The sequence below is a fragment of the Ranitomeya variabilis genome, chromosome 8 (assembly GCF_051348905.1).
Source record: "Ranitomeya variabilis isolate aRanVar5 chromosome 8, aRanVar5.hap1, whole genome shotgun sequence".
Lineage (NCBI taxonomy): Eukaryota > Metazoa > Chordata > Amphibia > Anura > Dendrobatidae > Ranitomeya > Ranitomeya variabilis.
Window position 1 is genome coordinate 165,207,876 of NC_135239.1, and position 144,179 is coordinate 165,352,054.

At 44.8% G+C, this 144,179-nt stretch overlaps 1 protein-coding gene across 1 annotated transcript; it reads left to right on the forward strand.

The window, feature by feature from the left end:
• The first annotated feature begins 2,702 nt into the window (after positions 1-2,702).
• On the forward strand, positions 2,703-91,252 carry ATRIP (ATR interacting protein). Its single transcript, XM_077276463.1, has 14 exons — positions 2,703-2,926; positions 13,405-13,816; positions 16,732-16,802; positions 19,133-19,303; positions 36,525-36,628; positions 40,039-40,190; positions 49,926-50,006; positions 53,996-54,122; positions 64,706-65,350; positions 66,069-66,211; positions 75,717-75,808; positions 84,411-84,497; positions 87,870-88,122; positions 90,956-91,252. The coding sequence occupies exons 2-14, from the start codon at positions 13,423-13,425 to the stop codon at positions 91,021-91,023; spliced, it is 2,388 nt and encodes a 795-aa protein (XP_077132578.1). The 5' UTR covers positions 2,703-2,926; positions 13,405-13,422; the 3' UTR covers positions 91,024-91,252.
• Positions 91,253-144,179: the final 52,927 nt, after the last annotated feature.

The window sequence follows — 144,179 nt, forward strand, 5'->3', positions numbered from 1 at the left end:
CATATTCTTTCCTGATTAGTCCCGAAGTTGAAAATCTATGTCCCATAAATATTGGATCCATACAAATCTCAATATCTCTATCTGGACTCCGTAGGTGGGCTGGCTACCAAAGATGCTTTGATGAAAGGCAGCTCATCCTGACAGGAACAATAGTTACTCCTAAAGGTGTTAAGATTTCCTGCTTCTCTTCCTCTCCAATCTATAAATCCCAGTCTTCCTCACAATAGACATCCTGCTTGGCACTGCAAATTCCAAACTTCCAAATTTTAATTAAGATTCCGCACTACACCATATGTTCACTGTGTAATTCTACACAAAAGATTTTTAGAATGTCAGCTCTTTTCACTGTTGGAGAAGAGAGAGGAGGAGGAAGGGGAGTGAATGCTTCTTCAGTAATGGCTTTAGGGATCTTAATATTTTCTATGACACTCCATTTGACACAAAGTCTGTGCTGGATCACACCCTATCCTTCAACTGGATTATATATTTTGCAGATGCTTGGGGGGCACATGACAAAGCTGCCTGGTATACAAAATGTAAAAATAACACTCCAGTATTATTATTCTTGGAAGTCCCATGTAATTAGCAAGAAGCAGAGAAGGCCTTGAATTTTTAAACAGTGGAAGAAGCCAAGTACCGGTAATTAAACTTTGGAGAGTTGAGTTGACCTGTATGAAATTCTCCAGGTTATCTGGACCAGTGATGCAGATTTGACCTAACTCCCGTGAGAAACTGGTTGAGATTCTGACAAGGGATATCTGTTTTATTAATGAGAAGCTAAACTCATGTCACAGTATACGACCTGAGCCTTACTCAATCATCATGTCTGAAGGCTGTATATCAATGTCATAATCAGGGATGCCATCAGGGCATATTTTCTCATAACTGTGATACCTGCTTATAAACCTCAAATCAATAGTTTTCAGATTGCTGCTACCGTCAGGGGCCCATCCAGAATAAGACTGGAGTGTAGGATCGAGGTTTCAACAAAAAGTGGTCAGTCTAGGTGTGGTTTGGACCTACTAACCCAAAATTGAAGATCTATGTGTGGTACCTGCAACAAAAAGTAGGTATTACAATGTTATTAAAATGATGTCAGCAATGTGTTTAGCCGATATACAAAATATGACATGTCTTGTGTTTGTCTAATAAATGAGTAATATACAGTATTTATTTAGTCTCGAGAAGAGACGTCTGAGGGGAGGGGGGACATGATTAACTTGTACAAGTGCATATATGGTCCATGCAAAAACTATGGTCACAATCTGTTTCATGTAAAAACCCCTCAATACCCAAGAGGGCACTCCCTCCATCAGGAGATAAAAAAAAGGTGTAATTTCCATAGGTTGCAAGCTGAAATCATAGATCATTGTGTCACGGAGTGGGATGCATGGACCAGCTTTGGGTGTCCTGACCCAAACGTAGCAGCCTCATATAGGCCTATAATGCTACTGAGGTCAAGTCAGGAGGTCTGCGGCCGTCCTGTGCATCACAGTCTGTGCTGTGACACAGGATCTATGATTCTAGCCCTAAAGTGAACCTAACAGCTCCCCCATTCACTCCAACTCACCAGCATTTGTGTATTTATTGTTGCCTAGCAGCCCTTTACGGTGATCATCACATAAATACATTTTTAAAGAAGTTTTTATAAAGTTTGCTTCTCCTGTGTTAATTAGGCTGGACTAGTCAATGAGGTGTTTGTTTACCGAGTCTACTTCCGGCCCCTGCCAGTGATAGCTGCTGATTGGTGGAGGTGCCGGGTGTTGGACACCGGCCCATCAGACATTGATGACCTATCCTAAGAATAAGCCATCAATGTAAAAGTAGTGGACAGCCTTAAGGCCACGGTCAGTATTTTACCTCAGTATGTGTAAGCCAAAACCAGGAGTGGGTGATAAATACAGAAATGGTGACGAGTTTCTATTATACTTTTCCTCTGTTCCACTCCTGGCTTTGGTTTACAAATACTGAGGTAAAATACTGACCAAATACTGAATGTGTGAACGTGGCTTATTGGTTTTCAACTTTCATAAAAAAAAACCTGCTGTCTCCTGGTTGCAGTTTTAAAGGAAAATAAACTGGGCTTTACTCACTAGCCCCGCATGGAGTGCAGAGTGCAGTGAGCTCAATCCCTCTTAGGCTACGTTCACATTTGCGGCCAGCGCCGCAGCGTCGGGCGCCGCAGCGGCGCCGCATGCGTCATGCGCCCCTATATTTAACATGGGGGCGCATGGACATGCGGCGCACTTGCGTTTTGCGCCGCATGCGTCGCTGCGGCGCCCGCGTCGGGGCGCAGAGGACGCAGCAAGTTGCATTTTTGCTGCGTCCAAATTCAATGAAAAAAACGACGCATGCGGCGCAAAACGCAGCGTTGTGCATGCGTTTTGCTGCGTTTTTGTTTGCGTTGTGCGCTGCGGCGCACAACGCAAATGTGAACGTAGCCTAAGAAAGTATTTCCATGAACTAAGGGGCTGTCAAGAATCAAATCACACAAAGCAAATGATCTATATCCTGTATTTTCCTGTTGCTTTCCTCTCTCAGCCTGTGACCCAGAGGGCGCGCACTGACACATACAGAGAAACCTTCTACACTGGCCCGGAGGGGGAGGGGCTGAGATGCCGCCTCATATTTGCGCTATTTTCGCCCCAGCTACGCAAACACCGCAATCAATACACTAAAAATGCAGAACAATACAGTGAGGCGGGCGCACTATTCTGAGCCTTAGCGGACACCGTACATCCACCAGCCAATCAGCTTCCTTTGCACATGAAGGACATACCTCTCTCTTTGTTACAGGAGCGCTGATTGGTTGCTCATTTCCTGTGTTTCCCCCGGATCAGTCACCATCGTGTAGCCGCCAAATTATGAGCGAGAGAGTCGTGGAGAGGGCAAGTGCAGGCCGTGAGCCCCCAGTCAGGACGCTGTGGTGGGTACAACAGGGCGGCTCTGGCCTGCAGCTACATTATGCGGGGTGCACGCGGTTTGCGTATTACAGGAAACGGTATTGTGTAAGGGGCGCATTATGCGGGTAATAGGGCATGGCTGTGCATAAAGCGAAGAGTATGAGGAGTGTGGGCATACATGGCAGCAGAGCATGAAATGGCCGGCATCTGTCTGTGGTGTGAACAGGCATGTAGAAGAAGAAAAGGCCGTGTGTGAATGCAGCACTACAGCAGGCCGGCGTTAGTAAGGCGAGAGAGCCGGTGGTGTGGACCCGGTGGTGCGCCCCCCCAGCCCCCGTGATGTGGCGGTGCGCCCCCCCAGCCCCCGTGATGTGGCGGTGTACCCCTCCAGCCCCCGTGATGTGGCAGTGTGTCCCCCCCCCCTTGTGGCGGTGCGCCCCCCAGCCCCCATAGTGTGGCCCCCTCTTATGGCGTGGCAGTGTGCCCCCAACTCCCGTGGTGTGGCGTGGAGGTGTGCCCCCCTGTGTTGTGTGTCCCCCCTTGTGGCGGTGCACCCCTTCAGCCCCCGTGATGTGGCATGGCGGTGTGCCCCCCAGCCCCCGTGGTGTGGCCCATTGTCTTGTACAGTATCACTGCTGATGACTGCCGCTATGCTTTGTTTCTCTGTTCCATTTTGGGTAAACTTCTTACCCAGAATAGATGAAATAGATCCAGTTGTAGATTGTAAGCTCTCACAAGCAGGGTCGTCTTATTTCACTTTAATTATTGTATTGTTAACGTTGTTACTTATGACTGTTGTTTGAAACTGTAAAGCGCTGCGGAATATGTTGGCGCTATATAAATAAAGATTATTATTATTAGTTGCTGATGACTGATACAGAGGGACCATAGTGATTATTTTTGGGTCCTTCTGGTTTTCATTAATGTAATTTTTAATTTTCTTTTTATTAAGAATAGAGGACGTTCTGCATGCTGCACTCTTTCTTCAGTTATGAAAACAGAAACCAGACAGATCTTTTAATAACCAGTGTTGTCCATCTTCCGTTTGCATTAGATGGATCCATTTTAGTTTGTTTGTTTGTTTCTGAATTGGAACAGACAGACATCATGTGAACAGAGCCAAGTTAGCAGATTTTGGGCCTGATTCATTATTACTTTTGCGCTTGTATTATTTTGCTTGCCCCTTATTCATTTTTCCATTTCCGTTCACCTTTTTTTCAAGTTTGTCTTATTAGTTCGCTGTTCTTTGTTGTGAGCGGAGTTTAGGGTGTCCAGAGGTTTTTTGCCTGATTCGTCAATTGTGACTTCTCATAGTCCCCAAATTTGTCACAAATGTACTCCGGTCACCTGATCCCATTTCATCAAAGTGGTTTTATGTCCGCCAGGCAATTCTTGCGATACATGCCACAAGATTTAAAGAAAAATAAATAAAAAGGGACTTTAAAAACACAGATGAAAATTCGGGCCATTAATGTGTGTTTTTTTCATTGGCTTCTGGGGGTAAATGGAGGCACAGGGTTATTCCTAAAATCACATTATTTTTCACAAGGTTTATACAATCCAAGCCCGACCCTACCCTGATTCAGTATTCTTGTATCGATCACTCCCATTACACTGTCACATTTAGCTCCAATCTCCAACTTACTATCCTTACGGTAATTTATCTCTACACCCCCAAGTCCAGTAAATGCACATCCAGATCTGCTCTTATGTGTGGGGACTACTCGCAAGAATCACCATCTACTCTTCATAGTTATGTAACTAAAATGGATTAATGTAGTTAGTGCTACAAACCACTGAGTGGGAAAACTCGCTCTTATCTGCCTTACTGAGTGGATTCTGTATGGTGTGCATTCCCACCGATCCGTTTGCTGTAGGAAAGATGTGGGATTTTTAAATAATTTCCTGTTTTTCCAATTTTTCTTTACACATTGTAGTCCCCAAAATGAACGTCCCAATATTTTACCATTATGTACTAACATAAAACACTCTGATAATGGGTGCCCCGTGAATTATCGATTGATGTTATAAATGTTTTTTTTTAATCTTGCTTGCTATTCACGCTTGGTTCTGCATGCCTATATAATATTTTGGGCATGGGCACCTTGTACAATATATAACTCCTTTTGTATGTGTTTTTATTCTCCTTGTTTTTCCTGGGGTTTCGAATGTATAAATAGGACTTTGCTTTCCTGTGGTTTTGCACATTATACAGTTGTTCAGGGAATTTTTTTTTTTTTTGCACTAAACTATTATTTTTCTAAATATGAAACTTGGTTGAGGTGGAATGGTTTTTTTTTTTTAAATAATTTTATACCCCTGTAACAATGGCCACTGTTTCCTTGCAATACATTTTAATAGCCTGCATTCCTGACTGTACAGAGTTATTATTAGTCCATGCAATGAGATGCTTGTTTTTACTACCTTCTGTGTTGTATTAGTGGTAGTCAATAAGGATTCTCTAGACATTTTCCCTGCCTCTTTTATTTATTTCCCTCGTTTTGGTCTGATTATCTCATTTTTAACAAAAATGTGTGAGTTTTTTATGAGTCATCATTATAATCTACCGTACTTGTTTGGTGCAATTTCTTCTAATACTTGTTAGGCTAGTTTCACATTTGTGTTTAAATCCGCAGCGTTTAATCCGCATCCGCAAGTGGTGTAATAAACGCGTACAAACGCGGCGTTTTTTAGACGCATGCGGTTAAAAAACGCCACGTTTATATGCGTTTTTTCCTACGTTTGCGTTTTTGGTGCGCATGATGAGAAATTTCACAAGAGAAAAATCAAGATAACCAGACACCGCCAATGGGACTACAGAGGGCGTGTATTATGGGATTTCTTTATATAGACCCCTGAACAGCTGTAATCTTCAGATTTTGCACCTGTATCCTGTGTCATGATGGATCTTTGCATGGAGAGCTTTTATTTCAACCTGTATTTATGCATCAAGCTGTTTCTTGCCTGTGCTTTTGCTTGGGAGCAAGACAGAAATCGCGAAAGATGGAGAAGGAGACAACGTAGGCGTTTTTGGAGACACCCCATTATCGAACTACGTGAGAGCCGTGGAGCCTTGGAGCCTATCACACGCTGTATGGCGAGCTTAATGCCAACCCGGAGAAATTCCATGAATATACAAGGATGTCGCAAGACTTGTTCCGGGATTTGCTTGCTCGTGTCCAAGGAGCCATACGTAGACAGGACACCCAGCTCCGTAGAGTGATTCCACCGGAGGAACGTCTGCTGGTTACATTAAGGTACGTTCCAAATCTAAACCAATGACAGTCCAAATTTTGTGTTTTCTGACATGTATGTTTTGGGTATTTTCCTTTCTTTCTTTTGCGTAACCACACCATAAATAGAATAGTTTTTAATTTTTGGGGGGTTTCTTTTTCTTACAGATTTCTGGCAACCGGAGAGAGTTTATCATCCCTCAACTTCCAATACCGGCTTGGAATATCCACCCTCTCCGGAATAGTTGCGGACACCTGTCGGGCTTTGTGGAATGTACTCCGGGATGAGTTTATACCCCTACCCACCGTCGACATGTGGCTTGAAATTTCAGAAAAATTCTGGAGTGTGTGTGATTTCCCCAACTGTTTAGGAGCGGTGGATGGAAAGCACATCCGCATTATCAAACCTGCCAGAACAGGATCGGAGCATTTCAACTATAAAAAATATTTTTCTGTTGTGCTCATGGCAATAGCTGATGCGAACTGTCGCTTCATCGCCATGGACATTGGAGCTTTTGGCCGTGGCAACGATTCCCAGACTTTCAAGAACTCGGATATGGGCCTCCGTGTGTGTGGCAAAAATTTCAATTCTCCCCCGCCACAACCTCTCCCCAACACTCAAGGTCCACCGATGTCATTTGTTATGGTTGGGGATGAGGCCTTTCAGATGTGTGAAAACCTACTGAAGCCCTATTCCAGTCGGGACTTGAACCACACTAGAAGGATCTTTAACTACAGACTGACCAGGGCCCGAAGAACAGTAGAGTGTACCTTTGGCATATTCTGGTCACTAAATGGCGCATTCTTGCATCAGCCATAAATCTAAAAGTGGAAACAGTCGACGAGGTGGTCAAAGCCTGTGTGGTTCTGCACAATTATATAATGGTTAAGGAGCAACCCAACATTGAACTGGATGAACCAGTTGCACACCCACTGCCCGATTTCCAGCATCACCAGCTGCGGTCAACTGCAGCAGTTGGTCACATGCGGGACTAATTTGCTGCGTTTTTTGATTCAGATATTGGACGTGTGTCATGGCAGGACAATGTTGTGTAAATGTCCTGTTGTAATTACATCTGTACCAGTAATTTTCTACAATAATAATATTTCTCATTAATAAACTTTATTTTTGGTTGTGTTGACCGTGTCTCCTATGTATTTCCTCTACAAACCAAGGCTGTCCTAAAACTGGCAGTATTTGATCTGTATTTAATATCAGTATTTGTAATCCAAAACCAGGAGTGGGTGATAAAGGCAGAGGTGCTAGTTAATATGTTAATATTATAATTTACCTCTAACTGTTCCACTCCTTGTTTTGGCTTACAAATACTGATATAAAACACTGGCCACATACTGCTAGTGTTATGGCAGCATGTTGCTTTATTGGTAAGCTTGTTGACGTCATTGCGTCCTGATTCTGTTCTGCTGTATCCATTGGACACAGACTGAAGTGACAATGACTGTCACACTAAAGAGATCTACTGTATACTCATCAAGTCAGGTGTCAGAAATAATGAATTCATGATGCGCATATAACAGCTTCATGAATTCACTATTTCTGACACCTGTGCAGGTGAGCATAGATATGCAGTGTGTGATCACCATCGTCCCTTCAATTTGTGTGTAATAGATTATGTACACAGAAGAGAAAATGGAGGTTATACAAGGCAGTTCTCTACTCACCAGGTCAGGTGTCCTAACTAATGAGTTTTTTGACACCTGACCTGTTCAGTAGAGGTCTGCACTGTATGTCTGCCATTTTCTCTTCTGACTGCAACACTAGTCACAGACAAAGCAGAAAGAAGAGATTATGGAGATAATACAAGTATACATTTTTTGACCCACCTCATATCTCTATACTAAAGAAACACAAAACTGCAGTCTATTTTTTTTTATTTTTATAACTACTGGAGATATGATGTGGCCAAAAAATAAAGTGTGTGGCGAAGTTTCTTATTTGGCGCACAGTGTGTGTTGCTGGCGGCAGAAGACACAATAAACCAAACATAATTGGGGCAAATCAATTTTTTTTTATTTTTTAACAACCAAAAAATTTATTTAACTGCGCCGGCTTGGGGTAGAGTGATGTAAACGGGGGGTGTGAAGCACTGAGGCCTGGCTAACTGTGGACGACGCAGAGGTGGCAGGAGAAGGGGCAATGAAACTAGTAGGAAGTTCGGGGATGGGGCTTGACACATGAGAGGCTTGAGACGCACTGGAAGGGTGAGACAAACCTGACATTACAGACACATTGGGAGGTGAAGGGGGGGAGAATATGAGTCCTCTGTTTTTTTTTGTTTTTGTTTTTTTTTTGTTTTGTTTTTGTTTTTTTGGGGGGTTTGCCGGGTACTGAGAAGCCTTGGTGGGCTCATGTGGCGTAGTGCTGGGTGACCTGTCAGGGTCCGGCTGCACCATGCCAGAGTCCATAGCGCTCGTAGAGCGTGCAGCCATGCCAGAGTCCATAGCACTCGTATAGTGTGCAGCCATGCCAGGGTCCATAGCACTCGTAGAGCGTGCAGCCATGCCAGGGTCCATAGCACTCGTAGAGCGTGCTGCCATGCCAGGGTCCATAGCACTCGTAGAGCGTGCTGCCATGCCAGGGTCCATAGCGCTCGTAGAGCGTGCTGCCATGCCAGGGTCCATAGCGCTCGTAGAGCGTGCTGCCATGCCAGGGTCCATAGCGCTCGTAGAGCGTGCTGCCATGCCAGGGTCCATAGCGCTCGTAGAGCGTGCAGCCAAGGCAAGGTCCATAGCGCTCGTAGAGCGTGCAGCCATGCCAGGGTCCATAGCGCTCGTAGAGCGTGCAGCCATGCCAGGGTCCATAGCGCTCGTAGAGCGTGCAGCCATGCCAGGGTCCATAGCGCTCGTAGAGCGTGCAGCCATGCCAGGGTCCTGGTGCATGGTGGCGGTACGCAAGGCCATGCCAGGGTCCTGCTGCATGGTGGCGGTACGCAAGGCCATACCAGGGTCCTGCATCGTGGTGTCAGTGGAGGAGGTCCAAGCAGGAGCAGCGGTTGTCATGGTGGTGGTGGTGGGATGTCCAACTGCACTCGGCATGGTGGTGGTGCTGTAGTGGTGCCCGGCAGTGCTAGGAATTGAGGTGGTCGTGCAGTGGAATGCAACAGAGGTCGGCATTGAGGTTAATCATGACAGTGAAGGCACAGCTGGATATGCCGACACTGTCTGCTGGAAATACCGACTCTGCTGCATAGCCTGCACGTAAGCAGCATTGCAGGTCTGCATGACACTCAGCTGGAGATCAGGAGTAAGGTGTTCCGACATGCCCTGCTCAATTTGGTTAAAAAAATGATGTGCTGGCCTCTGGAGGTCGGCTTTCACTTGGTCAAGGCTTTTGTTGACCACCTGGATATTTGCATGCAAGAGGTTATGTGAAATATCCATTCGGTCACTCAAAGCCTTGATTGCGTCGTGTAAAACCGAGCTCAGGTGCAAAAACTCGGGCATGAGTGACCTGTCTGATGCCCTCTGCCGCTGCCGGGAGGAGCCCCAAAAAAAGGGCAGTGGAAGAGGACTGCGAAAGGGGAAGACCTGATGGACCAGCTCCCTGGTCTCCAGTTAGTGTGGAAGGCCCAGTTGCTGCAGCGCTGCTGGATGGCTGGGACGGGTCCGTGGCTGTACGATGAAGGACCGCTCTAGAATCAGGGCCAACAGTTGTGCTCCATGTGCTGTGAAAAAAGGAAAAAGAAAATTAATACCAAAAATTAACCAGACGCAAAATCCTGTGGAATAGAAAAATACAGATTATGGCAATACAATACAACCTAATGCACGTGATAAATACTTACGTTCTCTGGGCAAGGACCTGTCTTAAAAATGCCAGAACTCGATAGTATTTAGATCTTCTGATCCTTGCTCCTGAACCACTGGGAACACGGCTCTCTTGATGCAGGTCCTTGTTGAAGCGGTCCTTCATCGAACGCCAACGTGTTTTGACTTTGACCACTGTTAATTTTTTTTTTATGGTCAGAAAAAGGACTTTTGGCCGTGCTCACACAACTGTGTGTGATGAGAGAAACTCCTGAGAGTTTCTTTCATCACACACAGTCGAGTGAGCACGGCCAAGGTCTCTGCTGCTTCACACTGCAGTGCAATACTTACCAAATGCATTTCGGACCCGAGTCGGGGCGTTGTCCCAGCCATCCCACATCTCTTTGGCCACCTCATTCCATAGGCGCCGGATTGTGACGTTGTTTGAGTGCAGTGGATCCCGGGTGTCCCACAACGGGACTCGCTCCTGGACCAGGGAGATGAGGAGGTCATTTTCAATTAGGTCATCCTCCCGTTGTGGAACCTAAAAATTAAATAAAGTCATTAAAGTTCAGTGAATTAACATAAGGGAAAAAAAAGATGATGAGAAATGGCATGAATAGGAAAGTCAACATACAAAAGGATTCCAGAAGAAAAAAGTTAAGAAATAGGAATGGAAAGAAAAGAAGATTCAAGAACATTACACTGAGGATACAGTAAACAGTCAGCCTTGTATACGTACCCGCTGCCGTCTTTCCACCCGACCTTGAGTCCGCTGCTCCTGCCCAGTCTGTGCCGCAGTTGAAGAAGAGCTCTAAAAAAATGAAAAATTCAAATTGTCACATGTGTAGATGTGACAGTGAACACTTACCAATCTGAGGAGGCAAGTACTCACCTCACTGACATGCTCGACTTCCGACTGCCCAGGACGAAACTCCTCATCAGAAGAAGCAGAAGACATTCTGATGCATGCAGAAAGAAAGAAATGGCAGAAATTAGGACATGTAGAGACAGAAAATAGAAAATAAAGGCATTGGCTAGGATATACTCACATTGTTCAGTGTCTTGTTTTCCTCCAAGATGTAGCCTGTGTCTCGTCTGCTTCAGTGTCTGCTGAATAGTGACCTGCAAATGTCCACTCCCTCCCTTTATCACCTTGTATGTGGGGGGGTGGCTTATCAGTGTCTAGACATGTTTTTCTCTTTTGAAACGCATGCGTTCACGAACGCAAGCAAACACATGTGCTTGTGAACGCATGCGTTCATATAGACAGCAATGCGTTTTTTTGCCGCAATCCTTGCGCAGTCGACCGCATGCGTTTCCAGGCGGCAAATTGACGCCTCTAAAAATTACTATGTGAAGGAGAAAATGTCTAATGAAATCAATTATTAAACCTTATATAAATCAGTTCAGATATGGTGTAGCAAGATGGCGATTGTGTCTTTGAAGCTGTCTTGGAGATCCTTGAAACTGACCTGGAAGGAATCTTTGGAATGCAGGAGTGAAGGCACTGGAATACCCCACATTTGGACATGAAGTTGGAATGAACCAATCAGAGTGACACTAACTATTCAAAAGTTGTGCGACCTCCCCCATTTCCTGTTTTTAGTATCATCCTTTGTTCAGAATAAAGCAGTTGGGCATCATCTTTGACAGAGAGGAGTTTGTAACAGTCTCTGTGAATCTGATGCATTCTGAGCCTCTAAGCTAGCACTCAGCTTATATTTGGTCAGGTACAAGCAATCATATTGATCTCACTTTAAGAGATCACCCTCACAACTACATGTTGCATTTCCGCGCCAAGCCGCAAATGACGAAACGACGCATGCGTCGTCAAACGCGGCAAAACGCGAAAAATAAAAAACGCATGCGTCCCTAATGTTAAATATAGGAATACACAACGCATGCGGAATACACAACGCATGCGGATATATGCGGTAGAAACGCTGCGGACACAACCGCAAATGTGAAACAAGCCTTAGTTGCCCATTCTGGATATTTTCAAGCCATACTGGCAAGTGACCGCTATCTATATGGATATAGCCGTTACTGTTGATGGTGGTTTGTGAGACATGGCACTAATGCACCAAGCTGGCAGAGACCGCGAGCCACAGGTTGGGAACCCCTGTTTTAATCCCTTAACGACCAGAGGTATTTTTGTTTTTTGCATTTTCATTTTTTGCTTCCCTTCTTCCCAGAGCCATAACTTTTAAAATTTTTTTTATTTTTTTGGTCAATATGGCCATGTGAGGGCTTGTTTTTTGCCCGACAAGTTCTACCTTTGAACAACACCATTGGATTTACTATATCGTGTACTGGAAAAAGGGAAAAAAATTGAAAGTGCTGTGAAATTGCAAAAAAAAGTGCAATTTTTTTTTCTCCTAGATTCACTAAATGCTAAAACTGACCTGCCATTATGATTTTCCAGGTTATTGCAAGTTCTTGGATAAAAAAAAAAAAAAAAGAACCTACACATGTGTGGTGTCTAAGTGGTAAAAAAAAAATTCCGAAATTTGTAAAAAAAAAAAAAAAAAAAAAAAAATTTGCACCATTTTCCAATACCTGTAGCGTCTCCAGTTTTTGTGATCTCGTGTTGGGCGATGGCTTATTTTTGGCGCGCCGAGCTGACGTTTTTAATCATACCATTTTGGTGCAGATAGGATCTTTTTTGATCGCCCGTTATTGCATTTTAATGTAATGTTGCGGCAAACAAAAAAATGTAATTCTGGTGTCTTGACTTTTTTTCTCGTTACTCCGTTTAGCGACCGGGTTAATCCTTTTTTTTTTTATTGACCGATCGGGTGATTCTGAACGCAGCGTTACCAAATATGTGCAGGGTTTTTTAATGTATGTATTTATTTATTTTCATTTTATTTTGAATACGGCAAAAGGGGGTGATTTGAACTTTATATTTTTATTTTAATATTTTTAAAAAACTTTTTTTTTTTTAAACTTTTGGCATGCTTCAATAATCTCCATGGAAGGCTGCCATAACCCGATCGCCTCTGCTACATATAGGCGATGATCAGATTGCCTGTACGTAGTAGAATTGCTGACTTGCTATGAGTGCCGACCACCGGACGGCGCTCATAGCAATCAGACAGTGATGATTGTAGAGGTCTGCTGGAGAGCTCTGGTTGTCATGCCGACCCATCGGCGACCCACGGTCATGTGACACTGGCACTGATGAGCGGTATTTCCTGCGCGCTTGCCGAAAGCGCGTGTGAAATGCCGCTCTCTGACGAGGCATTTAATGGGTTAACAGCTGCTGGTGGATCGTGATTCCGCCCAAGGCTGTTGGTGGCACATGTCACCTGTTCAAAACAGCTGACACATGCCAGAAAGATGTGGGCTCAAGGCTGGAGCCCACATAAAAGGGAGGGTGTCCAACATCGGCGTACTATCACCCCCGATGTCGGAAAGGGGTTAAACAAAATAATTTTTAGTAGCATTACAGATTGTAAACTTTCTGCTGTTTTTTTTTTTTTTTCTTCTTGCAGTGGTCCGGCTGGCAAAGTATGTCAATAAACCCCCTGTTTACAACAAAGAAAAGGAACCTCTCTGTGTTATACAGCGGAAATCAAGTTTATGCCAACTCCTCCTCTGCAACTCACCAAAGTATCCATTCTCCCCGCAATGATCAAGGAATATTTCTTCCTTCAAAGCGTTACTGTTCAAGCGCTTCTGAGTTTAATGCTATGGAGGATGTTTTTGGTGACGGTGAAGACTTCACTGCTGATGATTTGGAGGAAATTGACATTATTGCATCTCAGGCTTATACGCAGGATGTGGGTACTGCTAATAGTCATGGAAATCATGTGCAGGGCAATGCCATTTTAAATAATCGACAGACCTCTACCTTTCTTCAGCCACAAAGACCTGCACCACCAAAAAGGGGAAGAGTTGCTTTGAGTATGTGTATTTAATCACAAAATGTTTATGGATATATTGTCATTTCTAAAAACTGAATCCATAATCTGTTTTGTTTTTTGTTTGTTTTGTTTTTTTGCAGCGTTATTATAAATGGTGTGGTCAGGGGATCCGTCACTGGTCCGCCTTTTATTTTTGTTTGCTGTCATTGAGGTTTAAAAAAAATAAAATATAATATGTAATAAAAATACTCGGTGGGAGTACGACACAGCAATCAGCTGTTTCTGGTGCCGGCGGTGGCAAGATGTGATCACTTGCGGAGCTGCACAACACGGCTCTGTGAACTGTATAGGGGCCAGCGGTGGGATATAGCAGATAAACACCAATTCATCAGAATAGGGGAGGATGTGCAGCACCTGACGCCGCTACGATACAGATAAGCAAGCTGTGCTGTTCTGTGCAACTGAGCACATCCGGCCAAAACCGAAAAACGGCTGATTAATGGGGGTGCTTTGTGTCGCACCCTCACCCAGCTGATACTGAATATTTGTCACTGAGCTGGAGATGCTGGCTTGTCTTGAAGTGATATTTTAATAATCTCTCACCAATGTGTACAGACAATGATTGGCCTTTTGTCAAGGTTCTCTGTGTGAAAATCAGAATATACATACTATCGAACACGTTATGTACAATCTATATACAAGAATATGGTCAGAGGGAAATAGTAGCCAAAGATCACAAAAATACAAATGAGTTCACCATGTATCACAAAATGAAGTAAGCAAGGTGAGTCTACTTGATTAATATGTGTGTATATAGAAACTCTGTCTCAGCCTCTAACTCCTGCTGTCAGATTACATAGCAAAAACTTGCTGACAGATTCCCTTTAAAGACATTTTATGGCATACATGAGGCTGTTGAGTTCGGGTCAGGAGACCCACAGACGTGACTGTGAAACTCAATTAGCGTTTCTGTCTGTGACGTCAGCCACCAGCAATTGGTTGTAATCTATCGCCGTAGAAAATAAAATTTTGATTTTTAGCATGTAAACCTTCTTTCTGGCTTCAGTTCCTTTCCCATATCGTGTAACATAGTGTCCTGTTTTCATAAACATTGTTGAGAACAGGTTGTGATATTTAGATCTAAATGTCCCAAATATATAATTATAACTTGCTGCTAGCTTACCGTATTTTTCGGCATATAAGACGCACCCCAAATTTGGGGTGAAAAATGCAGAAAAAAAGATTTTTTTATAAGATGGGGTCCGTCTTATTGTCCGAATTTAAGATCTCTTACCTGAGGGCAGGTAGTGGCAGAGCAGGGTCACAGGAGGCATGGTGGTGGCAGAGGTGAGGTGATGCTGAGGTGCGGTGGGATGATCACACATAATGCCCCTATGGATCACACATAACGCCACTATCCATCACACAGAACGCCCCTATGGATCACACATAATGCCACTATGGATCAAACATAATGCCACTATTGATCACACATAACACCAATATCCATCACACATAATGTCACTATCGATCACACATATTGCCACTATGGATCACACATAACACCACTTGAGTGCAGCCAACGTCTTGATTTTATAGAGATGCACTGATCAGAAATTAAAGTTTAAAAAGCATTTAAAAAAAATCAGAAAACATTCGCCAGCTTTCCACGGCTCCAGAATGCCACGTCCAGTTCTGCAGTGATATGCCAATGTTGGGTACTCCACCGCTGACAACCCTTGTGCCTGGCGCGGTTGTCAGCCTGCTCCTTACTGTTGATGGTGGGGATGGTGTGGAGACAGCACATTCTCCCGCACCCACCAGGGGGCAGATGAAGCCCCCTCAGCACACAGACTGCAGATGGGCAATGACAGGGAATGAGCCCAAACAACACATCCTTGTGTCATTCCCACCGGGCATGGGTGGCTCTCATGAAAGAGGGTTTTGTCTGCCACCCAGCTGTAACTGGCAGCTATGCCCCCTAGTCCTGCATGGACCCTCGGCCTGTGCCCTATGGCAGTGCCACCATGTCACGCAGATGCCTCCGCATGCCGTACAATGCTGCAGCGTGGTGCTGGCCCGAGAATGCCACCTGCTCGGGGGCAGCCATGTGCAGCACACAGTGTACACAGGCCACGGAGGAGCAGAGCCGGCCTCAGCAATGCACATGCCTCCATTCTCAGGCACACCGTGCTGTGCCAGCTGCTGGGGCCCGGCGTCCTGCCACCTCCCCGGTCCCGGCCATGTCTGTGCGTCCTCCTACCCTACACAAAGGAGCCACGGGGGAACAATGGGACAATAACGGGCCACCTTCCCCCCGCCCGGCGTTCTGTACCTGCATCGGCCAGCAGCGCTGGTGAGTTACGGTATTTTCCGGTGGCGGCGGCGGCCAACTTGCTGAGGCCGCGCGTGCGCAGATTCACTACTCTGCGTCCCAGGGCTTCAGGAAAATGGCCGCCGCGATCTCCATCTGCGCACGCGCGGCCTCCCGCGGCCATTTTCCTGAAGCCCTGGGACGCAGAGTAGTGAATCTGCGCACGCGCGGCCTCAGCAAGATGGCCGCCGCCACCGGAAAATACCGTAACTCACCAGCGCTGCTGCTCCATCAATACCGGGCCGCGGATTCACCTCAAATATGGATGGGACCTGCTCACGCCATACAGCTCACCGTGCCACATCATGCCCGCACCTCTGTCGCCGCCACAATGCCGGTAAGCCTGCGTTCCGCATATAAGACGCACCCCCCATTTTCCTCACAATTTTTTTGGGGAAAAAGTGCATCTAATATGCCGAAAAATACGGTACATGTTTTTTGGGGGGACTTTTCACTTCTTTTGCTACTTAATTTTTTTTTTTATTAAGTTTACAAATCTTTACACCCATGTGCCCAAATAAGAAAATCATTGGACTTCTTAATAAAAGGAATTTAAATTAAAGCTTGTTTTATTTTCTCAGACTCTCTTACTGATAATGAGACCCCTGCATTTGGCATTCTGCAGTCTGAACATGAGGAGCTAAAGCAAAAGGTAAGAGTTGGTTCTCCTGCATCGCTCTTCTGGATTTTTGATGTGCATAACATTACTATTATATGGGATCGGATACCAGATTTGACAGTGATGGATTTACACCCTTGATACTGAACGGCTGGCCTCAAGACCTATATTTTAGAGATCATTGTGAGTCCCAGCAGTGGGCCGCCCAACAAATAAAGCTCCGGCAAAAATTAAGAGACCACTGCAAAATGTTCAGTTTGTCTGATTTTTCTCTTTGTAGGTATATTTTTGAGTAAAATGTAAATTGTTCTTTCATTCTATAAACTTCTGACAACATGTGTTCAAATTTCCAAGCAAATACATTTTGGGGTTTTTTTTATGACAAAGAAAAATGGTCAAAATTGAAAAAAAACCAGTCCTTTCAGACCTCAAATAATGCAAAAAAACAAACAAAACAAGTTTATAATCATTTAGAAACAACAATACTCATGCTACTCAGGAAGAGTTCAGAAATCAATATTTTGTGGAATAACCATAATTTTTAATCACAGCTTTCATGCGTCTTGGCATGCTTTCCACCAGTCTTTCACACAGCTTCTGGAGCAAAAATGTAAGCAGTTCTTCTTTGTTTGGCTTGTGACTATCCATCATCCTCTTGATTACATTCCAGAGGTTCTCAATGGGGTTCAGGTCTGGAGATTGGGCTGGGTTTTGATGTGGTGGTCTCTAAATTTTTGCCAGAGCTGTATTTATAATCTGTCAACTGGAAAGGTGCTAAAAGTAGCAGCTTACGTCAACGTGCCAGTCACTGCATTTCACCAAATATTTGTATTGCTGGCTATGGAATGTGGAAGACAACACTACAGATAAGAAGAATTGTGGTGTGTGTATATATTTTTTTTTTGTTTTAATGTCTGTGAATAGTGCCAGGATAGGTTGATCATTACGGTAATTGGGGGCCAAGACAGTGGGATGTCATTGGCGTATGGGGGCCCAAAAATATCGTCTTTATAGGATTTTGAACTCTGCATCTGACCATCCAGTATGTTTGTGGGTGGTGGGGTGCCATGGCCCAAATTTTGCCCTGGGATCCATAGGACTCCAGTTACGCCTCTACTCCAGAGTAAGTGCCACCCTTTGTAGATGCTCCCCTCTAGTATACCGTTATTGCTAATAGTCCATAAAGCTATGTCATATCGAAATTACATTCTGACTTGGCAAAATTTATAGATGCTTTGTTTATAAAGGCTTTATATCTTGGCTATTACACACCTGAGGTCCTATTCATCACTACTTTTTTCTTAGAAAAAAAAAAAATTAGAGAAAAATAGAATGCAGATGAATTGGCACTTTACACAGTGGATGCAGTGTAAAGAAAAGGCTTCCTCCTTAGGGTATGTTAGTATAGCGTTTCACCCTGTAGTCAGTGGCTCCCTCGGGGCTTACGTGTGAAGCTTTGGATAACTGAGTTTGGATGTATGCGAGGCCATTGACTGTATTGATGCAGACTGAGTCACGGCCTGCTCTGCTGGACGACATTTTTGGCCACGTCCTCCTGTTTGAGGCAGGCTCCAAAAGAATCACTGGTGGACCTGGGGAAGGTGAGTACAGCCCAGTATTTCTTTACTATAGCCTTGAATTAACCTTTAATGAAAGGGAACAATCCCTTTATGTGATCGCGTAAAGGAGCAGTTCAGGCAGCGACGGCTCCGAGCTTCTGCTTTGTTTAGCATGTTCTTGGCGGCTCTATGGCTGGTGTGTATATACACATAGCTTTACAGGGTGTTGTCTGGGCATATAATATTAATAGGTCATCAATATTAGATCATTGGGCTCAGAGAGCTGCGGCTCTTGGTAGTGACTACACAAAGTTGGACTGTTTAGCTCCATTCTGTGTTTACATCCGGACGCTGCTGTGGCTGATCGGCCTATGTGTCTCATGTCGGTGATCTGATATTGATAACCTATCCTGATTAGTGCTCATCAATATTATATTCCCTAAAAAAAACCTTTTAAAGGAAACCTGTCATGATTCATGCTGCCTGAACCACTACATTACAAACATTTATGTCTTTACTCTGAAATTCAACATGGCTGGGGCTGAGATGACTAGTCGCAGAGGTTTGTCCCTGCCAGCTTCTTCTCTCCATGGCTGGTCACGTCATCTCCAGCCCCGCAGCATTTCATAGTAAAACATACATGTCTGCATTAACATGGCCGGTCTCCAATTCATGATGCTCTTGGTCCGGGCGGCATAAATCATGTGATGAGTTCCCTTTGAAAGAAGATAAGGTTTTCAGCAGTTCCTGTCATGATCCTTTTTTAATTTTCTTACAAACCTGACTTAATTATATTTCTTGCAGCTAAAAGTGCTGCAAAATGATACTGTCATCAAGAATGGTGAAATTAAAGTTTTGCGAGATGCTTTGCGTCAAACAGAGTCTAACCTTGAACAGCAAAGAATTGCTCAGACTGCACTGGAGAAAGAGAAGACACAAATGTACTGTGAGAAAGAAAAAGAACTGTTGAAGAAAGTAAGTGTTTATTTCTGCCTTGGAAAGTAATGATGACTGTCCCATTGCTTGTGGGGCTTAAAGAAGAGATTTAAAAAGAGAAGAAATAATTATTTAATTGCCTTTTGTGCATCTGAAAAAGAAAACCCAGTCCTATATTTTTATAAAGTGTTCTGTCTTTGACTTGTTACATGACTGGTTCAGCTTAGGAGGATTATTGTGAAGGTTTGGCACACTGCCCTAGAACATACCTACTCGCCAATTCTCCTTTATGAGCAGAAGTGAGAAGTCATCCCATGGCTGCTGCCCTCAGTGCTGTCACTGTATACAGGCACCGCTTAGGACAATTGCATGGGATTGACCCCTGATGTAGCAGTCAGGGTGCCAGCCTAAACTGACATGGAGCCATCACGATGCTAGTGCAGACTGGCATGACGCAATGATGGAGCTGCCTCTTCCTGTGCTGCCAACTGCACACGTACAGAGAGGCCTGCAGATTGAGCCTCTTCGTTGTGGAGACGTGGTGTGTATTTTAATTAACGCTATTTCTGTTTATGGAGGACATTGTAACTGAAGAGGCACTAAGGTTGTGTCGTTACTGTGTCAGCCAAACTGAGGGCATTGTTACTGTGTGGGAGACACTAAGGGGGCATTGTAATTGAGAGGTGGCACTAAGGAGCATAATTTGTATTTGCTGGGGCAACTACAGTAAGTCATCACCTCTATTGTGTAGTGCTAATGTTGGTGTATGGGGAGGGTATTGTTACTTTTAGAGGAAACTAAGGAGAATTTACTGACGGGGATATGAAGAGGGCATCTTAACCGAGACCAGAGGCACCGAGAGAAGCGTTGCGCTTGTGTTTGCAACAGTCTATGTGAATCATGCGTGGTGTGGTCAGCGGGTGAGCAGACTTGGCCTGATAGGCAATACGTTACTTAGAAATTAGAACACAGCACCTCATGGGGAAAACAGGGTCACCATTACCCATACATGATGCGCATGTCTCAGCCAAGGAGTCCCTCTTAGCATAAAGTCCAATATCCAAAAATGAAAAAGACAGCGCCTCCCACGTTGGTGAAATAAATCACGCTTTATTCTGCCTTCTGTGGCGACGTTTCGATCCCAACAATCTTTATCAAGCATGATAAAGATCATTGGGATCGAAACGTCACCACAGAAGGCAGAATAAAGCGTGATTTATTTCACCAACGTGGGAGGCGCTGTCTTTCTCCTTCGCCTCATTGGGGGACACAGACAATGGTGTATGCTGCTGTCACTAGGAGGCTGACACTAAGGCTGTGTGCACACATTGCTGATTTCTCCTTCGCCTCATTGGGGGACACAGACCGTGGGTGTATGCTGCTTGCCACTAGGAGGACACTAAGTGATACAAAGAAAGTTAGCTCCCCCCCTGCAGTATACACCCTCCTGCTGGCCCTCAGCTAACCAGTTCTTGCTTAGTGTCTGTAGTAGGCACTTGGGTCTGTTTTCAGACCCCAACTTTCTTATTTTAATTTTTATTTTTCTGTAAATTTTTATTTTTTATTCAACGGAGTGAAGGGGGCGACGGATGCCTTTTATAGGGCCCGCTCTCCCCCGAACCAGCAACAGGCGAGCACGGCGAGTATACCTCCCCGTCCCTCTCCTGCGACGCTGGAGCACGCCAATTCTTACTGGGGCGACGGGTTTCCATCTTTGGTCCCGATCTCCCTTCCCCCTGCAAGACGGCGAGTACTTGGAGCCTGCTCTAATGTTCCTCTCCGTGGGCCCGACATACAAGGCCCACATCACATGGCGTTGCACAAGAGGAATGTACCAGTTCCTGAAGAGGATCCGAGAACGGAGGGAGCGCGCAGGGACAGGGGGACCTGCATCGACAGCCATGGAGGCTGAACCGTGAGTACACAGGAGTTTCTCCTGCGCTCCGGATCACTTACGGCCGCAGCGCATCGCCACCGCCGGACAGGCAGGAAGTTTAGTCCCCGGCTTTTCAGCCGGAGTAGGCCACAGTGGCCTCTATGGGGCAGGCGCCGGCGGTACTTGCGGCAGAGTCCCTGGGGAGCGCCGGCGGTCGGGGAACTGCGGCGGTTAGCGTCGCTCCGTTGCGGCCGCCGCGCATCGCCAGGCAGGACGGAAATTTAGTCCCCGGCTTTTCAGCCGGAGTAGGCCGCAGTGGGCAGATCCCTCCCACGGCCATAACCCCGCCCCCTATATCGGCGCTTCTCGTCTGGGACGAGAGGCGCCCTGCAGTTCTCGGGGGCCATTCTTCCTCACGCTGCCTGCGTGGAAGATGCGGTCCTGGGGGTGCCGCGGCAATCATTCGGCGCGCGGCCCGCCGACACGCTCCACCGGCAGGCTCCATAAATTTAGTCCCCGGCTTTTTCAGCCGGACTAGGCCGCAGTTGAAATCCCCTTCAGGGGCGAAGGTGCCTTCACGGTCCCGATGGGCTGAACTTCGTGGATGTACAGAAGCCCCTCTCCATAGTCCGGGCAGCCCCCACTGTCCCACCACTGTGAAAGCGGATGGAACAAGGAGGCGGACGGTTCCTCTCCACCTCCCTAACAAAAGGGATGATGGATTGAGGTTTATCCCTCTATCTCTGCACCTGAGGTAACGCCCATCCACGCTGCAATACCCGACATCCGCGGCGGCTCCATGCCGGGACGCGCACCGTTGGTGAGTGGATCCTGGCAGCGATGGGCTTCTGCAGCGGGATAGTCACAGGCAGTCTCAGGCTTCCCTGTGGCCCACCTCCTTGAGGTAACGCTCCAGCCGGCTACAAAAATTTAGCTCCCGGCTTCGGCCGATGTGTAGGCCGCACCCCAGAAGCGCACTGTGGCGCATTAAGGCGGCTCTGCCTTTTTTCCTGGCGCTTTTCGCCTGGCACGGAAGCACTCGATTTTCTCAAGCAACGGGCGTGACCACCCCTCACTTCTACGCTGGCGCCGGCTGCAGAAATTTACGCCCCGGCTTGGGCCTATTCATGGAAGTCTCGAGACTCCGCCCACGTCGTGCCTGTGGCTCCGCCCCCTGAATTGGCGCTTCTCGCTCGCTGCGAGATTTTACCTAAACCCGCATGACCAGTATTCCTGGTCTTAAAGGCACGTGACCAGTATTCTCTGGTCTTAAAGGCACGTGACCAGTATTCTCTGGTCTTAAAGGCACGTGACCAGTATTCCTAGGTTTTAAAGGCACGTGACCAGTATTCCCTGGTCTTAAGGGCACGTGACCAGTATTCCCTGGTCTTAAGGGCACGTGACCAGTATTCCCTGGTCTTAAGGGCACGTGACCAGTATTCCCTGGTCTTAAAGGCGCGTGACCAGTATTCCCTGCTCTTAAAGGCGCGTGACCAGAATTCCCGGGTCTTAAAGGCACGGGACCAGTAGGTATCCCCTGGTCTTAAAGGCACACGACCAGTATTCCCTGGTCTTAAAGGCACACGACCAGTATTCCCTGGTCTTAAAGGCACACGACCAGTATTCCCTGGTCTTAAAGGCACATGACCAATCCGAAACTGGTCATAAATGAGGAGCCCTCTGCCGCTGATCCCAGTTTATCCCAGTGTAACTAGTTCCCTCAGTCTAAACTCCCTCGTAGAGCTTTTGCCATCCAGTCCGGATATGCGATTCACTGGACAGAAGCCTCTACGTGGGACGCCATGCCTGGTCTGATTTTTAAGGGCGACAGGCACTTTAAAGGGCGCCGGTCTCCCCACACCATCAACAGACGGGCACATGAAGGTCGCTTCCATATCCTTTTCTGCATCCAGGCCTAACGCCAGACAACCTGTCCTGTCCACCCAGAGACCTAAACTCTGTGGATATACAGAGGCACCCTTTTTTCGGGCGTCTGAGCACCCCCCTCTGCATCACCACTCTTTAACAGAAGATGCAAGAAGGCGAATGTTCCCTCTCCACTTCCCTGTTAAGAGGATGGTGGATCGAGGCTCCTAATTTTTAACTCTGCAATGACCTGCTGGAAGCAGCGGCGCATTCTGCCACTCGGCAGATTAACCGGGTACAATCTCCTGTGGTTTACCTACCAGTATCCCTGCCCGATATGTCCTCAATTAAAAATGCCACGATCTGTCAAATAGAAAATCTGGTTTGTTCCGTTTTGCGGCTACGGGTCCAGCCCTCTACCCTCCCTAGCCGCCGCATGGATTGCTAGAGCAACGGTCTCCTGCCTGGAGACCTTAACTACTTTGATTCACACCAGTACCCCTTTCCTGAAGACAGTTCAGCTGGTCAATCAAATTTTTGAGCGGGAGACTAACCAAGGATCGTACGTTCCTACAGCCCCGACCAACAGTGAAAGGGTTGTCCAGGACAGTCTAGATCTAAGGGATCTTGGTTCCTAAAAGGGGAACGAGAAGTAGGACCGATCCCGGACCTCAAACTTCTAACAATTTTTTCACAAGGTTCTTCTTCGAATGGAGCTCCTCCGCTCAGCCATTACTTCAACAAAAAAGGTGCAGTCTCTGGCATCCATCGACATTCGGGATGCCTAACCTCTTCAAAAATCCCTTTGTTTTTCCATTCGTGAACAGCATTTAAGTCATGACCTTGTCCTTCGGCCTTGCTACCGCACCCAGAGTGTTCGCAAGGGTCATGGCGGCTGTCATCTTGCACCTAGAGGCGTGGCCGTCCTGCCCTGTTTGGCCGACTGTTTACACGCCCTTGCAGGACTACGCTAAGTCGTCTATATCACTTGTGATACCCTCTCACTTGTGATCCCTCTGGTGGCTAGACTTAGACAACTTCTCATTTCCAGCCCAGCAGATATCCTTTTTGAGGATGATCCGGTACTCTTCCAGAAGGGTGGTAAATTTCCCTCCAGACAAGGTCATGGTTTTTCAACAGGGAGCTCGCGCTCTTGCTCACTCATCCCCTCATTTCATTCGATTTGCTGGGAGGGTTCTTTAACCCCTTCACCCCCAAGGGTGGTTTGCACGTTAATGACCGGGCCAATTTTTACAATTCTGACCACTGTCCCTTTATGAGGCTATAACTCTGGAACGCTTTGACGGATCTTGGCGATTCTGACATTGTTTTCTCGTGACATATTGTACTTCATGTTAGTGGTAAAATTTATTCGATATAACTTGCGTTTATTTGTGAAAAAAATGGAAATTTGGCGAAAATTTTGAAAATTTTGCAATTTTCCAACTTTGAATTTTTATGCCCTTAAATCACAGACATATGTCACGCAAAATACTTAATAAGTAACATTTCCCACATGTCTACTTTACATCAGTACAATTTTGGAACCAAAATTTTTTTTTGTGACGGAGTTATAAGGGTTAAAAGTTGACCAGCAATTTCTCATTTTTACAACACCATTTTTTTTTAGGGACCACATCTCATTTGAAGTCATTTTGAGGGGTCTATATGATAGAAAATACTCAAGTGTGACACCATTCTAAAAACTGCACCCCTCAAGGTGCTCAAAACCACATTCAAGAAGTTTATTAACCCTTCAGGTGTTTCACAGGAATTTTTGGAATGTTTAAATAAAAATGAACATTTAACTTTTTTTCACACAAAATTTATTTCAGCTCCAATTTGTTTTATTTTACCAAGGGTAACAGGAGAAAATGGACCCCCAAAGTTGTTGTACAATTTGTCCTGAGTACGCTGATACCCCATATGTGGGGGTAGACCACTGTTTGGGCGTATGGCAGAGCTCGGAAGGAAAGGAGCGCCATTTGACTTTTCAATGCAAAATTGACTGGAATTGAGATGGGACGCCATGTTGCGTTTGGAGAGCCCCTGATGTGCCTAAACACTGAAACCCCCTACAAGTGACACCATTTTGGAAAGTAGACCCCCTAAGGAACTTATCTTGATGTGTGGTGAGCACTTTGACCCACCAAGTGCTTCACAGAAGTTTATAATGCAGAGCCGTAAAAATAAAAAATCATATTTTTTCACAAAAATGATCTTTTCGCCCCCAATTTTTTATTTTCCCAAGGGTAAGAGAAGAAATTGGACCCCAAAAAATGTTGTGCAATTTGTCCTGAGTACGATGATACCCCATATGTGGGTGTAAACCATTGTTTGGGCGCATGGCAGAGCTTAGAAGGGAAGGAGCGCCATTTGACTTTTCAATGCAAAATTGACTGGAATTGAGATGGGACGCCATGTTGCGTTTGGAGAGCCCCTGATGTGCCTAAACACTGAAACCCCCTACAAGTGACACCATTTTGGAAAGTAGACCCCCTAAGGAACTTATCTTGATGTGTGGTGAGCACTTTGACCCACCAAGTGCTTCACAGAAGTTTATAATGCAGAGCCGTAAAAATAAAAAATCATATTTTTTCACAAAAATGATCTTTTCGCCCCCAATTTTTTATTTTCCCAAGGGTAAGAGAAGAAATTGGACCCCAAAAAATGTTGTGCAATTTGTCCTGAGTACGATGATACCCCATATGTGGGTGTAAACCATTGTTTGGGCGCATGGCAGAGCTTGGAAGGGAAGGAGCGCCATTTGACTTTTCAATGCAAAATTGACTGGAATTGAGATGGGACGCCATGTTGCGTTTGGAGAGCCCCTGATGTGCCTAAACATTGAAACTCCCTACAAGTGACACCATTTTGGAAAGTAGAACCCCTAAGGATCTTATCTAGATGTGTTTTGAGAGCTTTGAACCCCCAAGTGTTTCACTACAGATTATAACGCAGAGCCGTGAAAATAATTTTTATTTTTTTTTCTCAAAAATGATTTTTTAGCACCCAGCTTTGTATTTTTACAAGGGTAACAGAATAAATTGGACCCCAAAATTTGTTTTCCAATTTGTCCTGAGTACGCTGATACCCCATATGTGGGGGGGAACCACTGTTTGGGCGCATGACAGAGCTCGGAAGGGAAGGAGCGCCATTTGGAATGCAGACTTAAATGGATTGGTCAGCAGCCGTCACGTTGCATTTGCAGAGCCCCTGATGTACCCAAACAGTACAAACCCCCCACAAGTGACCCCATATTGGAAACTAGACCTCCCAAGGAACTTATCTAGATGTGTTGTGAGAACTTTGAACCCCCAAGTGTTTCACTACAGTTTATAATGCAGAGCCGTGAAAATAAAACATCTTTTTTTTCCCACAAAAATGATTTTTAGCCCCCCAAATTTTTATTTTCCTAAGGATAACAAGAGAACTTGGACCCCAGAAGTTGTTGTTCAATTTGTCCCGAGTACGCTGATAACACATATGTTGGGGTAAACCCCTTTTTGGGCGCACGGGAGAGCTCGGAAGGGAAGGAGCACTGTTTTACTTTTTCAACGCAGAATTGGCTGGAATTGAGATTGGACGCCATGTCGCGCTTGGAGAGCCCCTGATGTGCCTGGACAGTGGAAACTCCCCAATTCTACCTGAAACCCTAACCCAAACACACCCCTAACCCTAATCCCAACGGTAACCCTAACCACACCCCTAGCCCTGACACACCCATAATTCTAATCCCAACCCTAATCCAAACGTAAATGTAATCCAAACCCTAACCCTAACTTTACCTCCAACCCTAGCCCTAACCCTACCCCTAACCCTAACCCTAAACGTGACTGAAATACGTGTCACTAAAATACGTGGCACTGAAATACGTGGCACTGAAATACGTGGCACTGAAATACGTGATACGTGGCACTTAAATACGTGGCACTGAAACACGTGGCACTGAAATACGTGATACGTGGCACTGAAATACGTGGCACTGAAATACGTGGCACTGAAATACGTGGCACTGAAATACGTGATACGTGGCACTTAAATACGTGGCACTGAAACACGTGGCACTGAAATACGTGGCACTGAAATACGTGGCACTGAAATACGTGGCACTGAAATACGTGGCACTGAAATACGTGGCACTTAAATACGTGGCACTGAAATATGTGATACGTGGCACTGAAATACGTGGCACTGAAATACGTGGCACTGAAATACGTGGCACTGAAATACGTGGCACTTAAATACGTGGCACTGAAATATGTGATACGTGGCACTGAAATACGTGGCACTGAAATACGTGGCACTGAAATACGTGGCACTGAAATACGTGGCACTGAAATACGTGGCACTGAAATACGTGGCACTGAAATACGTGGTACTAAAATATGTGGCACTGAAATACGTGATACGTGGCACTGAAATACGTGGCACTGAAACACGTGGCACTGAAATACGTGATACGTGGCACTGAAATACGTGGCACTGAAATACGTGGCACTGAAATACGTGGCACTATGACTGTCAGAAAATGTTCATTAAACGGTTAGGGATGAGTTTAGGGGTAGGGTTAGGGTTTGGATCCCTTTATCACCTTGATGGTGGTGGGTGGCTTTTCAGTGTGTTTTCTGTTTTTTTTCGATAAAAATGCATGCGTTTTTAACGCAAACAAACGCATGTGCTTAAAAACGCAAGAAAATACTGCAGGTTGTATTTCTGAAAATGAACACATGCAGAAAAAAAACGCATGCGTTTGAAAACGCGACCAAACGCGTACAAAAAAACCGCATGCGTTTTCAATGTCAAATATAGGGAAAAAACGCATGCGTTTTTTTGTGCAAAAAACGCTGCAGACAAAAACGTAAGTGTGAAACCAGCGACGCTTTTTATAGCAAAAAAGTTTTTGCGTCTCCACATTTTGAGACCTATAATTTTTCCACATTTTGCTCCACAGAGTCATGTGAGGTCTTGTTTTTTGCGGGACGAGTTGACGTTTTTATTGGTAACATTTTCGGACACGTGACCATTTTTGATCGCTTTTTATTCCGATTTTTGTGAGGCAGAATGACCAAAAACCTGCTATTCATGAATTTCTTTTGGGAGAGGCGTTTATACCGTTCCGCGTTTGGTAAAATTGATAAAGCAGTTTTATTCGTCGGGTCAGTACGATTACAGCGATATCTCATTTATATCATTTTTTTATGTTTTGGCGCTTTTATACGATAAAAACTAAAATATAGAAAAAATAATTATTTTGGTATCGCTTTATTCTCAGGACTATAACTTTTTTATTTTTTTGCTGATGATGCTGTATGGCGGCTTGTTTTTTGCGGGACAAGATGACGTTTTCAGCGGTACCATGGATATTTATATCAGTCTTTTTGATCGTGTGTTATTCCACTTTTTGTTCGGCGGTATGGTAATAAAGCGTTGTTTTTTGCCTCGTTTTTTTTTTCTTTTTCTTACGGTGTTTACTGAAGGGGTTAACTAGTGGGGCAGTTTTATAGGTTGGGTCGTTACGGACGCGGCGATACTAAATATGTGTACTTTTATTGTTTTGTTTTTTTTATTTAGATAAAGAAATGTATTTATGGGAATAATATATTTTTTTTTATTATTATTTATTTAGGAAATTTTTTTTTTTTTTTTTTTTACACATGTGGAAAAATTTTTTTTTTACTTTTTTACTTTGTCCCAGGGGGGGACATCACAGATCATTGATCTGGCAGTGTGCACAGCACTCTGCCAGATCGACGATCTGCTGTGCAGGGCTGCAGGCTTTCCAAGTGTCTGCTCTGAGCAGACACTCGGTAAGCCACCTCCTTCCCTGCAGGACCCGGATGCCGCGGCCATCTTGGATCCGGGACCTGCGGCGAGGAGGGAGGTAGGAGACCCTCAGAGCAACGCGATCACATCGCGTTGCTCCGGGGGTCTCAGGGAAGCCCGCAGGGAGCCCCCTCCCTGCGCGATGCTTCCCTATACCGCCGGTACACTGCGATCATGTTTGATCGCGGTGTGCCGGGGGTTAATGTGCCGGGGGCGGTCCGTGACCGCTCCTGGCACATAGTGCCGGATGTCAGCTGCGATATGCAGCTGACACCCGGCCGCGATCGGCCGCGCTCCCCCCGTGAGCGCCGCTGATCGATGATGACGTACTATCCCGTCGGCGGTCATACGGGCCCACCCCACCTCGACGGGATAGTACGTCTGATGTCAGGAAGGGGTTAAAAAAATACAAAAAAAAACGGAGACGACAATGGAAGCAGTTTCCTTCGCTCCGTTAGTTTTCAGCAAGTCAAGCAGCCTTTCAGACGATAGTCTCTGAGCTCCTTCATCCAGGGTTTTTTCTCCCGGTTCCATGGTTACTAGTAACTTCCAATGCCAGTCCTCTTCTCCCGATCATTGCTCTGGAGATCTCAAAGGTAGTCCTATAGTAGGTCCACTACCTTATGTCGGGTCAACCCATCCGATTTCAATTGGACAATGCCACGGCTATGTCATACGTCAATCATCTAGCGAGTACCCACGTTCAAGCACCATGGCCAAGGTACCTCACATGGGCCGAGATCTATCACTCGGTGATCTTGGCAGTACATATCCCAGGAGTAGAACTCTGGGCTGCGAACATATTTAGCCGTCAGGGTTTCACCTCAAGTGAGTGGGAACTTCACCCGAAAGTCTTCCATCAGACCCGCCATCACTGGAGCTCTACAGTTGTAGTTCGGATGGCGTCCTGACTGATCGCCTGTGTACTCGAGTTTGTTGTTCGGCCTCGAGATCCAAGAGCCATCGCACTGCATGCTCTGGTTATTCCGTGGTACCAGTTTCCACTTCCGAAAGCTTTTCAGAAGCAGAAAGGGCCCCAGTGATCCTCGGAAATCCGCACTGACCACGTCAGTTCGCTTGCGGAGCTGGTAGCTTTCTTTCTGCAACAAAACTGCAAGTAGGGACCACCTCGCAGGATGTTTTCACATGTAGTTCTTCCCTATTGCATACCGTTAGATCATTGGGATCTATTCTATTAGGGAAGGTCGCCCCCTTTTTTCTCGGCGATATCCTCATCCTGACGAGTCTTCGGTGCTAACGGGTCTTTTCAGACTTTTTTCCCTTATTTCCTTCAAGGCAAGGTTGTCCTCAGGCCTTCCCCGTCCCTAGTTACCAAGGTGGTATTGTATTACTACTGTCATGAGGGCATAGTTCTTCCCTCATCTCTTTTGGCACCAGTCCACAAAATGGAATGAGTTCCCCATATTCCGAACGAAGCGAGTGCTCTGAGTAGGTACGTCTTGAGGACGGCGTCCTTCTGAAGGTTGGACACTGTATCTTGGGTTTCCTAACGGTAAGAGGAAGGCTTTACAGGAAGGGTTTGGCCGTCTTCATCGGCCATTTAGCCTGGTGTATTCCTTTCACCATCGAGTCCTTCCGTGTTAGATGACAGCCTATCTCCCTGTCTATCGTGGGTTCTAGGCACCAGGCGTTGACAAGACACGCCTGCAAGCTTGTGGATTCGTCCAGTCCGCATGCATTCTTGAAGCATTATAATTCCCAGACTTCCACAGATGTGACTCTGGGCAGGCGGACTCTGCAGGCCGCGGTGGCGCACTTGTAAGTAGCAGTTACACAGGGCCTGATCTGACGTTGTCCCCACCCAGGGACTGCTTTGGTACGTCCCACGGTCTGTGTCCCCCAATGAGGCGAAGGAGAAAGAGGGATTTTTGTGTACTCACCGTAAAATCCTTTTCTCCGAGCCAATCATTGGGGGACACAGCTCCCACCCTGGTATTGGCTTATGCTTGTTTTTATAATCCGATATGCTATACTCTCATATATAATATGACATGCTGTAAGCTAATATGTTGTTTCTGATCTCCTACTGCTTTTTGCACCGAACTGGTTAGCTGAGGGCCAGCAGGAGGGTGTATACTGCAGGGGAGGAGCTAACTTTCTTTGTATCACTTAGTGTCCTCCTAGTGGCAAGCAGCATAACACCCACGGTCTGTGTCCCCCAATGATTGGCTCGGAGAAAAGGATTTTACGGTGAGTACACAAAAATCCCTCTTTTTCGCGTTTTTTCCCGATTAAAAACGCTATAAAACCGCAAAAAAACAGCATACAATATGCATCCCATAATTTAGAATGAATTCCGCAATTTTTGTGCACATGATGCGGTTTTTTCCGTGAAAAAAACGCATCGCGGTAAAAAAAACGCAGCATGTTCATTAATTTTGCGGGGTTTTTTGCGGATTTCCCACTATAAAATGCATTGGGGAATGTCCGGAAAAAAACGCACCAAAAACGTGTCAAAACCGCGGCAAAAACGCATGCAGATTTCTTGCAGAAAATTTCAGGTTTTTCTCAGGAATTTTCTGCAAGAAATCCTGACATGTGCACATAGCCTTAGTGCTACAAAGAAAGTGATCTCCTCCTCTGCAGTATACACCCTCCTGCTGGCTCTCAGCTAACCAGATCTTGCTTAGTGTCTGTAGGAGGCACATGGACGGGTCTGCTATTCAGACCCAAAACTCTTATTTTTACCTTTTACATTTCGATTTTATTTTTTCCACAGACGAATGGGGCGACTGATCCTTTCAAGGTTCCGATCTCCCCGAACCATCAACAGGCGAACACGGAGAGTGACGCCTCTCGGTATCCTCTCCTGCGACGGGGGATGCCAAGCCTGGGCTGATTCTTAGAGGTGACGGGTCCCTTCCAGGGCACCGATTTCCCCGCAACCTGAACGGACGAGCACATGGAGTGTCTCCTCCACGTACCCTCTTCTGCAGCCAGGCCTAATGCCGGACAACTGGCCCTGTCCACCCGGGGGCTGAACTCCGTGGATGTACAAGAGGCACCCTCTCTTTGGCGTCCGAGCAGCCCCCACTGTCCCACCACGGTTAAAGCGGATGGCACAAGGAGGCGGACGGTTCCTCTCCACCTCCCTAACAAAGGGATGGTGGATTGAGGTTTATCCCTCTATCCATGCACCGTCCACGCTGCAATACCTGACCTGCAGCAGAACAATAGAGTGTGCGCGCTTTCCTCGGCGCTGAGGCTCAGTCATCGTGGCAGCTCCATACCGGGACGCGCACCGATGGTGAGTGGATCCTGTCAGCGATGGGCCTCTGCAGTGGGATATTCACATGCTGACAGGCAGTCTCAGGCTTCCCTGTGGCCCACCTACCTGAGGTAACGCTCCGGCCGGCTGCAAAAATTTAGCCCCTGGCTTCGGCCAACCTGTAGGCTGAACCCCGGAAGCGCACTATGGCGCCATAAGGCGGCTGCTCCCACTTTTCTGGCGCGTCTCGCCTGGCACGGAAGCGCTCAGTTTTCTCGGCCACTACAACGCCCCTCACTTCTACCGCTGGTGTCTCTCCAGCCGGCTGCAGAAATTTGGGCCCCGGCTTGGGGCCTATTCATGGAAGTCTCAAGGCTCTGCCCACATCGTGCCTGTGGCTCTGCCACCCGAATTGGCGCTTCTCGCTCTCTACGAGATTTCATCACCTCTGCAACTCCCAGTGGCCATCTTGGTCCACACAGCCGGCTCACACAGGGGCAACGACTTTGCATTAAAGGGACACAGTATTCCCTGGTCTTAAAGGCACATGTCCAGTATTCCCTGGTCCTAAAAGCACAGCCGGACACCAGTATTTCCTGGTCCTAAAAGCACAGCACATGACCAGTATTCCCTGGTTTTAAAGGCACATGTCCAGTATTCCCTGGTCTTAAAGGCACATGACCAATCCGAAGCCGGTCACCCTAAATGAGCTCAGGAGCTAATCCCAGTTTATCCCAGAGTACCTAGTGGACTTCGTCACTGACCGAAATCCATAGTTTCTCTGACCAAGAGATTGAATCCCTCCTTAATCCCTCTGTGACTCGGAGTGCTCGCAGGACCGATATACATGGTCCCTCTCCTACATGGGAGCTGTCAGCTAGCAGGGGCCGCGAGAATTCTACAAACGTACAGGCGTCTAGAAACGTACAGGCATCTAGAAAACAGAAGTTTTCATTTCATGATCTCTCTCCCCAAGAATTGGCTGAGAACAAGACTCTGAATATGGATCGGATATTGCCTCGGACCTGGACTTGCCAGAGCTTCAGTAAAGGATGAACTCTCCTATTTATATCCTCAGCCAATCTCTGTGCATTGACGAGGACTTCGTTTCAGCTCTAGACTACGCAGTGTCCCTCATAAGGAGACTAAACTCCCTTGTAATAATAATAATCTTTATTTTTATATAGCGCTAACATATTCCGTAGCGCCTTACAGTTTTGCACACATTATCATCACTGTCCCCAATGGGGCTCACAATCTAAATTCCCTATCAGTATGTCTTTGGAATGTGGGAGGAAACCGGAGTACCCGGAGGAAACCCACGCAAACACTGAGAGAACATACAAACTCTTTGCAAATGTTATATAAGTATATCACCTGTTCTATGAAGTGGTACTGCTGGTACGTGACCTGCGTCGGCGCTTCCACCAAGGGAAAGTCAAGGAGTGTACTGCTTGGAGTACCGAACTCAATAAATTTGTGTTAAACCCAGTCCTCACTCAGAACTGTATGTTCACATAAACATAGGTGATTCTAGCGGGGTAATCCTTCACCCGATAGTGACTAACAATGCAGGAGTGCTTATTAGCGTAAATAAATGCACTTACTGGGTGTAGAGGCGAGGGTAGTTGCGAGGATAAGAAATGTCGGTCTTCCTTGTAGATTGATGTCGGGCTACACCGTAGGGCTGCAGGGTGGTACCGAGACTGGCTTACCCCAAGAAGTCTCTGCTCACTAGGCGTCGGGAGTGGGCAGGAACCGCCAACTCCTAGCGTGCCCCGGCCGGAAGCAACGCCGGAGCAGTGGCGGAGTGTGTGTGGGGGCGTGGCAACTGTTGTGATGTCACAAGATTAGTGGGCGGGCGCGTGTCAGGGCAACCAATCCAACGCGTTTCGAAGATACACTCCTTTGTCAGGGCTGGAGTTCCCTGTGTGGCCTGTCCTTATGTAGCCTACGCCCCCTTCACTCAAAGCCTGCCTGTATGTATAGCCCGCATATTGGAGCCTATGGACAGTGTCCTTAACGTGCTAAATAAGAACATGAGCTATGATGTGACATGTGTATTGTGCATGTATATTGGACCTAGATTAGAACAGATAGAGCTACATAATCCATTATTTAGAGAGGGCGGTTGAAAGGTCTATACCAGGATTTACTGATGAATAGTACGGTTAGCCGTGGCACAGTTGCCTCCACAGTGTACATAAATGCCCATAGACTCGTTTGGACATAACTGGAGGAGGAAAAAGAGGGAGGGGGAGGTAGAAAAAAGGGGGTTAAGAGGGGATATAAATGCAAAAATCAATTAAAACTAAGTGTTTATTTTTTATTAAGCTAAAATTCATACACATCTAAAAGACCAAGTTGAGGTGTACCTGGTTCAATCTTAAGAATAATTATAAAAATTGGTTACAAGATTTCAATAAAAAATTGCTCTGGTTCTTCCGTGGTACCAGTTTCCAAAACTCCCCTTCCACTTCTTCCGAAAGCTTTTCGGAAGCAGAAAGGGCCCCAGTGATCCTCGGAGATCCGCACTGACCACATCAGTTTTTTGTTTGCGGAGCATCTTTCCGCCTTATTGCAACAAAACTGCAAGTAGGGACTTTCTCGCAGGGAGTTTTCACACGTAGTTCTTCCCTATCGCATACCGTTAGATCATTGGGACCTTAATAGTCCTATGAGTCTTACAGTAGACTCCTTTTGATCCGGACAGACTTTACTATCAGGGAGGGTCGCCTTTTTTTCTCTGCGATATCCTCACCCTGACGAGTCTTCGGAGCTAGCTGCTCTGTTCTTTCAGACTTTTTTCCCTTGTTTCCTTCAATGCAAGGTTGTCCTCAGGCCATCCCCGTCCCTTGTTACCAAGGTGGTATTGTATTACCACTGTTATGAGGGCATCGTTCTTCCCTCATCTTTTTCGGCACCAGTCCACAAAATGGAATGAGTTCCCCATATTCTGGACAAAGTGAGTGCTCTGAGTAGGTATGTCTCGAGGACGGCGTCCTTCCGAAAGTTGGACGCTTTATTTGGACTTCCTGACGGTAAGAGGAAGGCTTCTTGACGTTTACAGGAAGGGTTTAGCCGTTTCATCGGCCATGTTAGCCTGGTGGATTCTTTTCACCATCCAGGAGTCCTTCCGTGTTAGATGTCAGCCTATCTCCCTGTCTATCGAGAGATCTAGGCACCAGACGTCGGCAAAGCATGCCTGCAAGCTTGCGGATTCGTCCAGTCCGCATGCATTCTTGAACCAGTATAATTCCCACACTTCCACAGATGTGAGTCTGGGCAGGCGGACTCTGCAGGCCACGGTGGCGCACTTGAAAGTAGCGGTTACACAGGGCCTGATTTGATGTTGTCCCCACCCAGGAACTGCTTTGGGACGTCCCATGGTCTGTGTCCCCCAATGAGGCGAAGGAGAAATAGGTATTTTTGGGTACTCACCGTAAAATCCTTTTCTCGGAGCCATTCATTGGGGGACACAGCTCCCACCCTGTTAGCTTATGCTTGTTTTATAATCTGACATGCTATACTCTCATATATAATATGACATGCTATACGCTCATATGTTATTGATCTCCTACTGCTTTTGCACCGAACTGGTTAGCTGAGAGCCAGCAGGAGGGTGTATACTGCAGGGGAGGAGATAACTTTCTTTGTATCACTTAGTATCAGCCTCCTAGTGGCAGCAGCATACACCACGGTCTGTGTCCCCCAATGAATGGCTCAGAGAAAAGGATTTTACGGTGAGTACACAAAAATCCCTATTTTTCATTTTTGGATATTGGCCTGATAGGCAGTCACCGTGTAGGAGATGCATTCGGACACTAACCGCAGTCTATGTAGAGGGGTTGCCATATTTACCTTGTAATTTTAAGACCGTGGCACACCAGCAAATAAAACTGGCAGCTCTCGGAGGCTGGAGAAAAAAAAATTGTTAAAACAGTCCATTTCATTTTGTATTAAAAATAATGTATTAATAATTAATTATTGATTACATCAAGAATAAAAGTCGCTACACATTCCCTTTTTAAGAGTGTATTCCATGATACCTCTTATTTAGCGCATTACTACATTTTTAGCACTCTAATCCGAATATTTTTGTGGTGTACTTAATTCTGTCTTCATTAACTTTACTGTTTTGCCTTTGCACATATAGCCCTGCATTTTATGCCCATTGTGTGGTCTGTGCCACTAATTCCTATTATGGTGGATTCTCTCTTGACTTGCCAACAAATCTGTGTTTTGTTTGTTTTTTTTGGTTTTGCTTTTTTTTTGTTGTATTTAATAAAAGTTCCATTTTTATTCTTTCTTACAACTAGCTTGCTCTCGCATATAATTTAGTGTTGTTTTTCGAATAAGTGAATAGCATAAAGCTTTTCCACTTTATAAATGCTTGATCATTAGACTTTTATTTTTAAAAATCATGATATGTACAATATATATATTTATGCTTTTTATCCCAGATTCAGTCTTTACAATCGGAGCTACAATTTAAAGATGTAGAGATGATTGAATTAAAGACCAAACTGCAGAACTGTGAGCGGAGAATTGTGGTGGCACAGGCTAGGTACGTACCTTCTTTATACTTAAAAAAAAAATTAAAATAAATTAGATATATACATTAGTGGAAATGAGCATTTGATTTTCTACAGACAAATACAAATTCACTAGTCCTTGTGGCTCATTCACACAGCTGTGTGATAGCTTTGCATAGAGCCATAATAAGGCTGCCATAACAATTTCATGAGGTCCATACTGTGCGAATAAAAGAAAAATAAAATTGTGGTATGCTGCATCATACCATGTATTGTATGTACGGAGGTATTCACTTCTAGAAGCATTGCCTTTGGGACAGAATATTTCTGTACCACAATGGATGAAGGCTCTATGGGTCCTTTCTAAGATGCTGTACACACTCTGCAATGAGCTGTGTTACATACTTGAGCATTCATCAATCAGAATTACAGCAACCACCCTGCAACTTAATATTTCCAAAGAAAGTCAAGAAAGAAACGTAAATCTGCTTGTAAGGCCTTTTTCACACGTCCTGGTGATTTCTGTTCTGGAAAAACCAGTACTGGAAAGATCCATGGTCAGTGTGCCATTCGTGTATCCGTTTGCTGTCTGTGTATCACATCCGTGTTCCTGTGTGATAGGTACCAGCGCCTGGGAAAAGCAGTGCAGTTAGCTATTCCCAGGCGCCGGGTGCTGAAAGCATCTCTCATTGTTGTCGCCTAGTCTCCCTGAGATCATCGCAACCAGGCGATGATGGGAGTTGTATTCAGCAGCCGCTGTGTACATCGTGTGTAAAATTAAGAATTAAATTAAAAAAATGAGGGCTGATGATGATAATTTGGGAAAGGGGTCGATATCACTAAAGGTTCTTAGGCTATTAAAAACAGCTCACATCTGGTTGCTTGGCCTTTACTGGTTAGTTTTCGGGGGACCCCAGAAAAAAAATGACGTAAGGTCCCCCTATAAATTATAATAATAATCTTTTTATATTTTTATATAGCGCTAACATATTCCGCAGCGCTTTACAGTTTGCACACCTTATCATCACTGTCCCCGATGGGGCTCACAATCTAAATTCCCTATCAGTATGTCTTTTTGAATGTGGGGGGAAACCGGAGTGCCCGGAGGAAACCCACGCAAACACAGAGAGAACATACAAACTCTTTGCATATGTTGTTCTTGGTGGGGTTTGAACCCAGGACTCCAGCACTGCAAGGCTGCTGTGATAACCACTGAGCCACCGTGCAATTATAAGCAGCAAAGGCTAAACGGACAGCTGTGGACTGATACAGCCTGGGAAGGGGCCAGGGATATTGCACCTCGTCCCAGGCTACCAGCATTAGCCCTCAGCCGCCACACAAATTGCGCATCCATAAGATGCAACAAATCTAGTGTTCAACCTCGCTCTTCCCACTTGCCCTGGTGCGGTAACAAGTGGGGTAATAGAGTTGTTGATGTTAGCTGTCATAAAGCCCAGGGGTTAGTAATGGAGAGGCATCTATAAGACTCGCCCATTACTTAACCCCATACACAGCAGGAATAAAATTTCTTTAAAATAAATACTCCGCGACCCTCTTTTTCCCATTTATTACTGTAAAAATGAAAATAGTAAAAAACAATATCCCTCACCTCTCCAACGAGAAGATAATCCATTTGTCCCACTCCGTAATCCAGCTCTGCTACATCTGGATGCCTTGATGATCAGTGCCATGATCAACCGTTCACCTTGACATCCAGGAATCGCTGAGCTTGGGGCGCAGCTCCAGTGACCAGCGGTAATGTCATAGAGGTTACTGCTGGTCACTGTGAGCAGGCTGATGAACTATGGTAAGCTTCATGATGTCACCGCTAGCAGAATTTTCACCACACTTCTTCAGTGAAGGGAGACCAGGCGACAATGATGAAAGCTACCTCCAGCACCTGGCGAATGGGATCACTGCAAACTGTACCACTTTTTTTTAGGCTCCATTAGGTTGTCGACGCTTTAACGAGTTGTTCAGGCTTCTGCCTATTTTGACGGACTATTTATTCATGACTCCTTGGCATACCCCCTCATATTTCAAGTACTATGTTGGGCACACTAACAGAAACCTGACTGACTCTATAAGTCAGCGGGGCCCAATATGTAATGGATCAGTCCTTGTTGTGAATTCTGCTATTGAGCTTCTACTACGGAACTGGAAACTGAATCTACAATGTCTGTGTGACCCCAGCCTTAGGCTGGTTTACACTTGCCATGTTTTTGCGGACAGTCTTTGCGGCCCCAATGCATTTCTATGGGGCGTCAAAAATTTGTAGGAGCGCCGTAGGGCCGTATTTAGGGCCATGAAAAAATATCGATCTTGCTCGATATTTTTTATGGCTTACGGACACGGCCCCCGTTGTAAATCAGTGGGGCCGCAAAAACAATGGAAGGTTGTTTTTGCGGTGTGCCGTGACTTCCGGTTTTGCGGAAAGCCGTTTTTTTTCCCCCAATACTTTTGCTATAGTATTGGGAACCTGAAAAACGGTGATCCACAAGTTTTTTGTGGTCCGATATTGTGGCAGACCTTGAAAATTGCGGCGATACGGCCCGCAATAACGGGCCACAAAAAACCCGGTAAGTGTAAAAGCAGCCTTAGGGTACTGTCACACAGTACCATTTTGATCGCTACGACGGCACGATCCGTGACGTCGCAGCGATCGTATGATTATCGCTCCAGCGTCGTAGACTGCGGTCACACGTTGCAATCACGGCGCTGGAGCGATGCCGAAGTCCCCGGTAACCAGGGTAAACATCGGGTAACTAAGCGCAGGGCCGCGCTTAGTAACCCGATGTTTACCGTGGTTACCAGCGTAAACGTAAAAAAAACAAACAGTACATACTTACATTCCGGTGTCTGTCCCCGGCGTTCTGCTTCTCTCCACTGTGTAAGCGCCATAGCCGGCAAGCACAGCGGTGACGTCAGACGTCACCGCTGTGCTCGCTTTCCGGCTGGCAGACGCTCACACAGTGGAGAGAAGCTGAGACGCTGGAGGACAGACACCGGAATGTAAGTATGTACTGTTTGTTTTTTTACGTTTACGCTGGTAACCAGGGTAAACATCGGGTTACTAAGCGCGGCCCTGCGCTTAGTTACCCGATGTTTACCCTGGTTACAAGCGAACACATCGCTGGATCGCTGTCACACACAACGATCCAGCGATGTCAGCGGGTGATCAAGCGACGAAAGAAAGTTCCACACGATCTGCTACGACGTACGATTCTCAGCAGGATCCCTGATCGCTGCTGCGTGTCAGACACTGCGATATCGTAACGATATCGCTAGAACGTCACGAATCGTACCGTCGTAGCGATCAAAATGGTACTGTGTGACAGTACCCTTACTGTATAACAGCTATGAGCTTTGTGTACCCAAGACCTCCAGCTACTAATACGCTATCACTGCTGACAGTTTATTGTGTTTATATTTCCAATTTTAGCCCAAAGAGTCCTTCTGTGACCGTGAAGCTTGAATCATGCTCTTCACCACAACTTGGAAAGATGAACTTTCCCACCAAGGAGTCTTTTAGGGCCACTGCCAGTCTTAAACCACATATGCCTGTATCTCCTCTGCATCTGTCAGCTAAGACCGGTAAGATTACACTGGTCAACGCAATTTTTCTGGCAAAAGGTTTTAAAACATATTTTAAGTCAATTTTGGCTGCTGATTACGAATATGAACTCCGTTTTTGGCCATCACACCAGCATTTCGAGATTTTCAATTTTTGATGAAAATTACTCCTATCTAATGTGTTATGATAAAAACACATGATTTTCTATACTACATTGTATACAGCAATGGAATAACAAAGATTACAAAGTCTATGTACAGCAAATCAAAAATACTTACAGAATTAAACTACAAAATATAAAAACACATACATATGGCACACAGATGAATGACAAATGGCAGTTATTTGATCTTTCTTTTCTTGGCTCATCTGTGATGTACAGCTTCTGGGTTGTCTCTCATCAAGCTCCAGCAATAGTCAGCCATCATATGTGAGTCCCACCGGCCGTGATACCGTTCTTCCATTGTTTTAATGTCCTGATGAAAATGCTCCCCTTGTTCCTCGCTCACATCCCCAAGGTTCTCTGGAAAAAAGTCCAAATGGCTGTGTAAATAGTGAATCTTCATACTCATTCTACATCCAAGATTTCACAGACTCATTAGTAGCTCTTCCACAATCTCTTCATAGTTGTCTGCTTTCTTATTCCCTAGAAAATTCTGCACCACATTACAAAATGCATTCCAAGCTCTTTCTTCTGTCTCATTCATTGATGTGATAATTTGGGTCTCTCATAAGTGTTCTTTTTTGGGGTCCATCAAATATTCCAGCCTTTTTCTTCTCTTCACTCTGACCAGGAAAAGTTGAACATATATACCGTATATACTTGAGTATAAGCCGGCCCCCCTAATTTTGCAACAAAAAACTGGGAAAACTTATTGACTCGAGTATAAGCCTAGGGTGGAAAATGCAGCAGCTACTGGTAAATTAAAAAAAAATAAATAGATACCAATAAAAGTAAAATTAATTGAGACATCAGTAGGTTAAGTGTTTTTGAATATCCATATTGAATCAGGAGCCCCATATAATGCTCCATGCAGTTCATTATGGCCCCATAGATGCCCCATATAATACTCCATGCAGTTCTTTATGGCCCCATAGATGCTCCATATAAAGCTCCATGCAGTTCTTTATGGCCCCATAGATGCTCCATATAAAGCTCCATGCAGTTCTTTATGGCCCCATAGATGCCCCATATAGTGCTCCATGCAGTTCTTTATGGCCCTATAGATGCTCCATATAATGCTCCATACAGTTATGACCCCATAGATGCCCCAGATAATGCTCCATGCAGTTATGGCCCCATAGATGCCCCATATAATGCTCCATGCAGTTATGGCCCCATATAATGCTCCATGCAGTTATGGCCCCATAAGATGCCCCATATAATGCTCCACGCAGTTATGGACCCATATAATGCTCCATGCAGTTCTTTATGGCCCCATAGATGCCCCATATAATGCTCCATGCAGTTCTTTATGGCCCCATAGATGCTCCATATAAAGCTCCATGCAGTTATGGCCCCATAGATGCCCCATGTAATGCTCCATGCAGTTATGGCCCCATAAGATGCCCCATATAATGCTCCATGCAGTTATGGCCCCATAGATGCTCCATATAATGCTCCATGCAGTTCTTTATGGCCCCATAGATGCTCCATATAATGCTCCATGCAGTTCTTTATGGCCCCATAGATGCTCCATATAAAGCTCCATGCAGTTATGGCCCCATAGATGCCCCATGTAATGCTCCATGCAGTTATGGCCCCATAAGATGCCCCATATAATACTCCATGCAGTTATGGCCCCATAGATGCCCCATATAATGTTCCATGCAGTTATGGCCCCATAAGATGCCCCATATAATGCTCCATGCAGTTATGGCCCCATAGATGCTCCATATAATGCTCCATGCAGTTCTTTATGGCCCCATAGATGCTCCATATAATGCCCCATGCAGTTCTTTATGGCCCCATAGATGCTCCATATAATGCTCCATGCAGTTCTTTATGGCCCCATAGATGCTCCATACAGCATTGTGCCACATGTAATGCTGCTGCTGCAATAAAAAAAAAAAAATGACATGCTCACCTCTCGTCGCTGCTCCTCAGCGTCCCGTCTCTCCGCATTGACTGTTCAGACAGAGGGTGGCGCGCACACTAGTACGTCACCGCGCCCTCTGACCTGCACAGTCACTGCAAGAGGAAGGGAAGATGGAGCGGCGCCCGGCGGATGGAACGCGGACAGGTGACTGATATACTCACCTGCTCCTGACGCTGTCCCTGCCTGTCCCATGGTACCGCAGTTTCTTCCTGTAATGAGCCCCTATGGGAGTGGAGTCCATATTCATTACTTTAATGAGCGGTACCACGTGACCGCTGAATAGAGGAAGAGCTGCAGCGCAGGAGACCATGGGACAGCGTTAGGAGCGCCAGGAGCAGGTGAGTATGGCGACGGTCCTCTCTCCCCCTCACCCGCCGCCGACCATGACTCGAATATAAGCCGAGAGGGGCACTTTCAGCCCAAAAATTTGGGCTGAAAATCTCGGCTTATACTCAAGTATATACGGTAGTTAGATCATTCTCCACTGTGATTGAGAGCTTTGACGAACTGCTTCATCAATCCAAGTTTTATGTGTAAGGGAGGAAAGGCTATGTTCTTCCTATCCACTAGAGGATCATGGATGACATTCTTATCGCCAGATGCCAAACTCTGTCGCTGAGGCCATTCAGTTTTCACCCAATGTTCTGCTGTAGCTCTACTGTCCCAGTACTACAGAAAGCAAGGGTGTTATCATAACAAATGGGAATTATGCATGTTCAAAGAAAACAAAGATATTCTCACATTTATTGGGAGAATAAATGAAAACTAAATTTACCTTAGTGAACCGTATAAACCGGCACTTTTCATACACTACTTATATTTATCATGGAATTCTTGAAAATGGGCTATATACCTGTAGTACAAAAATGTGATGTGATAGAGAAATTATAAGATCAGATTTGAATTCAGCACCCTCAAATTAGTCTAAAACTGTTCTTAAAGTCCATGCCAGAAACTTTTTTTTTTTTTTTTTTTTGTAGTCCAGTGTTCTATAATGGCACATGATTGTTCTTGTAGACTGCATTTTATGAAAACGGGGCAGGTCCCCACCTAATGTTTTCCATGCAACAGGAATACACAGCAGCCCCAAAGAAGAGGAGATCTGATCATTGAGATTACATCGGGACAGTCTAATCACGGAGTTCGCATTTTTCAAATTTAGCACTTTTTTGTTTTTTATACTTCATGTGATGGAGGTTTGTGTCAGTGACCACATTGATTGCGTTTGCTGAGGATTGTCAGTGTATCTCACTAGTTTGTAGGGAACACAATTTTATAGCACTACTTAAAACACTTCCATTAAAATCTGAAGGACATGGGGAAATTTAAACAAATAAAATAAAATGTTTTATGTGCCGTCATCTCCTGAATGAGGAGGGTGTCTTTCACCCTGCAGCTCTTTTCCATTTAGCTGTAACTCTGGGTCTCACATCAAAAACAGTTTGACATTTTTGGATGGGCTTCAACCCTTCAGAACTGAGCCATTTTTTCTTTTTCTTTTTGTTCTTTGACACCCATCTCACAAGACCCATAATTTTTTTTTTTATTTATCCTCATAGCCATATAAGGTCTTTTTTCGTGACAAGTTGTAGTTTTGAGTGACTATTTTCACTTTATCATATAAGGTGTGGGCTGAAGAGAAAAAAAAATATCAGTGAGGATGAAATGGTGAGAAGAAAAATGCAATTCTGTCATCATTTGGATTTTGTTTTTACTGTGTTTTGTGTGGTAAAAATGACCTGTCAAAATTATTCTTCTTCAGGTCAGTATGACTGCTGATATTTAAAAAAAAAAACAAAAAAACATTTGATATGTTTATAATGTTTTGCTTATACAGCACCATCATATTCCACAGTCCTTTACAGACCTCATCGCTGTCCCCATTGGGGCTCACAATCTAAATTTCCTATCAGTCTGTCTTGGCTTGTGGAATGAAACTCACGCAAACACGGGGAGAACATGCAAACTCATTGCAGATGTTGACCTTGGTGGGATTTGAACCCAGGACCCCAGCGCTACAAAACAACAATTTTTAGCACTGATCCACAGTGCTTATTTAAATATATGCTGTATTTTTTAGCAGCGAAGCTTCAAAACGTTGCTTACAAACTCAAAAGAGCTTGTAAGCACTGTGCATGTTCTGTTGTCTAGCAGTGGTGGTCTGTCTCCAAGGCAATGTGCTGTACCCAACAGTAAAGTGTTAATAGCTGAAGAACGGCTGAAGGTTTTAACCCCTTAACGACCGCCGATACGCCTTTTAACGGCGGCCGCTAAGGGTACTTAAACCACAGCGCCGTTAATTAACGGCGCTGTGGAAAAAGTGAATAGCGCCCCCCAGAGTCGGATTTTCTCTGTGGTCTCGGTTGCCGAGGGTAGCCGAGACCCCAGAGAACATGATTCGGGGGGTTTTTACCGACCCCCGAGTTGCGATCGCCGGTAATTAACCGTTTACCGGCGGTCGCAACAAAAAAAAAAAAAAACGCGATTTGCCGTTTAATTTCTCTGTCCTCCGATGTGATCGCACATCGGAGGACAGAGAAATGTGGTCCCCGATGGCCCCCAATAGCCCCCCAATACTTACCTACCTCCCCCGGTGCTCCTCGTGTCTCCCCATGGGCGCCGCCATCTTTTTTCCGGGAAAAAATGGCGGGCGCACGCGCAGTGCGCCCGCCGCCCGGCACCCGGATGTTCTTTGGGGTCTCGGCTGCCGGGGGTAGCCGAGACCCCAAAGAACATGATCGGGGTCGGTTTGCACCGACCCCTGCTTTGCGATCGCCGGTAATTAACAGTTTACCGGCGACCGCAAAAAAAAAAAAAAAAGCGATCAGTTATTTCTCTGTCCTCTGATGTGATCACACATCAGAGGACAGAGAAATAGGGGGATTCGGGGACCCTATCATACTCACCCGGGGTCCCTGGGTCCTCTTCTGCCTTCTCCTGCCAGCCGGCTTTTTCATCATGGCGGGCGCATGCGCAGTGCGCCCGCCATCTGCTGCCATCTGCCGGCCGGCAGGAGAAGACAAGTTGGGGCTAAAATTAGAGTTAGGGTTAGAGTTAGGGTTAGAGTTAGGGTTAGGGTTAGAGTTAGGGTTAGAGTTAGGGTTAGAGTTAGGGTTAGAGTTAGGGTTAGGGTTGGGGCTAAATTTAGGGTTAGGGCTAGGGCTAGGGTTAGGGTTAGGCTACTTTCACACTAGCGTTTTTTGGCTTCCGTCGCAATGCGTCGTTGGAGAAAAAACGCATCCTGCAAAAGTGCTTGCAGGATGCGTTTTTTCTCCATTGGCTTGCATTAGCGACGCATTGCGACGGATTGCCACATGTCGCATCCATCGTGCGACGGATGCGTCGTGCTTCGGCGGACCGTCGACACAAAAAAAACTACATGTAACTTTTTTGTGCGACGTGTCCGGCATTTCCGACCGCGCATGCGTGGCCGGAACTCCGCCCCCGCCTCCCCGCACCTCACAATGGGGCAGCGGATGCGTTGAAAAAACAGCATCCGCTGCACCCGTTGTGCGGCGCTTACAACGCTAGCCTCGGTACGTCGGCCCAACACACTGCGATGGGCCGAGTACGACGCTAGTGTGAAAGTAGCCTTAGGCTTCTTTCACACTTGCGTCGGTACGGGGCGGTCGCAATGCGTCGGCCCGATGTACCGACGCACGTTGTGAAAATTGTGCACAACGTGGGCAGCGGATGCAGTTTTTCAACGCATCCGCTGCCCAGTCTATGTCCTGGGGAGGAGGGGGCAGAGTTACGGCCACGCATCCGCGGAAATGGCGGACGCGACGTACAAAAAAAAGGTTACATTGAACTTTTTTTGTGACGACGGGGGCTAAAGTTATGGTTAGGGTTGGGGCTAAAGTTAGGGTTGGGGCTAAAGTTAGGGTTAGAGTTGGGATTAGGGTTAGGGTTTGGATTAGGGTTGGGATTAGTGTTACGTTTGGGATTAGGGTTGGGATTAGGGTTAGGGTTGGGATTAGGGTTAGGGGTGTGTTGGATTTAGGGTTTTGATTAGGGTTATGGTTAGGGTTGAGATTAGGGCTGTTTTGGGGTTAGGGTTGTGATTATCGTTAGGGTTGTGATTAGGATTATGGATCGGGTTGAGATTAGGGTTAGGGCTGTGTTGGGGTTAGGGTTGGAGTTAGAATTGGGGGGTTTCCACTGTTTAGGTACATCAGGGGGTCTCCAAACACGACAGCCAATTTTGCGCTAAAAAAGTCAAATGGTACTCCCTCCCTTCTGAGCTCTGCCGTGCGCCCAAACAGTGGTTTACCCCCACATATGGGGCATCAGCGTACTCGGGATAAATTGGACAACAACTTTTGGGGTCCAATTTCTCCTGTTACCCTTGTGAAAATAAAAACGTGGGGGCTAAAAATCTTTTTTGTTGGAAAAAAATATATTTTTTTATTTTCACTACTCTGCATTATAAATTTCTGTTAAGCACTTGAGCTTTCAAAGTTCTCGCCACATATCTAGATAAGTTCCTTGGGGGGTCTATTTTCCAAAATGGGGTCACTTGTTGGGGGTTTCTACTGTTTAGGTACATTAGTGGTCTGCAAACGCAACATAACGCCCGCAGACAATTCTATCAAAGTCTGCATTCCAAAATGGCGCTCCTTCCCTTCCGAGCTCTGCCGTGCGCCCAAACAGTGGTTTACCCCCACATATGGGGTACCAGCATACTCAGGACAAATTGGACAACAACTTTTGGGGTCCAATTTCTCTTGTTACCCTTGTGAAAATAAAAATTTGGGGGCTAAAAAAATCTTTTTTGTGGGAAAAAAAATATTTTTTATTTTCACTACTCTGCATTATAAACGTCTGTGAAGCACTTGGGCATTCAAAGTTCTCACCACATATCTAGATAAGTTCCTTGGGGGGTCTATTTTCCAAAATGGGGTCACTTGTTGGGGTTTCTACTGTTTAGGTACATTAGTGGTCTGCAAACGCAACATAACGCCCGCAGACAATTCTATCAAAGTCTGCATTCCAAAATGGCGCTCCTTCCCTTCCGAGCTCTGCCGTGCGCCCAAACAGTGGTTTACCCCCACATATGGGGTACCAGCATACTCAGGACAAATTGGACAACAACTTTTGGGGTCCAATTTCTCTTGTTACCCTTGTGAAAATAAAAATTTGGGGGCTAAAAAAATATTTTTTGTGGGAAAAAAAATATTTTTTATTTTCACTACTCTGCATTATAAACTTCTGTGAAGCACTTGGGCATTCAAAGTTCTCACTACACATCTAGATAAGTTCCATGGGGGGTCTAGTTTCCAAAATGGGGTCACTTTTGGGGGGTTTCTGCTGTTTAGGCACATCAGGGGCTCTCCAAACGCGACATGGCGTCCGATCTCAATTCCAGTCAATTTTGCATTGAAAAGTCAAATGGCGCTCCTTTGCTTCCGAGCTCAGCCATGCGCCCAAACAGTGGTTTACCCCCACATATGGGGTGTCGGCGTACTCAAGACAAATTGTACAACAGCTTCTGGGGTCCATTTTCTCCTGTTACCCTTGGTAAAATAAAAATTTGGAGGCAAAAAGATCATTTTTGTAGAAAAAATGCGATTTTTTTATTTTCACGGCTCTACGTTATAAACTTCTGTGAAGCACCTGGGGGTTTAAAGTGCTCACCACACATCTAGATAAGTTCCTTAAGGGGTCTAGTTTCCAAAATGGTGTCATATGTGGGGGGTCTCCACTGTTTAGGCACATCAGCGGCTCTCCAAACGTGACATGGCGTCCGATCTCAATTCCAGCCAATTCTACATTGAAAAAGTAAAACGACACTCCTTCTCTTCCAAGCTCTGCGGTGCGCCCAAACAGTGGTTTACCCCCATATATGGGGTATCGACGTACTCAGGAGAAATTGTACAACAACTTTTGTGGTCTAATTTCTCCTGTTACCCTTGTGAAAATAAAAATTTGGGGGCAAAAAGATCATTTTTGTAGAAAAAATGAGATTTTTTATTTTCACGGCTCTACGTTATAAACTTCTGTGAAGCACTTGGGGGTTCAAAGTGCTCACCACACATCTAGATAAGTTCCTTAAGGGGTCTAGTTTCCAAAATGGTATCACTTGTGGGGGGTTTCCACTGTTTAGGCACATCAGGGACTCTCCAAACGCGACATGGCATCCGATCTCAATTCCAGCCAATTCTGCATTGAAAAAGTCAAACGGTGCTCCTTCACTTCCAAGCTCTGCGGTGCGCCCAAACAGTGGTTTACCTCCACATATGGGGTATCGACGTACTCAGGAGAAATTGCACAACAACTTTTGTGGTCTAATTTCTCCTGTTACCCTTGTGAAAATAAGAATTTGTGGGCGAAAAAATCATTTTTGTGAAAACAAATGCGATTTTTTATTTTCACGGCTCTACGTTATAAACTTCTGTGAAGCACTTGGGGGTTCAAAGTGCTCACCACACATCTAGATAAGTTCCTTGGGGGGTCTAGTTTCCAAAATGGTGTCACTTGTGGGGGGTTTTCACTGTTTAGGCACATTAGGGGCTCTCCAAACGCGACATGGCGTCCGATCTCAATTCCAGCCAATTCTGCATTGAAACAGTCAAACGGTGCTCCTTCACTTCCAAGCTCTGCGGTGCGCCCAAACAGTGGTTTACCTCCACATATGGGGTATCGGCGTACTCAGGAAAAATTGCACAACAAAATTTGTGGTTAAATTTCTGTTTTTACACTTGTGAAAATTAAAAAAAATGGTTCTGAAGTAAAATGTTTGCAAAAAAAAGTAAAATGTTCATTTTTTTCTTCCACATTGTTTTAGTTCCTGTGAAGTACGTAAAGGGTTAATAAACTTCTTGAATGTGGTTTTGAGCACCTTGAGGGGTGCAGTTTTTAGAATGGTGTCACACTTGGTTATTTTCTATCATATAGACCCCTCAAAATCACTTCAAAGGTGATGTGGTCCCTAAAAAAAACATGGTGTTGTAAAAATGAGAAATTGCTGGTCAACTTTTAACCCTTATAACTCCCTAACAAAAAAAAAAATTGTTTCCAAAATTGTGCTGATGTAAAGTAGACATGTGAGAAATGTTATTTATTAACTATTTTTTTGTGACATATCTCTCTGATTTAAGGGCATAAAAATACAAAGTTTGAAAATTGCAAAATTTAAAAAATGTTCGCCATATTTCCATTTTTTTCATAAATAATCGCAAGTAATATCGAAGAAATGTTACCACTAACTTGAAGTACAACATGTCACGAAAAAACAATCTCAGAATCAGCGGGATCCGATAAAGCGTTCCAGAGTTATAACCTCATAAAGTGACACTGGTCAGAATTGTAAAAATTGGCTCGGTCATTAAGTACCAAATTGGCTCTGTCACTAAGGGGTTAAGCTGCAAATTGCTAAATGTTCTTGTGTTTACAAACACTATCCTACAATATCCAGTTATGAAGATGTGAATTACCCTTTGTCCTTTTTAGCCCTGGTCATTAAGGGGTGAAATTCTTTTTATTTAACTTGTGCAGTCCTCAAATTTTGCTCTTTGTTACAAGTAATCAGTAAAAGAGATATGTATTTCTCTACTGCTTCACTGGGGGACACAGCTGTGTCCCCCAATGAAGGCTCCGAGAAACAGATTTTACTGTAAGCAGCCAAAAATCCTGTTATATTTTTTTTTTGTGTAGACATTGAAGCATTAAATACAACAGTTAAACAAGCGAAAGTATTTTCTACATCATACTGCAAGCACAGCATGGACAGACAAGGTATGTACCTAGCATCTGGGAAGCCTGAAAATGTCCGCAAAATTTTTTTTTTAAAGTAGTATACATCAGTATGGGTGGGATCCTTGTGGGACGAACCCTAGGCGACTCCCACTGATCACCAGTGATTGTGTTCAGCGGCTAGAGTACTTGGCTGTGACCACTTTTCTGATTGACTCTATCCACCGTTTCCTTCTGTCTGCTGATGGGACTGAAAGCAGGTGATGGATGGTGCCAGTTGTCCTAAGGATAGGTCATCAATATCGTTAGCCCGGAAACCATCCTTAAGGTGCCGATACACCCCAGATAACTGTTAGCTGCATGAGGGTTCAGCCAACATCTGAAAATGGTTCCGGACAGCCCATCCCATGTATTCTGTGCTCAGCGGACATGGGTATTTCACGAGTAGAGAGAAGTAAGCTCCTGCCAGACACTTCTCGTGAAGGCCTTGTACCCACAGGATCAAAGGGATTGGACACTGAAATTTAGCATGCCTGATTTTCTACTCTTGCATCATCTGTCAGAGGAGAGTTGGCAGAACCCAGTGAAAACCTTTAGTTAAAGGGGTTGTCCTACGGATAGGTCATTGATATGTTTTGCCAAGGTAACTTTTCATTTAAAGAAGTTGTCCACTACGCTGATTGGCTGTAGAGGTCACATGACCTAACAGTGTTCCAGGACATGGAATTCTGCCACTACAGAAGAAGAGTATAGATTCTACTTATCATCATACACTTACACTACATCTCCTACACAATTAGAACTATTTGATTTTTATTGAGACTTATTTAATAAACTCATGACAAGTTATATAGAAGCTACATCAGTGAATCGATGGAATTCAAGAGATTCAATTCTGAGATTTTTCTGCATTTTTAATACCAGGGGATTACGAAGCCAAAGCACAAAGAAAATGGAGGAGGGAGATTTTCATCGTAATGTTGGCAGAACAGATATAGGAAGGAGTACTGTACCTAGCTATCTCTGCTCCCCGAATTACTTCTGATGGTTAAGAGGCCGGGGCCATGTAACTTACTGACCTCCTGAATCAGCCCTATATCTGTCCACCTCCCCCACCCAGGGAAGTGGGGAGTATTAGGGTGTGTGTATATGTCTATCTATCTCTCTCTCTCTGTGTGTGTGTGTGTGTATATGTGTGTGTATATATATATATATATATATATATATATATATATATATATATATATACAGTACAGACCAAAAGTTTGGACACACCTTCTCATTTAAAGATTTTATCTGTATTTTCAGGACTATGAATATTGTACATTCACACTGAAGGCATCAAAACTATGAATTAACACATGTGGAATTATATACTTAACAAAAAAGTGTGAAACAACTGAAATTATGTCTTATATTCTAGGTTCTTCATAGTAGCCACCTTTTGCTTTGACTGCTTTGCACACTCTTGACATTCTCTTGATGAGCTTCAAGAGGTAGTCACCGGGAATGGTTTTCAATTCACAGGTGTGCCCTGTCAGGTTTAATAAGTGGGATGTCTTGCCTTATAAATGGAGTTGAGACCATCAATTGTGTTGTGCAGAAGTCTGGTGGATACACAGCTGATAGTCCTACTGAATAGACTGTTAGCTGCTTTTTCTTGCCATAATACAAATTCTAAGTAAAGAAAAATGAGTGGCCATCATTACTTTAAGAAATGAAGGTCAGTCAGTCCAAAAAATTGGGAAAACTTTGAAAGTGTCCCCAAGTGCATTGGCAAAAACCATCAAGCGCTACAAAGAAACTGGCTCACATGAGGACCGCCCCAGGAAAGGAAGACCAAGAGTCACCTCTGCTTCTGAGGATAAGTTTATCCGAGTCACCGGCCTTAGAAATCGTAGGTTAACAGCAGCTCAGATTAGAGACCAGGTCAATGCCACACAGAGTTCTAGCAGCAGACACATCTCTACAACAACTGTTAAGAAGAGACTTTGTGCAGCAGGCCTTCATAGTAAAATAGCTGCTAGGAAACCACTGCTAAGGACAGGCAACAAGCAGAAGAGACTTGTTTGGGCTAAAGAACACATTAGACCAGTGGAAATCTGTGCTTTGCTCTGATGAGTCCAAATTTGACATCTTTGGTTCCAACCACCGTGTCTTTGTGCGACGCAGAAAAGGTGAACGGATGGGCTCTACATGCCTGGTTCCCACCGTGAAGCATGGAGGAGGAGGTGTGATGGTGTGGGGGTGCTTTTCTGGTGACACTGTTGGGGATTTATTCAAAATTGAAGGCATACTGAACCAGCATGGCTCCCACAGCATCTTGCAGCGGCATGCTATCCCATCCAGTTTGCGTTTCGTTGGACCATGATTTATTTTTCAAGAGGACAATGACCCCAAACACATCTCCAGGCTGTGTAAGGGCTACTTGACCAAGAAGGAGAGTGATGGGGTGCTACGCCAGATGACCTGGCCTCCACAGTCACCAGACCTGAACCCAATCGAGATGGTTTGGGGAGAGCTGGACCGCAGAGTGAAGGCAAAAGGGCCAACAAGTGCTAAGCATCTCTGGGAACGCCTTCAAGATTGTTGTAAGACCATTCCTGGTGACTACCTCTTGAAGCTCATCAAGAGAATACCTCTTGAAGCTCATCAAGAGAATGCCAAGAGTGTGCAAAGCAGTCATCAAAGCAAAAGGTGGCTACTTTGAAGAACCCAGAATATAAGACATAATTTCAGTTGTTTCACACTTTTTTGTTAAGTATATAATTCCACATGTGTTAATTCATAGTTTTGATGCCTTCAGTGTGAATGTACAATTTTCATAGTCATGAAAATACAGAAAAATCTTTAAATGAGAAGGTGTGTCCAAACTTTTGGTCTGTACTGTATCTCTCTCTATCTCAGACTAAGAAGGGAGGGTGTACAGGGACTTGATGAAAATCGCAATCATGCAAATATGCACTCACAGACAACAGAGAGGAACACTGGGGAGAAAAGGGAGGTAAACCAAATTGGAGAGAGAAATTTGCACACAGAAGAAATACTAAGGGACAATCGCAGATCAACGCTCCAAAAACTGACACCTCCACCCCATCCGAGGCAGTACAAGGCTAACGCTGGCAATCCAGATCGCTGAGACGAGTATATAATGTAGAGGAGAGTGGCCAACACTGAACAGCTGAGCTCATCCAAGCAGGAAAGCTTCAAAGACTCTAAGCTGAACCATTTTACCCTTGCACTGCTAGCAGAAACCTGCATAATTTAATATGAAGGGGAAGTGCTTCTAATCAGTGCAGGAGTACGTGAAATCAGGCACTGCGGTCTACTAGCCCTTCTCTGTTGCGGTAATCCTGTGACACATATTGATTTTATTAATGTGCCCATTTTTAGAAATGGTGTCTTGAATTCCTTTATTAGTAAAGCCAGTCTTCCTCTCTTGGGTAGCCTTTGGTACTGGTCACGTATTGGCTGTAAATGGAAGTGCGTGTGACCATATACAGTATTCCACTGTCTCCACTGCACTAAGATGGTATTATAGAAGAGGCTGAAGGAGGTGTATTGTGAAATTCCCCTCCTTCCATTCCCATCTTATGGATGGGGTCAAGGATTGGTAAAACGAGTGGGCACAGGACAGAGCTTTAACTGATGGATGCATTAAGTTGAACATCTGCATCTTTAAAACCCCATTTAGTAACTATAGCCGTGATATAGCCAAACTATGGTGGGTGTAGAGGAAAGAGCAGTAACCTTTTGTCTCTGAAACATTGATATCCTGTGTAAGTGATCGGCTCCCCCCGGACCAGCAGGGTTATCTGAAGAAGTGCTCCGTTAAATCTATAAGCCAGTCTTCAGATGATAGAACTGCACTGGGCACCTCATCTTTATAGTTTGAGGGCAGGCACAGTAAAAAAATGTTTTTATCTTCCTGGAGTACCCTTTTATGGAATAACTGTCAAAACTGTAAAAAAAAACTAGACAGTAAAATTTGTTCCATATTTTAATGTGTTTTTTTTTCTTTTTTCTCTTAGGTTCTGTCTTGCTGAGTACTTTAATGCAACAATCAGAGCCCTTTGGTCCTCCTGGTCTATGCCACCTTCTCCACAGTAACCCGTGCGGAGTGACAGTACCTTCTATACAGAGAGCCCAGTCAAGCAAGTGAGCAAAAATCAGGGCTGTATTGCCTATTGTAGGAAGAGAATATGTAGGCGCTTTGTTCCTGTGAGACTCTTTAACCCCTTTATGACCGGAGGTATTTTCGTTTTTGTGTTTTCCTTTTTTGCTCCCCTTCTTCCCAGAGCCATAACTTTTTTTTTATTTTTCCGTCAATATGGCCATGTGAGGGCTTGTTTTTTGCGGGATGAGTTGTACTTTTGAACAACACCATTGGTTTTAACCCCTTCCCGACATGTGACGGTATAGTACGTCACATGTCGGGACCCCCGCTTTGATGTGCGCTCCGGCGGTGAGCGCACATCAAAGTCGCGACATGTCAGCTGTTTTTTACAGCTGACATGTGCGCGCAATAGCGGCGGGTGAAATCGCGATCACCCGCCGCTATTAACTAGTTAAATGCCGCTGTCAAACTCAGACAGCGGCATTTAACTACCGCATCCGGCCGTGCGGCCGGATATGAGCGCATCGCCGACCCCCGTCACATGATCGGGGGTCGGCGATGTGTCAGGAAGGTAACCATAGAGGTCCTTGAGACCTCTATGGTTACTGATTGCCGGTGGCTGTGAGCGCCCCCCTGTGGTCGGCGCTCACAGCACACCTGCAATTCTGCTGTGTAGCAGCGATCTTATGATCGGTGCTGCATAGCAGAGCCGATCGGGCTGTGCCTGCTTCTAGCCTCCCATGGAGGCTATAGAAGCATGGCAAAAGTAAAAAAAAAAAGTTTTTAAAAATGTGAAAAAAATAAAAAAAATATAAAAGTTTAAATCACCCCCCTTTCGCCCCAATCAAAATAAATCAATAAAAAAAAAAACCAACCTACACATATTTGGTATCGCCGCGTTCAGAATCGCCCGATCTATCAATAAAAAAAAAGCATTAACCTGATCGCTATATGGCGTAATGAGAAAAAAATTCGAAACGCCAGATTTACGTTTTTTTGGTCGCCACGACATTGCATTAAAATGCAATAACGGGCGATCAAAAGAACGTATCTACACCAAAATGCTATCATTAAAAACGCCAGCTCGGCACGCAAAAAATAAGCCCTCACCTGACCCCAGATCACGAAAAATGGAGACGCTACGAGTATCGGAAAATGGCGCAATTTTGTTTTGTTTTGTTTTTTGCAAAGTTTGGAATTTTTTTTCACCACTTAGGTGAAAAATAACCTAGTCATGTTAGGTGTCTATAAACTCGTAGTGACCTGGAGAATCATAATGGCAGGTCAGTTTTAGCATTTAGTGAACCTAGCAAAATAGGCAAGCAAAAAACAAGTGTGGGATTGCACTTTTTTTGCAATTTCACAGCACTTGGAATTTTTTTCCCGTTTTCTAGTACACGACATGCTAAAACCAATGATGTCGTTCAAAAGTACAACTCGTCCCGCAAAAAATAAGCCCTCACATGGCCAAATTGACGGAAAAATAAAAAAGTTATGGCTCTGGGAAGGAGGGTAGCGAAAAACGAAAATGGAAAAACGGAAAAAGCTCCGGGGGTGAAGGGGTTAACATATAGTGTACCGGAAATTGGGAAAAAAAATCCAAGTGCGGTGAAATTGCAAAAAAAAAAAGTGCAATCCCCCACAGTTTTCTTTTCTCCTACGTATCATTGGGGGACACAGGACGAATGGGTGTTATGCTGCTGCCACCAGGAGGACACTAAGTTAAACACACACAAAAGATTAACTCCTCCCCTGCAGTATACACCCACGGGCTGGAGAAACCGGAGCCAGTTCTTACTTAGTGTCTCAGGAGGCACTTGGGTCCTCAGGACCCCACCAATTTTTAATTTAACGGAGAGAAGGGGGCGACAGGCAAATTTTCAGCTCTGATCTCCCCCGCACCAACAACGGGCAAGTACATGGAGCGTTCCTCCTGTATCCTTTCCCGCGACGATGGATGCCAGCCCTGGCTCACTTTTCAGTGTGGCGACGGTTCCTTAGCGTTCCGATCTCCCTCCCTCCCTCTCAGGCGACCACGGGGACTAATCATCCACCTAAGTTTCCTGGAGCCAGGGCACAGCCGGACAGAATGACATGGCGTCCGTGCAGCCGCCCACTGCATCACCACTGAATATAGCGGACGACGCATGGCGGCAGAAGCTCTCCACCCTCTCCCTACCAAGGTGAAGGTGGATGGAGCATTGGTTCCATCGCACAGGGTAAGTGCGGGGGCCGACGAGCTGACAGGGGGGGGCCCCTTACTCTCTTACTAATGCGGCTCTGCAGCCGCGGGGCAGCGTTATAATTCTGAGGGGGCACGGCGGTCTTTCCGGCGCTCCGTTGGCGCGGTGGCACCTCGGCCCGGTCCGGACTCCAGCGCCCGCCTACATGCACGTCTACGTCCGCCCAAGACACGCCCCCTCCCTGGGCGCTTCTCGCTCCCGAGAAGCGCCCTTCTCACATCTCGGCGGCCATCTTGGACCAGGAAGTGCGCTGGCGGCCTTGCAGCAACGCAGTGCACAGGACATCAGGATCTCCCTGCCAGGCCACCGCAGAACTTTGGTGAGACGCACTCAGTAGGATTGTCTCCCCCCCTGCCAGTACGCTCACTTAATCACAAATATGTCACAGTCTAAGCAAAAACGGACTGGAAAGACCCACTCCGTTATTTTTGCTGTGTGCACCTCCTGCAAGGTATCTCTGCCCCGAGGTCACACTGACCCGCTGTGCACCGCCTGCGAAATGTCGGCGGCTCAGGTTACTCCGGCCTCTGACCCGGAATGTAGCGAGCCTAGTACCCCCGCATGGGCGTCCTCCCTCGCTCGATCTGTGGCATCCTTGGAAAGGACGATACAGTCTCTCCGTGAGCCGTCCCTTAGCCAGGGCACTTCCACGGATGATATAACGCGGTCTAAGAACCCCTCTCGGCCTAGAGGTCGTACCGTTTCCAGAAGCCCTCACTCATCCAAAAAGAGGTCCAGGGTAATATCTCCGGTCCGGGATCAGCCTTCCGGCTCAGAGAGCGAAGTCTCTCGTCACTCATCCCCGACTCATAGCAGGGAATCCCTCCTGGACGACGCGTCCAACGCGTCCTGTTCCCCAGAGTATCATCACGATCAAGAGACTTTAGATTCTCTCATAGACTCTGTAAGTCAGACACTACAGTTAGAGGAGGAAACCCCGTCCAAGGCGGTTCATCCCGTATCTTTCGGGCGAACCACAAAGGCTCATAAATTTTTTCCTACGCACCCTCAATTCAAGGACATAGTCGATCACCATAGAGTCCGTCCGGATAAACGTTTTTCAGGACAGAAGGCTATGCAATTGAAGTATCCGTTTGCTCAGGACCTAGCTAGGGACTGGTCTCAGTCACCCTCCGTGGACCCGCCAGTGTCGCGGCTAGCCACCAAGGCGGTTCTATCCTCCTCTGAGGGTGCGTCCATCAAGCATCCCACTGATAGACAAATTGAACAGATGGCTCGCTCGGCCTTTGAAGCCTCCTCGGCTTCTCTCTTTCCCTCTTTTGCCGTCACGTGGGTTGCAAAAGCTATGTCCCATTGGGCCGAGTCTTTATCCTCTACAGCACTACGTGCCGACTTACCCCCAGAAATTTCACACCTGGCCACTCAGATCGCTAGAGCGGGGGACTTCGTAGTTTCCGCATCCTTAGACGCGGCCAACTGTGCCTCACAGGCAGCGGCCAATGCTGTCACGATCCGCAGATCCCTTTGGCTCAGGGACTGGAAAGCGGACTCGGGATCCAAAAAATCCCTCATGTCTCTTCCATACCAGGGCGAACGCCTATTTGGGGACAAACTAGACAAAATAATTGCAGACTCCACAGGAGGAAAGAGCAAATTCCTTCCCCAGCAACGAACTTTTCGTCCCTTTCGCAACCAACAGGGCCGAGGCCGATATTTCCGTTTCGGCTCCAATTGGTCCAATCCCTCCTCCGCGCCACCCGGCGTCGGGAGAGGTCAGCGCAAGGACAGAGCCTCCCAGCCGTCTTACAAACCTTCTCCCACTTGGAGAGGCAGACCCAGACAACAGGGATTCCGAGGGTCCAGACCTAACAGGTCTCCACCTCAATGACTCTTGGCAAACGCCGAAGGACACCGACAGAGTAGGCGGCCGCCTACTCTTCTTTCGGGACGCGTGGCTCTCGGTAGTTCCCGACCGATGGGTCCGCGACCTAGTGTCCTCCGGTTACAAGATAGTTTGTCTCTCTTCCCCCATCTCGTTTCTTCCAGTCCCCTCCTCCCAGAGCAAGGGTCTGTCAGTACTTCCAGGCCATAAGGTCGCTATGGGAAGACGGGGTCATCATCCCGGTACCTCAGAACGAGAGGTACCAAGGTTTCTATTCCAATCTTTTCATCGTACCAAAAAAGGACGGCTCAGTACGTCCAATATTAGACCTCAAGCTTCTCAACAAGTACGTCCGCGTACATCGATTCCGTATGGAGTCCCTCCGCTCGGTAATTGCCTCTCTGGAAGAGGGCGAGTTCCTTGCATCTCTGGATGTTCAGGACGCTTACCTGCACATTCCCATCCTACCGTCTCATCAGCGTTTCCTCCGCTTCGCGGTCCAGGGGCACCATTTCCAGTTTGTCGCCCTACCCTTCGGGCTGGCCACCGCTCCTCGGGTATTCACCAAGGTCATGGCAGCTGCCGTGGCCATTCTCCATGCTCGAGGCATAGTGGTGTTGCCCTACTTGGACGACATTCTCATAAAAGGCTCCTCTTTTCGATCCTGCTCAGAAGCAGTAGACGTCACCATAAATACCTTTTTGCGCCTGGGTTGGAAAATCAACTTCAAGAAATCTTCCCCAGTCCCGGCTCAAACCATATCCTACCTGGGGATGATCCTAGACTCTTCTCAGGGTCTAGTACTCCTACCTCCGGAAAAGGTATCCACGCTACAGAGAGAAGTCCGAAAGCTTACCCAACCTCGCCCTCACTCCCTACGCTTCTCCATGAGGGTACTCGGCAGGATGGTGGCGGCAATGGAGGCAGTGCCTTTTGCTGTATTTCACCTCCGTCCCCTACAGCACGCCCTTCTAGCAGTATGGGACAGGAATCCTGCCTCGCTCAACCGCCGTCTCCTGCTCTCTCGCCCAATCAGGCAGTCCCTCAGGTGGTGGACCAAGAGGTCCTCCCTGACTCGGGGGAAGTCTTTCCTTCCGGTGCACTGGCTGGTTGTCACAACGGACGCCAGTCTCTTCGGCTGGGGTGCTGTGTTCCAGCGCCACTCGACTCAGGGTCGCTGGTCCCCGCAGGAATCCCAGCTGCCCATCAACATCCTAGAGATTCGGGCAATCAGACTGGCACTCCGCCATTTTCATCCGTTTCTTTCCGGCCGCGCGGTCAGAGTCCAGTCCGACAACGCCACTGCGGTAGCCTACATCAACCGCCAAGGGGGCACTCGCAGCAAAGCGGCCATGGTCGAGGTAACGCTCATTCTCCGCTGGGCCGAGACCAACCACTCCATACTCTCAGCAGTTTACATCCCAGGCGTGGAAAACTGGGAAGCGGACTTTCTCAGTCGCCACAGCCTCGATCCCGGAGAGTGGTCTCTTCATCCCGCAATCTTTCACCAGATATGCTCTCGATGGGGGACTCCGGACGTGGATCTAATGGCATCTCGCCTCAATTGCCAGGTTCCCGTCTTCATGGCCAGATCTCACGACCCCTCAGCCTTCGGAGCCGATGCTCTCGTCCTCTCATGGCAGGGTTTCAGACTCCCATACATCTTTCCCCCAATTCCCCTTCTGGCAAAGGTAATCAGGAAGGTCAGGGCAGAACGGATTTCAGTAATTCTCATCGCTCCGGACTGGCCGCGCAGGACATGGTACGCCGAGATGGTGCAACTGGTCTCAGACGTACCTTGGAGGCTGCCGAGCCGCGCAGACCTCCTGTCTCAAGGGCCCATTTACCACCCGAACTCAGAGGCCCTGTGTTTAACGGCGTGGCCGTTGAGTCCTGGGTACTGAGGCAGAAGGGTCTGCCCCAGACGGTTATATCTACCATGCTCCGCGCACGCAAGTCTTCTTCCATGCGCATCTACCACCGCGCCTGGAAGGTATACTTCGCCTGGTGCAGGGATCGGGGACGTTTCCCCCTCCAATTTTCTATTCCTCACATTTTGGAATTCCTCCAATCAGGCGTAGACTTGGGCCTTGCCCTCAGTTCTCTTAAGGGCCAAATTTCTGCTCTCTCGGTTCTTTTCCAGAGAAGGATTGCAAACAGACTGCAAGTCAAGACTTTCATCCAGGGAGTTTCTCATATGGTTCCGCCTTACAGAATGCCCTTGGAACCATGGGACCTGAATCTGGTCCTCTGTGCTCTTCAAGAGCCCCCTTTTGAGCCCTTGCATGAGGTGTCCTTGCTGCTCTTGTCGTGGAAAGTTGCCTTCCTCGTGGCTGTCACGTCTATTAGACGTGTCTCTGAGCTGGCAGCTCTGTCTTGCCAACCTCCTTTCCTCGTGTTCCACCAGGACAAGGTAGTTCTACGGACATGTCCGTCTTTTCTTCCGAAGGTCGTTTCCTCCTTCCATCTTAATGAGGAGATTGTCCTTCCCTCACTGTGCCCTGCTCCTTCTCACCGCACGGAAAGGGCTCTCCACACTCTGGACTTAGTGAGGGGTCTCAGACGTTATGTCTCCAGAACTGCGTCTCTCCGTAGGTCAGACGCCTTGTTCGTTCTTCCGGAAGGGCCACGGAAGGGACTTCCCGCTTCCAAGGCCTCCATTGCCAAGTGGATTCGTTCCGCCATCCAAGAGTCCTACCGTGTCAAGGGTCACGCCGCACCTCCGGGGATCAAGGCTCATTCTACCCGGTCAGTCGGCGCGTCCTGGGCCATCCGGCACCAGGCATCGGCAGCGCAGGTCTGCAAGGCCGCTACATGGTCCAGCCTGCATACATTCACGAAGCACTACCATGTGCACTCTCAGGCCTCGGCAGACGCGTCCGTCGGTAGGCGAATCCTACAAGCGGCAGTGTCTCATCTGTAGCTCGTAGGCACGCACAGCATTTATAACTTCTTGTTCCCACCCAGGGACTGCTTTGGGACGTCCCATTCGTCCTGTGTCCCCCAATGATACGTAGGAGAAAAGGAGATTTTTGTGTACTCACCGTAAAATCTTTTTCTCCGAGTCAATCATTGGGGGACACAGCACCCTCCCTGTTAGCCTAGTTTGGCTCGGTTATTCTTTTCAGTCGGTGTTTTGACTGTAACATGTTTACTGTTATTATCTGGTTTACTCCTACTGCTTTGTTACCGAACTGGCTCCGGTTTCTCCAGCCCGTGGGTGTATACTGCAGGGGAGGAGTTAATCTTTTGTGTGTGTTTAACTTAGTGTCCTCCTGGTGGCAGCAGCATAACACCCATTCGTCCTGTGTCCCCCAATGATTGACTCGGAGAAAAAGATTTTACGGTGAGTACACAAAAATCTCCTTTTTTACTATGTTCACTAAATGCTGATACTGCCATTATGATTCTCCAGGTCATTATGAGTTCATAGACACCAAACATGTCTAGCTTCTTTTTTTGTCTAGGTGGTGAAAAAAAATTCCAAATTTTGTAAAAAACAAAACCAAAAAAAAACACGCCATTTTCTGATACACGTAGCGTCGCCATTTTTCGTGATCTCGGGTTGGGTGAGGGCGTATATTTAGCGCTCCAGGCTGATGTTTTTAATGATACCATTTTGGTGCAGATACGAGCTTTTGATCGCTGTTATTGCATTTTAATGCAATGTTGTGGCGACCAAATAAGGTAATTCTGGCGTTTTTACTTTTTTTTTCTCATTACGCTGTTTAGCGATTGGATTCTTTTTTTTTATGTTGATAGATCGTGCAATTCTGAACCCGGCAATACCAAATATGTTTGTTTGACTTTTTTTATTTTATTTTATTCTTGTTTGTTTGGGGCAAAGGGGGGAGGGTGTGATTTGAAGTAAAAAAAAAAAAAATGTATGTATGTGTGTATATATATATAATGTATGTATATATGTATGTGTGTGTGTGTGTGTGTGTGTGTGTGTGTATATATATATATATATATATATATATATATATATATATATATATATATATATATATATATATATATAATCTTTTTTTTCTTATTATTATTATTTTTGTCATGCTTCAATAGACTCCATGCTAGATTAGAAGCTGCCATAACCGGATCGGTTCTTCTACATACAGGCGATGATCAGGTCACCTGTATGTAGCAGAATTGCTCACTTGCTATGAGCGCCAACCACCGGGTGGCGCTCATAGCAATCTGACAGTGACAACCATAGAGGTCTGCAGGAGACCTCTGGTTGTCATGCCAACCCATTGGTGACCCTTTATTACATGACAGGGGTCACCGATGGACAGAAATCCGGCGCGATTGCGGAAAGTGGATGTTAAATGCCGCTGTCAGTTTGACAGCGGCATTTAACTGGTTAATAGCCGTGGGTGGATCGCGATTCCACCCACGGCTCTTCCGGGCACATGTCAGCTGGTCAAAACAGCTAACGTACCTGGAAAGATTTGGGCTCACTGCTGGAGCCCACATCAAAGGGAGGGTGTCGGACATCAGCGTACTATTATGCCTGATGTCGGAAAGGGGTTAAAGGGAATCTGTGAGCAGGTTTTTGCAACCTGAGAGCAGCATAATGTAGGGACAGAGACCCGGTTTCTAACGATGTATCACTTTGATTGCTGGGTGCAGCTGTCCTGCCACAATCGGAGCTTTTAGATTTAGGATAAAGGATAAAGCATAAAGCTGCCTCCGCTGACACCAGGCTCTGTATATACAATGTCCATAGACAGTGAGCTGCTTATCACAGGAGGTTGCGTTGCTGGACTCGTGTAGTTCTGCAATCTTAGGGTACCGTCTCACAGTGGCACTTTTGTCGCTACGACGGTACGATCGGTGACGTTCCAGCGATATCCATACGATATCGCTGTGTCTGACACGCAGCAGCGATCAGGGATCCTGCTGAGAATCGTACGTCGTAGCAGATCGTTTGGAACTTCATTTCGTCGCTGGATCGTTGTGTGTGACAGCGATCCAGCGATGCGTTCGCTTGTAACCAGGGTAAACATCGGGTTACTAAGCGCAGGGCCGCGCTTAGTAACCCGATGTTTACCGTGGTTACCAGCGTAAAAGTAAAAAAAAAAACAAACAGTACATACTTACATTCCGGTGTCTGTCCCCCGGCGTTCTGCTTCTCTGCACTGTGAGCGCCGGCCGGCCGGAAAGTGAGCACAGCGGTGACGTCACCGCTGTGCTTTCCGGCTGGCGCAGACACAGTGCAGAGAAGCAGAACGCCGGGGGACAGACACCGGAATGTAAGTATGTACTGTTTGGTTTTTTTTACTTTTACGCTGGTAACCACGGTAAACATCGGGTTACTAAGCGCGGCCCTGCGCTTAGTAACCCGATGTTTACCCTGGTTACCCGGGGACTTCGGCATCGTTGGTCGCTGGAGAGCTGTCTGTGTGACAGCTCCCCAGCGACCACACAACCACTTACCAACGATCACGGCCAGGTCGTATCGCTGGTCGTGATCGTTGGTAAATCGTTGTGAGACGGTACCCTAAGTCTCTTAGTGATAAATCCTTCACAGTTCTCTCTGTCTCCTGCTGTCTTCGGATTACATAGCAAAAGCCTGCTGACAGGTTCCCTTTAAGAGAAAACATACAGAATTGGAATTATTTACTTTTAGTTTAAAATGTTTAATAGTAACATAGTAAAATACATATACTTTTTAACAAATATTGCATTTAATTGATATTTTGACAAATTATTTACTTTAAACTATTTTTATGGGATAATCTTTAACCACTTAGGCTTCTTTCACACTTCAGTTGTTTGGCGTCAGTCTGCTCCGACATAGTGACGGATCGACGAATCCGTCACAATTGTTGAGAAAACGGTTCTAACGGACCCGTTTTTTTGACAGATCCGTTACTTGGGGGTTGTCTGGGAAAAGTATCTACTTTTTGGAGCATGCGCAATTGAAAAAGCGGATTGGGGCGACGGATCCGTCGCCCATAGGCGGCCATTCTATGGAATGGCGGACGCAACGGATCCGTCGCGAACTGCCATTTCGGCGCAGACAAAAAACGTTATAATGTCCGTCAATGTCTAGACAACGTCCGCCAAATTTCGACGGATCCATCGCATAGCGGATGGAACGGACGACCATCCGCCACAATCCGTCGCTAATGCATGTCTATGGGAAAATAGCGGATCCGCCAAAAAAAAATGGCGGATCCGCTATTTGAGGAAAATGGCGGTTTCAGACTGACGCCAAAAGACTGAAGTGTGAAAGAGGCCTTAATCGCAGGACACGTGATCAATGTATGGACAGTGGGGAGCAGTAGTGCACATGTTTAACCATCACCCCCATACACCATGAATAGTGGAGGTCATTCATGCACAGTACTGTTTCACACAGGGGACTACAATACTTGTCCCCATCCATCATTTATGTTCTTTTTATCGTATGCATGGGTGATAAATGATTTTGGGACAACCCCGTTAAGGAAGGGTAAAGGCAGGACACCTCTGTATATCATTGTGTTTGTTCTTGACGGTGTCATAACTGTAATCCTGTGTTACTAAGCACTGCAGGCACATTAAGTCCCAGCGTTACTGCTCCATCACAATCTGCAGCCCTCAAAGACTGTCAGAAACTGGCAATATCTGGACTCAATTCAATTGCCTTGGGTGATGAAGGAACAGAAAAAAAAGATTCACCGTGCCAAATTGGAAAAGGACATCTCGGCAAAATGTGTCGGCTTACAGGTGCTCTGCATATACTGCCTCTCATGGAGTATCACATTACTGCGTACTACCAGGCCCTGCAGTATCTGGAGAAATCAGACATCGGTTCACCCAATAGTCAATCCATCTCGGCCACTGACAGCCACACGACGGCCAATGCAGAGGACACCATTTCAAGGTATACAGAACCTGCGCTGGCCTCACTTGAGATCTTGTATCATCTGGTGTTTTCTAGCCTGGACGTTGTACAGACTTTGCTGCAGAAAAGTGCAGCAGGAATGACCCCATCAGAAGCCAAGCAAGAGCCTCGTACTGTAACAAATGGAGATCCGGTAAATGAACGGATGCTGCATCCTTTATTTAACATGATAGTGCTGCTCCTGTCCTCTACTGTTGTTACCTATAAGAGAGAAATTATCCGAGAGCAGGCACTCCGCGTACTGGTGAAATTGGCAGAAAATTCTTCTAAAGAGCAGTTGACCAGGTAATCTATCCATTATTATTATTAATATTATTAATATATTTTTTTAATATTTAAAATTAAATCCCACATTTTTTGGAATTAGAGAGTGGAAGATGAGCGGGTTTCTCAGCAGTATATTCAGCCTCCTCAACCCTTAGAATTGTAGAATGTTAGAGTTGGAAGGGATCTCCAGGGTCTTCATGGCCAACCCCCTACTCAATGCAGGACTCACTAAACCATCTCAGCCTTGCCGGTAGCATTTGTGTTGGGGCATTTTTGTAAAGATCCATCCTAAAAGTCTTACCCGCAAGTGCAATGGGGCTTTCACTGCACATTCAGCTCTGCTGTGCTCTCTACTTTTTCCCAGACCACTACCAGCCTCAGGGCTTTGGTCACTGTTCTCTCAATGACCTGTCTCCTCTGCGCAGGCGTTGTCATTACCTAGATTCGTTTCATCAGAAGAGCGTTGCATGCGCAGTAATCTTCTAATGATGTTACAAGATCAATGGACCAATTCTTGCAACCTAATCGGGATCTTGCAGTGCATGCATCTACCCTTCCGATGAGTTGAACTCTGGTAATGACAGCGCCTGCGCAGGATGAGCAATATACGTCATAAATGCCCTAACTTGGAATACCGCCTTAAAGACACTTTCGGATCTAAAATGATTATTAAAATACTGTTAGTTAATTTAATACTTTTTCCTGTGCTGATTATGCTCTAACCATTTGCCCTTAGGTTTCAGGGATTGCTCAGCTCTGCTGTGCTCCTTCAATGTTTATCTCCAGATTCTTCTCTCTCTCTGGTTCTCAAGACTGTCCGGTTGTTGGCGCTTCTTGCAGATGATGAGAGGCTAGCTGGTCTCTTGTGTTCGGGATCAGGTTAGTGATCCTTTTATGCTTTGGAAAAGAAAAACACCATGCAACACATAAATGTAACTTCAAATCAAGTAATACATTTGCATTACAGATCCTAGCACTTTTAAAATGGTGTCTGATCAGCAGGCAGCAAGAGATAAGCAATTTGACGGGAAAGTGTGATTTATTACATTTGTTTTCCATTTTTACTATGTAAAATAAAAAAACCCTCTCATAATACTCGCCCTCCCAGGGTCCAGCGCTGGTTCTCCACCATTACTCCAGTCCAATTTGTTTTTATTTGATTGTCACGTCGACAGCACACATTACTGCTAGAGACAATGACTGAGATCAGTGGCTCATGACACTTTTTGAATCTTTGAGACTTATTTTTGCACTGGCCCTAATTAAAAAGCATACTAGAGTAAGATGTGCCTAATTTAGTAAGAGACACACTGGAACTTCTTGGTCAACTAGGCATATGTCTTGCTGTATTCCCCAGGGCTGGTACAAGTTTTTACTATAATTTACACCAGTTTCTGGTGTAAATTTGTGAGACTTCATACGGTCTCTTCTTTTCTTCTAAGCTCCTCGCACTTGTTAAAATAAAAATTAAAAAAAAGTTGTTCGACAGCTGCAACACATGCAGGTATTGTCTGTTTGTTAGGCAATGCCTGCATGTGTTGTGGCTGTCGACAGCCTCGTGACGTGCAGTTGCGTCAAATCGGACATGGTATTCGAGCACCCCAAAGATACTCTATTAGCACACGAACCTGCTCGGATAACGCATTATCTGAGCACGTTCGCTCATCACTATTTAAATCCCTTTTCTTATTTGGCTAGTGGGCAGTACTACTTATTGATTGACAGCCTTTCCTCTATAACTTTTGCTGTCAAAGATCTACACTTACAGGAGCAGCTTTTATGATATCAAGTTCTAAATCTATAGGCATTTATAAGGAGTCGGCCCCTTCGTGGCTATAACAGGTTCCACTCTACAGTGGAAGACTTTCTACAAGGTTTTCGAGGGTATGTTGGAATTATTGCACCCTTCATTCAGATGAGCATATGTGAGGTCAGACACTGATGGTGGGTGAGAGGGACTGGCTTCCACTATCCATTCTAATTCATCCCAGAGGTATTTGATTGGGTTGAGATGAGGGATCTGTGCTGCCAGTCAAGTTCATCCACACCAAACTCCCACAACCATGTCTTTGTAGTTGCATAGCAAAGAGCATTCTCCTAACTGTTCCCACAAAGTTGGAAGCATATAGTTGTCCACAATGTCTTGTTCTGAAGGATTATGATCTTCCTTCACTGGAACTAAGCAGCCTAGGCTGCCCCCTGGAAACGGCCCCATAGCATTATCCTGGCATTTACCAAACCCTCTTCAAAATGCCAGATTGAGAAGCTGGTTAATCACTTGACAGAACATGTTTTCACTGCACTAGAGTCTAGTGGTGGCAACTTTACACCACTTTTTCTGACACTTGGCATTGTGCTTTGTGATATAAGACTTGCATGCAGCTGCTTAGCCATGGAAACTCATGCCGTGATGCAGGGCTGTGGAGTCGGTAAGCCACAGTTGCGACTCCGACTCCTGGATTTTATCAGGTTCCGACTCCGACTCCTTCATAAATGGCCAATTCGTAACAATAAATTTACTGTTGTAAAATATTAACATCGTGCTTATTCAGTTTCTCACCATCATATAAGTAATCAGACCACTTAAAGCAAAAACTATATTTATTAGAATATAGCAAATAACTTTTAAAAACTTTTCTAAACTCTTGTAAGTAAATATGCAATAAACACTGTTATGCAGTGAATAAGAAGAAATCTATAAATTTGTCCTCAGATCCTCCTTCATGGATGCCCTCAAATCTGATCTAATTATTTTGAGAGCAGAGAACAACCTCTCTACACTAACTTGGGTTGGTGGCAAAGCAGTAAGGCTAGGGTCACATTGCGTTTATGGCTGAGCGCTAACGGACAGCGTTGCACGAGGAAATTAACGTCGTGCAACGCGTCCGTTAGTGCTCCCATTGCCCGCAATGTTAAAGCGCCTTGCTAGCCCGTGTCATTTTCGGCACGCGCTAGCGATGTGCCGGTCTTTTGTAGCGCGCCTCGGACGCTGCTTGTAGCGCGCCCGAGGTCCGTTCCCCGCTCTCGCAGTTCGGGGATCTGCGCTAGCGGGGACGTTTAACGCGACCCCGAAAAAGACATTGCGTTAGCGCAATCCGCTAGCGCTTAGCGCTAAATGGATTGCCCTACCGCAATGTGACCCTAGCCTAACCACTCTGGCAACATCTCTGACAATGTCAGGATACAGAGGAATCGCTTGTTGCACTGTTATTTTTGATGAACGGTCAAATTTCTCAATTTCTTTTAGTGCACATGAAAAATTCTGCTGAAATGTACTGGCTGTGTTCTTTAATGGGGATGACTCTTCTTGTATGCGGGAACGCTTTGCACGGTCCTTGTGATCCAAATATTTTTCAAAATTAAATTCTTCATCAGTTGATGAGGGTGAAGATGTGGCAGGACGACCAAATTCTTGTTCCTCCTGACTGTTCTGCAACCCTTTCATCCTTACTGCTATTTCAAACAGAGCTTCTTTTCCTTTAGTTAGGTGTTGATCTAGAAGAATCCGATGCATTGGGTCTACATAAACAGCTGCCAAAAGAATGTTATTTTGTAATAGTAGCTCCTCTCTCCGTTTCATTGATGTAGCAATGCCACTTGCAATTAACCCTCCTCTTTGGGACAGGCGAAACATCAGGTTCTTCCACTCCTTTAAGAAAATACCTGGAGTTAAGTCCTCTGCTTGTAATTTTTTTGTCACTGTAAATGGGTGCTCTAGCAATTTTTCCAGCTCAGTCACCTGATTCCACTGACTTTCATTTAGCGTCAGTTGAGTGTTAGCCATGTCTACAAGAAAGGTTTTCAGTTCAACCAAGCGCTGAATCATTAAGTACTGCACCATCGTGTGGCTTGATCAATAATTGCCCCTTTTCCAGCACGTCTCTTCAAAATTGAGTCAACTTTAGGGGTTCTGGCAACAGTAGCCAATTTTCTCACCTTGCCAATCAGTGCAGCAGCATGTCCTTCTTGCAGACTGTTTCTTATAGCCAGCTGTAGCGTATGCACAACACAGCGCATGTGATGAACGAAAGAACGTATTGACACAGTTTCAACAAGATCATCTAAACTATCATGCTGCTGTTCATCTGAAGCAACTTGAGTTTGCTCCTCAGTTACAATACTGTGTTCCTCTATTTCAAACATTTCTGTGTCTGTGGACCCAGAATGTTCTTCGAGCTGCTGGTCACCATCATTACTCTCATTCATTAGCTTAATAGTACTTATCATATTTGAAGCATTGTCAGTTACAGAAAGAACTTGCTTTTTTTTAAGTTCATAGTCTTGCAGAACCTTTTCCACCAAGACCTGGAGAAACTCACTGGTGTGATGAGCTTTGGTGTCTTTTACTGCCAATGTCTTGGTAACTATTTCATTTTTGTCACAAACAAATCGGACATTGATGGCAAAATAGTTCACTCTGTGATGTGTGCAGGCATCCATTTTAAGAAACAGAAAGCGTCCCTTGAGAGTTATTTTAAGTTCTTCCTTTTGTTTAAAAGCTTCTTCGATTACTAATTTTCTAATACTCTCTCTCCAGAGAAACACCAAGCTTGCGGGCCATTTCCCCATTCAGACACATAAAAGCTGGTCGTGAAAATAATGAAATAGGCACACTATCCTTTACAACAAGCTCTATGATCTGTTTTTAAATGTATCTACTGTCATTGTCACAGTAACTTTGTCACTGACAAAATATCTTGCAACTGATGGCTGCAAAGTTCTCTGCTCCTTTGTTTGGCTGGAAGAGCTGGGCACTGGTTCATTGGTTTGGATGCAGTCTTTCTCATCCACTGCTTTCAGTACTTCTGGATGCAAGCGCTGTAAATGTCTCTTTAGATTAGAAGCTCTGGTAGGAGCATTTTTATCTTTGCCTGAATATGCACTGATCTTGGCTTCACAGCATTTGTTTTCGTCTGGATCATTTGTCATACACTGACAGACATAATGTTTTCTATCTTGAGTGATGGTGAATTGTTCAAATACAGCTGATTTAATGTGACGCTTCTTTGACATTCTCAGGTTTTTAATTCTGCATTCACAATCCAAATGACAATTGTTTTTCCTAAAAACAATTGTACAAAATTATTGCCAGGTCGAACAACTGATATAGTGGTCAGTAATACTGTTATTCCTCATGTACTCACAGTTAACTGATGCAAAGTTTGTTGAAAGGATAATACTTCTTACAGTCTTCCTCTTCTGAATAGCAGCTGTGAGATGCTTGGAAGACGCACACCTAGTAAACATCTAGTCTAGAGGAGGAGCTTTACTACTAAGAATTTGCAACACATTTTCACTTTCAGTTTCATACATTAACCCCTTCAAGTCGCGGTCCTTTTTCGTTTTTGCGTTTTCGTTTTTCACTCCCCTCCTTCCCAGAGCCATAACTTTTTTTATTTTTCCGTCAATATGGCCATGTGAGGGCTTATTTTTTGCGGGACGAGTTGTACTTTTGAATGACACCATTGGTTTTACCATGTCTTTTACTAGAAAATGGGAAAAAAATTCCAAGTGCGGTGAAATTGCAAAAAAAGTGCAATCCCACACTTGTTTTTTGTTTGGCTTTTTTGCTAGGTTCACTAAATGCTAAAACTGACCTGCCATTGTGATTCTCTAGGTCATTACGAGTTCATAGACACCTAATATGTCTAGGTTATTTTTTATCCAAGTGGTGAAAAAAAATTCAAAACTTTGCTAAAAAAAATTCAAAACTTTGCTTAAAAAAAAAAGTGCCATTTTCCGATACCCGAAGCGTCTACATTTTTCGTGATCTGTGGTCAGGTGAGGGCTTATTTTTTGCGTGCCGAGCTGACATTTTTAATATCACTTTTGTGCAGATACGTTCTTTTGATCGCCCTTTATTACATTTTAATGCAATGTCGCGGCGACCAAAAAAACGTAATTCTGGCGTTTTGATTTTTTTTTTCTCGCTACGCTGTTTAGCGATCAGGTTAATGCTATTTTTTTATTGATTGATCGGGTGATTCTGAACGTGGCGATACCAAATACGTGCAGGTTTGACTTTTTTTTATTGTTTTATTTAGGATGGGGCGAAAGGGGGGTGATTTAAACTTTTATGTTTTTTACATTTTTTTCATATTTTTAAAAACATTTTTTTTTTACCTGTGCCATGCTTCAATAGCCTCCATGGGAGGCTAGAAGCTGGCACAACTCGATCGGCTCAGCTACATAGCAGCAATCATCAGATCGCTGCTATGTAGCTGAAATGCAGGTGTGCTGTGAGCGCCGACCACAGGGGGGCGCTCACAGCAGACCGGCATCAGTAACCATAGAGGTCTCAAGGACCTCTATGGTTACTGTCCTGACACATCGCCGACCCCCGATCATGTGACAGGGGTCGGCGATGACGTCATTTCCGGCCGCCCGGCCGGAAGCTTTAGTTAAATGCCGCTGTCTGCGTTTGACAGCGGCATTTAACAGGTTAACAGCGGCGGGTGAATAGCAATTTCACCCGCCGCTATTGCGCGCACATGTCAGCTGTACAAAACAGCTGACATGTCGCGACTTTGATGTGGGCTCAGCGCCGGAGCCCACATCAAAGGGGGATTCACAGCATGCGCAGTACATGTACGGCGCATGTCGTGAAAGGGTTAAGTAGGGGGGTTGGAGCACCATGAGGTTAACCAAGTATAAGATTAGATAAGGGCAGTGGAGAACAGTGACACAGAAAAAGTAAGAAATGTATCTATCTCCAGCAGAACTGCTTATCACTATTGTTCATAGTTTGATAGAACATATATATTTGAGTAACATTTATAAAATTCATATGAAAGTTCAATTATGAAATATTAATACATTTTTTTAAAGCTGGAGTCGGTACATTTCTACCGACTCCACGACTCCGACTCCACAGCCCTGCCGTGATGCTCCTGCCACACAGTTTTCGTGTTGACGTTAATGCCTGAGGAGGTTTGGGGCTCTAGTTATTGAGTGAGCAGAGCACCATTGTCTTTTATGGACAATAGCACTAAGTTGTCTCTACTTTGTTGCTGTGGTATTTAAGTCACTACCAACATCTGCTATACATGTATGGTGCAAGTCTGTAGTGGACTTTACAGGTTTTGTAAAAATGGCATCTAAAAATTTTTTTCACTACTAAAATAATAAAATCAAACTTGTGCCCACCCCCCCCTTTTTTTAAAAAATGTCTGGAATTGTTCTGATCTGGACAGTTAGGCCATGTTCACACAGTGCGTTTTTTACCGCGGAACCGCGGCGGTTTTGCCGCTGCGGTTCCGCAGCTGTTTTCCATGCAGGGTACAGTACACTGTACCCTATGGAAAACAGGACACACTGTGCACATGGTCCGGAAATTTAAAAAAAAAAGCCGTGCGGAATAGCTCCCGGAAAAAAGAAGGAGCATGTCAATTCTTCGTCCTGAACCGCAGCGGTTCTGCACCCATAGACCTCCATTGTGAGGTCAAAATCGCAGTAAAACCCGCAGATCAAAAATATATCTGCGGGTTTTACTGCGGTTTGTTGTGCAGAACCGCTGCAGCCGGAAGTGCGGGGAAGCCGGCGGAAGTGCGGGGCCGGAAGTGCGTGGGCGGAGAGACATGGAGGCATACCGGCGCATGGGGATCGTGTCGGCCGTTTGATTGATTTGGTGTGTGTCTGTGTGTCTGTGTGTGTGTGTGTGTGTGTGTGTGTGTGTGTGTGTGTGTGTGTGTGTGTGTGTGTGTGTGCGTGCGTGTGTGTCCCCATGCGACGCTAGTGCCTCCATTGTGCTAAGTCGCCGTATGGACTACTACTCCCATCCGGTATTAGGATGGGAGAGTTGTCCCTGTGTCCGGCGACTTAGCACAATGGTAAAGTTACACCAAACACCTACACACAATACACATACATGACACACAGTACAGTACATACAACACATAACATAGAGTATATACTCACCAACAGCACACTTGTAGGCGAAGCCCTCGATCCTCCAGGAAAAAATCGCAAAATAATAAAGCAAATTCATACTCCCTGTCCGCAGAATCCATAAAACGAGTGTCCCACGCCGATCGGCTGCTCTCCGGCGATACACTGCCAGGAGCGAAGCTCCTAGCAGTGTATCGCGTACTGTCCCGGAGCTCAATGACTCCGGCGTCTCGGTTAACAGCAGTACAGCTGCGTTGAACTTTCCCACGCAGCACTGCCGTTAAGCGAGAGTGCCGGGGTCAATGACCGCCGGTAAACTCGCTCGCGCATGCGCAGTGACACACCGACAGGAACTATGGCTCCTGTCAGTGTGTTGCTGCAGCCGTGGAGAGCAGACATATCTCTGGATGTGTCTGTTCTCCATGGAAAATCTTCGTGGGATACGTGGCACTTAAATACGTGGCACTTAAATACGTGACACGTGTCACTTATACGTGATACGTGTCACTTAAATACATGATACGTGTCACTTAAATACGTGGCACGTGGCACTGAAATACGTGGCACGTGGCACTTAAATACGTGGCACGTGGCACTTAAATACGTGGCACGTGGCACTTAAATACGTGGCACGTGGCACTGAGATACGTGGCACGTGGCACTTAAATACGTGGCATGTGGCACTTAAATACGTGGCACGTGGCACTGAAATACGTGGCACGTGGCACTGAAATATGTGGCACGTGGCACTTAAATACGTGGCACGTGGCACTTAAATACGTGGCACGTGGCACTGAGATACGTGGCACTTAAATACGTGGCACGTGGCACTTAAATACGTGGCACGTGGCACTGAAATACGTGGCACTTAAATACGTGGCACTGAAATACGTGGCACGTGGCACTGAAATATGTGGCACGTGGCACTTAAATACGTGGCACGTGGCACTTAAATACGTGGCACGTGGCACTGAAATACGTGGCACGTGGCACTGAAATATGTGGCACTTAAATACGTGGCACGTGGCACTGAAATACGTGGCACGTGGCACTTAGGCTATGTTCACATTTGCGTTGTGCGCCGCAGCGTCGGCGCCCCAACACACAACGCAAAGTAAAACGCAGCAAAACGCATGCACAACGCTGCGTTTTGCGCCGCATGCGTCCTTTTTTGGATTGATTTTGGACGCAGCAAAAATGCAACTTGCTGCGTCCTCTGCGCCCGGATGCGTGCGCTGCAGTGACGCATGCGGCGCAAAACGCGGAGCGCTGTCATTCAAAACACGTCCACTCATTTTGGTGTTTAGTCCCAAAATGGAGGATGGAAGAAGAAAAGGGTTGGACAAGGAAATGACATCATTTCTTTTTTTTTTTTCCCCCACTGCAGTTAAAGCTTTATTTGTGTCAAACACAGACAATTTGCAGAGAAAACTGCATAAAAAAACGCACAAAAAACCGCACTAAAAAACGCACCAAAAACGCACCAAAAACGCACCAAAAAACGCACCTGCGTTTTCTGCAGAGACCTGCAGATTCAGTCAGGAAAAAAAAAGGATGGAAATCCTGAACGTGTGAACATAGCCTAATACCATGTCATTTTTACTACACAATGTCTGAATTGTTTTTTGGGTTTTTTTTTACAATTTTACCGCACTTGGAATATTTTTCCAGCACATTATATGGTAAAATCAATGTAATCATTTAAAAGTACAACTTGTCCACCAAAAAAACAAGCCCTCCATGGTTTCACGGGTTTACCGCGACAGAGGAGCCAGAAGACTATGCTGTCTGTATTCTCCTACTACTTGGGGGAGAGAACAGACTTGGGGAGCTCAGCAAGGTATGTGACCCTGACATCTTCACCATTAGAAGTAATCCGGGGAGCAGGGAAAACTAGGTTGCCCCCTAGCGCTAGGGACAGGGAAGGAGCACCTCGTCCTGGGATATCCGACAACACGTCTCTGAAAAAGAGGATTTACATACAACCAAAACCAAGCAACAGTTTTTAGATCTAACAAACGCCTCCTCAAACAACAAAACTCCTCCATCTCCTGAACCATGCAGCTAACTCTGGCAATGCCTGCTTGCCAGAGGCCAGTATTTATAGGAGTGGGGAGTGGCCAACACTGAACAGCTGACAGCATCAGTAAGCTTCCAGGAGCTCTCAACTGATCAGATTAACTCCTGCACTGCTAGAAGAAACCTGCACTGCTAGAAGAAACCTGCACTTTTTAATGCGAAGGTGAAGTGCTTCTAATCAGTGCAGGAGTAGGAGATATCAGACAGCGCGGTCTTCTGGCTCCTCACTGTCGTGGTAAACCCCTGACACAAGGTCTGTAAGTGGTTAAAAGAAATGCATGTCACAAGCACAATTTTGAAAAGTGTGATTTCATCTTCTGACGTTTTGGATGTCAAAACATGTTTTCTTGATTCTTGCAGGTTTTTCAGGATTTATTCCTGCCAATGTAACTTGTTGTTTTATATTATTTCAATATAGAAAATTGTCTCTTGCTTGCCTTGTGTACGTACGTCATCTCCAGACCAGATAAACAGGCGTCTGACAAGCATTGGCTTCTATTAGAGCATGAGGTACATATACTTTATGTAACTTCAGTGTAAATGTTACATTTCATGTTCATTTATTTAAAAAAAAAGTGTTTTTTTTTTTGTTTTGTTTTGTTTTTTTAATTCCGTTATGACTTTATGGCTAAAATATCTTACAATGCTCAGTTTTTCTGCAAAGTGTCAAATAGATCAAAACTGACTGTGTGTAAGGTCCGGACAAATCCTTACTTGGTTTTGACACTGTTAGATTTCCCTCCTTCCTCCTCAGTAGAAGCATCAGTCGCCCCTCCTCTCCATGTAGGAATGACAACCAGGTCCCCTTCCCTTTTTTGGGGGGACCAGTAGGATAAGATTAGTATTTGTAAGCTATCCCATAGTTAAATGTAGTAATCACAAAACACTATTTAATTTGAAACAGTGGTGCATTACGTCTACATACTGCTATATGCTTGTCCTCTTATTCCCTCTCGGGGCGTCCCCCTACTGTGTGCCCAGTTACCTGTGCATGCATATTCTCAGTAGCTCTGTACATGGGTGACAGATTGATCCCTTCTATTGTTGCCGCTCAGTCATGGAACTGAACATTCAATTGAGTTTTTGAGAGAGATTTGAAAAACTCTTGGGGGTGTCATAATGATCTAATGGAAATGCTTAACGAGATCTCTAAGAAAAAATGCAATGTTTTTAAAGGACAACCCACATTGTAAACATCTGAAAAGTCTTAGGCTACTTTCAGACATAGCGCATTTTTGAGCGCTATTTTGCGGGCGCTTTTCAAAAATGCGCAATGTCATTTTCGTCTGCCGGCAAAGTGAATGAGAAATTCACTTTGCCGTTCAGACACACCGCAAAAAAACGCGGCGCTTTTGTCTGCAAACACGCCGGCGTAAAAAGAATTGACATGTCAATTCTTTACGCAGCGGCGTGTCTGCGTATCCCCCTAGGGCCCCATATTACCGTGCACACACAGCGCCTTTGTCCTGGGTGTCGGCGTCTTTGTACGGAGGGGTTGACACCCAGGACCGGACGTGACGTCGGACAGGAAGAGGGAAGCCCCCGCCCCCCAGTGAAGCAGCATGGTGTGTGTGTGTGTGTGTGTGTGTGTGTGTGTGTGTGTGTGTGTGTGTGTGTGTGTGTGTGTGTGTGTGTGTGTGTAGCGACGCTGCAGCGATAGCGACAACGATGCCGATCGCTGCAGCGTCGCTGTTTGATCGCTGGAGAGCTGTCACACAGACCGCTCTCCAGCGACCAAGGATGCCGAGGCCCCCGGGTAACCAGGGTAAACATCGGGTTGCTAAGCGCAGGGCCGCGCTTAGTAACCCGATGTTTACCCTGGTTACCAGCGTAAAAGTAAAAAAAACAAACAGTACATGCTCACCTGCGCGTCCCCCAGCGTCTGCTTCCTGACACTGACTGAGCTCCGGCCCTAACAGCACAGCGGTGACGTCACCGCTCTGCTTTCACTTTCACTTTAGGGCCGGCGCTCAGTCACTTTGATACGTGGCACTTTGATACGTGGCACGTGGCACTGAAATATGTGGCACTGAAATATGTGGCACGTGGCACTTTGATACGTGGCACGTGTCACTTAAATACGTGGCACGTGGCACTTTGATACGTGGCACTTTGATACGTGGCACGTGTCACTTAAATACGTGGCACGTGGCACTTTGATACGTGGCACTTTGATACGTGGCACTTTGATACGTGGCACGTGTCACTTAAATACGTGGCACGTGGCACTTTGATACGTGGCACGTGGCACTTTGATACGTGGCACGTGGCACTTTGATACGTGGCACTTTGATACGTGGCACGTGGCACTTTGATACGTGGCACGTGGCACTTTGATACGTGGCACGTGGCACTTTGATACGTGGCACGTGGCACTTTGATACGTGGCACTTTGATACGTGGCACGTGTCACTTAAATACGTGGCACGTGGCACTTTGATACGTGGCACTTTGATACGTGGCACGTGTCACTTAAATACGTGGCACGTGGCACTTTGATACGTGGCACGTGGCACTTTGATACGTGGCACGTGTCACTTAAATACGTGGCACGTGGCACTTTGATACGTGGCACTTTGATACGTGGCACGTGTCACTTAAATACGTGGCACGTGGCACTTTGATACGTGGCACGTGGCACTTTGATACGTGGCACGTGGCACTTTGATACGTGGCACTTTGATACGTGGCACGTGTCACTTAAATACGTGGCACGTGGCACTTTGATACGTGGCACTTTGATACGTGGCACGTGTCACTTAAATACGTGGCATGTGGCACTTTGATACGTGGCACGTGGCACTTTGATACGTGGCACTGAAATATGTGGCACGTGGCACTTTGATACGTGGCACGTGGCACTTTGATACGTGGCACGTGGCACTTTGATACGTGGCACTGAAATACGTGGCACTGAAATACGTGATACGTGGCACTTAAATACGTGGCATGTGGCACTTAAATACGTGGCACGTGGCACTTAAATACGTGGCACGTGGCACTGAAATACGTGGCACTTAAATACGTGGCACTTAAATACGTGGCACTTAGGCTATGTTCACATTTGCGTTGTGCGCCGCATGCGTCCTTTTTTTGATTGATTTTGGACGCAGCAAAAATGCAACTTGCTGCGTCCTCTGCGGCCGGATGCGTGCGCTGCAGTGACGCATGCGGCCGGCGCAAAACGCAAGTGCGACGCATGTCCATGCGCCCCCATGTTAAATATAGGGGCGCATGACGCATGCGGCGCCCGACGCTGCGGCGCAGACCGCAAATGTGAACGTAGACTTAAATAGCTGGATAGAGCTGGATCCGCGGGCTGTGATCTGGCCTACGCTCAGCACTCTGCGGAGCGCTGTCATTCAAAACACGTCCACTCATTTTGGTGTTTAGTCCCAAAATGGAGGATGGAAGAAGAAAAGGGTTGGACAAGGAAATGACATCATTTCTTTTTTTTTTCCCCCACTGCAGTTAAAGCTTTATTTGTGTCAAACACAGACAATCTGCAGAGAAAACTGCATAAAAAACCGCACTAAAAACCGCATCAAAAACGCACCAAAAACGCACCTGCGTTTTCTGCCAAGAGCTGCGGTTTTTGTCCTGAAAAAAAAGGATTGAAATCAGGATCGTGTGAACATATCCTTACCGTACAGGGTTACGAGGGGGGGCGTCTGACTGACGCCTGCCCTAGTAACCTGGGGTTAGTGACAGTGGGGTTAGTAAACCCCAGCTGATGTCTGTTCCGCTTGCTGAGGCGTCTTTGGCTCAAGGCCATTGCAGCTGGCAGAATCGACATGATGTTAACTCCAGTGTGTATTGTATTCTGAGTCATAAAGACAGGAAATGACCTCAATTACTTTTTTTTTTTCCCCTTTTTTTTTTTTTTCAAACAAACTTTATTTTCAGTACACAATGCTGAAAAAAACGCAGCTGCAAAAAACGCAGCAAAAAACGCTGTGTGTGAAAGCAGCTGCGTTTTTTGCCTGCGTAAAAAAACGCAGGTAAAGCAGCAGCAAAATACGCGCGCGTAAAAATACGCAGCAAATATGCTGTGTGTGAAAGTAGCCTTAGTGATGTGTTCGAGCTTTGGATCTTGGATAAATGCTGTGCCCCTTTCGACTGTGACCTGTTCTCCTTCAAAAGGCGTGGTACGCTGAAGACTGGCTTATAGATTTAACGGAGCACTTCATCAGATAACCCTGCTGGTCCGAGGGGAGCCGATCACTTACACAGGATATCAGTTTCAGAACTAATAGGTTACTGCTCTTTCCTCTACACGCCGCATAGATTGGCTATATTATGAATATAGCTACTAAATGGGGTTTTAAAGATGCAGATGTTCAACTCAATGCATCCATCAGTTAAAGCTCTGTCCTATGGCAAAACGAGTGGGCAGTGTCTGATCCTATCCATAAGATGGGAATGGAAGGAGGGGCACAAAACACCTTATTCAGGGCAGCACGGTGGCTCAGTGGTTCGCCTTGCAGCCCTGGGGTACAGGGTTCTAATCCTACCAAGGACATATGCAAGAAGTTTGTATGTTCTCCCCATGTTTGCGTGGGTTTCTTCCAGGTTCTCCGGTTTCCTCCCACATTTCAAAGACATAGTGATAAAGAATGTAGATTGTGAGCCCCAATGGGGACAGCGATAATAGCACTGCGGAATAAGATGGCGCTATATAGGCAAAACATAATAAATAATAAATTCAGCCTCTTCTATAATACCACCATGGTGCAGTATCACATGCACTTACATTTACAGCCATTATATGACCAGTTCCAAAGGCTGTCCAAAAGAGGGAGACAGTTAGTGATGGCACGGACGTCATGCAATGCTCAGAAGCAGAGCACAGCTGCTCGAATACTCGCCGCTCCCCACGCCATAACTATTTGCTTGGAGGACAGTGAGTATTCATTGCTCACTCTTCAGTAGCGTGCATGGTGTCAGCCGCCGGGCGGTCAGGGTGCCGCTACTTAACCCCTTCCCGACCTGTGACGCCACGTAGGCGTCATGAAAGTCGGTGCCAATCCGACCTGTGACGCCTATGTGCTGTCACAGAATGATCGCGTCCCTGCAGATCGGGTGAAAGGGTTAACTCCAATTTCACCCGATCTGCAGGGACAGGGGGAGTGGTGCTTCAGCCCCCATCCCCCCCCCTTCCCCCGGGCTACAATCGCTCTGATTGGCTGTCTCACTTTCAACAGCCAATCAGAGCGATTTGTAATATTTCACTATGAAAACTGGTGAAATATTATAATCCAGCCATGTCCGATGCTGCAATATCATCGGCCATGGCCAGAAACACTTGTCTGCACCCCCCCACCGCCACCGATCTCCTCCCCAGTCCTCCATCCTGTGCTCCGCTCCCCTCCGTCGTCCTGTCCGCTCCCAGGCCCTCCTGTCCACTCCCCCGTGCTCCGATCCCACCCACCCCCCCCCCCCCCCCCCCGCTTCGATCACACCCCCCCCCCCCCCCCCTCTCCTCATACTTGCCGAGCATCCCGGTGTTCGTCCGTCTTCTCCACGGGCGCCGCCATCTTCCAAAACGGCGGGCGCCGAATCTGCCGGCCGGCAGATTTGTTCCAGCTACATTTTGATCACTGTGATAGGTTTTATCACAGTGATCAAAATAAAAAAAATAGTAAATGACCCCCCCCCCCCTTATCACCCCCATACGTAGGGACAATAATAAAATAAAGAAAATATTTTTTTTTCTCCCACTAGGGTTAGAACTAGGGGTAGGGTTAGAACTAGGGTTAGCGTTAGAATTAGGGTATGTGCACACGGTGCGGATTTGGCTGCGGATCCGCAGCGGATTGGCTACTGCGGATTCGTAGCAGTGTTCCATCAGGTTTACAGTACCATCCGCTGTGCCCATGGTGCGGAAAATACCGCGCGGAAATGCTGCGTTCTATTTTCCGCAGCATGTTAATTCTTTGTGCGGATTCCGCAGCGTTTTACACCTGTTCCTCAATAGGAATCCGCAGGTGAAATCCGCATAAAAAACACTGGAAATCCGCAGGTAAAATGCAGTGCCTTTTACCTGCGGATTTTTCAAAAATGGTGCGGAAAAATCTCACACGAATCCGCAACGTGGGCACATAGCCTTAGGGTTGGAATTAGGGCTAGGGTTGGAAATAGGGTTAAGAATAGGCTTGTCGTTAGGGTTATGGTTAGGGGTGTGCTGAGGTTAAAGTTGTGGTTAGGGTTAGGGTTGGGATTAGGGTTGTGGTTAGGAGTGTGTTGGGGTTAGTGTTGGAGTTAGAATTGAGGGGTTTCCACTGTTTAGGCACATCAGAGGTCTCCAAACGCAACATGGCACCACCATTGATTCCAGCCAATCTTGCGTTCAAAAAGTCAAATGGTGCTCCCTCCCTTCCAAGCCCTGACGTGCGCCCAAACAGTGGTTTACCCCCGCATATGGGGTACCAGCATACTCAGGACAAACTGGGCAACAACTATTGGGGTCCAATTTCTCCTGTTACCCTTGTGAAAATAAAAAATTGCTTGCTAAAACATAATTTTTGAGGAAAGAAAAATTATTTTTTATTTTCACCGCTCTGCGTTATAAACTTCTGTGAAGCACTTGGGGGTTCAAAGTGCTCACCACACATCTAGAGAAGTTCCTTGGGGGGGTCTAGTTTCCAAAATGGTGTCACTTGTGGGGGGTTTCTACTGTTTAGGCACATCAGGGGCTCTGCAAACGTAACATGATGCCCGCAGAGCATTCCATCAAAGTCTGCATTCCAAAACGTCACTACTTCCCTTCCGAGCCCCGGCATGTGCCCAAACAGTGGTTTACCCCCACATATGGGGTACCAGCGTACTCAGGAGAAACTGGACAACAACTCTTGGGGTCAAATTTCTCCTGTTACCCTTGGGAAAATTAAAAAATTCTGGGCTAAAAAAATATTTTTGAGGAAAGAAAACACATTTATTATTTTCACGGCTCTGCGTTATAAACTTCTGTGAAGCACTTGGGGGTTCAAAGTGCTCACCACACATCTAGATAAGTTCCTTTGGGGGTCTAGTTTCCAAAATGGGGTCACTTGTGGGGAGTTTCTACTGTTTAGGCACATCAGGGGCTCTGCAAACGCAACGTGACGCCCGCAGAGCATTCCATCAAAGTCTGCATTTCAAAACGTCACTACTTCTCTTCCGAACCCCGACGTGTGCCCAAACAGTGGTTTACCCCCACATATGGGGTATCAGCGTACTCAGGAGAAACTGGACAACAACTTTTGGGGTCCAATTTCTCCTGTTACCCTTGGGAAAATAAAAAATTGTGGGCTAAAAATTCATTTTTGAGAAAAGAAAAATTATTTTTTATTTTCATGGCTCTGCGTTATAAACTTCTGTGAAGCAATTGGGGGTTCAAAGTGCTCACCACACATCTAGATTAGTTCCTTGGGAGGTCTAGTTTCCAAAATGGGGTCACTTGTGGGCACACAGGGGCTCTCCAAACACGACATGGTGTCCGCTAACGATTGCAGCTAATTTTCCGTTCAAAAAGTCAAATGGCGCGCCTTCCCTTCCGAGCCTTGCCGTGCACCCAAACAGTGGTTTACCCCCACATATGAGGTATCGGCGTACTCAAGAGAAATTGCCCAACAAATTTTAGGATCCATTTTATCCTGTTGCCCATGTGAAAATGAAAAAATTGAGGCTAAAAGAATTTTTGTGTGAAAAAAAAGTACTTTTTCATTTTTACGGATCAATTTGTGAAGCACCTGAGGGTTTAAAGTGCTCACTATGCTTCTAGATATGTTCCTTGGGGGGTCTAGTTTCCAAAATGGGGTCACTTGTGGGGAAGCTCCAATGTTTAGGCACATGGGGGCTCTCCAAACGCGACATGGTGTCCGCTAAACATTGGAGCCAATTTTTCATTCAAAAAGTCAAACGGCACTCCTTCCCTTCCGAGCCCTGCCGTGCGCCCAAACAGTGGTTTACCCCCACATATGAGGTATCAGCGTACTCAGGACAAATTGGACAACAACGTTCGTGGTCCAGTTTCTCCTTTTACCCTTGGGAAAATAAAACAATTGTTGCTAAAATATCATTTTTGTGACTAAAAAGTTAAATGTTCATTTTTTCCTTCCATGTTGCTTCTGCTGCTGTGAAACACCTGAAGGGTTAATAAACTTCTTGAATGTGGTTTTGAGCACCTTGAGGGGTGCAGATTTTAGAATGGTGTCACTTTTGGGTATTTTCAGCCATATAGAACCCTCAAACTGACTTCAAATGTGAGGTGGTCCCTAAAAAAAATGGTTTTGTAAATTTTGTTGTAAAAATGAGAAATCACTAGTCAAATTTTAACCCTTGTAACTTCCTAGCAAAAAAAAATTTTGTTTCCAAAGTTGTGCTGATGTAAAGTAGACATGTGGGAAATGTTATTTATTAACTACTTTGTGTCACATAACTCTCTGGTTTAACAGAATAAAAATTCAAAATGTGAAAATTGGAAATTTTCAAAATTTTCGCCAAATTTCCGTTTTTTTCACAAATAAACTCAGAAATTATCGACCTACATTTACCACTAACATAAAGCCCAATATGTCACGAAAAAACAATCTCAGAACCGCTAAGATCCGTTGAAGCGTTCCTAAGTTATTACCTCATAAAGGGACACTGGTCCGAATTGCAAAAAACGGCCAGGTCATTAAGGTCAAAATAGGCTGGGTCATGAAGGGGTTAAGAGAAATTTATATTCTCCTCTCTCCATGCCCATGGGAGTGAAGAGAGGTGAATATTTCTCTTAAGTAGCGTGACAGCCTGGCAGCTGCTGGAGCCGGCTGCTGCTGACACTGTGCGCACTATTACAGAGAAATGAATATTCACTGCCAATGCAGTGAATATTCATTTCTCTTTAGCAGCGGGCACAGGCTTTAGCCGCAGCAGCTGGCTCCTGCCTCCTGTGACCCACCACTCCTGCTCCCCCTCCATGTTCTGGCCCTCACTCGAGTATAAGCCGAGGGGGACGTTTTCAGCGCAAAAAAATGTGCTGAAAAACTCTGCCTATACTCGAGTATATACAGTAGATTGTTTCTGAGTTTTTAGTTTAATTTGTGGATTGCTTTCTCTCTAAATATTTGTTGCACATCTGTTTTTCTAGGTGGTCAGGTTCCTAAACAAGTTGATCACCCAAGGCTGGGGCTCTCCCTCTAACAGATCTGGAGTTGCTTGTCTGTGTAACAGAGAGGTATGATGCTGCTTTTTTCAACCACATAACTAGCATTTTTGAAAGTATATCTGTATGTTTGCTATATTTTATTGCAAATAGTGGAAAGCTTCCTATGCTCACACAGCAAAACCGTATATAACTGCAGATTATTTTTTGGAAACTGGTGCAAAACATTTTTTTTTTTAGTTATGTGTTGTGAAGTTGATAATTTACAACTTTTATGTGAAATAATCTCTAAGGTGGTCGATCCTCTGACATGTTTCATTTATATCCAATTGAGGGATCTACAGTTGTGTGAAAGTGTTTGCCCCCTTCCTGATTTCCTATTCTTTTCCATGTTTGTCATGCTTAAATGTTTCAGATCACCAAACAAATTGCAGTTTTTAAATGAAGGTCTTTATTATTAAGGGCAAAAGAAATCCAAACCTACAGGGTCTTGTCTGAAAGTGATTGCCCCCTCTTAAAACATAAATTAACTGCGGTTTATCACATATTTGGGAAGCTGCATTCAAATTCCCTAGCCACAGGCAGGACTGATTACTGCCACACCTCTTCTCATTCACGAAATCACAAATAGGACCTGCATGACATAGTGTCATAGACCAAAAGATCCTCAAAAGTTAGACATGCAGCGATCCAAAGAAATACTGTAACAAACAAGAAACAAAGTATTTGAGATCTATCAGTCTGGGAAAGGTTTTAAACCACTTCTAAAGCTTTGGAACTCCAGCGAACCACAGTGAGAGCCATTATCCACAAATGGCGAAAACGTGGAACAGTCGTGAACCTTCCCAGGAGTAGCCGGCCGACCAAAATGACCCCAAGAACGCAGCGACCGCTCACCTAACAGGCCACAAAAGACCCCACAACAACATCCCAAAGAGCTACAGGCCTCACTTGCCTCAGTTAAGGTCCGTATTCATGACTCCACCATAACAGAGATTGGACAAAAATGGCCTGCATGGCAGAGTTCAAAGACGAAAACCAATGATGAGCAATAGGAATATTAAGGCTCATCTCAGTTTTGCCAGAAATCATCTTGAAGATCCCCCAAGACTTTTGGGAGAATACTCTGAGGACTGATGAGACAAAAGTTGAACTTTTTGGAAGTTATATGTTCTATTACGTCTGGCGTAGAAGTAACAGCATTTCAGAAAAGGAGCATTATATCAACAGTAAAATATTGTGGTGGTAGTGTGACTGTCTGGGGCTGTTTTGCTGCTTCAAGATCTAGAAGACTTGCTGTGGTAAATAGAACCATGAATTCTGCTGTCTAGTTAGAAATCCTGAAGGAGAATTTCTGGCCGTCTGTTCGTGACCTCAAGCTGAAGTGCACTTGGGTTATGCAGCAGGGCAATGATTCAAAACACACCAGTAAGTCCACCTCTAAATGGCTTAAGGAAAACAAAATTAAGACTTTGGAGTGGCCTAGTCAAATTCCTCACCTTAATCCGATTGAGATTCTGCGGCATGACCTTAAAAAGGCGGCTAATGCTCAGAAACCCTCCAGTGTGGCTGAGCTACAACAATTCTGCAAAGATTCCCCCAGAGTGTCGTGAAAGATTCATTCAGTTATCAGAAATGCTTGATTGCAGTTGTTGCTGTTAAGGTTGGCCCAACCAGTTATTAGGTTTAGGGGCAATCACTTTTTCTCTGTCGCCCATGACGGCACCACGGAGAGAGGGGATCCGCCCACCAAGACAGGAAACCTACAGATAAAAAGGCGGTACCACTCTCCCGCATCAGTTGGATTCCTGTCCTTGATGGGAGACCTACAGACTTACCAGAAGAAGATCGTCGTGGGATTCCGGGGCCAATCAGTCCGACTCAGGCAGCTGGGGTCCCTCTGCCTCGGCTGGTGTGGTGACCCGAGGCGCCACCGCTGGGGCTAGTGGGCCTCTAGCGTGTGCGGGGGAGGTGACATGGAGTTCACGGTCACCTCCCTAGGTAAGATGCAGCAGCGGCAACATCCAGGGGGGTCCCCCTGTGGTTGCGGGAGAAGGTAGTGCGGCTCTCCCCTTCAAGCGTCAGTCTGCACACTGCAATGCCAGGAGGTGTGCAGGGACCGCGTATTAAGGCTGCGGGCAAACCGTGAGCTCCGGTGAGGCAGCGTCTCATGTGCGCCATGTGCGGCGCCATCTTGGGCCGGCCGCGCTTGCGCAGGAGGAGAGGCGCTCCTGCGGCGCCGGATGGGTGCTTCTGCGCGGGCGCCAGCAGGAGACGCTTCTGCGCAGGCGCCGGATAGGCACTTCTGCGCGGGCGCCGGCGGGAGATGCTTCTGCGCAGGCGCCGGATAGGCGCTTCTGCGCGGGCGCCGGCGGGAGATGTTTCTGCGCAGACGCCGGCAGGAGAACGCTTCTGCGCAGGCGCCGGATGGGCGCTAATGCGCAGGCGCCAGAAACAGGAAGGCGCTCCACAGGCCGCAACTATTGCGCAAGCGCGCCGCAGAAAGCGGACGGCGGGAATCTCGGCCATATAAAAAGAGCCTAACTCCAGTTTTCACACAGGACCCTGTAGGTTTGGATTTCTTTTTCCCTTAATAATAAAGACCTTCATTTAAAAACTGCATTTTGTGATAACTTGCGTCATCGTTGACTAATATATACATTTGTTTGGTGTTCTGAAACATTTGTGTGACAGACAAGCAAAAGAATAGAAAATCAGGAAGGGGCAAACGCTCTTTCACTCAACTGTACACCTCGCAGAGGAGAATTTCACACTATGTTTCCATTTCTATTCACTGTCAATAAACTGGAACATATTTGTTGGTATCCAGTAACTAAAGTATTAACCTCCCCATCTGCTGTTTTTAGTAGTACTACAGCCCTTTCCAGAGTCGTGATTTTATTTGTGACTTGCCGGATCACACAGTGTCTGCTGTTGCTCTGTACCTGGCTTCTGAGTCTCATTGACTTTTATTGAGAAAATGTAAAAAGTGATCTCTGCTCCACACAGAAGACACTGTGTCACTCGGCAGGTCACGTGATATCGGGCTGGCGTGCCACTGAAACGGTTGAAGAAAGCGACAGCTGAGTATAATACTGCACTCAATACACACATATACAAATACAAAATATCACCAGAGTGGTCTTTGACCTTTTCTTGTCATTGACATAAGTTTTCCATATTCGTGTTCTTGTGTTACTCAGAGTGGTCTTTCTTGGCCTCCTGTGTTGATCCATAGGCTAAACCATAATTCCTTCATTTGATCAATAACCTAGGTTTTCAGTATACATTCAATTGGTTGTGGTGTTTGACTAATAAAGTGCATATTTTTATACTGTAGCACTTCTTTTTACATGTAAAGTATTGTTCCGATATAAGTAAGGAAAGTTGTTTATAAATGATTCCTATGGTAAGTATCATTACTGCTGTGTGTTCCTTTTTCAGGTTGTGAAGGTGCTGGTCCGCACCCTACACCAGGAATGGCTCAATGTTCGGCGATTAACCGTCCTTCTGCCCAGCCCAAACCAGAACAAATCGGTGCTGTTTCTAAGAGAAGCCATAATGGTTCTACACAGCCTCTACCAGAAGGACAAAAGCTTCAGTGAACATTGCTTAGAGGTCTTTCACCAATATGACCAAGCGGTGCCTGGAGTCCGAGCATTGTTTAGAAAATTCAACACTATGAATGAGAACGAAGGTGGGATTATGCACTGCGCTATGTATCTGGTTATTATGTTATGCTTAAAGGGTCCTGCCATCATGACAGTACCATACAAGAGCTCATAAAGTGCTGGCCACTACTCTTCTTGGAGGAGAAAGCGAATCTGGATTGTGGGTAGTCTGGGCAGGTTCTCCATACTTTATTTTTTTAATTTTTTTTTTATTATATTTACAAAAATTGTTAGAAAATGCTGCAGGTTTTTGCAAATCGCATCAAAAATCATTGACATAAAAGGTGCAAAACCCCCAAAAATCGTGCTTTCACCATAAATTGCACTTACTGAACTTCAGTCCATCCTGGTGTCTTTGCTACTACATGTGCCGTGGCCAGCATGTTAGGATTTTTTTTTAAGGGTTAGGAAAAGATATTTAGAACATGATCAAATAAAAGGTTTTCGGAAGTACAATCATTATTTAATTTATACCACTCAAAAAAACGCAATAGCAGTCATGAAGTCCCATCAATATATATAATCTTTATTAAATAACAATAAAAAACTTAAAATCCAGGTACAATGGCATGAATGGGGAAGTGGATGCGCGCTCAAATGGCCATACTGAACTGGCTGAATTGGCCAACCACTCCTGTAACACCATAATATCAAGCCACATTGTGGCAGGTATCTACCGCTACATTATGCATATTAAACCAAGTGCAATATCATTCAATAGTCAGTATATTTACAATTATCCAAGAATTAAATACATGGTACATACCTAATAGGTGCAGGAATGGAAGGAAAATAGCCCTACCCCGACGTGCGTTTCGGAGCCATCAGCTCCTTCCTCAGGGGGCGCAAGTCCTTAGATGCATGTACTCTATTATACATACTAATAGTGATTTGATTTAATATCTTACACTTAACATGCTTGCTACAATTTTGTTATGTTCCTTATTTAATTTGTATTGAAAAAAATCCAATACAGTATTGCTCAAGTCCATGGCAGAAATCAAAGCCTGACACTTAGGTTTCTGGCACCTGTTTAACCCCTTCACAACATGCGCTGTACTAGTACTGCACATGTCGTGTCTTCCCCTTTGATGTGGGCTCCGGCGGTGAGCCCACATCAAAGTTGCGAAATGTCAGCTGTTTTGTACAGCTGACATGTGCGCGCAATAGCGGCGGGTGAAATCGCGATTCACCCGCCACTATTAACCTGTTAAATGCCGCTGTCAAACGCTGACAGCGGCATTTAACTACTGCTTCCGGCTGCGTGGCCGGAAATGAGCGCATCGCCGACCCCCGTCACATGATTGGGGGTCGGCGACGGGTCAGGAAGGTAACCATAGAGGTCATTGAGACCTCTATGGTTACTGATGCCGGCCTGCTGTGAGCGTCACCCTGTGGTCGGTGCTCATAGCACACCTGCATTTCAGCTACATAGGAGCGATCTGATGATCGCTGCTAAGTAGCTGAGCCGATCGAGTGGTGCCAGCTTCTAGCCTCCCATGGAGGCTATTGAAGCATGGCAAAAGTAAAAAAAAAAATGTGTTTAAAAATATGAAAAAATATATAAAAGTTTAAATCACCCCCCCTTTCGCCCCATCCGAAATAAAAATAAAAAAAATCAAACCTACACATATTTGGTATCGCCGCGTTCAGAATCGCCCGATCTATCAATAAAAAAAAGCATTAACCTGATCTCTAAACGGCGTAGCGAGAAAAAAAGTTTGAAACGTCAGAATTACATTTTTTTTGTCGCCACGACATTGCATTAAAATGCAATAACAGGCGATCAAAAGAACGTATCTGCACAAAAGTGGTATCATTAAAAACAAAAAATAAGCCCTCACCCAACCCCAGATCACAAAAAATGGGGACGTAACGGAAAATGGCGCATTTTTTTTATTATTTTTTTAGCAAAGTTTTGAATATTTTTTTCACAACATAGATAAAAAATATCCTAGACATGTTAGGTGTCTATGAACTCGTAATGACCTGGAGAATCATAATATCAGGTCAGTTTTAGCATTTAGTGAAACTAGCAAAAAAAGCCAAACAAAAAACAAGTGTGGGATTGCACTTTTTTGCAATTTCACCACACTTGGAATTTTTTTCCCGCTTTCTTGTACAAGACATGGTAAAACCAATGGTGACGTTCAAAAGTACAACTCGTCTCGCAAAAATAAGCTCTCACATGGCCATATTAACTGGAAAATAAAAAAGTTATGGCTCTGGAAAGTAGGGGAGCGAAAAACGAAAACGCAAAAGGGCCGTGGCATGAAGGTGTTAATATAACCCACTGTTCTAGGAGGGTGGTGAATGTCTCCGAACCAAAAAAGTGAAAAATCAAAATGGTAAATGCAACTTTTATTATCTAAATATAGCATATATATCAGTTTATAACGTATAGGAACTAATGTGCCTCATAAAACAGGAAAGCGGAAAGAGCCTGATGGTGCAAATACAGAAGGTAATGGATATATTAATGTGGTTACAGGAACTAGTATCACTTGCTAAATAAAGGGGAATACATGTTAGAAAATGGCCGACCAGCTGAAAGATCATTATGATTTGGTAATTCTTACCTGTGAGATGGTATCTTGTATGAACAGCGGATAAATTATCAGGCACAGCATCCCTCCATCTTGATGGTGTTTCGCCTCGCTTCTTCTGGGGGCATTACACATTTGCAGTTTGGCATGATGCAGATCTCCGTACAGATTAGTCCCTTTCCATGTGTGGCTGCCTGATGCAGTTTCACACATATTTAGCATATAACTGGTGAAAATGTCAAATCTATGGTGACAGTTTCCATGTGCATTTTGGTGCATAATTATAATAATAGTTTTCCTTCTTCTGTTTTAGAGTTTGCGCTTGATGAATTGTGTCCTCCAGAAGTAGAGACAGAAGATGAAAACATGGACTGCACATAATTCTGGATGTGCTGTATGGATTGTGCGAACTGCTCTCTAATGTGAACATGTATTTTTAAGCAGATGAAATTTATTAGCAATTTTTTGAAAGACTGGACATAATATTCCCAGTAATAATTTGTCACATTTTAGACCTCTTGCCTGTAGAATCCTGTTATGCCTTCAGCAATGTACGGTATACTGTATTTTAAAACCTTAAAAATAATTTAAATACAGAAATTTTGTAAGATGCAAGTCTTCATTTTTGGTATTTCATGGTGAACATTTTTCATTAAAAAAATTATAAAAAAAAAAGTCTGGCCACTATAAAATCTTACCTTTTTTTTTTTTTTTTTTAAATCTCGTTTATCATTTGCGACAATATTTTCTTTATTTCCATAGGATGATTAGGGTGATCGGTGCACCTATGATGTGGCCGAATGGTTCCATGCACCTTTCTGTCCATGCCGTTGAGTCACAGTCTTGGCTTTCCAGGAAAGAGCGATGTCTGCACTGAAATCTACGCTCTGTTATACATTCAGTACGAGGGCTGAGCTTTTACTGCACAAAGCGTTCAGTCCTGGAAAGCCGGCACTGTCAATCAACAGAGAGAGAGACCAGAATAAATGCAAAACCTGTGAGCGGAATGATGCGCTGAACCGCTTTTCCATGCCAAAGGTGAAATATGGGAATCAAGTGAGAAGCAAAAAGGTAGAGGCTAAACCATACAGACGTGAGAGCACTGCATATAAGAGAAGTGCTGTGTGTGGTGCAGACATTGTTTTTTGAAGTAGTCAAAAACAGTGAGTTTTTCCATGGTAAAATGCTCTTTATTTACGTACGTTTTGGAGGAGTTAGTCTATTCCTTACACAGTTTCTATGAATTTGTTTTGAAGACTTTTTTTTTTTTTTCCCTGCCATTTTGATTTGCCATTTTTTTATTTGGAGCTGATCTCACCAGGATCCGTTGTAGAGAAATGACATGCAGTTTTCCCTCTATGCAAATAGCCTAAGGCTGTGTGCACACGATGCGGAATTAGTGCGGATTTTTCCGCGCAGAAACACTGCAGAGTGATTTACAGTACAATGTAAATCAATTGGGAAAAAAAATGCTGTGCTAATGGTGCGTAAAAATCCGCATGAAAACAGCTGCGGATCAAAAGAAGTAGCATGCTGCTACTTTTGTGGGGAACTGCAGCGTTTCTGACCCCTTCCATTTAGAAATCCGCTGGGATAAACGGAGAAAATCCGCGGCAAATCCGCACCTGCTTTTTCTGCCAGGAGATGCGGATTTTGTGAAAAAATTCTGCACCCCAATCTGCAACGTGTGCACATAGCCTAAAAGTACTCTAAGCTACAGGAGTAGGAGCCTGTACATCCAAGTCCACAATTACCTTCGCGTCAAAATGGCCTTACTTTCAAACACTATGGAGCTCAAGCACCACCCAAGCCAGTTTTCACCTTCGAGGCCAGGCCAAATTTTACAATTCTGACCAATGTCACTTTATACGGTAATAGCCCTGGAACGCTTCAACGGGTTCCCACTGATTCTGAGATTGTTTTTTTTCGTAACATATTGTACTTCATGATAGCGTGAGAATTTGCGTTTATTTGTGAAAATATCGGAAATTTGGAGGAAAGTTTTTGTAATCTTCAAACTTTTAATTCTTATGCCTTTAATCCAGATGTCAATTAACCCCTTTCTGTCATTGGACGTACTATTCCGTCCATGTGGGGTGGGCCCTACTTCCCAATGACGGAATAGTACGTCCAGCGAGATCGGCGGCGCTCACGGGGGGAGCGCCGCCTATCGCGGCCGGGTGTCAGCTGCCTATCGCAGCTGACATTCGGCGCTATGTGCCAGGAGTGGTCACGGACCGCCCCCGGCACATTAACCCCCGGCACACCGCGATCAAACATGATCGCGGTGTGCCGGCGGTATAGGGAAGCATCGCGCAGGGAGGGGGCTCCCTGAGACCCCCGCAGCAACGCGATGTGATCGCGTTGCTCCGAGGGTCTCCTACCTCCTTCCTCGCTGCAGGTCCTGGATCCAAGATGGCCGCGGCATCCGGGTCCTGCAGGGAGGGAGGTGGCTTACCGAGTGCCTGCTCAGAGCAGGCGCTGGTAAGCCTGCAGTGCTCTAAGTCAGATCGGTGATCTGACAGAGTGCTATGCAAACTGTCAGATCACCGATCTGTGATGTCCCCCCCTGGGACAAAGTAAAAAAGTTTTAAAAAAAATTTCTACATGTGTAAAAAAAAAAAAAAATAATAATAATTCCTAAATAAAGAAAAAAAAAATATTATTCCCATAAATATATTTCTTTATCTAAATAAAAAAAACAAAACAATAAAAGTACACATATTTAGTATCGCCGCGTCCGTAACGACCCAACCTATAAAACTGTCCCACTAGTTAACCCCTTCAGTAAACACCGTAAAAAAATAAAAAACGAGGCAAAAAACAACGCTTTATTATCATACCGCCGAATAAAAAGTGGAATAAAACGCGATCAAAAAGACAGATATAAATAACCATGGTACCGCTGAAAGCGTCATTTTGTCCCGCAAAAAGAGCCGCCATACAGCATCATCAGCAAAAAAATAAAAAAGTTATAGTCCTCAGAATAAAGCGATGCCAAAATAATTATTTTTTCTATAAAATAGTTTTTGACGTATAAAAGCGCCAAAGCATAAAAAAATGATATAAATGAGGTATCGCTGTAATCGTACTGACCCGAAGAATAAAACTGCTTTATCAATTTTACCAAACGCGGAACAGTATAAACGCCTCCCCCAAAAGAAATTCATGAATAGCTGGTTTTTGGTCATTCTGCCTCACAAAAATCGGAATAAAAAGCGATCAAAAAATGTCACGTGCCCGAAAATGTTACCAATAAAAACGTCAACTCGTCCCGCAATAAACAAGACCTCACATGACTCTGTGGTCTCAAATATGGAAAAATTATAGCTCTCAAAATGTGATAACGCAAAAAATATTTTTTGCAATAAAAAGCGTCTTTCAGTGTGTGACGGCTGCCAATCATAAAAATCCGCTAAAAACCCCGCTATAAAAGTAAATCAAACCCCCCTTCATCACCCCCTTAGTTAGGGAAAAAATTAAAAAAACGTATTTATTTCCATTTTCCCGTTAGGGCTAGGGTTAGGATTAGGGTTAGAATTAGGGTTAGGGCTAGGATTAGGGTTAGGGTTGGGGCTAGGGTTAAGGCTACAGATAGGGTTGGGGCTAAAGTTAGGGTTAGGGTTTGGATTACATTTACGGTTGGGAATAGGGTTGGGATTAGGGTTAGGGGTGTGTCTGGGTTAGAGGTGTGGTTAGGGTTACCGTTGGGATTAGGGTTAGGGGTGTGTTTGCATTAGGGTTTCAGTTATAATTGGGGGGTTTCCACTGTTTAGTCACATTAGGGGCTCTCCAAACACGACATGGCGTCCGATCTCAATTCCAGCCAATTCTGCATTGAAAAAGTAAAACAGTGCTCCTTCCCTTCCGAGCTCTCCCGTGTGCCCACACAGGGGTTTACCCCAACATATGGGGTATCAGCATACTCAGGACAAATTGGACAACAACTTTTTGGGTCCAATTTCTCCTGTTACCCTTGGGAAAATACAAAACTGGGGGCTAAAAAATAATTTTTGTGGGAAAAAAAAGATTTTTTATTTTCACGGCTCTGCGTTATAAACTGTAGTGAAACACTTGGGGGCTCAAAGTTCTCACAACACATCTAGATAAGTTCCTTGGAGGGTCTAGTTTCCAATATGGGGTCACTTGTGGGGGTTTCTACTGTTTAGGTACATTAGGGGCTCTGCAAACGCAATGTGACGCCTGCAGACCAATCCATCTAAGTCTGCATTCCAAATGATGCCCCTTCCCTTCCGAGCTTTGCCATGTGCTCAAACGGTGGTCCCCGTCCCCCCCCCCCCCCCCCCCCACATATCAGGTATCAGCGTACTCAGGACAAATTGGACAACAATATTTAGGGTCCAATTTCTCCTGTTACCCTCGGAAAAATACAAAACTGGGGGCTAAAAAATAATTTTTGTGGGAAATTTTTTTTTATTTTTACGGCTCTGCATTATAATCTTCTGTGAATCATTTAATGGGTGAAAGTGCTCACCACACATCTAGATAAGTTCCTTAGGGGGTCTACTTTCCAAAATGGTGTCACTTGTGGGGGGTTTCATTGTTTAGGCACATCAGGGGCTCTCCAAATGCAACATGGCGTCCCATCTCAATTCCAGTCAATTTTGCATTGAAAAGTCAAATGGCGCTCCTTTCCTTCCGAGCTCTGCCATGCGCCCAAACAGTGGTTTACCCCCACATAGGGGTATCAGCGTACTCAGGACAAATTGTACAACAACTTTTGGGGTCCATTTTCTCCACCCTTGGTAAAATAAAACAAATTGGAGCTGAAGTAAATTTTTTGTGAAAAAAAGCTAAATGTTCATTTTTATTTAAACATTCCAAAAATTCCTGTGAAACACCTGAAGGGTTAATAAACTTCTTGAATGTGGTTTTGAGCACCTTGAGGGATGCAGTTTTTAGAATGGTGTCACACTTGGGTATTTTCTATCATATAGACCCCTCAAAATGACTTCAAATGAGATGTGGTCCCTAAAAAAAAAATGGTGTTGTAAAAATGAGAAATTGCTGGTCAACTTTTAACCCTTATAACTCCCTAACAAAAAAAAATTTTGGTTCCAAAATTGTGCTAATGTAAAGTAGACATGTGGAAAATGTTACTTATTAAGTATTTTGTGTGACATATCTCTGTGATTTAATTGCATAAAAATTCAAAGTTGGAAAATTGCAAAATTTTCGCCAAATTTCCTTTTTTTTCACAAATAAACGCAGGTAATATCAAAGAAATTTTACCACTATCATGAAGTACAATATGTCACGAGAAAACAATGTCAGAATCACCGGGATCCGTTGAAGCGTTCCAGAGTTATAACCTCATAAAGGGACAGTGGTCAGAATTGTAAAAATTGGCCCGGTCCATAACGTGCAAACCACCCTTGGGGGTAAAGGGGTTAAAATAGTTTACATCAGTATCATTTTTTAAACATTTTTAATTTTTTTTTTGTTGTTAAAAGTTGGTCAGCAAGTTCTAATTTTTCCAACAAATGTTACAAAACCATTTTTTTTTTAAGGGACCACATCACATTTTAACCCCTTAAGCCCCGAGGGTGGTTTGCACGTTAATGACCGGGCCAATTTTTACAATTCTGACCACTGTCCCTTTATGAGGCTATAACTCTGGAACGCTTTGACGGATCTTGGCGATTCTGACATTGTTTTCTCGTGACATATTGTACTTCATGTTAGTGGTAAAATTTATTCTATATAACTTGCGTTTATTTGTGAAAAAAACGGAAATTTGGCGAACATTTTGAAAATTTCGCAATTTTCCAACTTTGAATTTTTATGCCCTTAAATCACAGACATATGTCACTCAAAATACTTAATAAGTAACATTTCCCACATGTCTACTTTACATCAGCACAATTTTGGAACCAACATTTTTTTTGTTAGGGAGTTATAAGGGTTAAAATTTGACCAGAAATTTCTCATTTTTACAACACCATTTTTTTTTAGGGACCACATCTCATTTGAAGTCATTTTGAGGGGTCTATATGATAGAAAATACCCAAGTGTGACACCATTCTAAAAACTGCACCCCTCAAGGTGCTCAAAACCATATTCAAGAAGTTTATTAACCCTTCTGGTGTTTCACAGGAATTTTTGGAATGCTTAAATAAAAATGAACATTTAACTTTATTTCACACAAAATTTATTTCAGCTCCAATTTGTTTTATTTTACCAAGGGTAACAGGAGAAAATGGACCCCAAAAGTTGTTGCACAATTTGTCCTGAGTACGCTGATACCCCATATGTGGGTGTAAACCATTGTTTGGGCGCATGGCAGAGCTTGGAAGGGAAGGAGCGCCATTTGACTTTTCAATGCAAAATTGACTGGAATTGAGATGGGACGCCATGTTGCGTTTGGAGAGCCCCTGATGTGCCTAAACACTGAAACCCCCTACAAGTGACACCATTTTGGAAAGTAGACCCCCTAAGGAACTTATCTAGATGTGTGGTGAGCACTTTGACCCACCAAGTGCTTCACAGAAGTTTATAATGCAGAGCCGTAAAAATAAAAAAATCATATTTTTTCACAAAAATGATCTTTTCGCCCCCAATTTTTTATTTTCCCAAGGGTAAGAGAAGAAATTGGATCCCAAAAAATGTTGTGCAATTTGTCCTGAGTACGCTGATACCCCATATGTGGGTGTAAACCATTGTTTGGGCGCATGGCAGAGCTTGGAAGGGAAGGAGCGCTAATTTGACCTTTCAATGCAAAATTGACTGGAATTGAGATGGGACGCCATGTTGCGTTTGGAGAGCCCCTGATGTGCCTAAACATTGAAACCCCCCACAAGTGACACCATTTTGGAAAGTAGACCCCCTAAGGAACTTATCTAGATGTGTTTTGAGAGCTTTGAACCCCCAAGTGTTTCACTACAGATTATAACGCAGAGCCGTGAAAATATTTTTATTTTTTTTCTCAAAAATGATTTTTTAGCCCCCAGCTTTGTATTTTTACAAGGGTAGCAGAATAAATTGGACCCCAAAATTTGTTTTCCAATTTGTCCTGAGTACGCTGATACCCCATATGTGGGGGGGAACCACTGTTTGGGCGCATGACAGAGCTCGGAAGGGAAGGAGCGCCATTTGGAATGCAGACTTAAATGGATTGGTCAGCAGCCGTCACGTTGCATTTGCAGAGCCCCTGATGTACCCAAACCCCCCACAAGTGACCCCATATTGGAAACTAGACCTCCCAAGGAACTTATCTAGATGTGTTGTGAGAACTTTGAACCCCCAAGTGTTTCACTAAAGTTTATATCGCAAAGCCGTGAAAATAAAAATTATTTATTTTTTTCACAAAAATGATATTTTAGCCCCCAGTTTTGTATTTTCACAAGGGTAACAGGATAAATTAGACCCCAAAAGTTGTTGTCCAATTTGTCCTGAGTACGCTGATACCTCATATGTGGAGGGGAGCCACTGTTTGGGCGCATGACAGAGCTCGGAAGGGAAGGAGCGCCATTTGGAATGCAGACAAATGGATTGGTCTGCAGGCATCACGTTGCATTTGCAGAGCCCCTGATGTACCCAAACAGTACAAACCCCCCACAAGTGACCCCATATTGGAAACTAGACCTCCCAAGGAACTTATCTAGATGTGTTGTGAGAACTTTGAACCCCCAAGTGTTTCACTACAGTTTATAACGCAGAGCCGTGAAAATAAAACATCTTTTTTTTCCCACAAAAATGATTTTTAGCCCCCCAAATTTTTATTTTCCCAAGGATAACAAGAGAACTTGGACCCCAGAAGTTGTTGTTCAATTTGTCCCGAGTACGCTGATAACCCATATGTTGAGGTAAACCCCTTTTTGGGCGCACGGGAGAGCTCGGAAGGGAAGGAGCACTGTTTTACTTTTTCAACGCAGAATTGTCTGGAATTGAGATTGGACGCCATGTCGCGTTTGGAGAGCCCCTGATGTGCCTGGACAGTGGAAACTCCCCAATTCTACCTGAAACCCTAACCCAAACACACCCCTAACCCTAATCCCAACGGTAATCCTAACCACACCCCTAGCCCTGACACACCCATAATTCTAATCCCAACCCTAATCCAAACCGTAAATGTAATCCAAACTCTAACTTTAGCCCCAACCCTAACTTTAGTTCCAACCCTAACCCTAACTTTACCTCCAACCCTAACCCTAACTTTAGCCCCAACCCTAACCCTAGACCTAATGGGAAAATGGAAATAAATACATTTTTTTAATTTTATTATTTTTCCCTAACTAAGGGGGTGATGAAGGGGGGTTTGATTTACTTTTATAGCGTTTTTTATATCGGATTTTTATGATTGGCAGCTGTCACACACTAAGGCTTGTTTCACACTTGCGTTTTTATCTGCATGCATGCGTGAAAAAACGCATGTAAACGTGGTAAAACGCATGCGTTTTTTAGACGCATGCGTTTTTATAGAAAAACACAAGAAAAAACAAGAAAACCCTAAACGTGACTGAAATACGTGGCACTGAAATACGTGCCACTGAAATACGTGCAACTGAAATACGTGGTACTGAAACACGTGGCACTGAAATACGTGATACGTGGCACTGAAACACGTGGCACTGAAATACGTGATACGTGGCACTGAAATACGTGCAACTGAAATACGTGGTACTTAAATACGTGGCACTGAAATACGTGGCACTGAAATACGTGATACGTGGCACTGAAATACGTGATACGTGGCACTTAAATACGTGGCACTTAAATACGTGGCACTATGACTGTCAGAAAATGTTCATTAAACGGTTAGGGGTAGAGTAAGGCTACTTTCACACTAGCGTCGGGAAAGACCCGTCGCTGTGCGTCGGGCCAACGTTCCCGACGCTAGCGTGGTCTCCGCCGCACAACGGGGGCAGCGGATGTATTTTTCCAACGCATCCGCTGCCCCATTGTGAGGTGCGGGGAGGTGGGGGCGGAGTTCCGGCCGCGCATGCGCGGTCGGAAAAAGCGGACCGTCGTGAGCAAAAAACGTTACATGTAACGTTTTTTTCTCACGACGGTCCGCTACCACACGTCCAAGCGTCGCAAAACGGACGCAACGTTTGGCAATGCGTCGCAAATGCGTCGCTAATGTTAGTCTATGACGAAAAAACGTATCCAGCAAGAACTTTTGCTGGATGCGTATTTTCGGCAAAACGACGCATTTGCGACGGTATTGCAGTTAACGCTAGTGTGAAAGTAGCCTTAGGGTTAGGGTTTGGATCCCTTTATCACCTTGATGGTGGTGGGTGGCTTTTCAGTGTGTTTTCTGTTTTTTCCGATAAAAACGCATGCGTTTTTAACGCAAACGCATGTGCTTTAAAACGCATGCGTTTACATAGACCGCAATGCATTTTTTTGACGCGAAAACACGCCGCAAGAAAATACTGCAGGTTGTATTTCTGAAAATGAACGCATGCAGAAAAAAAACGCATGCGTTTGAAAACGCAACCAAACGCGTACAAAAAACGCATGCGTTTTCAATGTTAAATATAGGGAAAGAACGCATGCGTTTTTTGTGCAAAAAACGCTGCAGACAAAAACGCAAGTGTGAAACCAGCGACGCTTTTTATAGCAAAAAAGTTTTTGCGTCTCCACATTTTGAGACCTATAATTTTTCCACATTTTGCTCCACAGAGTCATGTGAGGTCTTGTTTTTTGCGGGACGAGTTGACGTTTTTATTGGTAACATTTTCGGACACGTGACCGTTTTTGATCACTTTTTATTCCGATTTTTGTGAGGCAGAATGACCAAAAACCTGCTATTCATGAATTTCTTTTGGGAGAGGCGTTTATACCGTTCCACGTTTGGTAAAATTGATAAAGCAGTTTTATTCTTCGGGTCAGTACGATTACAGTGATACCTCATTGATATCATTTTTTTATGTTTTGGCGCTTTTATACGATAAAAACTATTTTATAGAAAAAATAATTATTTTGGTAACGCTTTATTCTCAGGACTATAACTTTTTTATTTTTTTGCTGATGATGTTGTATGGCGGCTTGTTTTTTGCGGGACAAGATGACGTTTTCAGCGGTACCATGATTATTTATATCCGTCTTTTTGATCGCGTGTTATTCCACTTTTTGTTCGGCGGTATGGTAATAAAGCGTTTTTTGCCTCGTTTTTTTTTTTTTTTTTTTCTTACGGTGTTTACTGAAGGGGTTAACGTTAACTAGTGGGGCAGTTTTATAGGTTGGGTCGTTACGGACGCGGCGATACTAAATATGTGTACTTTTATTGTTTTGTTTTTTTTATTTAGATAAAGAAATGTATTTATGGGAATAATATATATATTTTTTTTTATTATTTATTTAGGAATTATTTTTTTTTATTTTTTTTTTACACATGTGGAAATTTTTTTTTTTAACTTTTTTACTTTGTCCCAGGGGGGGACATCACAGATCGATGATCTGACACTGTGCACAGCACTCTGTCAGATCGGCGATCTGCTGTGCAGGGCTGCAGGCTTACCAAGCGTCTGCTCTGAGCAGGCGCTCTGTAAGCCACCTTTCTCCCTGCAGGACCCGGATGCCGCAGCCATCTTGGATCCGGGACCTGCGGCGAGGAAGGAGGTAGGAGACCCTCGCAGCAACGCGATCACATCGCGTTGCTCCGGGGGTCTCAGGGAAGCCCGCAGGGAGCCCCCTCCCTGCGCGATGCTTCCCTATACCGCCGGTACACTGCGATCATGATTGATCGTGGTGTGCCGGGGGTTAATGTGCCGGGGGCGGTCCGTGACCGCTCCTGGCACATAGTGCCGGATGTCAGCTGCGATAGGCAGCTGACACCCGGCCGCGATCGGCCGCGCTCCCCCCGTAAGCGCGGCCGATCGCGTATGACGTACTATCCCGTCACTGGGAGTTAAGTCCCAGGTCACCTTGACGGGATAGTACGCCATATGGGATTAAGGGGTTAAGTGACTTTAGGGGCCTAAATGACAGAAAATATCCAAAAGTGACACCATTCTAAAAACTGCACCCCTCAAAGTCTTCAAAAACGCATTCAAGAGGTTTACTAACACTTCAGGTGCTTCACAGAAATTAATGCAATGTAGTAGGAAGAAATCAACATTGTACTTTATTTTTCCCTTCCAAAAACTTTACTTTAGCCCCAAATTTTTTACTTTCACAAAGGTAACAGGAGAAAATGAACCCCAAAATGTGTTGTGCAATTTCTTCTGAATACACTGATACCCCATATTCATGGGGCAAAATTTTTGGACGCAGGGCTTGGAAAGGAAAACTGTTTGGGCGCTCAAAAGGGAAATAGTGCCATTTCACTTTTTGACCGCAAAGCTTGCTGGAATCGTTAGATGCCATGTTGGGTTTGAAGAGCCTCTGATATACCTAAACAGTGGAAATTCCCCCACAAATGATTTTATTTTGGAAACTAGACTCCTCAAGGAATTTATCTAGATGTGTGGTGAGCACTTTGAGCCCCCAGGTGCTACACAGAAGTTTTATAACTTTGAACTGTAAAAATGAAAAAAAAATATATATTTTTTTCTCAAAAATGCTGGCTTTGATAAGCGTAACGGGAGCAAAATGGACCATACAATTTCTTGTGCAATTTCTCCTGAGAACGCCGATACCACATATGTGGTCAAAAACTACTTTTGAGGTCCAGTGGAAAGCTCAGAAGTGAAGAAGCGCCCTATTGGAGTGCAGATTTTGCTGGAATGGTTTGAGGGTGGCATGTCACATTGTCAGAGAGCCCCTGAGGTGCCAGAACAGTAGAAACCCCCCCCCCCCCAACTACATCTTCCAATGAAATCATCTTTGGGTGCAGTGATCATGTTGACACCAAGGGTAAGTCACAGAATCTTATACCATTGGGCAGTGAAAAAAAAACTAATTTTTACCCAAAAATGTTGTTTTGGCCCCAGATTTGACATTTTATTGGGAACATTTTACATAACTTTTGGGATCACATTTATCCTGTGCTCTACGCTGAGCACTTGTGTGGGGGTTTCCATCAAAATCTGATGATGTGAAACCCCTGAGGGATCCATTCACAATAATATATATCTGTATCTTTTTTAAAAATAGATCAAAGCAATTTGTATCTCATGGTCCAAATTAAACTGCACACAGAAAAGCTAGCCACCAGGTGGAGTTAAACGAGAAATATATATTTTTTTTTTCTAATTTTCTACTAGTCCTTTTGTAGCTGACTATAAAGCAATATCTACAGTATATTGTAAGGGATTATTTCCATGTACTCTATAAGGTAATCCCTATTTTATTTCTCCCTCCTCTGCAGTACAGACATTTCAAAGGGAAACTGACAATTGATCCTCTAGATTCCTCTGGGTTTGTTCCCATTCATCCGAAGCATCTGTTATTACTGGAGCTGGATCAGAAAATGCTAATCGTGGCATTTTCAGAACCCAGCTATGTTTCCCGGACAAGTGATGCATGCAAACCCAGTCTTTTATATCTGTGATCTTGCATATGAATGAGATACACTATACTGTAGGATCTAAACCAAAAGGAATAAACCATCACTGTTTTGAGAAAAGCAGATCATGTATGTTTGGACTTTACATTGATATGAGCATTGAATATTGCTCATTTCACTTATGCAGATAATCGGTTGATAATTTTTATATTTTCTAGGTGATATATGTGTTATCTGTAATTGCCTCTGACTCACTAAAAGATGTTTTTCACATAATCTTGCTGAGTTAAGGATTGTTTTTAGAACTCTGTACAGAGATGAAGCCAACAAGGCCATCTTGCTGCAAAGATGTTGTTTGCTGGAGACAGAGGTAGTTTATTAGACAACATATTCCTTGTAAACTGGTGATAATTTCGGAATTATTAACAATTGCAGTGCCCCCTGGCAACATTTAGCTAGAGATTTCACTTGAATGCCAATTAAGCTGATTTTTCTGCTACATGCTGCCTGAACCCCTGGCTGCATTAAGCAGACTCTCGCTCTGAAGTTTTAGCCAGGTATGTTTTAGGCCATGTTCACACTTTGCGGTTTTTACCGCGGAACCGCCGCGATTTTGATGCTGCGTGTCCGCAGCAGTTTCCATTGTGTTTACATTTACATGTAAACCCTATGGAAACCGCAAACCGCTGTGCACATGCTGCGGGAAAAACCGCGCAGAAACGCAGCGATTTAAAACCCGCAGCATATCACTTCTTTGTGCAGAATCGCTGCGATTCTGCACCCATAGGGAATGCATTGAACCGCTTACTTCCCGCATGGGGCTGTGCCCACGTTGCGGGAAGTAAGCGGTTAATGTGCGGGTGGTACCGGGGGTGGAGGAGAGGAGACTCTCCTCCAGGCCCTGGGAACCATATTTGGGGTAAAAAAAAGAATAAAAATAAAAAATTATGCTATACTCACCTCTCAGCGCTGCACGCGGCCGGTCAGAGTTGCTGTGCGAACAGGACCTGCGGTGACGTCGCGGTCACATGACCGTGATGACGCCCGGGTCACATGACTGTGACGTCACGAAGGTCCTTCTCGGCACAGCAACTTTGGAACCGGAGCGCCGGGTGCAGCGCCGAGGAGATCCGGACATCAGAGGGTGAGTATAACCGATTTTTATTATTTTTACCATTACTATTGATGCTGCATATTGCTGCATAAGCAGCATCAATAGTATAGGAGTAATCCCGCAGCGGAAACCGCGGAACAAACCGCGATAAATCTGTAGGGATAACTGCAGCGGTTTTGCCCTGCAGATTTATCAATTCCGCTGCGGGAGAACCCGCAGAGGGACGCCGCAAAGTGTGAACGTGGCCTTAATCTGGTTTTTAGCAAAAATATTTAATAGCTGGATTGGGATCATGCTGCTCGGGCTGCTTTTCCCCAACCCACTCCCCTTGAGTGAGAAGTCTTGCCTAAAGGTACCTTCACACTAAGCGACTTTGCAACGATAATGATAGCGATCCGTGACGTTGCAGCGTCCTGGATAGCGATATCGTTGTTTGGCACGCAGCAGCAATCAGGATCCCGCTGTGAGATCGCTGGTCGTTGCTGAAAGTCCAGAACTTTATTTCGTCGCTGTATCTCCCGCTGACATCGCTGAGTCGGTGTGTGTGACACCGATCCAGCGATGTCTTCACTGGTAACCAGGGTAAACATCGGGTTACTAAGCGCAGGGCTGCGCTTAGTAACCCGATGTTTACCCTGGTTACCATTGTAAAAGTAAAAAAAAACAAACACATACTCGCATTCCGGTGCCCGGCGTCCGCTTCCCTGCACTCCTCCTGCATCCTGTGTAAGTGCCGGCCGTAAAGCAGAGCGGTGACGTCACCGCTCTGCTCTGTGGGAGATGCCGGAGATGTTCGGCGCTGACACAGGATGCAGGAGGAGTGCAGGGAAAAGGACGCCGGGCACCGGAATGTGAGTACAGGTCCTTCTCAAAAAATTAGCATATAGTGTTAAATTTGATTATTTACCATAATGTAATGATTACAATTAAACTTTCATATATTATAGATTCATTATCCACCAACTGAAATTTGTCAGGTCTTTTATTGTTTTAATACTGATGATTTTGGCCTACAACTCCTGATAACCGAAAAAACCTGTCTCAATAAATTAGCATATTTCAACCGTCCAATCAAATAAAAGTGTTTTTTAATAACAAACAAAAAAACCATCAAATAATAATGTTCAGTTATGTACTCAATACTTGGTCGGGAATCCTTTGGCAGAAATGACTGCTTCAATGCGGCGTGGCGTGGAGGCAATCAGCCTGTGACACTGCTGAGATGTTATGGAGGCCCAGGATGCTTCAATAGCGGCCTTAAGCTCATCCAGAGTGTTGGGTCTTGCGTCTCTCAACTTTCTCTTCACAATATCCCACAGATTCTCTATGGGGTTCAGGTCAGGAGAGTTGGCAGGCCAATTGAGCACAGTAATACCATGGTCAGTAAACCATTTACCAGTGGTTTTGGCACTCTGAGCAGGTGCCAGGAAGCATGAAGTGCTCCAAAATCTCCTGATAGCTAGCTGCATTGACCCTGCCCTTGATGAAACACAGTGGACCAACACCAGCAGCTGACATGGCACCCCACACCATCACTGACTGGGTACTTGACACTGGACTTCAGGCATTTTGGCATTTCCTTCTCCCCAGTCTTCCTCCAGACTCTGGCACCTTGATTTCCGAATGACATGCAAAATTTGCTTTCATCAGAAAAAAGTACTTGGGACCACTTAGCAACAGTCCAGTGCTGCTTCTCTGTAGCCCAGGTCAGGTGCTTCTGCCGCTGTTTATGGTTCAAAAGTGGCTTTACCTGGGGAATGCGGCACCTGTAGCCCATTTCCTGCACACGCCTGTGCACGGTGGCTCTGGATGTTTCCACACCAGACTCAGTCCACTGCTTCCTCAGGTTCCCCAAGGTCTGGAATCAGTCCTTCTCCACAATCTTCCTCAGGGTCCGGTCACCTCTTCTCGTTGTACAGCGTTTTCTGCCACATTGTTTCCTTCCAACTGACTTACCATTGAGGTGCCTTGATACAGCACTCTGGGAACAGCCTATTTGTTGAGAAATTTCTTTCTGGGTCTTACCCTCTTGCTTGAGGGTGTCAATGATGGCCTTCTTGACATCTGTCAGGTCGCTAGTCTTACCCATGATGGGGGTTTTGAGTAATGAACCAGGCAGGGAGTTTTTAAAAGCCTCAGGTATCTTTTGCATGTGTTTAGAGTTAATTAGTTGATTCAGAAGATTAGGGTAATAGGTCGTTTAGAGAACCTTTTCTTGATATGCTAATTTATTGAGACAGGTTTTTTGGGTTATCAGGAGTTGTAGGCCAAAATCATCAGTATTAAAACAATAAAAGACCTGACAAATTTCAGTTGGTGGATAATGAATCTATAATATATGAAAGTTTAATTGTAATCATTACATTATGGTAAATAATGAAATTTAACACTATATGCTAATTTTTTGAGAAGGACCTGTATGTGTTTTTTTTTTGTACTTTTACAATGGTAACCAGGGTAAACATCGGGTTACTAAGCGTGGCCCTGCGCTTAGTAACCCGATGTTTACCCTGGTTACCTGGGGACTTCGGCATAGTTGGTCGCTGGAGAGCCGTCTGTGTGACAGCTCTCCAGCGACCACACAACGACGAAACAGCGACGCAGCGATCGGCATCGTTGTCTGTATCGCTGCAGCGTCGCTTAGTGTGAAGGTACCTTTATTCATATATGTAATGAGAGCCCTGACAATGGAAGTGGAACGAGGAGAAGCAGGGAATCGGACCCTTGAACTAGTCACCTTGGTGGCATGGTCACATCTGGCTTTAAATTTGTCTTCCCTGAAACACTGCAGCATTTTATCATTTAATTTCCCAGAGGAGCATTGTACGGCAAATAAGCCTCCTTACCTTGACAAGCCAGAGATGGTATGTCACTCTCCATAAGGAGAAACTATACCCCTTAGACCCCAATAAAAACATAACCATGTAGGGGTCTTTTTATTGGCTTGAGAGCACAGACGAAAAAAGTGGGAAAAAAACAGGCAACTAATTTGACATCTGATATAAAAAAAAAATCTATTTCTCATAGGTGGTAAAATTCAAAAGTGTGAATGTGGCCTAAGGGTCAGTTTAAAATTATATTGATTTTTTTTAGACGTAACTTTTTTTAATGGGATTTTGTGAAGAAAGTAAGATGCACTTTAGATAAGGGTATTTCTTTTTAAAATACAGGTATTGAGATATTCTTTACATCAGGGGTGAAGAACTTCATCACGATGTTCAGTCCTTTGTGGAGTGGAAGGTCCAGATTGGCATGAATTTGTCATGTTTTGTAAAATTATAACATTTTAATGTAGTAATTTTAAAGGAAAATAAACATTTTCAGATCTTACATTATGAAGTGCGTTTATAGTGAAGGTGTGTGATAAAGTTATTATGCAAGCATTGAAGAAAAGCTATAGTTGTACGCATAGCTCAGTGCCCAGCTCTAGAAATCATAGCGTTTCATGGAAACGGTATAGTGTTTTTGTAGTGTACGCTAAGTCACTGTGATTGAGCATGTCCTTACTAAGCTCTCATGTAGGAGTAATGGATAAACCATCATCGTCTCGTGTGAGGTCTTTCCACCTCACAATGATGAGCGGTAGACTTCGTCGGACCCATGTGGTTGGGGTCTTTCGCATTCAAAGAGGGGCTACAATAGCTGGATGAGGATTATCGGAGTCCAAATCTTCATACTCTTCAACCAACCTGGTGGAACCTCCTGGGCCCTGAAAGAATACATTCTTAAATAGCCAATCCAAAGTTGGATGGACAACATTTGGATATACATTATACTTGATATTGTATGGGATATTGGCTAACAAAGAAAAGTTATGTTAATAATGTCAAGATCAACCCGACTAAATTTCCTTAAAGTATATAGATTTTGAAAAAGTTATGAGATTGGATAGGTTCTTGGGGTTGTTTTATGCAACAATGTATGGTCCTCTGTTCTCATGAAGGTTCTGTATTTTTAGTTATTGAGCAAAGCAATTTCGCATAAGTTGGTTTGAAAAGTCACAACATTTTTATGCAAAGCAGAGTTGGGCAAACATTTTGTGACACTTGGTATTTTTATCGAAGTTTCTCCCAGCTCCGCGAAACTGGATGGAGTTGTGGCAGGAGTGTGACGCCACAGCTTGTCCAATTCATGACGAGCTGTGGCATTCCTTATGCAAGAAATCTTACTCCAGTCAGACCGAAGTAAGGTTCCTGGCGAGGCGTATGGAGAAGCATGCCACTCGTCAGATGCTTGTGATTCATTAGGAGGCATGTGCCTCTTTATGAATCATTGAGCATCTGACTCTTACATGCCCGTCCCACCCCTTTTCAAGACGGGAGAATATTGCTAGTGATTTATTGGATTAATAAAGTTTTCTAAATACATTCCTATTATTAGCATGACTCTTATTCCTCCTGTTTATTATGTATTTCTGAGTCGCCTTTTCTCACAATATGCAATTCAGCATATCTATATATATATATATAAGGCATTGTGATTACTCGCTAATCCCGCCCCCTGCACAGCAGCTCTGCCCCCCACCACATCACCACATATAATCCCGCCCACCACCCCATTACCACACATAATCCCACACATAATCCCACCCCCACCACATTACCATACACAATCCCGCCCCCCACCACATTACCACACACAATCCCAACCCCACCACATTACCACACACGATCCCGCCCCCACCACACTACCACACAATCCCGCCCCCCACCACACTACCACACACAATCCCGCCCCCCACATTACGACACACAATCCCGCCCCCCACATTACGACACACAATCCCGCCCCCCCACCACATTACCACACACAATCCCGCCCCCCACCACATTGCCACACACAATCCCGCCCCCCACCATATTACCACACACAATCCCACCCCCACCACATTACCACACATAATCCCGCCCCCCACATTACCACACACAATCCGCACCACATCACCACACATAATCCTGCCCCCCACCACATTACCACAATTATTGTTATTAACTTCATTTTAAGTTAATTTACCACCTGCGTAAGCGCTATTGAATGTTGTCATTATTTACTTTAGTTAAATCACTAGCAGCGTTAATTAGATAGCAATGAGCGTGCCGAGCGTTAGCTGGCTGGAAATAGCTAGTAAAGGCATATGAATGCAATGCAATACTTATTGATTAACATGTTTTGGGGACTATATCTGCAATATATATATATATATATATATATATATATATATTATATATATATATATATATATATATATACACACACACAGAGCAAAAGTTGGGACACACCTTCTCCTTTAAAGATTTTTCTGTATTTTCATGACTATGAAAATTGTACATTCACACTGAAGGCATCAAAACTATGAAATAACACATGTGGAATTATATACTTAACAAAAAAGTGTGAAACAACTGAAATTATGTCTTATATTCTAGGTTCTTCAAAGTAGCCACCTTTTGCTTTGATGACTGCTTTGCACACTCTTGGCATTCTCTGAGCGTGACATGTCTAACCATACAAGGGGCTGTTTTAGTGTATGGGAATTCACACTAATTTTGCATGCATAAGGTATAGGTGAAATGTTTATATCTGCATGATCAATTAGATGAATAATGAACAACCTTTACAGGTCTTCTGAATGATTGATGTGTACAATTATACAGGGACCACATTACATGCTAAGACGAGGTACTTAGCCGTTTTCCATCTAATGCAAATGATATGTGTAAATGTAGCTAAAATACCGTCCTAATGCTGTGATGTAAGCGGTGTTCAGGAAGAGAATGTGACTGTTCTCTAGTGTTATATTACATATAAGAATCCATTGCATCAGCCACATGTTACTTGTTGCACGGTTTAGTGAAAACATGCACTTATAATTACATCAATGGAGAAAAAACAAAAATCGAAGAATACGATAAGTGTAAAAAAAAAAGTCATTTTAAATATCCAGATATGACAGGTTAAAATTAATGTTTCCCCTGAAAGTATGTGTTTGGAGCATTGAGTAGGTGTTTTCGGGCTCACACAAAGAGACCAGATGTGGGACTTGACAAGCATGCCTCAGCAGTTTTTTTTTTTTTTTCACAGTGTTTGAACAGATTGCTAAGCTCATAACAGCTTGCTATGCTCTTATAATCAAGCCAGTGATGTTAGCCCTGTGATGTCGGGCCCACAGTATCGTCATAGGACACCCCCTACCCATTGGTGTAACTAGAGTCCTATGAGCAACCAAAGCTAAATTTGGACCTGGGCACCGCCCTCCCTACCGACATGTTCTTCAGAAATGTGGACCACAGTAGCATTGATAGTTTATTAAACACCCATAAAAAAATACTACCAATACAATATATAAATCTTACATAAAAAAGGCAATAAGATAATTTTCTAAGTAAATGCAATTAAGTGCATAGATAAGTATAGCAATAACTAGGCAGAAGCAACGGAAAAACATACGTTGGGGTGAAGGGGAAGCACCAAAAAATAAAGTTGGATCCAAAGTGGCTGACGTCAAAATGGCCGCAATGGTCACCACCCATCTTGAAAAGTTTTCCCCCTCCCATAAACTAATGTGCCACAAACAGGAGGTTGATATCACCAACCATTCCCATTTTATTTAGGTGTATCCATATAAATGGCCCACCCTGTATATCACCCTGTACTCCAAATGTATCATATATTGTGTATATCTATATATATATATAATTGTCTAAGGGTTTAATTGTCTGTCTATCCTGGCGGCCTCGACAAATCAGCGATGGGCACAGTCTCTGATTGGTCGAGGCCAGCCGGCCTCGACCAATCAGCGACGGGCACAGTCTGCCGCTAATTCTGGAATCATCATTGTCCTCCACTACTGTCAAGTGTCGCCATTGTGAAGGGTGCGTGCCTGCGTCTCTCTGTATGGGCGGCATCTCCCTGTGTTTCTATCTTAGAATGGGTCGTAAATGAAAATACGCCAATGAGGATGACAGAAAAGCAGCAGCAGCAAAATTATAAATAACTCATGGATAGTCCCATACAACCCGTACTTATCAAAATGCTACAACTGTCACATCAACGTAGAAATCTGTGCTTCAATAAAAAGTGTAAAATATCTCTTCAAGTACATCTACAAGGCATGACAAAGCTAACATCGAAATACAACAGAAAACAGTCAATCACGATGAATCATCAACTTTTATTGACTCAAGATATGTCCGTGCTCCAGAAGCTGCTTGAGGGATATTTGCGTTTCCAATGCATTCACAGTCCCATGCCATTATACGTTTAGCTATTCATTTACCAAATCAACAGCAGCTTTATTTCTTTGAAAATGCTGAAGTCAAAGATGTCTCAAAAACTTTAAGCACGACATCAACATTAATGGAATGGTTTTTGCTGAACCAACGTGACGAAAACGCAAGGCACTATTTGTACCGAGAGATTCCTGAGCATTACATTTGGAATAAAACTTGGAATCCAAGACAACGAGGAGTTAGCAGAATAATTGGAAGCATGTATACTGTTAGTGTCAAGGATCAAGAAAGATATTGCCTTCGGCTGTTACTACTACTTATCAAAGGAGCTAAAACTTATGACGATTTGAAAACAGTTAACGGAGTATTGCACGATACATTTAAAGCTGCAGCTTTGGCTTTAGGACTTCTATTGGATGATACTGTGTGGAAACTTACTTTAGAAGACGCAGTTACCCTACATATGCCTAAGCAACTTCGTGAATTGTTTGCCTTCATCTGTGTATTTGGACCGCCTACAAATCCAGCTCAACTTTGGACAAATTTTAAAGAACATCTAATCGAGGACTACTGCTTACGTCTTCACAACAGAAGTGGAAGTTGTCAAAATTGCGAATCTTATGCCATGCAAGATGTCCAAAATATCTTACTACTACATGGAAAAACGTTTTCAGACTTTAATTTGCCCCAGCCTGCCATTCAAGTTCCACAAGTTCCAGAGTATGACGAAGCTTAGGAATTATTGTTGGCAACAGAGAAGACAAACTCCTTAAATGAACAACAACGGATTGCATATGACACTATTGTGAGCGCTATAGAAAACCAAACAGATGCAAGGCCAAAATGTTTCTTTATTGATGGTCCAGGAGGGAGCGGTAAAGCATACCTCTATGAAGTTATAATGCATCACGTTAGAGGGTTGGGAAAAGTCGTATTGCCGTCGGCTACAACAGGGATTGCAGCAAACCTTTTACGAGGAGGTCGCACTATCCATTCACTCTTTTGGATACCAGTTCCAGTCAATGAAATATCTATTTCCAGAATAAAACAAGACACATTTGCAGGAAGACTGTTAAAAAATGCACATGTTTTCATACTTGACGAGTGCACCATGGCACCCAAATATGCTTTGAGCTTAATTGACAGACTTCTGTCTGAAGTAATGACTACAAATGTTGCTGAAAAAAATAAAATTCCGTTTGGAGGTAAGTTTTTGTCATTGGCGGAGATTTTAGGCAATGCCTTCCAGTCATACCAAATGGAACAAGAACAGATGTTATCGAGTCCAGCTTAAAAATGGCTGACCTTTGGAAACAGTTCAATAAACTCCAACTAATTAACAATATGCGATCTTCGGACCCAGAGTATAGCAACTGGCTTCTTAAACTTGGCAACGGTGAACTTAGCAAGGAATACAACCTTGGAGAAGATATTATTGAAATACCAGAAGACATGTTGTGCACTGACTGCATCGTAACTGATGTTTTTGGACAATGCATTGAAATTGATGTGAACGACCAAAGCAGTGTTGAGAGGGCCTCTTCTCATGCAATTCTCTGTCCCAAGAATGATGACGTGGCTCTGCTAAATTCCCAGGTGATGGATAGAATGCCTGGTGAGAATAAGTTGTATAAAAGTGATGATTCAGTGGATGTAGACAATGAAGATGAACGAGAGCATTATCTGTTGTGAATTCCGCTCTTGGGCTCCCTCCGGTGGTTGTAAGTGGCATTTTTGTGAATTCTGTTCTTGGGCTCCCTCCTGTGGTTTTGAGTGGTATGGCTGCTTCTGGGATTTAGCATCAGCAGCTGTTTTCACTGATCGTCTTTCTGGCTCGGCTATATTAGTCTGGCCTGTTCCCTGATTCAATGCCAGTTGTCAATTGTTCCAGCCTGGAGTCACGGCTCTTTGGATTTCCCTGACACTCTGACCAGTTCAGCAAAGCTAAGTCCTTGCTTGTCTTTCTTGTTGTGGACTTTGTTGTTCAGCACTTTCTATGTTTTGCTCATTTGTCCAGCTTATCAGTATGAACCTATTCAGCTAAGCTGGAAGCTCTGGGCAGCAGAGTTTGCCCTCCAGACCTTTAGTCAGGTGTGGAGATTTTTGCATTTCTCTGCGGTGGACTTTTTCTAGTTTTTATTACTGACCACACAGTGTTCTGTCCTGTACTAATTCTATCTAGCTAGAAGTGGCCTCCTTTGCTAAATCTTGTTTCATACTACGTATGTCATTTCCTTCTCCTCTCACAGTCATTATTTGTGGGGGGTTGTCCTATCCTTTGGGGATTTTCTCTGAGGCAAGATAGCTTTCCTGTTTCTACCTTTAGGGGTAGCTAGTTCTCCGGCTGTGACGAGGTGTCCAGGGAGTGACAGGAACATCCCACGGCTACTGCTAGTGTCTGTGTTAAGATCAGGAACTGCGGTCTGTATAGTTACCACCTGCTCAGAGCTAGTCGCATGTCGCTCCTACATCACCAGACCATAACAGTACAACTGGCCCAAAATGAGCTGAATGCATCTCAAAAGAAGGAAAAGAAAAAGAGTTCTGAGCCATTTTTTTTTTCTTTAGTCTGTTTTGTCTTTTTCCTTCCTCTTAATCTCTGGGTGATTCAGGATTTGGATGCGGGCATGGATGTTCAGGGGTTGTTTTCTCGTGTGGATCAGCTTGCTGCAAGAGTACAGAGTATTCAAGATTATGTTCAGACTCCGGCCTTAGAGCCTAGAATTCCTACTCCGGATTTGTTTTACGGGGATAGATCTAAGTTTTTGAACTTTAAAAATAACTGCAAATTGTTTTTTGCTCTGAAACCCCGTTCCTCTGGTGACCCCATTCAGCAAGTTAAAATAGTTATTTCTCTGCTGCGTGGTGACCCTCGGGACTGGGCATTCTCCCTTGAGTCAGGGGATCCGGCATTGCTTAATGTAGATGCATTTTTTTCAATCGCTCGGATTATTGTATGACGAACCTAACTCTGTAGAGCATGCTGAGAAAACACTTTTGGCCCTGTGTCAGGGTCAGGAAGCGGCAGAATTATACTGCCAGAAATTTAGAAAATGGTCTGTGCTCACTAAATGGAATGAGGATGCTCTGGCAGCAATTTTCAGAAAGGGTCTTTCTGAAGCCCTTAAGGTTGTTATGGTGGGGTTCCCCACGCCTGTTGGTTTGAGCGAATCTATGTCTCTGGCCATTCAGATTGATCGGCGCCTGCGCGAACGCAAAGTGGTGCACCATATGGCAGCGTCCTCTGAGCAGAGACCTGAGCCTATGCAATGTGATAGGATTTTGACTAGAGCGGAACAGAGGGGATACAGACGTCAGAATGGGCTGTGTTTTTACTGTGGTGATTCTGCTCATGCTATTTCTGATTGCCCTAAGCGTATTAAGAGGGTTGCTAGATCTGTTACCATTAGTACTGTACAGCCTAAGTTTCTCCTGTCTGTGACCCTGATTTGCTCATTGTCATCTTTCTCTGTCATGGCATTTGTGGATTCAGGCGCTGCTCTGAATTTAATGGACTTAGAATTCGCCAGGCGCTGTGGCTTTTCTTTCCAGCCTTTGCAGAGTCCTATTCCCTTGAGGGGTATTGACGCTACACCGTTGGCCAAGAATAAACCTCAGTATTGGACTCAGCTGTCTATGTGCATGGCTCCAGCACATCAGGAAGATTGCCGTTTTCTGGTGTTGCATAATTTACATGATGTTGTTGTACTGGGTTTTCCAAGGTTACAGGTGCACAATCCTGTGCTGGATTGGAAATCGATGTCTGTGACTAGTTGGGGTTGTCAAGGGGTACATAGTGACGTTCCTTTGATGTCAATTTCCTCTTCCCCCTCTTCTGATGTTCCTGAATTTTTGTCAGATTTCCAGGATGTATTCGATGAGCCCAAGTCCAGTTCCCTTCCTCCACATAGGGACTGTGATTGTGCTACTGACTTGATTCCTGGCTGTAAGTTCCCTAAGGGCCGACTTTTCAATCTGTCTGTGCCAGAGCATGCTGCTATGCGGAGCTATGTCAAGGAGTCTTTAGAGAAGGGGCATATTCGGCCGTCTTCGTCACCATTGGGAGCGGGATTCTTTTTTGTTGCCAAGAAGGATGGCTCCTTGAGACCCTGTATTGATTATCACCGCCTTAATAAAATCACGGTCAAATTCCAATACCCTTTACCTTTGCTCTCTGATTTGTTTGCTAGGATTAAGGGGGCTAGTTGGTTTACCAAGATTGACCTTCGAGGGGCATATAATCTTGTTCGTATTAAACAGGGTGACGAATGGAAAACTGCATTTAATACGCCCGAAGGCCATTTTGAATACCTGGTGATGCCTTTCGGGCTTTCTAATGCTCCTTCTGTATTTCAGTCCTTTATGCATGATATTTTCCGCAATTATCTTGATAAATTCTTGATTGTGTATTTGGATGATATTTTGATTTTTTCCAATGATTGGGAGTCTCATGTGAAGCAGGTCAGGATGGTATTCCAGATCCTTCGTGATAATGCTCTATTTGTGAAGGGGTCTAAGTGCCTATTTGGAGTTCAGAAGGTCTCTTTTTTGGGGTTTATTTTTTCTCCTTCATCTATAGAAATGGATCCTGTTAAGGTCCAAGCCATTCATGACTGGATTCAACCCACATCTGTGAAGAGCCTTCAGAAATTTTTGGGCTTTGCTAATTTTTATCGCCGTTTCATTGGCAACTTCTCTAGTGTGGTTAAACCCCTGACTGATTTGACAAAGAAAGGCGCTGATGTGACAAATTGGTCCTCTGAGGCTGTTGAGGCCTTTCAGGAGCTTAAACGCCGATTTACTTCTGCCCCTGTCTTGCGTCAGCCGGATGTTTCTCTTCCTTTTCAGGTTGAGGTTGATGCTTCTGAGATTGGGGCAGGGGCCGTTTTGTCACAGAGGAATTCTGATGGTTCCTTGATGAAGCCATGTGCCTTCTTTTCCCGAAAGTTTTCGCCTGTGGAACGCAATTTTGATGTCGGCGATCAGGAGTTGTTGGCTATGAAGTGGGCATTTGAGGAGTGGCGACATTGGCTTGAGGGAGCCAAGCACCGCATTGTGGTCTTGACCGATCATAAGAATCTGATTTACCTCGAGTCGGCCAAGCGGCTGAACCCTAGACAGGCTCGGTGGTCCCTGTTTTTCTCCCGTTTTGACTTTGTGGTCTCATATCTTCCGGGATCTAAGAATGTTAAGGCTGATGCCCTCTCTAGGAGTTTTTTGCCTGATTCTCCTGGAGTCCTTGAGCCGGTTGGCATTCTTAGGGAAGGGGTGATTCTGTCTGCCATCTCCCCTGATTTGCGGCAGGCGCTTCAGGAATTTCAGGCTGATAAACCTGACCGCTGTCCTGTGGGGAAGCTGTTTGTTCCTGATAGATGGACAAGTAAGGTAATTTCTGAGGTCCATTGTTCTGTGTTGGCCGGTCATCCTGGGATTTTTGGTACCAGAGATTTGGTTGCTAGGTCCTTTTGGTGGCCTTCCTTGTCGCGGGATGTGCGTTCTTTTGTGCCTTCCTGTGGGACTTGTGCCCGGGCTAAGCCTTGCTGTTCCCGCGCTAGTGGGTTGCTTTTGCCTTTGCCTGTCCCGGAGAGGCCTTGGACGCATATTTCCATGGATTTTATTTCGGACCTTCCTGTGTCCCAGAGGATGTCTATTATCTGGGTGGTTTGTGACCGGTTCTCTAAAATGGTCAATTTGGTGCCTTTGCCTAAATTGCCTTCCTCCTCTGATTTGGTTCCATTGTTTTTTCAGCATGTGGTTCGTTTGCATGGCATTCCGGAGAATATTGTGTCTGACAGAGGTTCCCAGTTTGTTTCCAGGTTTTGGCGGGCCTTTTGTGCTAAGATGGGCATTAATTTGTCTTTTCTTCGGCGTTCCATCCTCAGACAAATGGCCAAACTGAGCGAACTAATCAAACCTTGGAAACCTATTTGAGATGCTTTGTGTCTGCTGATCAGGATGATTGGGTGGCTTTCTTGCCGTTGGCCAAGTTTGCCCTTAATAATCGGGCCAGTTCGGCTACTTTGGTTTCGCCTTTCTTTTGTAATTTTGGTTTCCATCCTCGTTTTTCTTCAGGGCAGGTTGAGCCTTCTGATTGTCCTGGTGTAGATTCCGTGATGGACAGGTTACAGGAGATTTGGACTCATGTGGTAGACAATTTGACGTCGTCTCAGGAAAAGGCTCAGCGTTTTGCTAACCGCCGTCGGTGTGTTGGTCCTCGGCTTCGTGTGGGGGATTTGGTCTGGTTATCCTCTCGTCATGTTCCTATGAAGGTTTCTTCCCCTAAGTTCAAGCCTCGGTTTATTGGTCCTTATAAGATTTCTGAGATTATCAATCCAGTGTCTTTTCGTTTGGCCCTTCCAGCCTCTTTTGCCATCCACAATGTTTTCCATAGATCTTTGTTGTGGAGATATGTGGTGCCCGTTGTTCCGTCTGTTGATCCTCCTACCCCGGTGTTGGTTGAGGGGGAGTTGGAATATGTGGTTGAGAAAATTTTGGATTCTCGTTTTTCGAGGCGGAGGCTTCAGTATCTTGTCAAGTGGAAGGGTTATGGTCAAGAGGATAATTCTTGGGTGGTTGCCTCCGATGTCCATGCCGCCGATTTGGTTCGTGCTTTTCATTTGGCTCGTCCTGATCGGCCTGGGGGCTCTGGTGAGGGTTCGGTGACCCCTCCTCAAGGGGGGGTACTGTTGTGAATTCCGCTCTTGGGCTCCCTCCGGTGGTTGTAAGTGGCATTTTTGTGAATTCTGTTCTCTGGCTCCCTCCTGTGGTTTTGAGTGGTATGGCTGCTTCTGGGATTTAGCATCAGCAGCTGTTTTCACTGATCGTCTTTCTGGCTCGGCTATATTAGTCTGGCCTGTTCCCTGATTCAATGCCAGTTGTCAATTGTTCCAGCCTGGAGTCACGGCTCTTTGGATTTCCCTGACACTCTGACCAGTTCAGCAAAGCTAAGTCCTTGCTTGTCTTTTTGCAGTTCACTTGTTGTGGACTTTGTTGTTCAGCACTTTCTATGTTTTGCTCATTTGTCCAGCTTATCAGTATGAACCTATTCAGCTAAGCTGGAAGCTCTGGGCAGCAGAGTTTGCCCTCCACACCTTTAGTCAGGTGTGGAGATTTTTGCATTTCTCTGCGGTGGACTTTTTCTAGTTTTTATTACTGACCGCACAGTGTTCTGTCCTGTACTAATTCTATCTAGCTAGAAGTGGCCTCCTTTGCTAAATCTTGTTTCATACTACGTATGTCATTTCCTTCTCCTCTCACAGTCATTATTTGTGGGGGGTTGTCCTATCCTTTGGGGATTTTCTCTGAGGCAAGATAGCTTTCCTGTTTCTACCTTTAGGGGTAGCTAGTTCTCCGGCTGTGACGAGGTGTCCAGGGAGTGACAGGAACATCCCACGGCTACTGCTAGTGTCTGTGTTAAGATCAGGAACTGCGGTCTGTATAGTTACCACCTGCTCAGAGCTAGTCGCATGTCGCTCCTACATCACCAGACCATAACAGTACAACTGGCCCAAAATGAGCTGAATGCATCTCAAAAGAAGGAAAAGAAAAAGAGTTCTGAGCCATTTTTTTTTTCTTTAGTCTGTTTTGTCTTTTTCCTTCCTCTTAATCTCTGGGTGATTCAGGATTTGGATGCGGGCATGGATGTTCAGGGGTTGTTTTCTCGTGTGGATCAGCTTGCTGCAAGAGTACAGAGTATTCAAGATTATGTTCAGACTCCGGCCTTAGAGCCTAGAATTCCTACTCCGGATTTGTTTTACGGGGATAGATCTAAGTTTTTGAACTTTAAAAATAACTGCAAATTGTTTTTTGCTCTGAAACCCCGTTCCTCTGGTGACCCCATTCAGCAAGTTAAAATAGTTATTTCTCTGCTGCGTGGTGACCCTCGGGACTGGGCATTCTCCCTTGAGTCAGGGGATCCGGCATTGCTTAATGTAGATGCATTTTTTTCAATCGCTCGGATTATTGTATGACGAACCTAACTCTGTAGAGCATGCTGAGAAAACACTTTTGGCCCTGTGTCAGGGTCAGGAAGCGGCAGAATTATACTGCCAGAAATTTAGAAAATGGTCTGTGCTCACTAAATGGAATGAGGATGCTCTGGCAGCAATTTTCAGAAAGGGTCTTTCTGAAGCCCTTAAGGTTGTTATGGTGGGGTTCCCCACGCCTGTTGGTTTGAGCGAATCTATGTCTCTGGCCATTCAGATTGATCGGCGCCTGCGCGAACGCAAAGTGGTGCACCATATGGCAGCGTCCTCTGAGCAGAGACCTGAGCCTATGCAATGTGATAGGATTTTGACTAGAGCGGAACAGAGGGGATACAGACGTCAGAATGGGCTGTGTTTTTACTGTGGTGATTCTGCTCATGCTATTTCTGATTGCCCTAAGCGTATTAAGAGGGTTGCTAGATCTGTTACCATTAGTACTGTACAGCCTAAGTTTCTCCTGTCTGTGACCCTGATTTGCTCATTGTCATCTTTCTCTGTCATGGCATTTGTGGATTCAGGCGCTGCTCTGAATTTAATGGACTTAGAATTCGCCAGGCGCTGTGGCTTTTCTTTCCAGCCTTTGCAGAGTCCTATTCCCTTGAGGGGTATTGACGCTACACCGTTGGCCAAGAATAAACCTCAGTATTGGACTCAGCTGTCTATGTGCATGGCTCCAGCACATCAGGAAGATTGCCGTTTTCTGGTGTTGCATAATTTACATGATGTTGTTGTACTGGGTTTTCCAAGGTTACAGGTGCACAATCCTGTGCTGGATTGGAAATCGATGTCTGTGACTAGTTGGGGTTGTCAAGGGGTACATAGTGACGTTCCTTTGATGTCAATTTCCTCTTCCCCCTCTTCTGATGTTCCTGAATTTTTGTCAGATTTCCAGGATGTATTCGATGAGCCCAAGTCCAGTTCCCTTCCTCCACATAGGGACTGTGATTGTGCTACTGACTTGATTCCTGGCTGTAAGTTCCCTAAGGGCCGACTTTTCAATCTGTCTGTGCCAGAGCATGCTGCTATGCGGAGCTATGTCAAGGAGTCTTTAGAGAAGGGGCATATTCGGCCGTCTTCGTCACCATTGGGAGCGGGATTCTTTTTTGTTGCCAAGAAGGATGGCTCCTTGAGACCCTGTATTGATTATCACCGCCTTAATAAAATCACGGTCAAATTCCAATACCCTTTACCTTTGCTCTCTGATTTGTTTGCTAGGATTAAGGGGGCTAGTTGGTTTACCAAGATTGACCTTCGAGGGGCATATAATCTTGTTCGTATTAAACAGGGTGACGAATGGAAAACTGCATTTAATACGCCCGAAGGCCATTTTGAATACCTGGTGATGCCTTTCGGGCTTTCTAATGCTCCTTCTGTATTTCAGTCCTTTATGCATGATATTTTCCGCAATTATCTTGATAAATTCTTGATTGTGTATTTGGATGATATTTTGATTTTTTCCAATGATTGGGAGTCTCATGTGAAGCAGGTCAGGATGGTATTCCAGATCCTTCGTGATAATGCTCTATTTGTGAAGGGGTCTAAGTGCCTATTTGGAGTTCAGAAGGTCTCTTTTTTGGGGTTTATTTTTTCTCCTTCATCTATAGAAATGGATCCTGTTAAGGTCCAAGCCATTCATGACTGGATTCAACCCACATCTGTGAAGAGCCTTCAGAAATTTTTGGGCTTTGCTAATTTTTATCGCCGTTTCATTGGCAACTTCTCTAGTGTGGTTAAACCCCTGACTGATTTGACAAAGAAAGGCGCTGATGTGACAAATTGGTCCTCTGAGGCTGTTGAGGCCTTTCAGGAGCTTAAACGCCGATTTACTTCTGCCCCTGTCTTGCGTCAGCCGGATGTTTCTCTTCCTTTTCAGGTTGAGGTTGATGCTTCTGAGATTGGGGCAGGGGCCGTTTTGTCACAGAGGAATTCTGATGGTTCCTTGATGAAGCCATGTGCCTTCTTTTCCCGAAAGTTTTCGCCTGTGGAACGCAATTTTGATGTCGGCGATCAGGAGTTGTTGGCTATGAAGTGGGCATTTGAGGAGTGGCGACATTGGCTTGAGGGAGCCAAGCACCGCATTGTGGTCTTGACCGATCATAAGAATCTGATTTACCTCGAGTCGGCCAAGCGGCTGAACCCTAGACAGGCTCGGTGGTCCCTGTTTTTCTCCCGTTTTGACTTTGTGGTCTCATATCTTCCGGGATCTAAGAATGTTAAGGCTGATGCCCTCTCTAGGAGTTTTTTGCCTGATTCTCCTGGAGTCCTTGAGCCGGTTGGCATTCTTAGGGAAGGGGTGATTCTGTCTGCCATCTCCCCTGATTTGCGGCAGGCGCTTCAGGAATTTCAGGCTGATAAACCTGACCGCTGTCCTGTGGGGAAGCTGTTTGTTCCTGATAGATGGACAAGTAAGGTAATTTCTGAGGTCCATTGTTCTGTGTTGGCCGGTCATCCTGGGATTTTTGGTACCAGAGATTTGGTTGCTAGGTCCTTTTGGTGGCCTTCCTTGTCGCGGGATGTGCGTTCTTTTGTGCCTTCCTGTGGGACTTGTGCCCGGGCTAAGCCTTGCTGTTCCCGCGCTAGTGGGTTGCTTTTGCCTTTGCCTGTCCCGGAGAGGCCTTGGACGCATATTTCCATGGATTTTATTTCGGACCTTCCTGTGTCCCAGAGGATGTCTATTATCTGGGTGGTTTGTGACCGGTTCTCTAAAATGGTCCATTTGGTGCCTTTGCCTAAATTGCCTTCCTCCTCTGATTTGGTTCCATTGTTTTTTCAGCATGTGGTTCGTTTGCATGGCATTCCGGAGAATATTGTGTCTGACAGAGGTTCCCAGTTTGTTTCCAGGTTTTGGCGGGCCTTTTGTGCTAAGATGGGCATTAATTTGTCTTTTCTTCGGCGTTCCATCCTCAGACAAATGGCCAAACTGAGCGAACTAATCAAACCTTGGAAACCTATTTGAGATGCTTTGTGTCTGCTGATCAGGATGATTGGGTGGCTTTCTTGCCGTTGGCCAAGTTTGCCCTTAATAATCGGGCCAGTTCGGCTACTTTGGTTTCGCCTTTCTTTTGTAATTTTGGTTTCCATCCTCGTTTTTCTTCAGGGCAGGTTGAGCCTTCTGATTGTCCTGGTGTAGATTCCGTGATGGACAGGTTACAGGAGATTTGGACTCATGTGGTAGACAATTTGACGTCGTCTCAGGAAAAGGCTCAGCGTTTTGCTAACCGCCGTCGGTGTGTTGGTCCTCGGCTTCGTGTGGGGGATTTGGTCTGGTTATCCTCTCGTCATGTTCCTATGAAGGTTTCTTCCCCTAAGTTCAAGCCTCAGTTTATTGGTCCTTATAAGATTTCTGAGATTATCAATCCAGTGTCTTTTCGTTTGGCCCTTCCAGCCTCTTTTGCCATCCACAATGTTTTCCATAGATCTTTGTTGTGGAGATATGTGGTGCCCGTTGTTCCGTCTGTTGATCCTCCTACCCCGGTGTTGGTTGAGGGGGAGTTGGAATATGTGGTTGAGAAAATTTTGGATTCTCGTTTTTCGAGGCGGAGGCTTCAGTATCTTGTCAAGTGGAAGGGTTATGGTCAAGAGGATAATTCTTGGGTGGTTGCCTCCGATGTCCATGCCGCCGATTTGGTTCGTGCTTTTCATTTGGCTCGTCCTGATCGGCCTGGGGGCTCTGGTGAGGGTTCGGTGACCCCTCCTCAAGGGGGGGTACTGTTGTGAATTCCGCTCTTGGGCTCCCTCCGGTGGTTGTAAGTGGCATTTTTGTGAATTCTGTTCTCTGGCTCCCTCCTGTGGTTTTGAGTGGTATGGCTGCTTCTGGGATTTAGCATCAGCAGCTGTTTTCACTGATCGTCTTTCTGGCTCGGCTATATTAGTCTGGCCTGTTCCCTGATTCAATGCCAGTTGTCAATTGTTCCAGCCTGGAGTCACGGCTCTTTGGATTTCCCTGACACTCTGACCAGTTCAGCAAAGCTAAGTCCTTGCTTGTCTTTTTGCAGTTCACTTGTTGTGGACTTTGTTGTTCAGCACTTTCTATGTTTTGCTCATTTGTCCAGCTTATCAGTATGAACCTATTCAGCTAAGCTGGAAGCTCTGGGCAGCAGAGTTTGCCCTCCACACCTTTAGTCAGGTGTGGAGATTTTTGCATTTCTCTGCGGTGGACTTTTTCTAGTTTTTATTACTGACCGCACAGTGTTCTGTCCTGTACTAATTCTATCTAGCTAGAAGTGGCCTCCTTTGCTAAATCTTGTTTCATACTACGTATGTCATTTCCTTCTCCTCTCACAGTCATTATTTGTGGGGGGTTGTCCTATCCTTTGGGGATTTTCTCTGAGGCAAGATAGCTTTCCTGTTTCTACCTTTAGGGGTAGCTAGTTCTCCGGCTGTGACGAGGTGTCCAGGGAGTGACAGGAACATCCCACGGCTACTGCTAGTGTCTGTGTTAAGATCAGGAACTGCGGTCTGTATAGTTACCACCTGCTCAGAGCTAGTCGCATGTCGCTCCTACATCACCAGACCATAACAGTACAACTGGCCCAAAATGAGCTGAATGCATCTCAAAAGAAGGAAAAGAAAAAGAGTTCTGAGCCATTTTTTTTTTCTTTAGTCTGTTTTGTCTTTTTCCTTCCTCTTAATCTCTGGGTGATTCAGGATTTGGATGCGGGCATGGATGTTCAGGGGTTGTTTTCTCGTGTGGATCAGCTTGCTGCAAGAGTACAGAGTATTCAAGATTATGTTCAGACTCCGGCCTTAGAGCCTAGAATTCCTACTCCGGATTTGTTTTACGGGGATAGATCTAAGTTTTTGAACTTTAAAAATAACTGCAAATTGTTTTTTGCTCTGAAACCCCGTTCCTCTGGTGACCCCATTCAGCAAGTTAAAATAGTTATTTCTCTGCTGCGTGGTGACCCTCGGGACTGGGCATTCTCCCTTGAGTCAGGGGATCCGGCATTGCTTAATGTAGATGCATTTTTTTCAATCGCTCGGATTATTGTATGACGAACCTAACTCTGTAGAGCATGCTGAGAAAACACTTTTGGCCCTGTGTCAGGGTCAGGAAGCGGCAGAATTATACTGCCAGAAATTTAGAAAATGGTCTGTGCTCACTAAATGGAATGAGGATGCTCTGGCAGCAATTTTCAGAAAGGGTCTTTCTGAAGCCCTTAAGGTTGTTATGGTGGGGTTCCCCACGCCTGTTGGTTTGAGCGAATCTATGTCTCTGGCCATTCAGATTGATCGGCGCCTGCGCGAACGCAAAGTGGTGCACCATATGGCAGCGTCCTCTGAGCAGAGACCTGAGCCAATGCAATGTGATAGGATTTTGACTAGAGCGGAACAGAGGGGATACAGACGTCAGAATGGGCTGTGTTTTTACTGTGGTGATTCTGCTCATGCTATTTCTGATTGCCCTAAGCGTATTAAGAGGGTTGCTAGATCTGTTACCATTAGTACTGTACAGCCTAAGTTTCTCCTGTCTGTGACCCTGATTTGCTCATTGTCATCTTTCTCTGTCATGGCATTTGTGGATTCAGGCGCTGCTCTGAATTTAATGGACTTAGAATTCGCCAGGCGCTGTGGCTTTTCTTTCCAGCCTTTGCAGAGTCCTATTCCCTTGAGGGGTATTGACGCTACACCGTTGGCCAAGAATAAACCTCAGTATTGGACTCAGCTGTCTATGTGCATGGCTCCAGCACATCAGGAAGATTGCCGTTTTCTGGTGTTGCATAATTTACATGATGTTGTTGTACTGGGTTTTCCAAGGTTACAGGTGCACAATCCTGTGCTGGATTGGAAATCGATGTCTGTGACTAGTTGGGGTTGTCAAGGGGTACATAGTGACGTTCCTTTGATGTCAATTTCCTCTTCCCCCTCTTCTGATGTTCCTGAATTTTTGTCAGATTTCCAGGATGTATTCGATGAGCCCAAGTCCAGTTCCCTTCCTCCACATAGGGACTGTGATTGTGCTACTGACTTGATTCCTGGCTGTAAGTTCCCTAAGGGCCGACTTTTCAATCTGTCTGTGCCAGAGCATGCTGCTATGCGGAGCTATGTCAAGGAGTCTTTAGAGAAGGGGCATATTCGGCCGTCTTCGTCACCATTGGGAGCGGGATTCTTTTTTGTTGCCAAAAAGGATGGCTCCTTGAGACCCTGTATTGATTATCACCGCCTTAATAAAATCACGGTCAAATTCCAATACCCTTTACCTTTGCTCTCTGATTTGTTTGCTAGGATTAAGGGGGCTAGTTGGTTTACCAAGATTGACCTTCAAGGGGCATATAATCTTGTTCGTATTAAACAGGGTGACGAATGGAAAACTGCATTTAATACGCCCGAAGGCCATTTTGAATACCTGGTGATGCCTTTCGGGCTTTCTAATGCTCCTTCTGTATTTCAGTCCTTTATGCATGATATTTTCCGCAATTATCTTGATAAATTCTTGATTGTGTATTTGGATGATATTTTGATTTTTTCCAATGATTGGGAGTCTCATGTGAAGCAGGTCAGGATGGTATTCCAGATCCTTCGTGATAATGCTCTATTTGTGAAGGGGTCTAAGTGCCTATTTGGAGTTCAGAAGGTCTCTTTTTGGGGGTTTATTTTTTCTCCTTCATCTATAGAAATGGATCCTGTTAAGGTCCAAGCCATTCATGACTGGATTCAACCCACATCTGTGAAGAGCCTTCAGAAATTTTTGGGCTTTGCTAATTTTTATCGCCGTTTCATTGGCAACTTCTCTAGTGTGGTTAAACCCCTGACTGATTTGACAAAGAAAGGCGCTGATGTGACAAATTGGTCCTCTGAGGCTGTTGAGGCCTTTCAGGAGCTTAAACGCCGATTTACTTCTGCCCCTGTCTTGCGTCAGCCGGATGTTTCTCTTCCTTTTCAGGTTGAGGTTGATGCTTCTGAGATTGGGGCAGGGGCCGTTTTGTCACAGAGGAATTCTGATGGTTCCTTGATGAAGCCATGTGCCTTCTTTTCCCAAAAGTTTTCGCCTGCGGAACGCAATTTTGATGTCGGCGATCAGGAGTTGTTGGCTATGAAGTGGGCATTTGAGGAGTGGCGACATTGGCTTGAGGGAGCCAAGCACCGCATTGTGGTCTTGACCGATCATAAGAATCTGATTTACCTCGAGTCGGCCAAGCGGCTGAACCCTAGACAGGCTCGGTGGTCCCTGTTTTTCTCCCGTTTTGACTTTGTGGTCTCATATCTTCCGGGATCTAAGAATGTTAAGGCTGATGCCCTCTCTAGGAGTTTTTTGCCTGATTCTCCTGGAGTCCTTGAGCCGGTTGGCATTCTTAGGGAAGGGGTGATTCTGTCTGCCATCTCCCCTGATTTGCGTCAGGCGCTTCAGGAATTTCAGGCTGATAAACCTGACCGCTGTCCTGTGGGGAAGCTGTTTGTTCCTGATAGATGGACAAGTAAGGTAATTTCTGAGGTCCATTGTTCTGTGTTGGCCGGTCATCCTGGGATTTTTGGTACCAGAGATTTGGTTGCTAGGTCCTTTTGGTGGCCTTCCTTGTCGCGGGATGTGCGTTCTTTTGTGCAGTCCTGTGGGACTTGTGCCCGGGCTAAGCCTTGCTGTTCCCGCGCTAGTGGGTTGCTTTTGCCTTTGCCTGTCCCGGAGAGGCCTTGGACGCATATTTCCATGGATTTTATTTCGGACCTTCCTGTGTCCCAGAGGATGTCTATTATCTGGGTGGTTTGTGACCGGTTCTCTAAAATGGTCCATTTGGTGCCTTTGCCTAAATTGCCTTCCTCCTCTGATTTGGTTCCATTGTTTTTTCAGCATGTGGTTCGTTTGCATGGCATTCCGGAGAATATTGTGTCTGACAGAGGTTCCCAGTTTGTTTCCAGGTTTTGGCGGGCCTTTTGTGCTAAGATGGGCATTAATTTGTCTTTTCTTCGGCGTTCCATCCTCAGACAAATGGCCAAACTGAGCGAACTAATCAAACCTTGGAAACCTATTTGAGATGCTTTGTGTCTGCTGATCAGGATGATTGGGTGGCTTTCTTGCCGTTGGCCAAGTTTGCCCTTAATAATCGGGCCAGTTCGGCTACTTTGGTTTCGCCTTTCTTTTGTAATTTTGGTTTCCATCCTCGTTTTTCTTCAGGGCAGGTTGAGCCTTCTGATTGTCCTGGTGTAGATTCCGTGATGGACAGGTTACAGGAGATTTGGACTCATGTGGTAGACAATTTGACGTCGTCTCAGGAAAAGGCTCAGCGTTTTGCTAACCGCCGTCGGTGTGTTGGTCCTCGGCTTCGTGTGGGGGATTTGGTCTGGTTATCCTCTCGTCATGTTCCTATGAAGGTTTCTTCCCCTAAGTTCAAGCCTCGGTTTATTGGTCCTTATAAGATTTCTGAGATTATCAATCCAGTGTCTTTTCGTTTGGCCCTTCCAGCCTCTTTTGCCATCCACAATGTTTTCCATAGATCTTTGTTGTGGAGATATGTGGTGCCCGTTGTTCCGTCTGTTGATCCTCCTACCCCGGTGTTGGTTGGGGGGAAATGGAATATGTGGTTGAGAAAATTTTGGATTCTCGTTTTTCGAGGCGGAGGCTTCAGTATCTTGTCAAGTGGAAGGGTTATGGTCAAGAGGATAATTCTTGGGTGGTTGCCTCCGATGTCCATGCCGCCGATTTGGTTCGTGCTTTTCATTTGGCTCGTCCTGATCGGCCTGGGGGCTCTGGTGAGGGTTCGGTGACCCCTCCTCAAGGGGGGGTACTGTTGTGAATTCCGCTCTTGGGCTCCCTCCGGTGGTTGTAAGTGGCATTTTTGTGAATTCTGTTCTCTGGCTCCCTCCTGTGGTTTTGAGTGGTATGGCTGCTTCTGGGATTTAGCATCAGCAGCTGTTTTCACTGATCGTCTTTCTGGCTCGGCTATATTAGTCTGGCCTGTTCCCTGATTCAATGCCAGTTGTCAATTGTTCCAGCCTGGAGTCACGGCTCTTTGGATTTCCCTGACACTCTGACCAGTTCAGCAAAGCTAAGTCCTTGCTTGTCTTTTTGCAGTTCACTTGTTGTGGACTTTGTTGTTCAGCACTTTCTATGTTTTGCTCATTTGTCCAGCTTATCAGTATGAACCTATTCAGCTAAGCTGGAAGCTCTGGGCAGCAGAGTTTGCCCTCCACACCTTTAGTCAGGTGTGGAGATTTTTGCATTTCTCTGCGGTGGACTTTTTCTAGTTTTTATTACTGACCGCACAGTGTTCTGTCCTGTACTAATTCTATCTAGCTAGAAGTGGCCTCCTTTGCTAAATCTTGTTTCATACTACGTATGTCATTTCCTTCTCCTCTCACAGTCATTATTTGTGGGGGGTTGTCCTATCCTTTGGGGATTTTCTCTGAGGCAAGATAGCTTTCCTGTTTCTACCTTTAAGGTACCGTCACACTAAGCGACGCTGCAGCGATAGCGACAGCAATGCCGATCGCTGCAGCGTCGCTGTGTGGTCGCTGGAGAGCTGTCACACAGACAGCTCTCCAGCGACCAACGATGCCGAGGTCCCCGGGTAACCAGGGTAAACATCGGGTTGCTAAGCGCAGGGCCGCGCTTAGTAACCCGATGTTTACCCTGGTTACCAGCGTAAAATGTAAAAAAAACAAACACTACATGCTCACCTGCGCGTCCCCCAGCCTCTGCATCCTGACGCTGACTGAGCTCCGGCCCTAACAGCACAGCGGTGACGTCACCGCTGTTGCTTTCACTTTCAGTTTAGGGCCGGCGCTTTAGTGTCAGGAAGCAGAGGCTGGGGGACGCGCAGGTGAGTATGTACTGTTTGTTTTTTTAACTTTTACGCTGGTAACCAGGGTAAACATCGGGTTACTAAGCGCGGCCCTGCGCTTAGTAACCCGATGTTTACCCTGGTTACCAGTGTAAAATATCGCTGGTATCGTCGCTTTTGCTGTCAAACACGGCGATACACGGCGACCTAGCGACCAAATAATGTGCAGACCTTCTAGCAGCGACCAGCAATTTCACAGCGGGATCCAGATCGCTGCTGCGTGTCAAATACAGCGATATCGCCATCCAGGTCGCTGCAACGTCACGGATTGCTGGCGATATCGCCTAGTGTGACGGTACCTTTAGGGGTAGCTAGTTCTCCGGCTGTGACGAGGTGTCCAGGGAGTGACAGGAACATCCCACGGCTACTGCTAGTGTCTGTGTTAAGATCAGGAACTGCGGTCTGTATAGTTACCACCTGCTCAGAGCTAGTCGCATGTCGCTCCTACATCACCAGACCATAACAATTATCCAGTTGAATTTTTAAATAGTCTTATGCCATCAGGAATGCCATCCCACAGACTTCAACTGAAAGTTGGAAGAATCATAATGTTGCTGCGGAATCTAAATACGAAAAATGTTCTATGTAATGGAACTCGCCTTATTGTTACTGGACTCCATTCTCACATCATTCAAGCAAGAGTGATCACTGGATCAGCAAAAGGAGATGAAGTGTTCATTCCACACATTGATTTATGTCCTTCAGACACGGGTCTTCCATTTAGGCTTCGGCGTCGACAGTTTCCAATAAAACCAGCTTTTGCCATGACAATAAACAAGTCACAAGGTCAAACTCTACACCGTGTTGGCATATATCTACCGCAGCCCGTTTTTGGTCATGGACAACTCTACGTTGCATTTTCAAGACTTAAAATGAGATCCAACGTCAAGGTGCAAGTTCTTCCTACAAGGAAAGTTGCTTATAGGTAGTCAAAAGGTATTCACAAGAAATGTGGTGTACAAAAATATTTTGGCTTGATATTGTTAATAAATATATTATAGTGTCAATGTCCTTCTTTTGTCCGATGATTTATTTAAATATAGTTACAGTTCATGTAATGTGGTTTATATATTTTGATGATCTGTTTCATAATTTCATTCAATTGTATTAAGTTCTATGACTAATACAATTTAATGATAATAAATATATTTTACCCATTATTGCATTATTCTTCAATCTTCATAAATAAACTACATACATATTCTAGAATACTACGCTATATACTACGTGGCCGGCCGCGAACAATCAGCGACAGGGATATGGTGCCCACACTGCTAAATACTGCGTGGGCTGTGTGATATACTGCAGGGGCTGCTATATACTACGTGGCCAGTGTTATATACTGCGTGGGCTGTGTGACATACTGCTGGGGCTGTGCTATATACTACATGGGCAGTGTTATATACTACGTGGGCTGTGTGATATACTGCGGGGGCTGTGCTACATGGGCAGTGTTATATACTACGTGAGGTGTGTGATATACTGCAGGGCTGTGCTATATACTACATTGGCAGTGTTATATACTACGTGTGCTGTGTGATATACTGCGGGGGCTGTGCAATATACTACATGGGCAGTGTTATATACTTAGTATATAGGAGGCATGTAGTATATAGCAGACAAATAGTATGTGGCCTGTGCTATATACTATGTGGCTGCTATATACATACATACATATTCTAGAATACCAGATGCGTTAATACAGGCCACGCACTATATATAACAGCCCACTTACTATATAACACAGCCCACGCAGTATATAGCAGCCACGCAGTATATAACACAGGCCACGCAGTATGTAACACAGGGCACATAGTATATAGCCCTCTGCCTGAACAGTCAGTGTAGAGAGATGGGAAGCTGAGGAGCAGCGACGAGAGGTGAGTATGTGATATTTTGTTTTTATTGCCTCAGCAGCAGCATTACATGTGGCACAATGCTGCATGGAGCGTCTATGGGGCCATAAAGAACTGCATGGAGCATTACATGGGGCATCTATGGGGCCATAACTGCATGGAGCATTATATGGGCCATCTATGGGGCCATAACTGCATGGAGCATTATATGGGCCATCTATGGGGCCATAATGAACTGCATGGAGCATTATATGGGGCATCTATGGGGCCATAACTGCATGGAGCATTATATGGGGCATCTATGGGGCCATAATGAACTGCATGGAGCATTATATGGAGCATCTATGGGGCCATAACTGCATGGAGCATTATATGGGGCATCTATGGGGCCATAATGAACTGCATGGAGCATTATATGGGGCATCTATGGGGCCATAACTGCATGGAGCATTATACTACGTGACTGGGCAATATACTACGTGGACATGCAATGTGCTGCGCAATGTACTGTGTGGGCTGCGCAATGTACTGTGTGGGCTGTGCAATGTACTATGTGGGCTGTGCAATATACTACGCATACATATTCTAGAATACCCGATGCGTTAGAATCGGGCCACCATCTAGTTTATATATATATATAGGATATATATATATATATAGGATCGGTCCTCTATAGATTTCCTAGCTCTATAAATACCTGGTTTGTAGTTAACATTTCATAGGCAGGCGCTCTATGATTGATTTTTGTACCTACAATCCCTACATAGATTTTTACATGAGCACATACAGTATATACCGCCATCTATTATGTTATAAGATTGGATAGCATACTCTTCCCCCTTCTGGGCACTCTGCTTCTTTTATATGGTATTTTAATATGATTAATGAAATTGATCTTATCCTTCGCCCTTTGGTTCTCTTTATCAGCTACTTGCATGTAGGTTCAATTATTAATATTTGCCAAATGCCAGAATAATGAGAGAGAATGTTTTAAGGCATTTTTATTCCTTAATGCAAAGTCAAAGGTTTACACACATTTAATTAGTATTTGGTAAAATTGCCCTTAAACTAAATAAATTGGGTCAACAATGGTCATTATGCCCAAAAAGTTCAATTTTAGTTTAATCAGTCCACAGGACGTCTCCAAACATGAAGGTCTTTGTTTCTGTGTGCATTTGCAAACAATAATCTGGCCTTTTTCTTTTGGAGTAATGGCTTTTTCCTGGCAGAAGTCCTTTCAGCCCATGTTGATACAGTACTCGTTTCACTGTGGATATTGACACAATCTTACCAGCTTTCGCCATCATCTTCACAAGATCTTTTGCTTTTGTCCTTGGTTGACATGCAGCTTCCAAACACATGACATCATCATATGGGCAGTCCCCTGGAGCTTTTTTCGGTTTTGCGTTTTCGTTTTTTGCTCCCCTTCTTCTCAGAGCCATAACTTTTATATTTTCTGTCAATATGGCCATGTGAGGGCTTGTTTTTTGTGGGACAAGTTTTAGTTTTGAAAGACTTTATTGGTTTTACCATGTAATGTACTGGGAAATGGGAAAGAAATTCTAAGTGCAGTGAACTTGCAAAAAAAAAAAAGTACAATCCCACACTTGTGTGTTGTTGTTTTTTTTACCATGTTCACTAAATGCTAAAACTGACCTGAACGACAGCATTGGTTTTACCATGTTGTGTACTACAAAACAGGAAGAACAAATTCCAAGTGCGGTAAAATTGCAAAAAAGTGCAATTCCACAATTGTTTTTTGTTTGGCTTTTTTACTAGGTTTACTAAATGCTAAAACTGACCTGATATTATGATTCTCCAGGTCATTAGGAGTTCATAGACACCAAACATGTCTAGGTTCTTTTTTATCTAAGTGGTGAAAAAAAAAATCCAAACTTTGTTTAAAAAAAATAAATAAAGAAAATTGCCCCATTTTCCGACACCTGTAGCGTCTCCATTTTTCGTGATCTCGGGTTGGATGAGGGCTTATTTTTTGGGTGCCAAGCTGACATTTTTAATTATACCATTTGGGTGCAGATACGATCTTTTGATCACCTATTATTGCATTTTAATGCAATGTTGTGGCGACCAAAAAAAGTTATTCTGGCATTTTGACTTTTTTTCACGCTACGCCATTTAGCGATCAGGTTAATCCTTTTTTTAATTTGTAGATCGGTCGATTCCGAACGTGGCGATACCAAATATGTGTATGTTTAATTTTTTTTCATTGTTTTGTTTTATTTTGAAACTGTCGAAAGGGAGGTGACTTGAACTTTTTTTTTTTAATATATTTTAAAAACTTTTTTTTTAACTTTTGAATGCATTTAATAGTCTCAATGGAAGACTAGAAGCTGCTATAACTCGATCGGCTCTGCTATATAGAGGCGATGATCAGATCGCCTCTATATAGCAGAATTGCTCACTTACTGTGAGCGCCGACCACAGCGATCAGCCACTAACAGCAATATAGGTCTCCAGGAGACCTCCGGTTGTCATGCCAACACACCGGTGACCCGCAATCACCGGTAGGGGTATTTCCGGCACGATTTCCGGAAGCTTTTGTTATATGCAGCTGTCAGCGTTTGCCAGTGGTATTTAACTGATTAATAGCCGTGGGTGGATTGTGATTCCACCCGCGGCTATTGTGGGCACATGTCAGCTGTTCAAAACAATGTCCTTGGAAAGATGTGGGCTCACCGTCAGAGCCCACTTCAAAGGGAGGGATACCGACATCGGCGTAAATGTACGCCCAATGTCGGAAAGGGGTTAAAGGCATAGTAAACTTAGTGTATGTAAACTTTTGACTGTGCAGTAAGTAATAAAAGTGCCTTAAATCATTCTTTCTCTCATTATTCTGGCATTTGGCAAATATTAATAATTATGTTAATCCTAATTGACGTAAAACGGAAAGGTTTATTAAGAACATGCAGATGTGTTTTTTTATATAGTGTATGTAAACTTCTGGTTTCCACTGTACTGAACTCCATTATAGGATGCGTAATGTGAAAATGCTTGTTTCCAAATTACACGTCTCAATATTGAAATTGTTTTACCACGTTTAGGCCACACAGGCTGCTCACAGTATCATAAGCAACATGCAGGCCGGAGCTGTTGTATTGAAAACTGGCTACTGGGACACTTTGGAGAAATGGCCGTACCACTGGTTCCATGACCAAATCAATGTAATGCCGAGCTGTCAGTGTACCTGGAATGAAGACTAGAGGGGTCCCTCTATTGTACATTATGCTACCTTCACCATTATCCTGGGAGTAGAGTTGGTATGACGTTCCTTCTTTAAGGCATCTGGGGCGCCCCATCAGGGCAAGGGGGTACTCGGTATGGGGTCCGGTCAGCTCAAAGGGGAAGATGTCACGGTGGCTGACCCGGTCTGTGGCCCTGGGACGTCCGTATAAAAGGGAAAGGTTTTTCAAGGGATAAAGTTTAAGTTCGTGATACCACCTGTGGTATTCGGTCAGGATGACCGACGCTGCTTTAAGGGGTCCACTGGGGTGATCTTATGGCAGCTAGATGGTATTCCTTCCCACAGGTGAAGTATATCCCCAGGGCTTCCCAGTATGTAGATGGTGAGTGGTGCAGAGAAGAACGAGGATACAAGGTTGCAGTCTCTTTTACCTTTACTGAAGACTTCAGCATCCACAGCCCAGGGCACCAGATCACAGGGCAGGCAGAGTCCGGCCGATTCAGAGGCAAGTCCAGAGTCCCCTTATCCAGGTGGAAATCAATAGCCTTCCCTTGCGCTGTAGAGGTGTAGTCCCTTACTGCATAAGCTTCAAATAAGGTCCTCACAGATGTAGTGTCTCTCTCTCTGTCCCCCGTATAGGATAGGACAAAACCCATATGACTGGTGACTTGAGCCTGTTTATAGGGTCTCTTAGATAACCCGGCTCTGTGGGGTGTCACCGTGCCTCCTGGGTGTAGGTGCGGACAGGTAACGTGCAATTAGCTGTCCTGTCGGTCTCTGTAGTAAGGCATAGATGTCCATACTACCTCGGTGTTCCGGCTGCCAGTGTTCTGCGCCTCAGAAGGAGGCAGCCTGTTCAGGGCTGGTCCCCTTCTGGTATCCTCTCCTTTGCTTTGCCTTCCTTCACACTCGCTGCAATACAGTTCTGTCTTCAAAGTGTCTCTTTCTGAGGACATGCACAGCTCCGTGGACCCTCTGTCCTCCTCAGACTGATGTATTGAACTAACTAACTTTCCCTACAGACTGCCAGTTATATATACTGTATATGGGGAGTCACCTAATAAATAGGATCAGAAGCTCCCCCTGGTGGCCTCGAGTATGAATGGGTTGCATGTTTGTGATACCTGGCTGCAGTTATCCTTCCTTGCCTCTGAACATAGCATCACTCTTCCCGGGAGGAAAGCGACACTACTGCGACGACCAGGACCCTGGGGCGCCACTCATCTTCATAGCATTGCCCACATGATCTCGTCAGATTTTAAAAATAATGCATAGGAATCCATGCTGTACTGCAAGTGAAATTAGATGTCACCAAGCCTAAGGCATCAGACAGTGTCTACCTAAAGCATCAGAAAGTGTTCCATTGATCCCATGCGACTGCTCTAAAAGACTATCATGTTGCAGAGCAAGACTAGAATGGAGGTCAGCCCTCTTCAGTTATGAATCCCACTTTTGTCTTGGATACAATAATAGCTGGAGAATGATCTAGAAACCACATGGGCAAACCCATGAAAAGGCCTTCACAAAAGAATGTGAAAGGCCTCATGTTTCTTGTGCTACTATGAGCAGCTCCTGTGGTCTAAATGTGTTACCATGACCTACAGTGTCTCTGGACTTGTCTTCCATCGAGCACATCTGGGAGGTCATCAGACGACAACTGCAAAGAGAGCTGCCAGCAGCAGATCTTGATGATTTACCCTTGTGGCAGAACACTCCTCAGACAACCATTAATAATCTCATTGATTACAGCCAAGGCTGTAAGTGCATGTATTTCTGTGCATAGGGCTACTAAATAAATCAAGTTATTTTGAACATTTTGCTTCCATGTTTTCATCATTTGCATATTATTAACATGTTTATCCATCCTGTGATTTCCATCATTCTATAACTTTTTTCCTCCTTGATGTTGCAATTTCAATGTTGAAAAGTGTATAAATTATCAACTCTGCAGCTAGGCAAGAAAATAAATTAGGAAGGTGTTTAAAATAAAGTCTAGAACTGACAAAGGTTCACTGAAAATAAAGTAAACATACTAAATTGTTAAAAAGGAAGTGGCCCACAACACAGTTGGCTCATGGAAATGAACCTCTGGAGCCTCGCTATGTAAAAGGAGGCTATTTACTTTTCTATGATATAATGAAGACAAGGTACATGATGTACTGGGTCAAAAAAACAGAGCTGTGTGGTGACGGACAGGAAAGGCAGGTGTGAGGCGTAGAGACATCGAATCATTACAATCTAAATACAGAAAGGAAATTCTGATAATTACTGTAATGAGCATTTAGGACACAATGTACTGAACCAAGAAATAGATCTTTATGCACAACGAATTTCCTCTCTCAAAATCAAAGAATGATCATCAAATTTAAGTTCCTGCATTGTCCACATGTAGCAATTTTTTTTTTATTTTTTTTTACTTTTAATTTTTCTTTCAGTCTCTCACCCATTGTCTTTATTGCCTAAATGGGACCTGTCACAAGATTAAAAGAGGACAGTTTTTACTCGCACTGCTCCCACGAGTATTCCATATTAAATTGGTTTTATATTCGTCAGATGGATTCAGAGACATGGGCCATTTATTTGTCTTTTCCAAGTGGGAATTGCTCACAGGATCCTCTGGGGTGTGTCTTTGCTCACAGGATCCTCTGGGGTGTGTCTTTGCTCACAGGATCCTCTGGGGTGTGTCTTTGCTCACAGGATCCTCTGGGGTTTGTCTTTACTCACAGGATCTTCTGGGGTGTGTTATCTGGCTGCTCCATATTTTTACAATTATTTTATGGTTAATGCCCCCTTGTAAATACCATAAAAATTAGCATATTGCTTGCACTGAATAAATTATAGATTTAAAAAATATAGATGGATCGCCCCCAGAGTAGGGCAATGGGGTACTCGGCACCGGGTCCTACAGTTCGGGGGATGTCACGGTGGCTGACCCGGTCCGTGGCCCTCAGGGGTGTCCAGTAAAAGAGTTTATATATGGGCAAGGTGCAGTAAAGAACGAGGAGACAGGTTTGCAGTCTTTTACCTTGTTTACTGAAGACTTCAGATGGTATCCTCAGCCCGCAGCACCAGATGACAGGGCAGGCAGAGTTGTACCTCCCTGCTGAGCTTCCCGGTAAGGTCCTCACAACTCTTGTAGATGTTCTAGATGTTATTTCTTCCTCTCTGTCCCCCAGATGGTATGGATAGGACAACCCGTATGACTGATGGCCTGAGGCTTTTTATAGGGACCCTAGAGATGCCCCGGCCCCCGCAAGTTGCCACTGTGTCTTCTTAGGTATTAAGGTCGGGCAGCCAACTTGGAATTGACTGTCCTGCCGGTCTCTGGAGCAAGGCTTGGAGACAGTTACTCCCTCAGTGTTTTTGGTTACCGGCTTCTGCGCCTCAGAAAGGAGCAGCTTGTTCCTGGCTGATCTCCCTCTGGTATTCCTCTCCTGTGCTCTGCTTTCCTGCACACTCTCTGCAGTATGTTCACCTTTTAGTGTATTGTCTCAGGAGTTGCATCACTTCAGGCCAGCAGAGCTCCTCTCCTTTTCTCTGCCTGACAGGAACTGAACTCCTTTTCCCTCCAGATCAGGATGTAAATAGGGGAGTTCACCCTAAACAGGCTTAGAGCTCCCCCTTCTGGTCTGGAGTGTGAACATGTTGCATGTGTGTGATACCTGAATGTGGTTGTCTTTCATTGCCTTCAGACATGACATCACTTCTCCCCTGAAAGGATAATGACATCACTGCGACGACCAGGACACTGGGGCGCCGCATATATATTTAAATACTCAGCAGGAATAAAATAAGAGAAAGGCTTCCCACTTCTGATCCATTGACAGATCCTTTTTAAAAAATATTTCACAAAAAACCTAAAAAATTGTTAAATCCACTGGAAAACGACATACACTCTTATTCTTTTCCAACATTTTCTAAAGTATTGCATTGCAAGTTGTTTCTGAAAATGCATTGGAAACAACACAGAACAACAACTTAACCCCTTAAAGACCAGGGGTATTTTCTTTTTTGCGTTTCCCTTTTTTGCTCCCCTTCTTCCCAGAGCCATAACTTTTTTATTTTTTTCCTCAATATGGCCATGAGAGGGCTGGTTTTTTGAGGGACGAGTTGTATTTTTGAAAGACACTATTGGTTTTACCATGTCATGTACAGGAAAATGGGAATGAAATTCAAAGTGCAGTAACGTTGCAAAAAAAAGTGCAATTCCACAAATGTGTGGGTTTTTTTACCATGTTCACTAAATGTTAAAACTGACCTGCCTTTTTGATTTTCCAGGTCATTACGAGTTCATAGACACCAAACATGTCTAGGTTCTTTTTGATCTAAGTAGTGCAAAAATAAAAAAAAGAAAAAATTCACCATTTTCCGAGACCCGTAGCGTCTCCATTTTTAGGGATCTGAGTCTGGACAAGGGATAATTTTTTGCACACCCTGGTGACATTTTTATTGATACCATTTTGGGATAGATATGTTGTTTTGATCTCCCTTTATTGTATTTTATTGCAATGTTGAAGCGACCAAAAAAAGTAATTCCGGTGTTCTGATTTTTCTTCTCGTTACGCCATTTACTGATTGGATTAATTACTTTTATATCTTGATAGATCGGGCGATTCTGAGCATGGCGATACCAAATATGTGTATTTTTTGTTTTATTTTGAATGGGGCAAAAGGGGGCGTGATTTGAACTTTTATATTTTTTTTAAAAAACTTTTTTTTTACTTATTTCAATAGTCTCAATGGGAGACTAGAAGCTGCGATCTTCTGATTGCTTGTGTTACACATAGCAGGGCTGCTGCCGTGCTATGTGTGCCAAAATGCTCATCTGCTATGAGCGCCGACCACCAGGCTGTCATGCCAACTCATTGGCGCTCCGCAATCATGTGATGGGGTCGCCGATGGGTGGAGCATCCGGTGTGCGCGAGTTAAATGCTGCTGTCAAAGAATTCCACCTGTGGCTGTTAGTGGCACATGACAGCTGATTTTATCTATATATAGTTAAAGAGTAACCATGATATTAGAATTATCATTATTATATGTTTTTCATACACTAAGAGTACACATAAGAAAATTCTCAATTTCCGTGTAGAATTTGTCATCAGTGCATACAGATTTTTTCCCATTACCCAAATAGGAGATGACAGTTGGTGCTTATGAAGTTCTATGGAGAACTGTAACTGTCATTTCAGAAGATTTAGCAGTAGGATGTCTGTGTCTGCCTCTAGCTCCTCCTCCCTCCATAGAACTTTACGAGCACCAACTATCATCTCGTATCTCAGTTATACGAAAATCTGTCTTTACTGAATACAGATGTTACCCATGAAATTGGATCAGTCCAGGAGTAGAAAGAAGCAGATTTCTCTGATAAGATATACTACAAAGTTGATTATTTTCATGTGTGCTATTGATTTATGAAATTGAAAAATTACGGTTGCTCTTTAAGAGACTATATATTTGATCAAACTCTGAAAATGCAGCTATGGACTTTACAAATGAATCTGTAATGGAAGCTGTAGAGGACACGTAGAGAACTAGGCCATGCATTAACCTTAATTGGGTTTATCCTGACTGGTATTTACAGAGTTGGGTCTAGAGCAGTTCATTTTCATATGAGCTCTTGGGCAGAGGCCCAGCTGTACCAGACGAGGCTTAGTAGTGCTGCAGCCTACCGCCATAATACCGCCACTCGCCTGTCCGCTGTGTGTTATGACTCTTCCAAGAATTACATCTGTGAACTGAACATTATGCAATGCTGTAACATTTCTGGTATAACCAGTTCTTAGAATCAGGTATGGATTTAATTATGTGGCAGTTCTTCAATTTGGAGAAGCAATAATTGGATAATATAGAATTGAATATACAGTGATTGCTTTCTTGGCAGTTCACGCTTTGTGTTAGAAAAACAACAACGCATTAATACATATCTGTTTAATATCCTTACCCAGCAGTAATTCCCTGGAGTTGGTAGTCATGCTTGTAGAACAAATAAAATTCATTGGTATGCATGGACTGTCGTTGGGTATGTATATACCGGGACAGAATGTTCGAGGATCTGTTTATATACAAGGTGGTTTTCAACTGGAATATTTCTAGAAGTCTCCTTTCTATCCTCCGTCCCTCTTTTTGATTCACTTTCAATGAAAACAATATGCTGATGAGAAATATGTTGCAAACGTTATGCGTGAATCTGGACCTATATATATATACTGTATAAATGATATACTCTTGTAAGTAAGATTAATTCACTTAATTTCATTAAGCCTCCACCTTTATTAATAAATAAATATTTTAGTCTATGAAGATGATCACCTACTCATTGGTTAGGTGATAATTTCTAGAGACTTCCATGATCACCATCCCATGGGACTTAAAGAGGTTTTAACGGAAAAGGAAATCGGAATCAGACCAGAGGTCTAAGTAAGAGCGACTAATATATGTATTCTTCTAAAATAATATAGATTTATTAATTACTTGTTAAAACGGGAGGGATAACTATCCCAAACAGACATAACTCATATACGATAGATATCAATAGGAATGGAAGAAAGAAGGTAGAGATTTGCTATCAAAGGCCTAGTTAGGGACCTGTTCTCAATTCCTTCCTACCAGCGGCGGTTGGCACCCTACACAACACGACAGTGGCACGACCGCTCCTCGGCGGCTGTCCTTGATGTCCCTTATTTGCCCTAAGATAGGAGAAAAGAGCAGGAGATAAAGAACAAGTCTTATCCTATTTGACCCACAATTTAGACCACAACATGTTGGTCATACTAATTTAATTGGTGTGTATTGGCAACCACCAGAAAAGGCCAATAGTGAAGGAAGGGAATCCCAAATCAATCAATGCAATATCAAGATGCTTCAATTTTAGGGATATACCCCCACACAATGATCCTATAAGTCAAAGGGTATCCCAAATTAATCAATGCAATATCAAGATGCTCCAATTTTGGGGATGTACCCGTACACAATGATCCTATAGGTCTCACAGCAGATAAAGTAAAGGAGCCTGAGTAGCAATCAATAATTAAAATACAGTGAGGAAAAAAAGTATTTTGTCAGCCACCAATTGTGCAAGTTCTCCCACTTAAAAAGATGAGAGAGACCTGTAATTGACATCATAGGTAGACCACAACTATGAGAGTCAAAATGAAAAAAACAAATCCAGAAAATCACCTTGTCTGATTTGGCAAGATTTATTTTGCAAATTATGGTGGAAAGTAAGTATTTGGTCATTAACAAAAGTTCATCTCAATATTTTGTTATACATCCTTTGTTGGCAATGACAGAGGTCAGACGTTTTATGTAAGTCTTCACAAGGTTGGCACACACTGTTGGTGGTATGTTGGCCCATTCCTCCATGCAGATCTCCTCTAGAGCAGTGATGTTTTGGGCCTGTCGCTGGGCAACACGGACTTTCAACTCCCTCCAAAGGTTTTCTATGGGGTTGAGATCTGGAGACTGGCTAGGCCACTCCAGAACCTTCATATGCTTCTTACGAAGCCACTCCTTCGTTGCCCTGGTGGTGTGCTTGGGATCATTATCATGCTGAAAGACCCATCCACGTGTCATCTTCAATGCCCTTGCTGATGGAATCTCACGATATATGGTCCCATTCATTCTTTTATGTACACGGATCAGTCATCCTGGACCCTTTGCAGAAAAACAGCCACAAAGCATGATGTTGCCACCCCCATGCTTCACAGTAGGTATGGTGTTCTTTGGATGCAACTCAGCATTCTGTCTCCTCCAAACACGACGAGTTTTGTTTCTACTAAACAGTTCTACTTTGGTTTCATCAAACCATAAGACATTCTCCCAATACTCTTCTGGATAATCCAAATGCTCTCCAGCAAACTTCAGATGGGCCCGGACATGTACTGGCTTAAGCAGGGGGACACGTCTGGCACTACAGGATCTGACTCCCTGGTAGCGTAGTGTGTTACTCATGGCAGCCTTTGTTACGATGGTCCCAGCTCTATGCAGGTCATTCACTAGGTCCACCCACACACACGTGATTCTGGGATTTTTGCTCACCATTCTTGTGATCATTTTGACCCCACGGGTGTGAGATCTTGCGTGGAGCCCCAGATTGACGGAGATTATCAGTGGTCTTGTTTGTCTTCCATTTTCTTATTATTGCTTCCATGGTTAATTTCATCACACCAAGCAAGCTGCTTGCCTATTGCAGATTCAGTCTTCCCAGCCTGGTGCAGGGCTACAATTTTGTTTCTGGTGTCCTTCGACAGCTCTTTGGTCTTCACCATAGTGCAGTTTGGACTGTGACTGTTTGAGGTTGTGGACAGGTGTCTTTTATACTGATAACAAGTTCAAACTGGTGCCATTACTACAGGTAATGAGTAGAGGACAGAGGAGCCTCTTAAAGAAGAAGTTTCAGGTCTGTGAGAGACAGAAATCTTGCATGTTTTTAGTTGACCAAATACTTATTTTCCACCATAATTTGCAAAATAATTCTTGCCAAATCAGACAAGGTGACTTTCTGGATTTGTCTTCTCATTTTGACTCTCACAGTTGTGGTCTACCTATGATGTCAATTACAGGCCTCTCTCATCTTTTTAAGTGGGAGAACATGCACAATTGGTGGCTGACTAAATACTTTTTTCCCCACTGTACATTTGTCTTGGTGGACTACCTTACCCTGATTTATACCTCAGAAGACTGGCTCCTGCCTAGCTGCGAAGGTTGGCACCCTATATCTCAGCGAAGTGGTGCCCCCACTCAACGAAGGCTGTCCCTAATTGACCCTAGACAACCCTCACTACCGTACCCCGTGTAACGATGTGACGGATATTAGGTTAATGGTAATGACCGCTCTAAAGGGACGACTATTACCCTGTTAACCAACAGTGACCACCTGGGTATATCCCCATACATCAACATAGTGCTAACCCAAAGCAAGGAAAGATCGATTTCATAGAGACTCTTTAGATAATGATCTTAAAAAGTTGTTAGTTCAGTGTCTCATCCAACATTAAACAGGTTGACAGGGTAGCATTTGTTCTTACATTGACATATTAGTGCTCCCCACAAGCTATTAGTTCAATGCCATTCATGTGTCTGGTGAGGGGGTGTCACGTTTATGGTGAAAAATTCACTAGTGCCTCCACAGGGAAGACTTCTCCAACTGCAAAACCACGGGCCCTCAGACTATGTGGGTAAGACGGGTAGAGAATTTAGGAGTGATTTAACAATTATCACCTATTTAATGGATAGATGATCATTTTTGTACACTGGATTACCCCTTTAAGTACATGTCTGTGTGGCGCCCCAGGGTCCTGGTCGTCACAGTAGCATTGCTTTCCTCGTGGGGAGAGTGATGTTACTTTTGGAAGCGATGAAGAATAACTCTTAGCAGGTAACCACCATACACACAACATGTTCACACTCCAGGCCACAAGGGGGAGCTTTTGATCCTATTTACGAGGTGACTCCCCTATATATATTGTGGTTTGGAGGGAAAGGGAGTTTAGTTTTCAGGAGATTGTCAGAGAGACAGAAGGGAGCAGACCAACCTAGAGGGTCAGAAGGTCTGAAGGGGCCGTGTAGTCTGAAGCACTACAGCTCCTGGAAAGAGACATACAGAAAGCCGAACATTGTTCAGTGAGCGTGCAGGAGAGCAAAGCACAGGAGAGTGACATCAGGGGAGACCAGCTAAGAGCAGGCTGCCTCCCTCTGAGGCACAGATAACTGGTAGCTGGACCACCGAGGTTGTAAGGAACTCTACGACTTACATCAGAAACCGGCAGGACAGCTGAACTGCAAGTTACCTGTCCGCCTTAATCCCCAGGAGGCACGGTGACACCTATAGAGCCCGGGGCGTGCTAGAGTCCCTGTAAAAAGGCTCAAGTCACCAGTCATACGGGTAATGTCCTATCCTATATGGGGGACAGAGAGAACAACTGTGAGGACCTTATCTGAAACCATAGGCAGTAAAGGACTACA

Excerpts from the sequence above, each read along its gene's own strand:
- ATRIP (XM_077276463.1), top strand. The coding sequence starts at position 13,423 with ATGTCAATAAACCCCCTGTTTACAACAAAGAAAAGGAACCTCTCTGTG. Across the intron at positions 13,817-16,731 it reads AAGGGGAAGAGTTGCTTTGA|ACTCTCTTACTGATAATGAG; the intron begins GTATGTGTATTT and ends TTATTTTCTCAG. Across the intron at positions 65,351-66,068 it reads TCTAAAGAGCAGTTGACCAG|GTTTCAGGGATTGCTCAGCT; the intron begins GTAATCTATCCA and ends ATTTGCCCTTAG.